Source organism: Perca flavescens, chromosome 13 (assembly GCF_004354835.1).
Source record: "Perca flavescens isolate YP-PL-M2 chromosome 13, PFLA_1.0, whole genome shotgun sequence".
NCBI lineage: Eukaryota > Metazoa > Chordata > Actinopteri > Perciformes > Percidae > Perca > Perca flavescens.
Genome location: NC_041343.1, coordinates 1,681,836 through 1,826,014, shown reverse-complemented (window position 1 = coordinate 1,826,014; position 144,179 = coordinate 1,681,836). Strand labels below are relative to the sequence as shown.

Below are 144,179 nucleotides of genomic sequence, written 5' to 3'. Positions count from 1 at the left end.
ATTGAGTTTTAGACATAATCTGATCCATTAGGTGTTTATTAATGCCTGTGTGGTTTTATTTTTGTAAAAAAATATTTTGTTAGTTATTAATAAAATAAAAAGGTTCTATCTCACAAAACATAAACCAAGTTGGGATTATAAGGTTCTATCTCCAGTAGATTCAATATCCAATCAAAACCCTGAATGAACACGGACGGACCAATCAAAACCCACCTCTTAGCTCTGTAGCCTGGACACAGAGCTAAGGGCAGGACATTAGCCTGGACATTTGAAACCGGCGATGGCGCCCAAAAGGCGTAAATGTGTAGACGCCACTGGAAGAGATCGGTAAGTTGAAGCACATATCATTAGCTAGCTAATGTAAACCAGCTTGTTTGCCAAGCTAGCTAGCTAGTTTAGCATTAGCAAACGTTAGCATTAGCTTGCTAGCGAATGTTAGCATTAGCTTGCTAACGAACGTTAGCATTAACTTACTAGCTCACCAACAGCTCGCTTACAGTTTTGCACCTGTAAATCTATGTATGTGACAAATAAACATCTTTGTAGATGTGCAACTGCAGCTAACATAACACCAATTTTTAACTTTACTCCCCTTCCATAAATGCAAGCTGCTAGCTTTTTAAGCTTGCTAGATTATTGGTGTCTTGATGACTGCAGCCTAATTTAGCGCCAATTTCTCACTTACTCCCCTTCCATAAATGCAAGCTAACTAGCTTTTTAAGCTTGCTAGATTATTGGTGTCTTGATAAAAGTTGCCCCATTTATATCAGGATAATAATTAAATTGTTTTTTGTTACAGAAATGATGATAATGGTGAAAGTCATCCAAAGGGAGTGAATTGTGGCAAAGAGGACAGCAGAATCTAGTGGTGGGTACTTCTATAGATGGGTGGACTTTCTGTTGTATTTACCGTGCCTTTCTTTGTACAATACCCAAACTATGTTCTCAGTGTCATAAAGCAAAATGATAAACTGACACATTATTATATTGGATCATGTAATAATAAAGAATCTTTAGCTTCTCTTGGCTACTGCTGGGGTTATGTTTTTGCAGGTTTGATGGGCAGTGAATGCTCAAGTTCCACAGATGTTTTCAGACACTACTATGTAGGCAAACATGCCACTGGCTGTGTGTACACTAAGAAGTACATTATTCACAAGGCCTATTTGACTGTTTATCCTGTTGAGTCTTTGTAAGGAAAATGATGGTAGTAGTTCGAAAAGTGCCTCAGTGGGTCCCATTGTCTAATCTTTATTCATGTTAAGCCGGTACCAGTTAAGCCATGCAGATTGTCCTGGTATAGATGATAGTATTCTACAAAATGTATGTCTCACCATTAGTTACTTTCCTGTAAATTATATTGTGATGCTCAGATGTATTACTTTTTGCAGCCATGCCAGGAGAGGCAGAGACCCCCAGAGCAGCAGCGATAGGGACAGTAGAAGAGACACCCAGGGCCAGGGCAGCAGAGACACCCAGGGCAGCAGAGACACCTAGGGCCTGGGCAGTAGAGACACCCAGGGCCAGGGCAGCAGAGACACATAGGCCGATAACAACAGAGACACCAGCAGTATGGATACAGCAGAGACCAGAGCAAGGGAAGAGTCGGAAAAGGGTCTGCACTCCATCATCATGGAAGTCAGTATGTAGAAAGAGGCTTTATCAAGAGGGTAAAGAACACATGAACACGTCTAAAGAGACAGTGCCAGCCAAACAGATTAAAACATTTAAAGACTGCACCGTGTCCTGTAAATTTAACTGTGCCAGGAAAGTCACTTATGGTGAAAGGCAGAGGTGTTTTGAAGAGTACTACAGGCTGAATCAGGACAGGAAATATGACTACATTATGATGACAACTGAGTGCCATGTCAAAGAGAGACAACGTGGTTGTGGCGGCAACTCACGTCGTACACACTCATTCAAATATTTTCATGATATAGGAGAGGGACAGAAAGTCAGAGTATGCAAGCCTTTTTTTCTAGGTACTCTTTCAATAAGTCAGAAAACAAAACAGAAGCCAGGCTGGCATGCCAAAGTCAGATGAAAAAAAACACATAGATGAGGACAAAAAAGAGAAGGTGATGGAGCACATTAGGTCTTTCCCTGTCGTCGATTCACACTACTGTCGTGCCCGCACCCAAAAGCAATATCTGGAGCCAACTCTAAATGTGGCCAAGATGTATGATCTCTATCAAATCAAATGTGCTGTACATGAAACACCAGTGAAAATGTCTTACTATAGATTTATATTTAACACAGAGTTTAATCTTGGTTTTCATGTCCCCAAATCAGACAGGTGTGATGAATGTGAGGCACATGAAGCAGCACAAAAACAGGGATTGTTAAACCAGCACCAAGAAGATGCACACAATAAACATGTATATGAAAAAAATGCCATGCGCCAAGAGCGCCAAAGAGATAGAGATGATAAACAGCACCTTACGGTCTGTTTTGATTTAGAAAATGTCATCTCGTGTCTAGAGGTGGGCGATATGTCATTTAGACGATAATATCCAAATTGTTGTCTGGACGATATGCAAAATTGGGATATCGAATATTTCATAATTTGTACAATCCGACCCCCCAAACATGAAAAGAGCTGAAGGAAGTTAAAGAGAAAACAAATAACGCACACTATAACCTTCTAAACAATTATATGTAGCGATTTTAGGGTTTGTTTGACTGTATTTTTTGTACAAAATCACGATCATCCCGCACGAGAGTAAGCTGCTACTAGTTCTTACCTGTGTGTTATGACGTTCACTCATGTCAACAAAGATGGCGGTGCGCGATTGTGCAGCGGCTCTCCTGTCGGTGTATATTTATACAAGTACGTACAGCCACACTGAACTAATCACTACAGGACCACGATACAACACACTGAACTAATCAATACAGGACCACGATACAACACACTGAACTAATCAATACAGGACCACGATACGACACACTGAACTAATCAATAAAGAACTAATCAATACAGGACCACGATACAACACACTGAACTAATCAATACAGGACCACGATACAACACACTGAACTAATCACTACAGGACCACGATACAACACACTGAACTAATCACTACAGGACCACGATACAACACACTGAACTAATCAATACAGGACCACGATACAACACACAATCAATACAGGACCACGATACAACACACTGAACTAATCACTACAGGACCACGATACAACACACTGAACTAATCACTACAGGACCACGATACAACACACTGAACTAATCAATACAGGACCACAATACTACACACTGAACTAATCAATACAGGACCACGATACAACACACTGAACTAATCAATACAGGACCACGATACAACACACTGAACTAATCCCTACAGGACCACGATACAACACACTGAACTAATCAATACAGGACCACGATACAACACACTGAACTAATCAATACAGGACCAGGATACAACACACTGAACTAATCAATACAGGACCACGATACAACACACTGAACTAATCAATACAGGACCACGATACAACACACTGAACTAATCACTACAGGACCACGATACAACACAGCCGTTACGAGAACCTTCCAGGCGGCTCATAACATCCCGGAGGATATAGCCTGACCGAGCCCTCCAGGTTGTTGTTGGCGCTAGCACGCCGAGCTAGCTAGCTACCGGCAGAATGAGAAAATAACTCCGGCACGACCAGAGGCAGAGGACTGCATTGTTGTGCACAATGAATGGAGTACTAACTGCAGGATCGTTGCCCAGTACGGCTCACCTGACCTGGAGCCCTGTCGGTAATATACTGACCATTTTATTTACTATGAAAACAGCACACTGCCGTCTACATAGCCCCCGATGCTAACGTTAGCACAAGTTTGGTTCACTGCTAACCATAGTGAACAAACTGCAGCACGATCACCTGGATACGGGATACAGGGGACTTTAACAAGGCATCTTTAAAGTCTGTTCCCCTCCAGCTTTCTCCCAGCATGTAGATTGTGTTACTAGAGGAAAGAACACACTAGACCATGTATACTCTAACATCAAAAAAGCACACAGAACTGCACCTCTCCCTCACCTGGGCCAGTCAGACCACATCCAACTCCTGATCCCAGCATACATCCCAGTCAGAAGGACTATACAGCCAAGTAGAAGGACTATCAGAACCTAGTCTGACCTGGCCCTGTCTCATCTCCAGGACTGCTTCCAATAAGGACATGGTTGTGTGCAATATGTTACAGAACAGAGCCCTTTGTTTATTGTTATGATTTCATCTTGCTTGTACATTTTCCCAAGAGAACCACCAAAATAGCCTCCGAGCAGGGCTTCTTTTAACTTCTAGAAGGATTTCAAAAATATCGTCTGAATATCGATATCAAGATATTAAAAAAAATATCGAGATATTCATTTTTGTCAATATCTCCCACCCATACTCGTGTCCACGAGCTGAGGTTAGTTCATTCTTTTATAAAAGGAAGATGAATCTATATAATATGACTGCCCACAGCTCACTTACTAAGAAAGGGTATTTGCTGTGTGGACGGAGACCATGTCAGGTAGAGGAGGGAATGACATGACAAGTGCCATAGTCAAAATCCTTGAAAGAGTTGTTCAAGACCATCCTGAGGTAACTGAGATAGTCACATGGAGTGACAGATGTGTGCCACAAAATAGAAATTCCATTATGTCTTTTGCAATCGTTGAGTTCTTGTCAAGAAATACCAAAATTAAAAAGATCACAATGAAATATTCTACGCCTGGCCACTCGGCTGTCCAAGAAGTAGACAACATGCATAGCAAAATTGAAAAGGCAATGGCAAGCTCAGAGTTTTATAGCCCACTGTCGTTCTTGCGTGTCCTTCTGAGAGCAAACAGAACTAATCCTTACACTGTCATCCAGATGAAAGATACAGATTTCAAAGACTTTCAGTCATGTTCAAAACATTTCCAGTACAAGCAGGTAATTAACATTTTCTCAAAATCTGTTCAGTGTGCAGTACAGTACCTCCCATGCTTAGCCTCTTATACAGGTGGATGTTAGGGGCTCAAGTGCCAAAACCAGGGCTAACATGCCAACGTCTCTCTTGCTGCCCAAGCCAAAGTTGCTCAACAACAAAAACACAATCGCAGAGGCAAAGAAGTCAGACCTTTTATCCATGTTCAAGTACATGCCTGCCGTTGACAAAGCATACTACAAGGCAGTATTTAGAAAGTGATATCTAAATAGATAGAAGGTTGGAGGGTTGGAAAGAGTCATGACAACATAACAAAACAAAACAGATCATTATGTCAAAACAGACATACAGAATAATAAATAATAAAAGTGTCTCACAGTTTGTTCTCAAAGTGTCTCATAGTTTAACACTAGCTTATAAAATAAATGAACAATGTGTTTTTAAAAAGTGTTTAATGATGTTTAGTAACAGTGTGTGTACGGGTGGAAAGGAGGGGATGTCAAGGGTGGAGGATTTAAAAAAGAATCTAATGAATTACAACAATACTTTATTGATTAGAAGTGTGTTTAGAATGTTTTTAATGAAATAAATGAACACTGTTTTTAAATGTTTCAGAGCACAGAGTGGTGGAAAGGGATGAAAACATAACTTTCATGATGTTACACAATATTTTGTATGTTTTAATCTACTAAATGAACCGTTTTTAATGTATGTAATATGCTTCCTAAATCTTTTACAGTACAGAGGAGTGAAGTGTTATATGTGAAGAAAACATTTTTCTTTAGCTGTAATTTTTCCATGTCCATGTTCTTTAAAAATAAAAATATTTTTTTTTCTTACAAACTTGCTTGGCTTTGATGTATACTATACTATTATATATTATATTATATACTACAAGCTGTGTGCTTGTATAATAAATATATAAATTGATTAAAATCAATGGTTATATACATTTATTCTTTGAAATGTGGGGTTTTATTTGTAAAAGTGGAGATAGAACCTTATAATTCCAAACAGAATCAGAGCTTTCAGAATTTTAAGGTTCTATCTCCATTTGGGCCATCTTAAAAAATCCCATTTCCAAATGTGCCAGGATTTTGATATTCTATCCTCAAAGTACCTGTAGGTTGATGGTCTTGTTGAGCTATAATAGTAGATTATACTACATAATAGTTTTGCCAGCTGGGATGTAAAAACTTTGATGCTCAATATCTCAGAACTACCCTAAACGGAGATAGAACCTTATAATTCTAAGCTCACGCAATGTCAACGGGTGGGACCACCCCTGAATGCAGTTCAAACTCTGGACTGCATCAAGGTTACCATCTTTTTTAATCGGCTAGATTTTAACAATGCTAAGCATTATTTTATTTAATCTATTATGCATTCAAATCACTAATAGGTATCTGCTGTTTGGGAGCTCATCAGAATTGATCTCACTGGCCCACTCCAAAAAACATCTACTGGGTATCAGTATATATTGACAGTCACTGACTATTTTTCCAAGTGGGTGGAGGCCTTTCCTCAAAAGACAAAGTCTGCATTGGAAGTAGCCAAAAACCTTTGTACAGTCATTTATAGACATGGCTGCCCTAAGGGCATACTGTCAGACCAAGGACGGTAGTTTGTCAATCAAGTAAGCACTTTATGCATTTTGTTCTGATGATGTCATTTGTGATTTGGTGCTCAACAAATAAAGATTTATTGATTGAAATATTTGACAGAAGTACTATAAACCAAATGAAAATAATGTTCTGATTTTTAATTTTTTTTATTTTAGATCAACAGCTTGTGAGCTGCTCTCTATTGAGAGGAGTGTTACGGCTGCTTACCATCCCCAAACAAATGGGCTTGATGAGAAAACCAATGATAACATCAAACGGTAAGCATTCATTATTCTTGCGTTTATTTTCAGGGTTTTGTTTATTTGGTAGGTCTTCTGATCATTATTACCAGAGTGTATTGAAAGTTGGTAGTTTCTGTCTTGAAATACCTTCTTTTAGAAATAATTCTAAAAATAATTTTTCTAAGGCACTTAAAAAGCTTGTTAATGATCAGCAGGGTGACTGGGACCAGTACCTAGATGCAAGTCTTTTTTTCACTGAGATCCAAGATAAAAACCACAACAAAATTCTCACCATTTCTTTTAATGTATGGGCGAGAAGCTAGATTTCCATTAGAAGTGCCTGTTGAACTGCCGGTAGGTTTCTTTTCTGTCTTTTTCTTGAAAATGGCTTTCTGTTAGGGCCAAACATCAAGTGACCAAACATTTTAACAGATAAGCTTAGATAATATAGGTTAAACCAGTAGGGCTGTCATTTTACGTTTGAAAATCGATTGCACAATCGATCGGACAAACCAACACAAGTTTTGAAAACAAAAATAGGGAATTGATTTTAACGGTCTTTTCTCGGAGCACGTCCAGCTCGTCACGATACGCCTTCAGCGAACACGTATCACACAGCAACTGCAGGCTCTGACAAACACAAATAACAGCAAATTATACTTCTGCATAATGTTTCTCTTTTTACTACAAAAGTGTGAATTCTGCCGGTATTCAGTCTCATGCATACAGATACAGATTCGGGCTACAATCGCCTACGTAGGCAAAATTTGTTTGACATTTCTAATTGTAAACACAGCCATGTTGACAGCAGTAATGTTTTTCATTGATGTTATGGTATTCCACTCTGCTTATTGTTTTTCTAGAATGTTGCACTCCTGTTTGTCATTGTGCACGAAACTTCACGGCAATAAATCATCATGAATATTGCTGACTTGTGCGCGTCACAAGCGCCGTCTTTAGGTTCGTCCTAATGCCTGTTAGTTGTCTGTAGATTTGCCCATATTTGGCGTTTAAAATGGAAACGTCTTTAGACATGGAAAATCGATTTTACAATCAATTCAATGAACACTTCTGTCTCAAAAATCAAACAGAATTTTTTCACAAAAGTGACAGCCCTATAAACCAGTATGATTTGAGGTTGCATAGCATATTACCCCAAAAGGTGCCATTGCTCCTCTTTCTTCTTGCTCAGGTTTTCTGAATACCCCAACCACAATATATTTTCCTGTAACTCACAGATCCCACATATATCCATTAGATGCAGTAGTAATATATAAATGCAGATATATTGCCCATGAAGCTATTTATTGGAAACATGTTTAATATTTTATTGTAGATGAATTTAGTGTAAAAGTCTATACTATGAAATGTACAAGTCATTATCTATTTTGTTGTAGCTTTCAACAATAATACTCCCTGAAGACTGTAGTGAATTTCTCAGGGACAGTCAGAGAATGCAAGAGAGCACAAGAGAAAAGGTTGAGGAGAATATTGCACGGTCACAAAAAAAATGACAGAGGCATTTGCAAAACGAGTTCAGAAAAAGTACAGAAATGTGGAGTTTCAAGAGGGAGATGAAGTATTCTTACTGAACATGAGAAAGAGAAGCAGGAAAGAAGGGAGAATGGAAGCAGACTACACTGGAACCTACACAATTAAGGAGATTTCCGGAAAGACAGCAACTTTAAAAACACCACAGGGTGTCTGTCTTAAAACAAAATATAACATCAATCACCTGAAACCTTATAAAAAAAGTAGTGCCAGCTCTCAGGTCCCAGCTCAAGCCAGCTCTCTGGTACCTGTTTGGAGTAGTGCTCAAGAACAAGGTGCAATAGAATCTCATAAGTTAGTTCCGACCTGTTGGTCGTTGGTCATCAAGTTGCATGTTTCTCCCATGACCCGTTCCTGGTCATGGTTGCATGTGTTCTTTGTTGAAAATGTTTATGTAACAGTTTTTCATCTAAATATTAACAACACTAATTTGAAATGTTCTGTGTTGCAGTCCAAAAACTTTGGTCTTCTAAAGATACAGGACAAGTGGAAGCGGTCGTGGAACCATACAAAATTTATGATGCTTCTTTAAGAACACTATCGGGACACGGTGGCTTTCAGATGAGGTGAAAGTACATCCATGTGATATACAAGTTTAATGTTTCAGTGCTGTATCAAATTAAATTACTAACAACTTTTTTTGTTTACACACATCATTGATGCATACCTGCACTGCATTATGAAATTAGCCAAGGTAATAAATGAAATTTCACTCCTTATCTGTGTTTTCATTCTGTTGTTAGAAATATTGGATTTTAACATACCAATACTGTTACAGATACCTGTGCATTGTTTGGGCGCTGTACTTGGGTCCTCTGTCTTTCATCATGGCCGTTTCAGAGTTGTTCAAAAGATAATATGGTTTTGCGTTGAAAGGCATTACATTGTATTGTACAATCTCAACCAACACAGGTTTAAAGAGCTTCCAACATCTTACTGGCACCTATATTTTAGAAAAACAAGATTTCTTTAGATGTTTACAGCTTAGGAACCATTATAATAAAAATATAAAAAATAACGATAACATCGAAATGAAGATGATCAATATTTTTATTGATGCGTATAAGAGTGGGACTCATAAGAAACTGGTATCAAGAATATATTCAAGTATACAATATCACTCCACACTATATGTTAAAGATAAATGGGAGAAGAAAGCGAACATAATTTTATCTGATGAAGAGTGGTTAAACATTTGTAAAACACAGTATACTACCACCTGTTCAGGTCAATGGAGAGAATTCTCATGGAAGAATATCATAAGATTTTTTATCACTCCCAAAAGAAAATATTTACAGAATGGTAAACAAGAATCTGCATTCTGTTAGAGACAATGTAATACTTCTATGGCAGATTACCTTCACATATTCTGGAAATGTTCAACGATTCAGCCTTTTTGGTTCGAGATATTCACTGAAATAAAATTGATATTGGGATTCAAGACGGAGTACAGTTTCAGTACTATATATTTAGGAAATACACCAACTGATCTCAATATTCAAGACAAATACCTACTTAATTTATTATTAGTTGCGAGTAAAAAAACAATAACTAAGAAATGATTGCAGGAGAGTCCACCAACAAAAGATGAGATGTGATCTGGAAAAGTTGACCTTCTCGTTACGATTAAACATGGATAAATTCTACAAGTACTGGTCAAAATGGCTAATGTATAGGAGTAGGGAATGAGCATAAGGAGATATTATGAGTGTGTTGCAAATTATTTTTATTTTATTGTACTTATTTTCTCATTTGCATTTTACTGGTAATGTTGTATTGAGAAGTTTTTTCTTTTCTGTCCCCTTTTTTTATTTTTTTTATTTTTTTTTATGTGGAGTATTTGTCCAGTGAAGACATTCTGGTTTTTTGTGTTGTGTGATGGGACCTTGAACCTTTTGTTGACCTGAGGGGACAATTACATTTGTTCTCATGATACTATTATAAAGGAAGGATAAAAAGGAAAAGGACAAGTCATTTCTCACTCCTCTCACTCCTCTGAGACAATTGGGAGAGTAACCCCTGATTTGACTAACAGTTTATGAACAGAATAATTGTATGTTATACCCCTAGTGACCTGTTTGTTCTGTTCTTTGGTGTTCCATTAAAAACTGTATAAAACAATAAAAAAAGTAATGTGAAAAAAAAAAAAAGAAAAAAAAGGTAATATGGTTTTATTACAGACTATGTAACCTTATACACATGCATGTTGGAACTTTGGATATTAAGTGCTCTCTTTTATTATCAGATGAAGTTACCCACAGCCTCAACTTCGATTTGTCCTGTAAACGTTGGAGGTCACTGGATTTTAGTGGTACTTTTCTTGATTCTATATTTACCACAAACTTTATTGGTAGTTTGGTGTGTCTATAAAATATTTATGGATTGTTTTAGGATTAACTAATACATTTTTTAAAATTTCAACAGATTGTCAAAATGGATGAAAAATCCGTCTTTGTGATGAAAATATGTACCAGAGAAAAATTCTTCGGAATTGGAGGTGATGTAAAACAAGCCTTTCTTACTGTTTTTTTAGACTTATGTACTTGAATATGTTTCTGAACTAATGACTTGTACAATAACAGAAATTTTTGGAAGACAAGAAATGTCAGTGAAGGCCCGTGGACTTCTCCGTGAACCATCACCTTATCGTGGTGGAGAGGTTTGTGTGTCTCTGTGAACCTGAGGGCTGTGTTGTCTGGAGCTTTGTGCTCCTGGTAGGGTCTCCCAAGGCAAAGTGGTCTCAGGTGAGGGGCCAGACAAAGAATGGTTCAAAAACCCCAATGAAGAAGCAAGGTAGAGATGGAGTGACCCTGCCCGGAGGAAGCCCGGGGCCCCCGTCTGGAGCCAGGCCCAGACGGCGAGCTCGTCGGCGAGCGCCTGGTGGCCGGGTTTGCCACGGAGCCCGGCTGGGCACAGCCCGAACAAGCTACGTGGCTCCCATCTCTCCAGCCCATGGGCCCACCACCTGTGGGAGGAACCGTTGGGGTCGGGTGCGATGCCACATGGGTGGCAGTGAAGGTCAGGGGCCTCGACGGACCAGACCCGGGCGGCAGACGCTGGCTCTGGGGACGTGGAACGTCACCTCTCTGTGGGGGAAGGAGCCGGAACTGGTGCGGGAGGTGGAGCGCTACCGGTTAGATCTGGTGGGGCTTACCTCTACGCACAGTCTCGGTTCTGGAACCATACTCCTGGATAGGGGTTGGACTCTTTTCTTCTCCGGAGTTGCCCAGGGTGTGAGGCCCGGGCGGGTGTGGGGATACTCACAAGCCCCGGCTGGCGCCGCTGTGTTGGAGTTTACCCGGTGGACGAGAGGGTCGCCTCCCTCGCCTGCGGGTTGTGGGGGAAAACTCTGACTGTTGTTTGTGCATATGCACCAAACAGGAGTTCGGAGTATTCGGCCTTCTTGGAGACCTTGACTGGAGTCCTGCATGGGGCTCCAGTGGGGGACTCCATTGTTCTGCTGGGGGACTTCAACGCACACGTGGGCAATGATGGAGACACCTGGAGAGGCGTGATTGGGAGGAACGGCCTCCCTGATCTAAACCAGAGTGGTTGTTTGTTGTTGGACTTCTGTGCTAGTCATGGATTGTCTATAACGAACACCATGTTCGAACATAGGGATGCTCATAAGTGTACCTGGTACCAGAGCACCCTAGGCCGAAGGTCAATGATCGATTTCATAATCGTTTCATCTGATCTGAGGCCGTATGTTTTGGACACTCGGGTGAAGAGAGGGGCAGAGCTGTCAACCGATCACCATCTGGTGGTGAGTTGGGTCAGGGGTGGGGAAGACTCTGGACAGACCTGGTAAGCCCAAACGTGTAGTGCGGGTAAATTGGGAACGTCTGGAGGAGGCCCTGTCCGACAGACTTTCAACTCACACCTCCGGGCGGAGCTTTTCGTGCATCCCTGTGGAGGCTGGGGGCATTGAACCCGAGTGGACAATGTTCAAAGTTTCCATTGCTGAAGCTGCGGCGAGGAGCTGTGGTCTTAGGATCTTAAGTGCCTCAAGGGGCGGTAACCCACGAACACCGTGGTGGACACCAGTGGTCAGGGAAGCCGTCCGACTGAAGAAGGAGTCCTTCCGGGATATGTTATCTCGGAGGACTCCGGAGGCAGTTGCAGGGTACCGAAGGGCCCGAAGGGCTGCAGCCTCTGCCGTGAAAGAGGCAAAGCAGCGGGTGTGGGAGAAGTTTGGAGAAGACATGGAGAAGGACTTTCGGTCGGCACCAAAGTGTTTCTGGAAAACTGTTCGCCACCTCAGGAGGGGGAAGGGGAACCATCCAAGCTGTGTACAGTAAGGATGGGACACTGTTGACCTCCACTGAGGAGGTAATAGGGCGGTGGAGGGAGCACTTTGAGGAACTCCTGAATCCGACTAATCGCCCTCTATGTTAGAGGCAGAGCTGGAGGATAACGGGGATTGTCGCCGATTTCCCAGGCGGAAGTCACTGATGTAGTCAAACAACTACACAGTGGCAAAGCCCCGGGATTGATGAGATCCGTCCAGAAATGCTCAAGGCTCTGGGTGTGGAGGGGTTGTCCTGGTTGACACGCCTCTTCAACATTGCGTGGAAGTCTGGGACGGTGCCAAAGGAGTGGCAGACTGGGGTGGTGGTTCCTCTTTTTAAAAGGGGGGACCAGAGGGTGTGTGCCAATTATAGGGGTATCACACTTCTCAGCCTCCCTGGTAAAGTCTACTCCAAGGTGCTGGAAAGGAGGGTTCGGCCGATAGTCGAACCTCGGGTTGAGGAGGAACAATGCGGATTCCGTCCTGGTCGTGGAACAACGGACCAGCTCTTCACTCTCGCAAGGATCCTGGAGGGAGCCTGGGAGTATGCCCAACCGGTCTACATGTGTTTTGTGGATTTGGAGAAGGCGTATGACCGGGTCCCCGGGAGATACTGTGGGAGGTGCTGCGGGAGTATGGGGTGAGGGGGTCTCTCCAGGGCCATCCAATCTCTGTATGACCAAAGTGAGAGCTGTGTCCGGGTTCTCGGTAGTAAGTCGGACTCGTTTCAGGTGAGGGTTGGCCTCCGCCAGGGCTGCGCTTTGTCACCAATCCTGTTTGTAATATTTATGGACAGGATATCGAGGCGTAGTCGGGGTGGGGAGGGTTGCAGTTTGGTGGGCTGGGGATCTCATCGCTGCTCTTTGCAGATGATGTGGTCCTGATGGCATCATCGGCCTGCGACCTTCAGCACTCACTGGATCGGTTCGCAACCGAGTGTGAAGCGGTTGGGATGAGGATCAGCACCTCTAAATCGGAGGCCATGGTTCTCAGCAGGAAACCGATGGAATGCCTTCTCCAGGTAGGGAATGAGTCCTTACCCCAAGTGAAGGAGTTCAAGTACCTTGGGGTTTTGTTCGCGAGTGAGGGGACAATGGAGCGGGAGATTGGTCGGAGAATCGGGCGCAGCGGGTGCGGTATTGCATTCAATCTATCGCACCGTTGTGAAAAAGAGAGCTGAGCCAGAAGGCAAAGCTCTCGATCTACCGGTCAGTTTTCGTTCCTACCCTCACCTATGGTCATGAAGGCTGGGTCATGACCGAAAGAACGAGATCCAGGGTACAAGCGGCGAAATGGGTTTCCTCAGGAGGGTGGCTGGCGTCTCCCTTAGAGATAGGGTGAGAAGCTCAGTCATCCGTGAGGAGCTCGGAGTAGAGCCGCTGCTCCTTTGCGTCGAAAGGAGCCAGTTGAGGTGGTTCGGGCATCTGGTAAGGATGCCCCCTGGGCGCCTCCCTAGGGAGGTGTTCCAGGCACGTCCAGCTGGGAGGAGGCCTCGGGGAAGACCCAGGACTAGGTGGAGGGATTATATCTCCAACCTGGCCTGGGAACGCCTCGATCCCCAGTCGGAGCTGGTTAATGTTGCTCGGGAAAGGGAAGTTTGGGGTCCCCTGCTGGAGCTGCTCCCCCCGCGACCCGACACCGGATAAGCGGACGAAGATGGATGGATGGATGGCCCGTGGACGATCCAAACTGCAAAACACAATCTGCAGCAGGACAGCTCTAGTTGTGGAGTCTTAATTTTGATGGTATGGATATTATTGATATATGTAATTGGGGTGAATGTGTGTTACTTTACACCTACACTGACTCGTTGTAGTTTGCAGAGCTCATTCTCCAAGGTAGAAGTATCTGCGTTGCTCAAACAGACACAGAGGAGGTCTCAGCCGCAAGAGTCAAAATTGCAGCCACTCTTCTGGAATGCAAAGGTATCCATTAATTATCCATGTCTGACTTGTCCTTTGACAAGAGACTATATTTAGGATAAATTGTGCTAAAGTCTTGCAGCAAATTTCTTTAAATTAACATTGCTTGTGTTGAAGTATTTTCGTTTTTCATTTAAGATGGTGTGGAAGATCTCTGTGTTTCCTGCAACATGTTGCAGTTTGATGCTGAGGAGGATTTCACAGAGATGGTAATAAGACAATAGGTTATATATTGACAAACTGGCAACTTTCACTATCCATCCACTCAGCTTTTTAAGGCTGAGCAATTTTATTGATTCTGCGATATAAATCGATATTTTTCCCCCCAAGAAAGTATAGATTTTTATGCCACGAGTATCGATACATAAGTTCCATTCAAATCCTCCGTGTTTACCCCCGTTCACGTTGCAGGAAGAGCGATTTGGTCAGCCAGCCGCTAGTATCGCTGTAGAGCAGCCAACGTCAACTGGCCCTCCGCCAAAGCTTTTAGTCTGGCCCCCAGAATAATCATGAATTCACAAAATGTAAAGAGGAAAAATGTTCTGTTATTTATCATTTCAAGCATTTAGAGCAAAAACCCAGCCCCCTGTATTTACATCTCTATTCACATGCCGGGATTCTGTAGCCTACAGCGATGCCCGAGCTGTTATGGTTTCAGTGTTTTGCTTTGCATTTTGTTCAGTTTCTGTTACCTGTTGGTTCATTTCTGTTGTCTGTATCCGGTTTTGTAGATTTCTGTTTAGTTTTCTCCCTGTTTATTGTGTTTATCCCCTCTTGACTGTGTCCTGTGTTGTGTCACGTTTCTGTGTTTAGTTGTCCTCATGTTTTCTGTCTGTGTTCCTGTTTCGTTTCCTGTTTTATTTTGATAGTCTGCTTTCTGTCTTGTCATGTCTAGCTTTACTTTTGGTGTTTTCCCGCCTTTGTTGATTGTCCTGCCCCGCCCTGATGTGTTTCACCTGTTGTATCACCTGTCCCTCATTTGTTAATTACCTCATGTATTTAGCCTCTGTGTTCCCTTTGTCTTGTGTCAGATCCTTTTGTGGCCATGCCCTTGTGTTTCCTCCCTGTGCTTTGTGTCCGTTCCTGCGTCTGTATTGCTCCTGCCTATGTTTTTCCTGTCAGTTTATTTTTGTGAGTTTCCAGTCTTGTACTACCGTTTTACATTTATTAAATCCCTGAGTTTCACCATCTCCTGCCTGCCTGCCTCTCTCTGCATTTGGGTCTTCACTCTCCCGCCACACACCACAACACGAGCTCCACACACACGGCTGAGCAGAGATGTGTGTGCGTTAAAACACACACACAGCTGAGCCGAGATGTGTGTGCGTTAAAGGTTAAAACACGCAGCACCTGACTGGGAACAATACAGAGTTACCAACGGCCGCTGGGGCAGATGAACTCACGCTGGTCTCTTTTCTGTAATTAGGCTCCAATTAAACCTTCGTGAGTAGAAAGTCAATACTTATCAATGCACTCACCTGTGTAGACCGGCATCAACATGTAGAAAGCGATATTTCAATCTGCTCAGTCCACTGCGTTTTTTTTACGCTAACACAGCTCTACTCTGCAAATAGCAAATTTTTACAAACAAGCTAAAACAAAAGCTGTCGGTTTGTAGTCTAACTGTTTATCTTAGGTTGCCGGGAATCTGGAAATTTTGGCAAATTCTTGTAAACCTGACTGAAACTCTTCACTAGAGCGGACAATCTGGAGCTACTTAATATGCACGTGAATGACGCGATCGCTATGTTCGAGTGATGATGATAATGATGATGGTTGTATTATTTTGCAACAACATCGTTTCATTGCAAATGAGTTATACATGACGAGTGCATAGCCTGCTTATCAGTCCATTCATCATTAAAGCTGGGTTTTGGCTTTTCCACGTCAACTTTTCCCTTCAGCCTCTTTGACAGTGACATGTTTACCTGACAACAGCCTTTCTTTCTGCAAGCATTTTCCACCAATCAGGACGCTGCATACTACAATAATGTTTCCATAATCACAGACTTTAACCATCACTCCTCAGTGAACTGCCTCCAGGTCTGAGATCTTTTTCTAGTTAAAGAGCCAGTTATCATTATGGAGTTTCCATGTTTTTTAGGAGTTTGCTCACACTAATACATGTTAAGTAAGAAAGTGAAAATTTCAAACAAGAATAGGCATATTAGGTATATTCTTCATTTTATTTTATTTATTTGAAAGTCCGGCCGCCAGAGTGCTTAGAAAAATTCTGAAAAAATTGTAGTTGATGATCCCTGCTTTAGACTCTCTGTCCAGTCAGACATATATTGTGTAATTGATGTTTTCAGTTCAATTAATTAAATCCAAGTAAATGGAACACTCACAAGATGTCACCAAAATCACTCGGTCCCCTTTAAATCTTTCAGAAAATGATGTAAGTGTATCAAAATATATCGAATCGTATTGAATCGTATCGTTGGCTGAATATCGTGATATATATCGTATCGTGAGCTGAATATCGTGTATCGTATCGTGAGATTAGTGTATCGCTACAGCCCTACAGCTTTTTGTCTTTATCTGATGTAAATCAATTCTGATACACCCGACAATTGCAGAGTCGTCTGAGTATTTCTGCAGATGACAGGTCTCTGACTTAAGCTGGAAGTCTGAGGTGTACAGAGTGAAAAGGAATGGTGAGAGTACAGTCCCCTGTGGTGCTCTTGTGCTGCTGACCACCTGGTTTGACACCCAATCCTTCAGTCTTACAAACTGTGGTGTGTTTGTCAGGTAGTCATTGATCCAGGCGATTGTTGAGGGCTTCACCTGTGTCTTCTGGAGTTTCTGACAAAGCAAATCAGGCTGAATTGTGTTAAATGCACTGGAGAAATCAAAGAACATGATCCTCACAGTGCTGCCTGCTTTGTCCAGATGACAGTGGGTTGGTTGAAGCAGGTGGATGATGGCATCTTCAACGCCAACTTCACTATGATAAGCAAACTGCAGGGGGTCCTGATATGTTATAGTTTGCTTAATCAGGTGGGGCAACCAGAGTCTCTCCAGGACCTTCATGATGAGGGATGTCGGCGCAACAGGTCTATAGTAGTTGATGACTGATGGGTGACTTTTCTTTTAACTGGAACAAGGCAGGATGTCTTCCACAACACTGGAACCTTCTGGGTTAGGCTACGTTTAAAGAGGTGCTGTAGCGATCCATCTGGACCTGCAGCCTTGTTCCGGTGTTGTGCCGAATGTCGACCCCCTGCCAAATTATTAACTCCCTCGTTGAAGTCAGTACCTGATTGCCTAATCCTAACCCCACCCCTAATCCTAACCCCTCCCCCACAACTAATGCTTAACCTACCAATACTAGGGGGGTAATAATTTGGCAGGGGTTGAAATTCGGCACAACACCGGTTCGGTCTCTCCAGCTGCCTCTTCACCTGACTTCTAGAGACAGACAAGTGGGAGGCGAAGGCAAATGGAGCAGCTGCATCTCCTGGTTTGGTTCAATGAGGCTGTGTCCTCTTTTTGCTTACCTGCAAGCATTTTAGTATAGTGTTGTGACATTTTCTTCATAAGGGATGGCAACAAAATCCTTTGGTCTTTTTATGAATTTATTGCAGCTTGTTAACAAGCAGAGCAAAACACAAAGCATTTTGTATGACTCTTCTCCCCCACTCATATCCGCCCCCCAATCCAGCCCACATGAACATTAAATAAAATGTTCTCAGGACTGGTATGGCCCTGTAAGATGTCATGGTGTATTCTGGGACAGTCCACTCTTCTTCATTCCTAACTGCTTTCACTAAAGCAGGCAATACAGGGATCCTTGAAAAAATGTACATTACAATAGTCTTAACCATGGCTATTTAAGGCTCTTGTAGCAGTAAGAAGAAATGTATTTCTTCTTACTGCTAGTACAGCTGAAAAAATTCGTAACAATTCTTAAATGCTTCATTGATTATATATTGCACTTCTAAAGTAAATTTTTAAAATTTTGTCTTTAAAGGTGCAGTGTGTCATATGCTTAAGATGGACGCACAAGGACCTCTGCAACCCTTGCCTCAGAGCATTTCAAGTGTGTTAAGTGTGTGTTAAATGCATAATGTTTGCTTCAAACTGTTAAAAATGTCCATGTTGTACATATTTGAAATTTGTACCTATTTGAAATTTATATAAAAATATTTTCAACCAGTCTATCAACAATGAATGTTATTATAATTTATTTTCTTTCAGTAAGATACACACAAATAGGTTATGAAGGGGTATGCTGGTAAGTGTGAAAACAAACAAAAAAGGATACCCCAACACTTCATTTTCTATGAAGCAAGACTTATCGAAACACTGGCTATCAAAACAGCATACCCCTTTTATAAACTGTATTTTTATTAAACAAGGGGCTATCAAAACAGCATACCCTTCACAAACACTGGTATGCTGTTTTGACAAAGTAGGCTAAATTGACAGACCCCGCTATAAAACTCAACTTCCGGTATGCTATTCTGACAAAGTATGCTACATCGACAGAACACCGGTCCTGTGTTCTCAAAGGCTCTGTGATTTCCATTTGTGCTGATAATTTATCAGCCCATTCCTTGGCCGGCTTCAGTACTTGCTGAAGCCGGAAAGTACTGAATCAAGGACGGATCTGTCGTTTCTGTCTGTGCCACCACCGTGACATTGGTAACAAAACTGAGGAAAGTGAATGTATTCTCCGGACTCCTGACACACACCGTAGACATTTACAAGTGTCAAATGGTAAATCCTTGTATGGTGTTACTGGACGCTGCCCTTTTGATAAACTGCCTCATTTTGAGGTTACTGAATCCTTTCCGCCTGACTTGATGCATGATATTCTTGAAGGAGTCATCTCACAGGTTCTGAAGTTAGTCTTGCTAAAGCTTAGCAGTGAAAGATTGGTAATGCTGCAACAGTTTAATGACCAGCTACAACAGTTCCCGTTTGGACAAAATGATGTCACTCACAAGCCTGTTTTGCTGAAGCCATCTGCTCTGCAGCATCTGCTCTGTCATCCCAGGAAAAGCAGTTGAAAAACTGACCCTTTTCCGACTCTTACCTTTTTTATCGGAAACTTCGTCCCTCAGGAAAACACTTACTGGGGTCTCTATTTGCTATTGAGATCCATATGTGACATAGTACTGGCACCTGTAATCAAAAAAAGTTGGCTGAGTCCACTGTCTGCTCTCATCACAGAATTTCTGAAGAGCTTTCAGAAGCTTTTCCCTGACGACTTCACTCCAAAGATTCACTTTCTGCTTCACTATCCTCGATTAATCCAACAGCACGGTCCGCTGAGAGCACATTGGTGTCTCAGGTATGAGTCCAAACACCTGTACTTTAAACGCCTTTCATCGATTGTAAACAATTACCAGAATATTGCAAAGACTCTGGCAAAGCGCTATCAAATGCACCAATGTTGGGAAACACAATCAACTAGAAACCATGGCTTAGAAGATGTCCTTTACTCTTTAATAGAGATACCTCTGCATGCACTACCCTCACAGCTTAGGGAGATTATTGCAAAGGACACATCTGAACTGAGACACTTTGGAAAACCAAACAATTGCTATACGACAGAGTCAAATACACCACTGGAGACTTCTTGATCCTTGATGAACTTGTGCATGCTGAGGAAATCCCAATTTTTTTTAAAGTTATACATATTGTTAAGTACCACAGTCAGTGGAAATTGTGCGGAAGACTCTACAAAACTTGGTGCTTCTCTGAGCATCTGCATGCCTACGGGGTCCAATCAACAACTCAGTGGGTGGCCATTACACCTGGGGAGGAAACGAACTTCCACGCACTCAACGCATATGCAGATCAAGAGGACAACCTGTACATCTCAGTGCTTCATAGGCCTGTGAGATATACAAAGTTATTTGCAACTTCAAATTGATTAAAATTTAATGATTTGTTTGATTGCAGTGGTGAACAATCAGATTGAACAAATGCTTCATTCACAAAGTATAACAATCCCACCAGGAATTTGCCTTAATGTCAATGGCATACAACATAGATTCAGTTACCTATTAGCGCATGGTTCAAGACCTCACTAGAGTCTATAACATACATGTAACAGCATGCTAACATAGATTTTATTCCTGGAATGTAGCTCAGCCAATCACAATGTAATGTATAATTGATAGATTCATAACAATGCTGGCCATTTGAGTCAATATCACTATGAAGTGCCTTTGGTGTCCTCATCAGACTCACTCAGTCATCATGAAAATGTAGCAGAATAATGAAAGTCTGAGGTCTTATCATAAGTGGCCAAACATTTGCACACATATCAGTACAATGATAAGTCTCTAAAAAAGTGTTTCCTTCATTTTATTCAATTTTTTTCATTGGATGTATGTGATTTTGGCATTTCCCACACACTGCTCTGCTAACTACAGTGTGTGTAATAAGTGGTTAAATGATACTAAATCCAAATTTTTTTTACATGGTTTTACTGTCCACAATAAGTTATTTGATAAAACAAGTAATTTTGATCATGTATATTGTATTTTCATAATCATATTGAACATTTTGCATGTGTCCCTGAAATTGCTGTCCACCCTGTCATTATGGGGTAACTGCCCCTTTAAGAAACCCACTGATGTATTTACACTTATGTTTCATAATTTTCATCATATTATGTGTGTAGTTGGATGTTGTCAGGCTTAACATGTCCACTCTGTCATAGTGAAATATCAATTGATAAAAAAACCTATCAGAACTTTGAAATATATTTGTAAAACAGTACACAGTCAGCTTGCTAACTGTAGTATGTTGCTAAGTGAAGGTCCACCATGTGCTCATTAAATGCTGTCAGCAAGCCTTCCATGACAGGGTGGACATGGTTCATGACAGGAAGGACATGTGCATAGTTTAGGCCACATACTGATAATGTTACACATATTACAACAGCTATTACACACATTTTATTATTTATTATTTTTAACAGTACATGCTATACATAGTAAGAATGGACAATATGGACAATTTTTTTGCCGATATCGGTATCAGCAAACCTAGTTTGATAATGCAAGCCTAGTTTATCGGGACTGCCAATTAAAGTGTGTAAGGGAACGTTTTGAATCGTCTTTTCAAGGAATGAGATCAAAAGGAGCTGAAATAGCAAGGAGATATCGGGAACGTCGTGATGCTGACCCAGACAGAAGAAGAAAGTACCTTGAGAAAGAAAGGGTCAAATGGAAAAAAGACAGAGAGACTGGAAAGAAGAAGGGTGTCAATGAGCTCAGTGAGAGAGAGAAGAGGGCAAAAAGAAAGAAATGGAGAGAGGCAAAAAGTCGAGCCAGAAACAGGGCCAGTGCTTTGCTACAGTCAGAGACACCACCCAACTCCCCTGCTGAAACTCCTGAAAATCAGCATGAGCCAGGGCCCTCCAGGTTAGATCATTGGAAGTTTAGCTGATGAGACTTATTAGAAAGTTTAGATTTATTTGAAGGACAATTATCAACTGTTTATGTCCCCATAAAATGACCTATTGATAACTAACTTGCTAAAAAAAATCCTTACAAATATTTTGTGTTTCAGGCAACGGCGTCAAGGGGAAAGCATTCGAAGGAGTTCGAAGAGAAAACTGAAAAAACAGATCGAAATATTAGAGGCACAGCTCACAAAAGAGAAAAGTAAAACTGAGAAATATAAGAAGAGGTACTATCGGGCCAAGAAAGAAAGTGCGTCCAAATCACCACGTACAAAAGTCAATGCTTTGTTGGCACATCAAAAAGTGAATTCACCCATCAAAAGAGCTCTTCTTTTCCATACATCCCTGATTGAAGATATTAGAAGAAAATATGAACATGCAAAAACAAACCGAGAGAAGCAGCTGATAGCAAAAGTGGTCAGTGGAAACATTCTGAAGAAGTATAAGCTCCAAAAACATGCCCAGACTGCTTTTGGCTACTCTAAGAAGAGAGCAAAGTATCCTGTGGATCTGACCTACCGTGGGAGGAGGTGCTTCAGTCAAAATGAGATTAGGAAGAACGTTACATCATTTTTTCTTCGAGATGATGTTAGTCGAATGACAACTGGCCGCAAGCAAATAGTCACACGGCTGAAGAAAAAAATGCAAAAGAGGTTGCTTACTGATACAATAAAGAACTTGCATAGGAGGTTTCTCTCTGAGCACATTGGCCAAATGTCATACACCTCCTTTTGCCGTCTCAGACCCTTTTGGGTGGTAACCCCTTCTTCCTCTGACCGTGACACATGTCTCTGCAAAAAACATGAGAACTTGCAATTCATTGCCAATGCCTTGCAGAGCCAAGGGTTACTGTCCTCAAGAAACATTGAGGAAATGTCTGAAGCAACCATGTGTGACCCAAAAGCCAAGGTCTGTGCTTATGGTGAGTGCAGTGAATGCCTCCTAACTTGTCACCCGATGCTGAAAACCCCTGGGGAAGAGAACATTCGTTTATCTCAGTGGATGACAGAGAAGATCAAGAAGGATGAGAAGGTGTCAACAATAACAGTGAAAAGGGAGATAACAACAACAACAGAGCATGAGCTTAACACAGATTTCCAGGAGAGGCTTCTCCATTTTAGGAGCAATGTCTTCAACATTAAATGGCAGTTTGATGCCTACAGGGAGCTCAGGAGGAGTCTTAAGCACAATGAGTCCCTCTTGCATATAGATTTTAGCGAAAATTACTCATGTAAGTACAGCGAAGAAATACAATCTGTGCATTTTGGAGGCTCACACAAGCAGGCCAGTCTGCACACTGGAGCCACACACCTTCTGCTCCATATCACCCTCCAGAAGACACGACCCTGTGGCCATCTGGGCCCACCTTGATCCAGTTCTGAAGGTAGTGAGAGAACGACACCCTCAAGTCAGCACACTTCATTTTTTCCGCGATGGGCCTGCAACGCAGTATCGACAAAAGGGAAATTTCTTCTACCTCTCAACGGAACCCTACAAGTATGGCTTCAAAGAAATAATGTGGAATTTCTTTGAGGCTAATCATGGGAAGGGGGCACCAGACGGTGTGGGTGGGGCCCTCAAGAGGTCAGCAGACCGGATTGTAGCCCATGGAGGAGACATTCCTGATGCCCAAAGCTTGTATAACAAGCTGAAAAGCCTGGACACATCTGTCGAGCTGTTCTTCATCCCAGAGAGGGATATTGAATCAAAGCCTGAGGTACCTGCAATAGCTGCCATAAAAGGCACTATGAGAATCCACCAAGTTATCAGTCTGACACCCGGCCAAATGAAATACAGAGACATTTCATGTCTGTGTAAAAGGGAGGAAGGTGTTTTGGACTGCCCCTGCTTTAACCTTCAAGAGGTCACTTGGGGGGAAATGGGGAAGTCTCAAAGGCACCTTATGGTGATATTGACCCATTTATGAGTTTCTGAACCTCTCGTTCTTTGTTAAATGCTTTCTCCTTCCCAAAACATGAAATAGATGGGGCCACTCTTGCTGTGATTTCAGAGAGGATGTCTGAGAGGCTCATTCCAGTCATTCGCAAGCAGAGTCTGTTTCTGGCCCAGTTGGAGAAACTTAAAACCACCCAAACGAGCAGGTAATCAAAACGGTATCCCATATGTCAAAATGCAGCACTGTGCCCACTCTGTTTCTACATTGTTGTTCACCAGTTATTTGCTAACTGTTAATTTGCTAATTTTATTTTTATTCCATTCTTTGATGGCCATCTTTCTATTCGGTGTCTCTTTTTTTTTCTCCTCCTATTTTTCATTTTTTTTGTAGAGAGCACCCTCCGAGAAGCAGTGATGACTCCAGCCAAGCACAGTCCAGTCCTAATACCTCTTTAGTATTTCCAACAGTGCAGAGGATGGCCATAGACGGAAGAGATTCTGATCTGAAGAGTGCAAGTAAAACAAAACTACGGAGTCTTTTGATCCAGACTCTTTTTGACCACCTGAGTAAGAAGTCAATGTAAGTTGCTACTACTTGTGCCTTTCTAGCTTGAAAAAATGAAAAGTATATGATCAAGAGGGTCATATGTAACAAATAGTGAGTGGAGAGATATTTTCTTCACTAAGAAAGCAATGATTACATCATACCTGAACAATTTTAATCCATTCATTTATTTCTCCTGCTTAAAGGGTTAGTTCACCCAAAAATGTCAGTAATTACTCACCCTCATGTTGTTCCAACCCCATAAGACTTCGGAACACAAATTAAAGGTCCTATGACACGGTGGTCTTTTGGTGCTTTTATATAGGCCTCAGTGGTCCCCTGATACAGTATCTGAAGTGTCTTCCCAAATTCAGCATTGATGCAGAATTACAGCCACTAGTTTCAGTCCCTCAATGAGCTTTCTTCAGGACGTGCCATTTCTGTGTCTGTAGCTTTAAATGCTAATGAGGAGGAGATTGACAGGGCAAGGTGGAGGGTGGGGGTGTGGCCTTGACCAACTTGCGGCCACGGCACTATGCGCTAATGTTTACAGTGGATGTATCGCAATGGCTTGTAGACTCGCAGTCGTTGAAGCTTTCGAGTTTGACCCAGAATCTGGTCCGGAGGGAGAAGCACCTGAAGAAGTTGCAACTCTGCGGCTACAACAGCAGGTCTCCGAATGGTTAGTTGAAAATATAGTGTCTGGATACAGTACTTTAGTTGGTTTGTTTATGTATGCTGTTACAGTTATTATCATGTAGCTAACGCTAGCCTACATTGTTGGCTTTTCATGTTGCTGTAATTTGCTAGCGTTCTAAAGCTGTATTAGCATCTATATCAGTCATATCAGTAATGTTTGTATTTTAGAGAAGACTGTACTTTGGCTTGTTTTTTAATTGTGTCTGCATATGGTACTTTAGTTGGTTTGTTTATGTATGCTGTTATGTATGGCTTTTCATGTTGCTAGAATTCTAAAGCTGTATTAGCATCTATATCAGTCATGTTTGTATTTTAGAGAATACTGCACGGTGGCTCATTTTGTAATTAGGCCACGTACTGTATAATGCAGTAATGTTACACATAACCCATGATTTACCCCAGAAATGTTTCCTATATATAATAAAATATCAGCTATAGACACTAACCAGCACCACTCTTAGTTAGTCATACCTCTGCCATTATTACATCTACCTTTTTATATAGGTGCCGTTGTGGAAAATGTGTTACCATGCCCACAGAAGCTGAGAATATTTGATGCTTGGAGACAGCTCAGGTAGCATTGTCACCACTAAATTGTACTAAAAAACTACTATTCACGTGATAACTAATCGTGCTTTAAAATGACACTTACCATTTTTAATTATAATTAGGTTACTAGAAGACTACGGGAGGTCGAAGAACAGCTCACATGTATGGTTGACCATCCTGGATTTGAGCCTGTCTGCTTGAATTTCTACTCTCTGCAGAATGCAGGCCAAATATACAGAGCTGACTATGGCCCTCTACAATTGAGAGGAATACACCAGTAAGTTGTGCTTTGTTACAGAAGTTAATATAAAAAATAAAGTCTTGTCTTGTCTCAACAAATTGTGTGCTTAATTTTCATCCAATAGTGTTGACAGTGTCCAGATTTATTTACATACGAAAAGAAATTATTTTTACAAAGCATGCATTGAAGATGATCCATAGGAACATAGGAATATTTAGATAACAATAATAACAACATAATAATAAAAAATCTATGGAAAACTAAATAACAATAAATTGTTCAGTCGCTACAGGTATCTCTCCTATCGTTCCTTTGTGAGCTGGTGCTGGGGCCTCCTGGGACGCAGAATCCGGGTCGTTATTCCAGCTTGTGTGGTTCTGCGCATCCGCTCAGAGTTTCCTGATGAGGAAGGCCATCTAAATATAGCTTGAAGCACAGAGACTAAAGAGACCATTTCTGTTTACATTTCTGTTTTTTCAACCATTTTAAGGTCTTACATCGCTTCAACCCCAGATTACCATTATTCTCGTTGATGCTGATGAAGCCTTGGTTGAACTGTTGAGCCCTAGCATCACTTCCCAGTCTTTTATACATTACATTTATTGCTAAATTAAAAAAATATATAGCACACCAATGTAAAGCTTCATTCATATTGTTGTCCTTCCTGTCTTTATTAACCTTATATTACCTCAGCCCATGAAAAACTCTTTGTTCCCTTTGACCTGTAGAAATTGGGGAGAGGCAAAATGATTTGAGGGAGCAGTAGACTGCACAATGACCTTGCATTTTGTTGAACACTGTGACTCACTTTGGGTCTTAATATTAAGAGAAAATTGTTTTAACAAATGTATCATGCACCTTCATAAGGAAAAGAACATGGATGCTACATATTCTATTTGAAGTACACCGTATACATAAAAAAGAGGTCTGTCCCGCATGCATTTATTAGTTTCTGACTGTGGGGAATTGGGAAAAACAGTAAAAACTTCCCCAAATTTCTGAATTGCTAATTTTCATAAAATCCACTGAGCCTCGCCTAAAACAGTTTGGAGCTTGTATTGGAAGACTCCAATGTTTTTAAAGTGGATTAACAACCTTTTACAAGTTAGGAACAAGTTAGGTTAGGTGGTGTGCAAGTTAGGCAAGCAAGTACGTATTTGAGGTACTGGTGTGTATGAATATTGATTTTCCACCCCTCATAAAAGTGTAGCATAGCTGTTGCACAGGCAATCCACTGATGGTGAGGCATTTAAGGTACCGGACATGCATGAATATTCGCTCTACCCCACATAAGAGGGAAGCTCATGCTCTGAGCTGTTTACATGACATAGACAGGAATAAACATCAGAAGCCAGATTGGATACAGTATAAGACATCACTGCCAGTGGAAAAAGATGTTGGGCCATGAATCTGAAATAGGCCCATGGCCTCCACGGAAGTGAAATGAGGCAAGAACATCAGATGCCCCCTAAAATATTAGGATGGTGAAGATGTAGGCTTACCCAGACTGCAGGCTGCCTGGCTGACAAAGTAAACCCTTATACATTTACGGGGAAAAGCCTGTAGACATATTGAAGAGTTGCTTGTAATTACTGATAAATAATGTTTATTTAAAGTAATGGCTATAAAATAATGTTTCTGCAAGTTATTATCACATATTATTTTTTGTACAGTAGAAAACCAGTATTAAAGAGGAATTTACTGTAAATAGATTGGATAATCATATAGATTATATCAGCTAAATTAATAATTAATTAATAATGACTGTTTTTGATAATTTTGTGTTGAAATTATGTAATAAAATATAATTATTTAGGCCCTACAGTTCTTGAAACATCACCTGTGCCAACTTTTTTTGCATGAGCAGTTTCAGGTAAAATGGGCCAGCTGTTTCAGTCAAACTGCAAAGGGAAATAGTAATGTATCATCACAAACAAACATTCATATGTGCCATTAAAAAAAAACATTTTGGGTGCAAACCCACATATTCAAATTAAAAAAGTCCATTTTGGAACAGCATAGATCAGTGAACTGATGTCGGTGGTGTGTGTTTGTGTGTGTGTGTGTGTGTGTGTGTGTGTGTGTGTGTGTGTGTGTGTGTGTGTGTGTGTGTGTGTGTGTGTGTGCGTGTGTGTGTGAACAACACATTTAGAACGAAATGTGCAAATTACAAAAATTGATAACTGATATGTTTGTGTGTGATGAAAACATTTTTCAAACACAGTCTCTGCAAATGAAACCATTGTCATCACAGATACCATTGTCTTCACCACAGCTCTCATGAAACCAGGCAGAACATGGATCACATTTTACCCATTCCTCAGTAGCCTTAGGGTCATTTGGGTCACCAAAGTGGGTGTTGCAGACTTTGCAAGGTGATTTGCTTTTCTTGCCACACTTTTTTTTCACTTTTGGTTGCTTGCTGCCCGGGTACCTGCTGGCTTGCTTGGCTGGTTGTTTGCTGGATGACTTTTTAGTTTTAATATATTCAATGTGTTGAGCACTTGTGAGGTTATATGATGGTGGCTTCACTCTCTTTCTGATGGCCCTCTCCCTTTGCGTCAATTAGATCAAGTCAGTGAATGTGACCGATCTCACAGACTGAACAGAAAAAACATAACAAAAAGAGCCTATTTTATTGCAAGAAATAGAATAATTATTTGGTGTACATTTTATATGATTAGGGACTAATTTGTCCCTAATCATATAAAATGTGTGGGTGTGTGTGTGTGTGTGTGAGTGTGTGCGTGTGCGTGCATGCATGAATGTACATGCGTATGTTTGCGTGGGCATGCATGTGTAACATGTCATGTAGCCTAAGTTTGAAAAGTAGTATAAAATATCACTTACTGTGGAGGTTGAAGGTCCCTCATCCTGGGAGTGGGTTTCTTCCTGTGGTGTGAACTGATTGAAGAGGTCATTATCTTCTTCCGGTACATCCTCCAACACAACACCTTCAAGCACCACCTTCTCATCTTCTGTGAAAAAGTACAATGGTTCCACATGTAGCAGGGGTGTCAGGGAAGCAGAGGACTGAGGTCTGGCTGGCGGATCGGCATGCGACTGAGGTCTGGCTGGCGGGTGGGAGGACTGATGTCCAGAGAGCAGGGCTGATGGCTGGCGGGCAAAGCGGGTCATGGTCAGCAGGGGAGACCATGGTCCAGTGGGCGGGGGTGGGAGAGACTGCGGCCTTGTGGGCGGGGTTGGGAGAGACTGCGGCCTTGTGGGCGGGGGATGGTAGAGTGGATGGTAGCACTCTTTCGGTGGTCTTGCTGGGGGCAAAAGCAGTCTCAGGGAGAATATCTTTATTGAGAGGGAACATCCCTGTCCCCTGGAAACCTGCCTTTTGCCCAAGCCCTGCTGAACACCGCAAAGAACTCCATCCTTGACAGCTTCTGCCCAGCCATCATCCTTGTCCACTTCCTCCCTTCCTGGTCCCAGTGGTGCTTTAGACACTTGAAGAGGGCCTTGTCCGCCGTTGAAAGCGCATGGGTTGTGTGGGCAGGGTAGCACATGATGTGCACATTCTTGCTCTTCAGTAGCTTAATAAACTCCAGGTTATAGACGTGGCTACTGTGGCCGTCAAGGAGGAGAAGGTGGGGCCTGGGGTCATCCCTGGGGAGGGACTGAATGAACATTTGACCCCACTCCAGAAAGAGGTCAGAGGTAATCCAGCCATTGTCTGAACACCTTACGCTGGTGTTCTCCGGGCATCCCTGTAGCCACTCAGAACGAACACGCTTCCCCTTAAAAATAATTATCATTCGACTGTATGTGCCTTCTGCATTGAACGCTGCCAGACAAGTTGTTGTCTCCCCCTTCTCTCCGGCACACACCTCCACACATAGCTGGCCAACCTGTCCAACGACCTTTGTCAAACTGAACTGGTCCTGAAGCCCAGACTTATGACAGTTCCACATATGTGACGGTGTGCCCTCAATACCCAGCTCGACCAAAAGGTTCTCATACTGGTTAAACCACTGGCTAACCACCTCTTTGTTGAGTTCAGCAGCCCGTGCTGCAGACAGCACCCTCTGGCTTGCGCATCCCAAGCTCTGGGTTGTGCTTTAGAAAGTGAAACCAGTAATATCCGGCCCTCCCTGCTGTCTTGGAGAAACCAGATGTGTTGTTCTTGGCTGCAAAATCAAAGGCCACTTGCTGGACATCACGTTTTGTGAAGGGAAACCCCCTTTGCGCCAATGTCTTGAGGTTGGCAGCAAGCTCCCTTTCCGCCTCCTCTGGAAGGTAGGGCTTCCGCCCTGACACGTTCACTGCCAGTCACCTTTCCACTGATGCGTCTTTGCAGTGTGGATCGCGGCACACCCCATGCTCATGATAAGAGGTGCACACTCACTGTAATTCCTTTCTTCACTCCTGCCCTATATTCATCTAAGGCCCCCCTTCATCCTCTCCTCTTTCCACAGATTGTAGTTGTTTGGCCTTCCTTTCCCTCCCTGTTTTATCTTTGTATCCATTCCTCTCTGGTCCTTGCTCCTCCTCTCTTTTCTCTCTTTCTGTCTCCTCTCATTTCCTCTGCATTCCTTTCTCCTCACCTGTTCTCTCACTTCCTGTCTCCTCTGCTTGTCTCCTCTCTCATCCTTCCTTCTCCTCTCACTTCCTCTCTTTCCTTCTCCCTCTCTCCTCTCCTCTCGCTTCCTTCTCGTTTGCCATACTCACTGTAAATAAAATACTACCATTATTACTGTTGAGGGGGTCATGGTGAGTGTGTGTGTGCGTGTGTATGCACATACATACACATACACACACACACACACACACACACACACACACACACCTTTACACACAAACTCACTCACACACACTCAAACGTGTGTATGTGTGTTTGTGAGTGACACAAATGATGGCCCATTTTAGCTGAAACCATGTGGCCCATTTTACCTCAGTGGGTTAAGGTAAATTGGGCCGCCAAGAAAAACTTTTTCAAAAGATATGTTCATATACCAAACTAACAACATTATTTCTGATTGATGCCATCAAGACGACAAGATATAATGCATAATTTTTTATGTGCATGTTTGTTTTTTTATAGATTTATCATCCCAATAGTTTAGTTAGATTTAGTATGCCAGGCTACTTACCATGCAGCTTTCTGGTGCAATCTTGATTTGAATTATTGCCCCGCCCACCATAGCAACCATAAACCAATCAAATCACCTGTTACTTGTCAATGACAGTTATGACAACAGTTTGAAATTGCAGTCATTGACTCTGAATTCCAGAGGGGCTGGGACCCCCAAACCTTAAATGGCCCATTTTACTTGATGGTCCATTTTACCTGATATCACTACAATAAATGCCTAAAGCTTTTAAGATACTATTAATAGAATGTCAAAGAGGGTAATTTTACGTTAATTTGACATGATTTTTGTGCGTTTTACATCCAGAAATCTGTACTTTAACCCTTAAAGAGTTTCTGTATCTTGGGGGATACAGTCATTTAACAGGCTGTAGGGGGAGGGGCTATGGGGGGAGGGGCATTATGTGGTTGCAGTTGATGAGAAACACTGATGGGGTGATGGGTCATGTAATCAGGTCATGTGACTTTATGCCAACATTCCAAACATTTGTATCAAAATCCAAAATGGCAGCATACGTGGACAAAGACACTAGCCATGAGGTAAGTGTTTTTATATTTTTCACAATTATGATATTTTAGAGTGATTTTGTTTTAGAAAATAGTTTTTTACGGATAGTTTTACATGTTCTTGTGGATATTTTTAAAATAATCTTCTCACAACTTTCATTATCAAGCATTGAATGCCTGTATCCTGGGGGATACATTGCCCATATAAGGGTATTTAACAGGGCTGATCACTCACAGATATATTTATGTTTTGAGGCCTGTTCTCTAGAGATATTGAATAGGATAAAGGTCTGCAATATTGATTCCTTTTTTATTTTACTCTCAAATGTGTATTATTGATGAATTCAACATGTACACATGTTTTCAGGGAATTTCTGTCAGCAGTTTCTACAGTACAAGAAAGAGAGAGGTGAAGTCTGTAGTTTTGCCACTTGATGGTTCATCAGATTCAGAGGAGGGATCCAGTGAGGAAGTCTAGGAAGATGAGCTGTATAGGCCTACAGAGGGACAGTGTGAGGATGACAGCAGCAGCAGTGACAATTTGAATGGCAGCTCTAGTGATGAGGCCGAGGAAGGAGCAAACCAGAATAAACGAGGGAAGATGTTTAGGTAATGATTGGAGGAGTATTTCAAATTGTTATGTGAAAGATCTAGTGGTTTTGCTGTACATATTCTATCTGTGTATGTCCACATGATGTGTGTTATGGTGATGTGTTAGTAAATGAGTGGAGGGAAGAGGGAAGGAACCCCCCTTCCCAATACTTTCTCTATTTTACACACACACAAACACACACACACACTCACTCACACACAAATACACACACTCTTAAACACACACATGTTGATTGTTGATTGATATAATTTTTCCTTTTCAATAGTTGGAGAAAAACTGAGTTTGAGCACCAGTCCACTGCTACACAAAGCTGCTTCACTGCACCAGACGAGCTCTCCACTCCACTAATGTACTTCTCCAAATTCTTCGACAATGACATCTTTGAAGTCATTGCTCAGCAGACAAACTTGTATTCCTGTCAGCTCATTGGATGCAGCATCAACACTAATGTGTCTGAAATCAAGGCTTTCATTGGAATGAAGCTGATCATGGGTATAGTGAAAATGCCTGCAATGGAAAACTACTGGGCAACAGATACAATATATGAGAAAGTAGCAGATGTCATGCCACTCAAGAGGTACAAATGTTTATCCAGGATGCTCCACTTTCAAGACAACATGAGCTCTGAGTCCAGTGAAGATCGCCTTGTGAAAATAAGGCCTGTACTGGACCACATGAGGAGCAAGTGCATGGAATTGGAGAGTGAGAACCAGTTCTCAATTGATGAAATGATCGTTCCTTACAAAGGAAAAAAAGCTGGAAGTCTGCGGCAGTATCTACCCAGTAAACCCAAAAAATGGGGTATCAAGATCTTTGTCCACGCTGGTGTGTCTGGATTTGTGTATGACTTCATGGTCTATACAGGGAAGTCTACATTTGATGGTTCTAATCAAACTCAAGGCAAAGAGTTTGGGTTAGGTGCAAATGTTGTCCTGCAGTTGTGCAAAACCATCAGAAACCCCTCCGACTGCGTTGTCTACTTTGACAATTTTTTCACATCGTTGAGATTGGTAACACATCTTAAAGATTCTATGGGCCTCAGAAGTTTGGGCACTATTCGAAAGAACCGCTTGATGGGTTGCAGCGTAGAAGAAGATTGAGACCTCCTACGAAGAGGAAGAGGCAGCTTCGACTTTCGTGTTGACAACGATGCAAAGCTGGCTGTGGTCAAATGGGCCGACAACAAAACAGTCACTTTGGTGAGCTCCTGTGTGTCTGTCAACCCTGTTGGCCAAGTGAGACGCTACTCTAAAGAGGAGAAGAGAAAGATAAGTGTGCCATGCCCCAAGATTGTGTCTGAATACAATACTCATATGGGAGGAGTGGATTTGGCAGATATGATGATTGCCCTGTATCGCACTCCAGCAAAGTCCCATCGGTGGTACATGGGCATATATTGGCAGATAGTTGACATTGCTATCAATAACGCATGGCTCCTCCACCGGCGTGATGCAGCAGCCCTTGGTCAGAAACACCAGTGTCTGAAGGACTTTAGGCTGGATGCTGCCAGGGGACTCATCTACCTTGAAAAGCAGAAAAGGGAACGGCCATCCAAAGGAAATGAAGACAATACGCCAGAAAAAGTGATCAAACAGCCAAAGGTTCCCAGGCCAGTGGATGATATGAGGTATGACAGGATTGACCACTTCCCTATCCTGTCAGTGAAAGGCCGATGCAGGATGTGCCAGGATGGGCAGACATCCATCATGTGTCAGAAGTGCAAAGTGAGGCTTTGCCTGGTCACTGGACAAAATGCTCGCAACTGTTTTCTCAGCTTCCATTGCCCATAGAATATATCTGGCTACAGGGAAGATGGTAGAATTAAAAAAAGAAAACAGGAAAAAGGTGTTTTAAAAATCGGCACATGAACTGTTTAAAAAGTTATGAAATGTTAAATGTATATCCTACATAGGCAATGCACCTTGGGAGAAAAAGTTCATTTTTTTCCAATTTTTCTAATGTTGTATGGATAACATGAAAAAATGTAGCTAATTAATTGTTCATGAAATGTTTTAAAAGTTGTCATATGAACTATAATAAAAAAGAATACATTGCAAAATGTTACCCTAAATGGGAAATGTATCTCGGGAGATACAGAGTGTAACTTAGAAAATAAAGGTCATATTTTGGAAAAAATGCATGAACTGTGTCATTTTACTCATATATACATATATACAAAAATAGCAATGAATAATTTTTCCATCAAATTTATTTATGCTTGCCCCTTTAAGGGTTAACAGGGAGTTCTTGTGGATGGATTAGATAATCTTGTGAATTTAAAACAATCTTGTGAATTTAAAATGAAAACCATATAAAAACAGTAGTTTTCATTTAAATTATGTAATTAAAATGTAAATGATTAAGGTGTTTTGCAATATTTTTCAGTGTTTTTTTTATTTTTACAGATTTACACATTTGTTTAACATTCTAAATATGTTTTATGATTAGAATTATTTTTGATTCTACAGTAGTTGGACTGAAAATACAGAAAATGTACAGAAGATATCTGTATTTTAAAAATAAATTCTTTGTAGAATAACGTAAGGTTTTTGACTGTCATTTCACAGTAAGTGTTTGGCAACTTTTGCTGCCAGACTTTTTACCGTTTTTTCACGATTGTTTTTTAACGTTTCTTTACATAAAATTTAAGGTTTAACTGTAAAAAAAAAACAGAACGATGCCTCAATTTTACTCACAGTAAAATTATGGTTATTGTTTTTCTTTTTAAATAAAATTCAATGTAATTTAACTTTCAAAACCATTAAGCAATGGAATTATCCTGTTAAACAACTATATTATCTCATATCAATTTACAGACTACAACCTTTATTTTATGTTTTTTTTTAAATAAAAATGTTTTTCTGTATTTTTATGGAATCAACACTTAATGCAGAAAAAATCCGTAAAATTATACAGTGAATTCCAGTGAAATAACTTTTTTACAGTGTAGGACAGAGTTAGCTGTCAGTGTATAGAGCAATACTGAAGACAGCACAATATATATATTATATATTTTATATATGTGTCAATGTTATGAATTTAAGTTTTGTTAACCATGTTAAGAATTTGTTAAGAATTAAGAATTTGTTGTAGGCCTTTGTTATACTTGTCTTGTCATTCTTGTAGATCCAATTGTTACTGCTTGTTTGTAAATGTTTGTTTGTGTTTGTTATTTACCTGAAGCTGTTCCTTGTTATCTAATGAAATTGTTTCAAAATTTATAAATAAAAATTAAATTAAAAAAATCCTTTTGTAAACCAAGCACATGTGTCAGTGTCTTTTATTATTGTTTTCATAGTAGATTGAAGCACACAGAGAAGCAGTCACCATCAGCTAGTCTGTATTACAGCACACAATTGACTTTGCTTAAAGACATCCCATATTTAGCTATGCATCATGCTTAGATGGTTAAAAAATCTTATTTTTGTTACATGAGCATTACATCTATGTATTTTTGGGTCAGATATCGAATCAAGGAGTGAAAACATTATACTCTTTAAAGATTATACTTGTTACTTCGATTTGCAGTCAGAAAAGTGTTAAGGGAACATTTGCTAAAGGTTAGTTGAAGGTAAAAAAATGCAACCTTAAGAGAACTTTTAGGGAACCTTCCCTGGAGGTTATTTCACAGTTCTACAAAACCAACCTTTACAAAACCTTTAGGGAACGTTCAGAGAAGGTTAGCTGAAGGTAAAAAAATGTAACCTTAAGAGAACCTTTATGTTCCCTAAAGGTATTACCTTCAGAGAACCTTTAGGGTGTTTGCTGGGCTGTCTGTGGGCAGTAGGGGTGAGCAATACTGGGAATTTTGGTATCGATCCAATACCAAGTAAATACAGGGCTAGTATCACCGATACCGATACCAATACTTTTTACTTGTAACGTCACGATCATTGAATCATTTTGTGATTTTGCCTTTAGTTAGTTGATTATGATTATGATAAAACACAGGACAAAGATTTTAGTCAAATCTAACTGTTTTTATTTACTAACTAGAACAATATAACAAGGGTGTAAAAATAATAAAATAATAACAAAATATAAATAAAGTCAACAACACAACAAAAAATACACTGCACACAGATAGTTGTAAAAAAATAAAGTCAGTAGTAAAGTAACAAAGTCAGTTGTACAAAATAAGTAAACAAAAGCCAAAATGTATAAATATGAATATAACTGTTCTGACTCTCTGCCTCCGGCAGAGCAGGGAGGGGGAGGGGGCAGAGAGAGAGAGAGAGAGAGAGAGAGAGGTGCGCTGTTTGCACACTGCGCACAGACTTGGAGAGACGCTGTGTTCGCATGAACTCGGAGAGAAACTGCAACAAAAGTATCAATCTCATCACTACAGTCAATACCAATACTCATCTTGGTATCGATAGAGAGATAGAGATCTTGATAGAGAATTGGTGTGGGAGAAAATTGCTGCTCGAGTCAATGCGTACGCATTAACAGTGTATTAATTTCATATTTAATCACAATTAACTTATAATATTACTGGTGAAAACTGGAATTGTATTACACCTATAATTTTAGGTGCAATCCTGCGGGCGAAAAAGTAAACTATAGGCTACTAATCCCATTCTGAAGCTGCAGCACCATATCATTAACAGAACTATAATGTATAATCATTTATTTCTTTTTAATGGCTCTCACTGGTTTGTGTCCAGGGAACACTACAAAAACGTTTCAGAGCGAGTCACACTTTTCTGACGGCTCTGCATACAGTGGCTTTACTATTAAAGTGAGATCCGCTACACTGTTATAAAGATAACTGCTGTTTGCAATAAACGTAATGTGACACAAAGAATCTGCTTGGATGTTAAAGCCTGTCCACGATGGTTGATGTTAGTGATATGAGGACGGATAAGGCATTTACATATCTAATGGACTGTGATAAAAAATACCTCTCAAATTGGTTATGTGGAAATGAAAATACATCTATAGTCGGGACTCAATACCGACGTAAACTCTCTGTGAATTAATACAGCTTTTTAATCAACAGGATCGTCGACAAAAGGACATGACATGTTTGAGAAAAAAACGTTTTGTAGTCTGCCTAACATAAACCAATAAGTTTTTTTTTTATTCATGCAGATAACAAAGTGCATTAAAATGCGCCTGATACAGACTGAATTAATGAATGAATGAGGAAATGAGTTTCTGAGAGAAACTCAAGGTTTTTTTCTCAGTTTCTTTCAGTCTCCTCCCTCTCAGAGGGAGAAACTCAAGGTTTCTTGAAGAAAACCTGCTCCCGACCAGGTTAGGTTCACAGGCTCAGTTACCATAGTAACTGACTCTGAGGTTAAGTTACCTCTCTTTACGAAACGGAAAACCCAGAGTTTCCCTGTTCTCAGGGTTAACCAACTCAGAGTTTTCACTAAACCTGCTTTCTGGAATGGGCCTCTGTTGCATAGCTCCCATCACTGTTCAAGAAAACAGGCAACTAGTTGTGTGAGCGCGAAGCTATCTGTCACACTGCTTATATTCAAGCTATGAGTGACCGGTAACAACAACAAAAATTGGATGACCAGTGTCATGACCTGATTTGACCGGGACAGTCCCGATTTTGAGTTGCGTGTCCCAAGTCCCAACAAAAGCCTGTCAGGACACTAAAATTTCCCGGTTTACACCAACCACTATGAAATTGTCCCAGTTGTCAGCGATTACATGCCGACGTGGTCTTATTATAGGCCGTTCATTAACTAAACCCATGTAGAAAGACTAAAGGACCTGACGCACCAACCCGACGGCCGACCGTTGGCAGAAAAGGCCAAGAGGTCCAAAACGTGCCTCGGAACACACTGAAGCGACTTGAGCATACGTTCTGAGCGAGATGTAATACCTCTCCATAACAGCAGGCGGCACTAATCTGTATTGTCGCCCAAAAAATGAAAACCGGAAATGATGAACGCGTCACATGGGTCTGGCTTCTCCAGCTGAACATAATGGCGGCTTGTTCGAAATACAGTACAGGCCAAAAGTTTGGACACACCTTCTCATTCAATGCGTTTTCTTTATTTTCATGACTATTTACATTGTAGATTCTCACTGAAGGCATCAAAACTATGAATGAACACATATGGAATTATGTACTTAACAAAAAAGTGTGAAATAACTGAAAACATGTCTTATATTTTAGATTCTAAATTATATTTTGATTTGTTTGGGCCAAGAAACACAAGGAATGGACATTAGACCAGTGGAAATCTGTGCTTTGGTCTGATGAGTCCAAATTTGAGATCTTTGGTTCCAACCGCCGTGTCTTTGTGCGACGCAGAAAAGGTGAACAGGTGGATTCTACATGCCTGGTTCCCACCGTGAAGCATGGAGGAGGAGGTGTGATTGTGTGGGGTATCTTTGCTGGTGACACTGTTGGGGATTTATTCCAAATTGAAGGCATACTGAACCAGCATGGCTACCACAGCATCCTGCAGCGACATGCCATCCCATCCGGTTTGTGTTTAGTTGGACCATCATTTATTTTTCAACAGGACAATGACCCCAAACACACCTCCAGGCTGTGTAAGGGCTTTTTGACCAAGAAGGAGAGTGATGGAGTGCTGCGCCAGATGACCTGGCCTCCACAGTCACCGGACCTGAACCCAATCGAGATGGTTTGGGGTGAGCTGGACCGCAGAGTGAAGGCAAAAGGGCCGACAAGTGCTAAGCATCTCTGGGAACTCCTTCAAGACTGTTGGAAAACCATTTCAGGTGACTACCTCTTGAAGCTCATCAAGAGAATGCCAAGAGTGTGCAAAGCAGTAATCAGAGCAAAGGGTGGCTACTTTGAAGAATCTAATATATAAGACATGTTTTCAGTTATTTCACACTTTTTTGTTAAGTACATAATTCCATATGTGTTCATTCATAGTTATGATGCCTTCAGTGAGAATCTACAATGTAAATAGTCATGAAAATAAAGGAAACACATTGAATGAGAAGGTGTGTCCAAACTTTTGGCCTGTACTGTACAATCTCATATTTAAAAAAATAGCTCACTGAAACGTGTTTCTGAAAACATTTTAAGCGAGAAATAGGCCATACAGTTGCTGAATCTGTCTTCATTTCAGTTTAAAAGATTTTCGTCAGATTTTGAGAGGCGTCCGTCACTCATCCCGCTCGTCATTTCCGGGTTAACACTCCACCAATCAGATTGGTCCTTTAGTCCGACTGCCCGCCCTCCGACCCAGCAAGTCAGGTCGGCCAAAATGAAGACTGACGGCCCCTCCGACGGACTCGAGTCACTGACCTCTCCAGACAGATTATCGGGTTGATCTGTCAGGGCCTTAATAAAGCGGTCTGTGTCTGCATAATCTGTGCAGCCAGCGTTACATGTATATTTGTAAACATTGTTGCAATGCCTTTTCTTATCGGTCTCATTTTAAAGGAACACGCCGACTTATTGGGAATTTAGCTTATTCACTGTAACCCCCAGAGTTAGACAAGTCGATACATACCCTTCTCATCTCCGTGTGTGCTGTAATGCTGTCTGACGGCTCCAGCGGCATCAGGCCAGCACAGAACATGCAGCTGAATGGTTCCAGTAATCCTACTGCTCCCAATAAGTGACAAAATAACACCAACATGTTCCTATTTACATGTTGTGATTTATAGAGTCACAGCGTGTATAAAAAACAACGTAACATGAGACACAGCCATCTTTTAACTATAAACAAACCGGGAACTATATTCTCAGGCGGAAGAATATAGTACTTGGGCGGAGTGATATGCTCGCAGCAAGCCTGTCTGAGAATATAGTTCCCGGTTTGTTTACTGTTAGAAGATGGCTGTGTCTCATGTTACGTGGTTTTTTGTACACGCTGTGACTCTATAAATCACAACATGTAAATAATCATGTTGGAGTTATTTTGTCATTTTGTCAATTTGGAACAGTAGGCTGGGAACCAGTTACCTCAGGATCTTGCTGGTTACAATTTGGAACAGACAGGCTTACAGCACACACGGAGATGAGAAGGGTAGTTAACCTGGGGGTTAGGATCTGTGCTAATAAGAGATGAGAAGGGTATGTATGGACTGGTCTAACTCTGGGGTTTACAGTGAATAAGATAAAGTCCCAATAAGATGAGAAGGGTATGTATGGACTAGTCTAACTCTGGGGGTTACAGTGAATAAGATAAAGTCCCAATAAGAGATGAGAAGGGTATGTATGGACTAGTCTAACTCTGGGGGTTACAGTGAATAAGATAAAGTCCCAATAAGAGATGAGAAGGGTATGTATTGACTTGTCTAACTCTGGGGGTTACAGTGAATAAGATAAATTCCCAATAAGTCGGCGTGTTCCTTTAAGCGCGATGAAGTTGGCTGGACATTTGATATTCAGTTGATATTCGATTTTAACTTCCCCTTCGTTCAAGATCGACAACAAATTCAGGTCAATGACGTGATCAGGGTCAAAGAAAGTTTACATTATTACAGAGTATCAAGAGAAAACAACTACAATTATTATTGCTACAGATTTGTATCCGACATAAAGCTTCATAGCACTTCATCATCTGTTCTGTCGCTAGGTTCTGTGAAAGGGACCGTCGACAAATTACCGTTTTGGTAGATCGGCAATGACAGTAGGGATGCAAAACATTGGCTTTTTCTTGAAAACAATTTCACTAATAATTCATTTTCGTGATGATTCCATTACTTCGCAATACGTACAGTTCAGTTATTATTATTTCTGGAAAATATGAAATAAAAATCTCATTCTCTAATTCTGATTGCTGTAGTAGGCTACTTCCCAATCACTGACTGCTAATTACTACAGGTCACGGTTTCCTGAAAAGACAATTTATATGGAAACAGGACTCAATTTTCTCTGATAAATATGACCTGGGCTGGTACAAAGTGTGTTGGGTTAGTTGGTTGATGGTGTACAGTGTTTTCCTCTTCCATTAAGAGCTTTGGGGAGAATTACATTGACAGAAAGGCTGTTAGTTAGTTAGTACATTTACTGTGGCTGTGGTATTCTCTGCCTTTAGAAGTTGGGCATGTATTGTGTTTGGGGAAAAGATTTAACACTCAAAATTGCCCAGGGAAAACCTTCATACGTGTATATTAAAATATAATTTCAAGATGGCACGTACTAAAGAGGGCTGATGCTGTTTCTTTGAAAGGGAGTCAACAGATCCTTCTCTTTCTGAGGGGCCCCTGTCGAAAAGGTTATGTGATGTGTGCCATCATAACTTCTCATATTTACAGTAAATTAAGTTTTGGGTTGTTGCAATCTACTTGATACAAGTAATGGGCTGCTGTGTGGATAAAGGCCCCTGACACACTACAGAGATTGTCGGCGACGGTGAGCATCCGTCACCCCAGTTTTTGCAGTGTCATACACCGTTGCCAATAAGGTCCTAGTCTGCCTTTTTTCGATCTGCGTCGCAGTGAGGAATCCATCTGATTGCCTATTCAGCTTAAGCAAATTAGGCCACAAGAACAAAAATGATAGTGAGGAAAGCAAAGAAACAACTGTGAGAGCACACACAGAAGGCTCTTCTCATTTTTCATCTTCATCTCATCTGATCAATCCAACACACATAGAGCTGTCAACACTGAACAAAAATGATGTTTCAATGTTCCTCCTAAAAAAACTATTGTAATATCTATTTTTGCACATCATGTCCATAAGATGGCAAATATACAATGAGTATAAATATAACTACTTGCGTAGGTATATTTATTTTAACATAAACATGTATTTTGAAAGCGTTGCATATCTACACATTACAAAATAAAGTCCTATACCTTAAAACTATAATATAAAGACCGTAGACCCCTCTCTCTGGTGGTTGGCGCTAGACTGAGAACTGAGCCCCCTAGCAAGCAAAGCTAGCTAACTAACCAGTCGAACGGCCTCTTAATTAGGAAAATGTAAAAACTATGAATTCATGTTTTATTCACACACTCTTGTCACATCGTAAGAAAGCATATTGCAAATGCCAGATGAGTAACAACTTTGTTCATCTCGTTTTCTGTAACCAGTGTTGCATGAAGGGTGGATTTAGCAAGCTAATATTAGCTAACTAGCTCGGTCCCTCCGCTACCCATCGCAGGGAAACTTAGAGAACGGATGATAGCCCGGTAGATGGATAGTCTGGTTAGCCATCTCCCGGTGTCCACTGTCTAAGGTGGGGAGTGAAGCAGAGGGACCGTAGGCTCGATACTGCCGCTGCTGATACGGGCAAACGCTGTTTAGTTTTAGGTATCATAGCAAGTTTTGGGTCCAGTTTCAATGTCTGAGTTACAGAAAGTACAAACATTCAAATCCAAGTTAAACCTTTGACGCAATAAGTCATTACACAGGTAAATCTCCAACATTTTAAAGTAAACTTCTTTAGCCTTAGGTGGAACTGGAAAAGAGAGGTTACTTGTTCTTATCTTAACTACAGAGGTATTAGTAAAGTCTTGGAACATGCGTTTTCTCTTCAAGGTTGATGGGAAACAAATTGAGGTAAGATTAGTCCTTAAAAAATGTTTTTTGTCTAAAAAACTACATCCAGCTATGACTAATGAAGCATTTGTGGAATAACCACAGAATAAGTCATCATTAAAAGAATCATTGCTTGCGGGATTGCCTTTATTACTGTGTTAAATTGCCGAATAGTACAAACATGATTGTATTTTTCAGTGAAAGCATTATATGTTAAAACAGCAGAATTGTCTAATAAATGTATGATGGACCAGATAGCTCTCTCCATCCATTCTTTGTCAAAGAAGGATTTTCTCTTCATTAATATTATTCCAAATTGAGACTGTGTGTGGGGTGAAATTATGCTTGTATATCAGTTTCCATTAATGGAGGACTTGTTGATGACTAGCAGATAACTTGACAGGTAATCTAGAAATACCATAGTCACATCTTAATAAAAAATCTATACAACCAAAATTCCTGAAGATCTTGGAGGGAAAATCAAACCAAAAGCTTTCACCTTTAAGGAAACATTGTAAACATTTTAATTTGATGGTACCATTCACTGGATCAAAGTCAATTGCATTCAGACTCCTTTTCTCAACATATTTAAACATACCATTACTTAATTGATCAGAAATATCCAATGATTAAGATGGATATATAAGTCTAGATAAACTCTCAATCTTCATAAGTAAAATGCGTCCAAAGTTAGATAAATCCCTCTGAAGCTAACTGTTTAGGATAGTTTTCCTATTCTGTATATTATTTTTAACATTAGATGTTTCCCTGATATTCTTATCCTTTGTCTCTAAATATTTAACTTCATTCTTTACTGGGTTATTATATACATTAATCAGAGGGTCATCATGAATAGCCAATATCTCACATTTTTCTGAATCTCACATCAAACAGTTTATAGTCAGTATTCAGTAGGGCATAGATTGTCAATATTATCTTTACCATGTTTAGGTATAAGAGTTATTAATCCCTGTTTTATTATAGGTGTTTGTGTCCTTTTCCTTATGTCATTTATAGCATAAAATAAAAATCCTTTTTTATCCTCCCAAAAAAAATTGTAGAAATTTGAAGTCAGTCCATCTTGTCCTGGAGCCTTTCCCACATCTATTCTCTTAACCGCATTCTTTAATTCTGCTATTTGAATCTCAGACTCACAATAATCTTTAAATGCCAAATCTATCTTGGAGATATCTGATTTTACACTTTCTACAAAGGTGTTTGAATAATTAACAGAATATTCTGATGAATAAAGTTTAGATTAGAATCTATATATCTCTTCTGATAGTACTCTATGATCTGTAAATTCAACATCATTGATCAGTAATGAGTTAATTGCCTTTAATTGTCGTGTTTTTTCTAATCCACTGAAATAAGATGTATTTTTTCCCCTTCCTCAATCCATTTAGCTCGAGACCTAATGTAAGCACCTTGTGCTTTCTTGCGATATATATTATCTAGCCTGTAGACTAATAAAGTTGCTTTTATCAAGAGCAGATATTAACGTCTTACTACAGTAATCATTTATATACTGTTCCAATCTGACTTCATACTCTCTCTGTTGTCTACATTTCGATTTACTAAAATTTATTGAAAACTCCCTCACCTTAAATTTAAAATATGCCCATCTACTACTACTGATATTCTTATCATTACTAATTTCCTGTATTAAATCTTTCATAGCTTTAATCTCTTAGAGATCTGCATTCAACTTCCAGTAATCTGTTCATATTTAGTCCTATTTCCTGGGTCCATTACAAGATAAATTAAACAATGATTTGTTAAAGGAGTACTATAAATTGGCACATCAGATACATGCTTTACAATTTCAGGTGTTCCCAGCCATAAATCTATTCTAGATTTACAACTGCCATTCAGTTTAATCCATGAAAACTGACTAACATCTGGATTTCTGTCTCTCCAGATATCTATTAAAGTATTGAAGTTAATAAAGTCAAATAAAATGCTATTATAGCTACTGATATACTGATATAAGTATATCTAGAAGGGCATACAGGCTATACTGCCATTCATCAGTTGTCAAATTTAGGTCCCCACCAATCAGATTTTGTGAAATAAATCTACATCGGGAGCGCCTGTCAGACCTGCACTGAGAATGTTGGGAAGCTGAGTTTTTCAGTGCAAGGTGTGGCTTTGTGGAGTTGTATCTATCTCTGTATGGTACACTACACACATGCCACGCAGGACACAGTTTGTCTAGAGAGCAACAAATCTGGGACACATTTCCATTTAGATTTTACTCTGTCGCCCGCTGGCGAATCAAAACCCCGATCTAGAAAACCCCAGCGCCCGTGCAACCAACCTACACCTCCAATCCACACTCTCTTTCTTTTCAGAAGATTTCCCCGCCCCTTCCCCCTTGTCAGTCGATGCTCATGAGAGCTGTTATTGGCCAGTCGCAGGGATTCCTCTTCTTCTATTAGCTCGCATATACGTCAATCACGGTCACTTTCGTGACTCGTGTGGGAGTTCCCTGGAGTTGGAGATGGGGGGGGGAAAGGCGTTTATCAAGCGGAATGAAGGTAAGAACGATTTTCTATGTCTCTCCTTTAGAGTAGAGACGGTATTAAACCGCTATGTGCCCGAATTAATGAATTATTCTCAAACTTTGGGTGGTTTATACGATAGAGACATAATGTTTCGACATGTCGTAGGAGGGAAAAAAAGACAAAAAACATAGCCTAAGACTTGATGATTATTATTTTTTATACAGTTAACGTTACAGACAAACGAGAAGGCGCTGAGACGTTAACGACTGTTTCTATCCTTCTATTAAAAACACCTGTTTGTGTATTGGGTCATTTAGCCTAACTATATCTATCTATCTATCTATCTATCTATCTATCTATCTATCTATCTATCTATCTATCTATCTATCTATGTTGGCTTGCTGATGTAAAAACAGGATGATTATTGCCTATATCCTATAAGCCTATATCATCTTCTCTGTAAGTGCGCGTCTGTGTGTGTGCGTGTGTGTGTTTGCCTTACCTGTGTGCTTGTGTTTGTCAAATGTCCCTATTATTCCAGGACAGAGCCAACGTTTCTTTAATATTTTAGATATCTCGTTAAAAACAGGGGTCTCCCTGTATCCTTATTACTCAATAAGTTGGTCTGGATTCAGAGCCTCCCCCATCTTGGTTACTATGGAAACCCCCCACCCCATCCCTCTCCATATATATTTATAGAGTCTATACTTGCCAGAGGTAGGGTGAAATGAAAAAAGTGAGAGAAGTGTGACATGCATTAGCCTAACTAAAACTCGGGCTGTTTCCCAGGTGATACATGTCAGACAGACCACATTTGGGGTCAGTCAGTTACCCCAAATAATAGCCTAAACTGAAATGATGATAATAAACAAGAAAAAAATGATGTAGATGCAAAAATGTGAGAAAAGAAAATATGACACAAGCATGTCTTATCTGAAAAAAGAATACAATGGAACCTTACAACTGCATTACAGGAAGATTTGTAAGCCATCTGTCTAGTCAGTCTGAAGTGGATTTGTAAAAGACACAACTCAATTCAATTTTATTTATAGTATCAAATCATAACAAGAGTTATCTCAAGACACTTTATAGACAGAGTAGGTCTAGACTAGGGCTGCACGATATCGGGAAAAATTACATTGCGATATTTTTTTACAACGGTATATATTGTGATATTGCGAGCCATCAATCCAGGCTAAAGTCAATAATTACCATTTCATTATATTAATAATTTCACTAATAAACAGGCTTCCTTACAAGTGACAATAAAGCACTGCAGTCTGGTCGACTTGTTCAGAGTAGAGGTCGACCGATATGGGTTTTCTCAGGCCAATGCCGATGCCGATCTTTTGAAATCAGGGTCGGCCGATGGCCGATATATGCTGCCGATTATTTTTGGCCGATATTTGCTTGTTTTTAACCTCTATTTGAAAGATAAAATGTAACACTAATAAGTACTTAAATACACAAAATTTCTCAACAAAAACATTTATTGAACACTTGAACACCAGTCTGCACTTGTATACTTACATTAAACATGTATAATGTAAAAACATATATTGTATAAATAAACAAAACTGGTAAGAAGAAAGAAAGAAAATAAACTTAACTTTGTCAAATAAACTTTTCAATGAAAAGATAAAGTTTAGTGCACTTAGCAGCATTTATCAAACATCTGAGAACAATAAAATAAATTAACCATTTTAACAATAGTAGTGCTGACACACAGTAGCAACCAGCAGCATTTCTTTGTTTTGGTGTTGGCTGGGTGAAGCGCTGCCATAAGGGGCTGGTTTTCTTTTCAGCCATCAGACTTAATGACTAAAAAAGGGGGAAAATACAAGGTTAAGTTAGTATTTTTGTATAGTATCTTCTTCAAGTCATTTTATAGATAGGTATAGATATAAAATCTAACATTTGTTTTATAAATCAGCTAATAATTCAGTGCATTGTAAGTGATACAAGGCTAAAAACGTTTCTATCATCTTCCCAAAAACTGTCCTGAAACATGTATTTTTGTTTTGTTTTGTTTGTTGACAGACAAAGCCAAATGGACAAAACCTAATTATCGCAAAAGGGGGGAAACAACTTTAGGCCATATGGTCAAAATGAAATGATTTATTAATAATGTAATAACTATAACTTATAACAATAATGTATTTCACTAGTAAATTGCTGTTGAACGACAAAAACAACCACCATGGCAAAAAGGTATTTTACAACTTTGAATGCACCGCGACGCACCGTCTGTGTTGTTCTTCAGACAAGTAGACAACGGCAGCTGCACACTGCTTAACATGCTGCTGTTGGATCATATACAGTGAAATAAATCACACTTTACACCGTTTAGCTGTCAGCATTTTAATTGTGTTTAATCTGTGTTTAATTCTGCTAGCTAACGGTAGGCTAACATTAGCTGCTGACGAGTGTAATGTTAACTAGCGTCACATGCTGCGATGTTTCTGTTATTCTAACATTCGTTTTCGAGCATCAGAGAGCAACGCAGGCATATCAGTGGCGCCGAAATGACTCACAGAAATCCGCGCTGCTATTCGGTCCGGTAGATACGGGTCGTTAAGGCACAGGGGCCGTATTAGCAGCGGGTCTACTCTGTACCAACCATAGCAACGACGCTAGCAAAGCAAAGCCAGTCCTTCACTAGTCTATGGTGCGGTGGTCTCTTTTAACTACAACTTCTTTCTCTGCATTGAGTTGACAACCCTCTCAAATATAGACACACAAACAGAACAAATAATAAAACTCTCAGATCCACTGTCTGTGATTGCAAAATTCTAGCTTAATTATTGTGACATGACAGCATGACATGACAGCTATTAATATCCAAAGTAGCCGAACGTCATGTCGCCTATTCATGTTTTTTTCTCGAAGTTGGCAGTAACATGTCATACGTTTTTCATTAAATATATAGGACTTTAAGAATTTAATCCTTACCGTTTTCTCTGAGGAACAGCTCCTTCCTTAGGCACTGGGTGAGGTCTGCTCACTCTGCTGGTAATAAAATGAAGGGTTTTGTTCGGGCTCGGCACACAAGGGGGAGGGGCTTGTAGATTCTCACTGAAGGCATCAAAACTATGAATGAACACATGTGGAATTATGTAGGCCTACTTAACAAAAAAGTGTGAAATAACTGAAAACTTGTCTTATATTCTAGTTTCTTCAAAGTAGCCACCCTTTGCTCTGCTTTGCACACTCTTGGCATTCTCTTGATGAGCTTCAAGAGGTAGTCACCTGAAATGGTTTTCCAACAGTCTTGAAGGAGTTCCCAGAAATGCTTAGCACTTGTCGGCCCTTTTGCCTTCACTCTGCGGTCCAGCTCACCCCAAACCATCTAGATTGGGTTCAGGTCCGGTGACTGTGGAGGCCAGGTCATCTGGCGCATCACTCCATCACTCTCCTTCTTTGTCAAATAGCCCTTACACAGCCTGGAGGTGTGTTTGGGGTCATTGTCCTGTTGAAAAATAAATGATGGTCCAACTAAACGCAAACTGGATGGGATAGCATGTCGCTGCAGGATGCTGTGGTAGCCATGCTGGTTCAGTATGCCTTCAATTTTGAATAAATCCCCAACAGTGTCACCAGCAAAGCACCCCCATCACACCTCCTCCTCCATGCTTCACGGTGGGAACCAGGCATGTAGAATCAATCCGTTCACCTTTTCTGCGTCGCACAAAGACACGGCGGTTGGAACCAAAGATCTCAAATTTGGACTCATCAGACCAAAGCACAGATTTCCACTGGTCTAATGTCCATTCCTTGTGTTTCTTGCCCAAACAAACAGACATGAAAATCACTCACCTTTCGGCGAAAGTGTAGATTTGATGAGAAAATGTTTAAATGGCGCTGTGCATGAATAGAGGACAAGAGGAAAAGGGTGGAGACAGGAAGCCATTTAGCACTTGGTGTCTCAAATTGAGGGAGCCGGGTGCTTGCTTCTGCAGTGCATGTTTTGGACGGCAGCAGCGGTAAGACAGTGCTTGCTAGTCATTAGATGCTAGGCACAAAGCTTCGGTCCGTGCACTCTGTCATAGGAGTATGTTACCGGTAACGACCGCAACCGTGATACAAACAATACGTGTGTGCACATTCATAGCGGAACATGATTTGTAAAAGCTTTCTGAAGCCCAAACTGCCTTGACTAAGCTGTCTGTTTGGAATCAGCATTGCAGGTATTTAAACATAACGGCCTTGTCCCAGAGTTTAGACGTTTAGCTATATGAAAAGATAAACAATGCGACGTTTTTAATAAATGTAAATAAAGCAGCTAATATCAACATGGGCAAAATCTTGAATGTACTAATTTGCTTTTTTGATGATGACCTGGCCAAAGTAGTACATTTTAGTTTTCACAATGATTCATTGTAGCATTATGATATTAGTGCTATATGTAAATCCACATTGACTCTTTATTTAACATATGGTTGGAAGAAGTAAAAATTTATCCAAAACTTTTTTGTCTTTAAAAATTGTGACTTTTATTATTGTGTAATGTCAGAAATACTTTAACTGTTTTGCCAGTCAAATTAACTTTAATGAGTGCATATTGAAATATTACACTGTTGGTTGGAAAAAAATGCATCTCAAAATGTATCAGATTGATGCTTTAAAATATGGAATATTTAAAATTTTCTTCCGGGGGAGCATGCCCCTGGACCCCCCTAGAGGGGTAATATCCTTCTCACCTTTTTCACCCCTGACCTGTTTTCATGCCTGAACAAATCTCTTCTGCTCGTTGCCTCTCCTTAGCAGTGGTTTCCTAGCAGCTATTGACCATGAAGGCCTGATTCACGCAGTCTCTTAACAGTTGTTCTAGAGATGTGTCTGCTGCTAGAACTCTGTGTGGCATTCATCTGGTCTCTAATCTGAGCTGCTGTTAACTTGTGATTTCTGAGGCTGGTTATTCGGATGAACTTATCCTCAGCAGCAGAGGTGACTCTTGGTCTTCCTTTCCGGGGGCGGTCCTCATGTGAGCCAGTTTCGTTGTCGCGCTTGATGGTTTTTGCGACTGCACTTGGGGACACATTAAAAGTTTTCACAATTTTTCGGACTGACTGACCTTTATTTGTTAAAGTAATGATGGCCACTGGTTTCTCTTTACTTGGCTGATTGGTTCTTGCCATAATATGAATTGTAACAGTTGTCCAATAGGCCTGTCGGCTGTGTATCAACCTGACTTCTGCACAACACAACTGATGGTCCCAACCCCATTAATAAGGGAAACAAATCCACTAATTAACCCTGACAAGGCACACCTGTGAAGTGAAAACCATTTCAGGTGACTACCTCATGAAGCTCATTGAGAGAACACCAAGGGTTTGCAGAGTTATCAAAAAAAGCAAAGGGTGGCTACTTTTACATGTTTTCAGTTATTTCACACTTTTTTAAGTACATAATTCCACAATGGAATACATTATTACAGTATTACAATGTAAATAGTCATGAAAATAAAGGAAACGCATTGAATGAGAAGGTGTGTCCAAACTTTTGGCCTGTACTGTATATATACTATATTTTTACTTATTTACTTGTCTAGTGTGTAATCGTGTGTTGTTCATACTATACAATGATTTATTGTTTGTCTTTGTTGAATAATACAGAAGACAAAGAGCTTAAAAAAATAATCGAATATTGAATCGCAATTGCAATATTTGGGGGGAAAAATCGCAATTAGATTATTTTCAAAAATCCTTCAGCCCTAGTACAAAGCAATTTTTTTTTGGCTCATTCAGCATCATTACCGTACAGCAAAAAATATATAATAATAATATATACACACACACACACACACACACACACACACACACACACACACACACACACACACACACACAGTGGTTCTCAGTGTAGGGACCAGGGTCCCAAAGTTAAATTAACATTGGTCTACAAAAGGGATCTACTACGACCACTGAAATTTTAAAGAATGAGAACCACTGATTTACATTTCTAATCCTTCAAAACTAAATAAATAGAAATAACCATTTTTGGGCACCAGGGGGACTGGTGGCCAAAGACCAAACCTCATTAGATTAGGCAGTAAGGGAAATTCATTCTTCAATCAAGGCCTTTCCCCACCACAAGGTCCAGAAAATAGACTGAAAAATACCAACAGCAAGACAAAAGACACAGCATGGCTCATTTTGTGCATGTGTTATATCACAGCCTTTTTTCAAATTTTTTTTGTGCCAAGGCCCAGTAATGTAAGTGTTTGGCCCAAACACTTACTGTATGTAATTTTTGAGGAAAAGAAAGACTATTACATTTAGGTGCTAAATAACATCTGCAAGCATTTAGAGATGCACAGAGGTTAGAGAAGCACAATAGTGGCCCAAAGTTTCCCAGTATCTGCCCCCATGGTGAGCTGGCACAAACATCTGGACCAGTAGACCATTACCAATAGCATACGTTTTGTTTCCAGATTTTGTGAGGAGACTTATCATTTTGAGCATTAAACACTGAATTTTTATGCACCTATTTCGACCCTTTTCTACATCAATTTATGCTGGAATCAATTGAAAATTTAGAAAAATAAGGCCCTCAGGCATTCAATTCAATTCAATTAAATTTTATTTATAGTATCAAATCATAACACGGGTTATCTCGAGACACTTTACAGATAGAGCAGGTCTAGACCACACTCTATAATTTACAAAGCCCCAACAATTACAGTAATTCCCTCAAAAGCAAGCAGGGCGACAGTGGCGATGAAAAACTCCCTCTTGGGAAGAAACCTCGGCAGCCAGGTCTCACGGCAGGTCGTTATATAGTTACGTTATTGTAATCTATTAAGTCGTGGACAGGTTACGTAAAAGCCTTTTTTTTCGTGTGACGATTACGAAATAGAAAGCAATGCATTTTAATGGGAAGCATATTTCGTGATACCAGAACGCTGACGGTAGCGAGTAATATTGATAATGCAAAAGTCCGCGTAGGGAGGCTGGTCGGGGTGGTGGATGGGTCAGTACACAAATTTAAGAATCAAAATAACGTGACTATTACACGACCTGGCGTGAGACCGGGTTGACCTCGGACAGACCCAAGCTCTTGGTAGGCGGTGTCTAACGGTGCCGGTTGGGGATGTGATGAACAGTGGCAGTAATAGTCACATTAATAATGGAACAGTGACTTCAAATGGTAGTTGTAGTAGTTCATGTCATATCAGGGCGCTGCAGGGCTTTACAGGATGTAGCGTGGCCCAGCAGAGCATGGATGGACGTAGCAGGAAGCAGCAGGGTTCAGCAGGACGCAGCATGACATTGCAGGGCACCGCTGAGCTCAGCAGGGAGTGCAGCAAGACCACGGCGACAACTGCAACCAAGATCTTGGTGCCAACATTCTCCAAGGAAATATGCTGGGTGAAAAAACATAAGGACTCCGGGGAGTAAACTCCCCAGAAGCTAGGATTTTTTTGGGACGGGATGCACACAAATAGTAATAGAAAGGGAGAGGAGAAAGCAGCTCAGTGTGTCAAAGGAAGGAAGTCCCCCGGCAATCTAGAACTATAACAGCGTAACTAAGAGAGACAGGTCATAAGGAGAGGTAGCCTGTTCGGGCTTGAAACTCTCCCCTGCCGGATCGGGCTGTGCTGGCCGGCCTCCCTCTACTTTTGTTATATTATTAATCTAACGACTATGAAGAGAAGCATGTGGGCCTGGTTAGGCGGACGCTGCAACTCTTCACTCCCTAACTATAAGCTTTATCAAATAGGAGAGTTTTAAGTTCATTCTTAAATGCGGTGACAGTTTTTGCCCCCCGAACCCAGATCGGGAGCTGGTTCCATAGGAGAGGAGCCTGATAACTGAAGGCTCTGGCTCCCATTCTACTTTTAGAGACTCTAGGTACCACAAGTAACTCTGCATTCTGGGAGCGCAGTGCTTTAGTGGGACAATAAGGTATTAGGAGCTCTTCTAGATATGATGGTGCTTGACCATTTAGAGCTTTGTAGGTCAGGAGAAGGATTTTTTATTCAATCCTGGATTTTACAGGAAGCCAATGCAGAGAAGCTAATACAGGAGAAATATGATCTCTTTTCTTATTTCTTGTGAGAACACGCGCTGCAGCATTCTGGATCAGCTGGAGAGTCTTAAGGGACTTATTTGAGCAACCTGACAGTAGGGAGTTACAATAGTCCAGCCTGGAAGTAACGAATGCATGGACTAGTTTTTCAGCATCGTTTTGAGACAGGATATTCCTAATTTTGGCAATGTTACGAAGATGAAAAAAAGGCTGTTCTTGAGGTTTGTTTTAGATGGGCGTTAAAGGATATATCCTGATCAAAAATAACCCCTAGATTTCTGACAGTAGTGCTGGAGGCCAGGGCAATACCATCCAGAGTAGCTATGTCTTTAAATAATGAGGTTCGGAGGTGTTTAGGGCCCAGCACAATAACTTCAGTTTTGTTAGAGTTTAACATCAGAAAATTGTAGGTCATCCAGGATTTTATATCTTTAATGCACGCTTGAAGTTTAGCTAGCTGACTGGTTTCGTCTGGTTTGATTGACAAATATAATTGGGTGTCATCCGCATAACAGTGAAAGTTAATTGAGTGTTTCCTAATAATATTACCAAGAGGAAGGAGAATAGAATTGGTCCAAGCACTGAGCCTTGTGGAACGCCATGGCTAAATTTAGCGTACTTGGAGGATTTATCATGAACATTAACAAATTGAGATCGATCAGAGAAATAAGGCTTAAACCAGCTTAGAGCGATTCCTTTAATGCCAACTAAATGTTCCAATCTCTGTAACAGGATTGTATGGTCAATAGTGTCAAATGCAGCACTAAGATCTAGTAAAACAAGAATGGAGACAAGTCCTTTGTCAGCAGCAGTTAGAAGGTCGTTAGTAATTTTCACCAGTGCCGTCTCTGTGCTATGATGCATTCTAAATCCTGATTGAAAGTCATCAAATAAACTATTGCTATGTAGAAAATCACATAACTGATTAGCAACTACCTTCTCAAGGATCTTGGATAGAAAGGGAAGGTTAGATATAGGTCTATAGTTTGCTAAGACCTCAGGATCGAGGGTGGTTTTTTTCAGAAGAGGTTTTATCACAGCTATTTTAAATGACTGCGGTACATAACCTGTTAATAAGGACATATTGATCATATCTAGTAATGAAGTAACCACGGGTAACGCTTCTTTGAGTAGTCTTGTTGGGATGGGGTCTAAGAGACAGGTAGATGGCTTAGCTGAGGATATCTTTAACATTAATTGTTGAAGGTCTATAGGATAAAAGCAGTCTAAGTATATGTCGGGAATAGTCGTTCTTTCTAGCGTTCCTGCGTTTAAAGGTGAGCCGTTACAAGTTGAGGGCAAATGGTGATAGATTTTATCTCTAATTGTTATAATTTTATCATTAAAGAAGCTCATGAAGTCATCACTACTCAGAGCTAGAGGAATAGATGGCTAAGTAGAGCTGTGACTATCTGTCAGCCTGGCTACAGTGCTGAAAAGAAACCTTGGGTTGTTCTTATTTTTTTCTATTAGTGATCTGGCCTTTCTTAGGGCCTTCCTATAGGTTTTGAGACTTTCTTGCCAATCCAAACGAGATTCTTCTACTTTGGTGGAACGCCATTTACTTTTGAGGTTTCGCGAGATTTTTTTTAATTTGCTAGTTTGGGAGTTATACCAGTTTCCTTTGCTTCATCATCTTCTTTTTCAGGGGAGCAACGGAGTCTAAAGTCGTCCTTAGGCAGGTCATAGCACCGTCTACAAATGTATCAATTTGAGAGGGACTGAGGTTAACATAAAGGTCCTCTGTTATATTAAGGCATGACATAGAGTCAAATGCTGTTGGAATATCTTTCTTAAATTTAGCTATAGCACTGTCAGATAGGCATCTGGTGTAGAAGCTTTTATCTAATTTAGTATAGTCAGGTAGTAAGAATTCGAAAGTAATTAAAGAATGATCTGATAATACCGAATTCTGCGGAAATATTATTAAATCCTCAATTTCAATACCATATGCCAGCACAAGGTCGAGGGTGTGGTTAAAACAGTGCGTCGCCTTGTGCACACTCTGACTGAAACCGATTTAATCCAGTAATGAGTTGAAAGCAGTACTAAGGCTATCATTGTCAACGTCCACATGGATATTAAAATCACCTACAATAAGTACTTTGTCTGATTTAAGGACTAAACATGATAAAAACTCTGAGAATTCAGATAAAAATTCAGAATACGGACCTGGAGCCCTGTAAATAACAACGAATATAATTGGCTGTAATGTTTTCCATTTTGGATGTTGAAGATTAAGAACAAGACTCTCAAATGAGTTATAATTTAGTTTAGGTTTAGGATTAATTAACAGCAGTATCAAAGATGGCTGCAACTCCCCCTCCTCAGCCATAGCCTCTAGGAATTTGAGTATTGATATGACTGGGAGGAGTGGCTTCATTTATTCTTCATGGCCCAGCCAGGTTTCAGTAAGACAAAATAGATCAATTTTATTATCTGATATCAAATCGTTTACCAATACTGCTTTAGAAGACAGAGATCAAATATTTAATAGTCCACATCTAATTTTCCTATTTTGTTCTATCGTTGCGGTAGTTTTAATTCCAATTAGGTTGTTAAGTATAGCGCATCTTTTGTTTACCTTTGATTTAACCGATCTGAGCCGGGGGACAGACACCGTGCTTATTAGACTATGAGTGGGCGACTGTTCCAACGGAAGCACAGAGGGGCGCATTGCACTGCACCTCTGATTACTCAAACTTGGGTTGTCATGGTTTATGACCGATAATAGACTCGGTCAGATTTTTTGATATGAGAGCGGCTCCGTCCCAGGTGGGATGAATGCCGTCTCTCTCCATCAGACCAGGCTTTCCCCAGAACGCCCTCCAGTTATTCACATAGCCCACATCGTTAGCTGGGCACCACCCCGACAACCAGCGGTGGAAGGATGACGTACGGCTGTACATTTCATCATTGGTCAGGTTTGGGAGGGGTCCAGAGAACACTACTGAGTCTGACATTGTCTTTGAGTATGCACAAAGTGACTCAAAATTAATTTTAGTGATCTCCAATTTATGAATATTACCACCTACGTGAAGTATGATCTTATATTTACGTTTCTTTTTAGCCAGCAGCTTTAGATGGGATTCTATATCGCCCGCTCTAGCCCCGGGGACACATATGACCGCAACCGCTGGGGCCGCCGGCTTCACATGTCGCAATATAGAGCTCCCAATAACCAGAATTGGCTTTTCGGCGGGTGTATCACTGAGTAGGGAGAAACTGTTAGAGAGGCGAAGATGCTCCCGTTTAGAGCGACCGTCATCATGTGCACTCCCTGGTTTAGATCTAACGCTACGCTTCCCTCGGACAGTCACCCACTCGCCCAGCTGCTCGGGGTCTGCCGGGGGACAGCTAGCAGACGCTACAGTATGTTGGCCCGCATCAACTACATGGTGCTGCCTAGCTACGGAAGCATATGATTCTGATTCCATGATGCGGAGCCGTGCCTCAAACTCACTAAGCCTTGCCTCCAGAGCAGCGAATATATTACATTTATTACATGTATCGTTATCACTAAAGGAGGCAGAGGAATAGCTAAACATTTGACAAACAGAGCAAGAAAGAGCAGGAGAGGGAGAGGAATTAGCCATTGCTAAGGGCTAAGCTAAAGTAGCTAACAGCGTTTTAACAACTGTAAGATCAGCGAGGCAGTCGCAGTAAGGGAAGCGAAGTATAAGTGCTTGAGTAGAACAATTGTAATTCAAATGCAATCCAGGCAGATAGACGCTAATTTAAACAATAAAGCAGAGTTGAGTAAGTTTTTGCTGGAGCAGCAAACTAGCGTTTGGAACAAGGGAACACCGGAAGTGACAATACGCTTACCGTACACGTCAGCACGTCAGAAATGCTGTGTTGCCAGTAGTCCAGTCAGCACACAAAGGAAACAGACGATCTCTCCCCCGCATTCTGTATTACTTTGAACTATTCTCTAGTAGATCATCTTTTTCTAATTTAATGTTATCTCTGCTGAGTCAACACACATAATAGTAATTTACTCTTACCTCCTCTTTTGTGTCTTTTGTTGGGGAAGTAACCTCTTTAAATGTTCATGTGGCATTTATTCATGTGAATCATACATCATTTTAATTCATTTATAAACACCTGGACTTCAATAGCTCAGATGTGTTTCAGCAAGATTTACAACTTTGTGCTCATTCAAAATATAACTCCTCCCATCTGTCTTCTCCTTGATTTGGAGAGTTGTAATATAGTCTGCTGTGCATGTTATTGCTCTGCTGATATGGTAGTATCTCATTCAGACCGTCTGACAGACACACAGGCCCATTTGGGTCTCTGGTCTCTGACAAAGTTTAGAGGTGGCTGTACACTGCTCTTCATCGGAGGTAGAGCATGGATGCAACACGTCACTGCCCACATCAGAGCGAGTCCACAACAATTAACCCAGGGCTCCCTTGTAAAAGAGATTTGACTATCTCAATGGGACATCACCTGGTAAAATAAAGGATAAATAAAAAAATAAATAAAAAATAAATTAACTGAAGTTGCTACACTTACCAGCCGCGCTGCTCACCTCTTTTTTTACAGAGTGAGTGGACACAAAGCGACAGACGGGTCTGTATTTAATGTTGAATGAACATTTTGAAAATTCCACAGACAGGGAGTGCTCTTGAACCCCCCACCGTCTCTGAAAGCATAACTAGTCGATCACGAGTGGCTCAACAGGTAAATCTATAGATAAACTAATCTTTCATGTATTTGACAGACCGGGTTGACACTTCAGCATGAGAAATCAGGGGTGTGGCGTGTGAGTGTGTGAAACGAATCAAATACGTGTGTCTCACGGCCAATTAGGGCTGGGCGATGGCCTAAATCTCCGATTTTATTTTTTTTAATTTGATTTCCGATTTTTTTCCCCCCTACTTATTAAGGTAGGGGGGAAAATCGGTCACATATATATATTTATATATATACACTCTTAGCTGTCTATCGTGTTCGATGATGACACTTGCTCCAGGGGTGGGGGTAGGGGGGTGTGTTCAGCGACATTGTGTTCGCTGGTGCCACTTCTCGTGGGCGTAGAGTCCGATCCTTGAGCTGCATACTCGTCCGCAGATGGAGCAGGGGAAACCAGATGCCAGGGGGGCACCAGCCGCCCGCTGGTGTCTCTGGATGCGCCTCTCGGTTCGGCGGTCTTGGCTGATTTGGTGTATCTGAGAGACTACTTTAGCACAGGTAACCTGCCAGGCTGATCTATCAAGTGCCAGAGATTCAAGCTGCGTGAGAGGGATGTTCGCTCGCTTTAGGAGGTCCCTGATGTAGTCCGTAAAACGCCGCTTTTGCCCTCCGGCGGAGCGTTTAGCGCCCATTAGTTGACTGTAGAGGACTTGACGGGGCAGGCGGTGTTCGGGCATGCGTATGGTGTGCCCTATCCAGCGCAGATGTTTTTTGGCCACCGCTGCTTCCATACAAATTGAGTCAGTGTTGCTGAGAATGTCTGTATGGGGGATTCGATCTTCCCAGGACAAGCTGAGGATCTTCTGTAGGCAGCGGATATGGAAGGCTTATAGGTTGATGATGTGCTGGCGGTATGGGGTCCAAGACTCTGCCCCATAAAGCAGAGTGGAGAGACATACCACGTTGTAAACAGCCACCTTGGTGCTGATCTTCAGGTTAAGGTTTTCAAAAACCCTGCTGCGTAGGCGACCGAAAGATGATGAGGCTTTATTTATCCGGGTGTGTACTTCTGTGTCAAGGGAGCAACATAAGGACAAAGTGGAGCCGAGGTAAGTAAAGTGGTCCACTGTTTTAAGTGGAACACCATTTATGTGAAAACTGGGGAGTGTGGGGGCGGGGGTAGTGAGATGGGACATGACCTCGGTTTTTTGAGTGTTTACCTGTAGGCCAAAGGATTGGTACAGACTGGATATTGTGTTAAGAGCGTGCTGCATAGAGTCCGGGCTGTGAGCTAAGACGGCACAGTCATCAGCATACTGAAGCTCACAGATTTGGCGGGTCTTTGTCTTTGTGTGGGCCTGGAGCCGACGGATGTTGAAAAGACTTCCGTCAAGTCGGTATTCCACGTGGACGCCGTCGTCATGTCCCATGACACAGTGGAAGAGGCAGGTGATGGCAGAGAGGAGGATGTTAAAGAGTACCGGAGCCAAGACACAGCCTTGCTTCACCCCAACGTTTACTTTGAAAAACTCTGACTGGAGTTCTCCCGTGAGCACTCTGGCTTGCATCCCGTCATGGAACTGCTGTAGGATGTGGAGAAACTTAGGTGGTACCCCAAGTTTGGAGAGGAGTTTCCAGAGCAGTTCACGGTTGATGGAGTCGAAAGCTTTGCTGAGGTCGATGAAGGCTACGTAGAGGTCTTTGTGATGTTCTCGGCTCTTCTCCTGCAACTGCCTCAAGACAAAAACCATGTCTGTCGTGGATTTGGTCTTCCGGAAGCCACACTGTGTTTCCGGAAGCACAGCTTCCGAAATGTGCTCAACCAGTCTGCTAAGCATGATCTTGGCCAGGACTTTCCCTGCGACGGAGGGGAGAGATATCCCACGGCTGTTGCCGCAGACTGCTCTGTCCCCTTTCTGTTTGTAAATGACCACGATGTTTGCGTCCTTCCAGTCCTGTGGGAGGGTCCCATGTTCCCAGAAGTTTTGGTGCAGGCGACGCGTGAGGGTGTATCCTCCATGTTTGAAAACCTCTGCAGGGATTCCATCGGGTCCAGCGCTTTTGTTGTTCTTCATCCCGGCAATAGCTTGCCGGAGGTCTGAGTAAAGTGGAGGAGCGTCCAAGCATGTGATTGGTGGCAGGTCTGGGAGATAATCCAGAATATGTGGGTCGACAGGGTTGGTGTGGTTGAAGAGACTCAAAATGATTGGCCCAACGGGCAAGAATCTCGTGGCGGGCCTTAAAGAGCATGGACCCGTCAGCTGATCGGACTGGGGCGATGGCCCGCTTCCTGGGGCCATACAGTGCTTTTATGGCATCGTAAAAGCCTTGAGTGTTATTGTAGTCTGCCAAGTTCTGGATTTCTTGCGCCTTTTGCACCCACCAGGTGTCCTCCGTAGTCCGGAGGGCTTGCTGGGTTTCAGTTCTTGCAGCAGTAAAGGTGGTTTTAAGGGTGGGAGATCCAGGGCAGGACAGGAGAACTTTGTGGGCCTCATGCTTGGCTTTTAGTACTGTATCTCAGCTGAGTTGCCATCAAACCAGTCCTGGTGACGTTTCTTTGATAGGCCAAGCGCCTCTGAGGCTGCAGTGTAAATAGCCAGGTGCAAAGCTGGCCAGTCAGTTGTTTCCTCTGGGAGCTTTTTGAGGTTTTCAGCAAGGAGCCGTCGCTGGTTGTCTTTGGTGGTGAGGCTATTCAGCGCTATACAGTTGAGTTTTTTGTTCGGAGCGGTCCTCGGGCCACGGGGTTGAATACTCATGAGTAGTTTGGATCTGACCATAAGGTGGTCAGTCCAGCACTCAGCTCCACGCATAACACGGGTGGTGAGGACATCTTGTCTGTCCTTTTGACGGACAATCACACACACACACACACACACACACAACGTTGTATTTTTTTTTACAGCGCACAGAGAGGAGCTGCCTCCAGCCCCTCCCCCTCGTGAAGTTGCGTGCCGTGTGCATAACGGTACTAATAAAACTGCTGTGAAAGCTCCCTGAACGTCATATATCAGAGTCTGGTTGTTACCCCTCTCAGTGGCAGCTCCTTCACTCCAAATCTTTATAACGGAGCTAACCGGAGCTAACCGCTAATCAGAGCTAATCGTTGCCAACCGAGCCTTCAGTTCTGCGTGCCTGTATCCATTAATTGCATTTATGGTAATAGTTTTAAACTACAACTCAGAGTTGTTAGAATGACAGAAATCAGCTCAAGGTACGGCGTAGCGTTAGCGTGCCAAGTTGATGCTCTGCGGAGTGCAGACTGATTTCCTCTTGCGAGTCATGTGACCAAATCGCAGCCTTTGCGATTAGGAAGTCACGTTTTAACATATCGTGATATTATTGCAAATGCAATTAATCATTCAGCCCTAATCCACATTGTGGAAATCATTTAAATATTGAGCCATGGCACTGACAGTCTTTTAGTCTTTTACTCCGAAACAACAGACTCCTACTTTTAGTGGACAAAAAGCCACTTTTAGTGGCTGCACAATTGCCCCATTAGGTTACATTGCAGCTCTGTTTGCGCTGCCTCGTCACTGCGATCTCGCTCAATACTGCTTAAACTGCCGATTGCCAGTCTGACAGGCTACAGCACGTAATTGGACATAACATATAATGGATATGCGGAGCGGCTTTCACTTTCATCAATGAAACTGGCTACACCAGCTCAATGTGATAAAATGAATATGTATTAGCTGAAGTTTATTTGTCGTGTTGGAGGCGAAGCGCCGCAACAGGGAAACTCGACTGTTAACGTTAGCTGCAAGTAAAGTTAATGGGTGCTGACCTAATGTAGCGCCTGTCCCCTGGCAGCAGCCGGGAAGCCAGCAAGGTTGGCTGACTGCCCGAAAGAAGTACAGCCCATCAGGTGACAGATCATGGAAAAAAGACGCTTTGTAATTAGGGCCCGAGCGCCGACAGCGACAGCGGCGAAGGCCCTATTGAAACTAAAGGAATTATTATTATTTTCCCGTCAAATGAATTGGCTTTTTGAGGGGCTTAATATATTCAAAAACTCACCAAATTTGGCGGTCGCATCAAGTCTGGTGAAAATGTACGTATTTTAAGGGTTTCAGGAATAGGCGCACAAAAATGGCTCGCTAGCGTGTGTATCTATGTATCTAAACATCTAATTATTGATACTGTGGTACTTGCACCATTTTTTAAAACTGATGTTACTATGATTGATCTTCTAGAAAGTTAAGAAAATTGAGCCCCTGCAGTGCGTTTAACGTAGACTCACGAAACTTGGTACACATATGTAACATGTCAAGATGTACAAACAACTTCATTAGAGCCATACCCTAAACCCAACAGGAAGTCCGCCATTTTGAATTAAATGTTCGAAATTAGTGCGATTTTGGCCATTTCCACATGTCGTACTTTAACAAACTCCTCCTAGAGATTTTATCCGATCAACTTCAAACTCGGTCTGTGCCATCTTAAGACGTTAAAGATGAAAAGTTGTTAAAAGATTTTTTAAGTTCAAGTCTTTACTCATGGCCAGAGCTGTATAGTGACGAAGTAGAACTACTTTACTACTGTACTTAAGTACTAAAAGGCTGTATCTGTACTCTACTGGAGTATTATTTGTTTCTCCTACTTCCACTTTTACTTGAGTACATATTTTCGATGAGTTTAATACTTTTACTCCGATAAATTTTTTATGTGATGCATCGTTACTCGTTACTGTTGTGAATGCCTCACGCTACAGAGACCGTGTAGGTTACAGTGTGTGTAGGCCTAGTTACAGCTACGTTAGTTACGTAAGAAATCCCAGAGATCGCGTCGTGTTTCTTTTCATTACGGTTGCCCGTTCAGAAGTCAGAGACGATGTAAGTTTGTACTCTTTCTATTTAGCTATTGTTGCAGCAGATGAAGCTAGTCCTAGTCCTAGTTATTTCAGTCTGCAGTGAGTACTGAATGATAAACGTTTGACCCTGTGATAACAGCTGTGACATTAGTGTAACTTTTGGGGTTTATTTCAGAAACGTCCTTCATATCCAGCAATGTACAACTTGTGACCGCCTTAATACCAAGTAAAAAGTTGAACTCCAACAATATGATATTCAAAATTTGACTGCTTTCTTTAAAGGTCCCATGACATGGTGCTCTTTGGATGCTTTTATATAGACCTTAGTGGTCCCCTAATACTGTATCTGAAGTCTCTTTTATATAGACCTTAGTGGTCCCCTAATACTGTATCTGAAGTCTCTTTTATATAGACCTTAGTGGTCCCCTAATACTGTATCTGAAGTCTCTTTTATATAGACCTTAGTGGTCCCTAATACTGTATCTGAAGTCTCTTTTATATAGACCTTAGTGGTCCCCTAATACTGTATCTGAAGTCTCTTTTATATAGACCTTAGTGGTCTGCTAATACTGTATCTGAAGTCTCTTTTATATAGACCTTAGTGGTCCCTAATACTGTATCTAAAGTCTCTTTTATATAGACCTTAGTGGTCCCCTAATACTGTATCTGAAGTCTCTTTTATATAGACCTTAGTGGTCCCCTAATACTGTATCTGAAGTCTCTTTTATATAGACCTTAGTGGTCCGCTAATACTGTATCTAAAGTCTCTTTTATATAGACCTTAGTGGTCCCCTAATACTGTATCTGAAGTCTCTTTTATATAGACCTTAGTGGTCCCCTAATACTGTATCTGAAGTCTCTTTCCCAAAATTCAGCCTTGGTGCAGAATTACAGCCACTAGAGCCAGTCCCACAATGAGCTTTCCTTAGTATGTGCCATTTCTGTGTCTGTAGCTATTGAGAAGGGGGGGGCAAAAGGTGGAGGGTGGGGGTGTGGCCTTGATCAGCTGCCACTTTGCTCGTTTGAAAGCCATGATGTCTCTCTCTCATGGGTGGGCAAAGCAGAGAAAGGGGAGGTAACCTTGCCCCTTATGACCTCATAAGGAAAAAATTCCAGATCGGACCATCCGAGCTTTCATTTTCTCAAAGGCAGAGCAGGATACCCAGGGCTCGGTTTACACCTATCACCATTTCTAGCCACTAAGGGACCATAGGCAGGCTGGGGGAACTCATATTAATGTTAAAAAACCTCATGCCATGGGACCTACATAACACAATACTTGTACTTTTACTTTTAGTACTTGAGTAGTACATTTTAAAATAAACTACTTGCAATACTTAAGTACAAAAAATGTTGAATACTTTAGTACTTAAATAATAACTAAATAATTATTAACTATAATTAAAGAGCACTTCTACTTCTACTCAAGTCACTTTTTTGATAGAGCACTTGTACTTTTACTCAAGTATGGGTCTCTAGTACTTTATACACCTCTGCTCGTGGCACACATCTTTGAAAAGCTACAACTCTTGTGATTCAACTGATGAAAACCATTTCATGATACAACCACAACAGCAGGTACAATCACCGCATTTGCAGAGTACCAAACAAAAACAAATCAAGGCAACTCACCTCTGAAGCCTCATTTTAATCCACCAATCGACAAAATTCTGACAAAAACAGTCTTGTTACATTGATAAAGATCCAGACGATCAAATCCACTAAACTATTTAGTCCAAACTAGTGCTGTCAGTTAAACGCGTTAACGGCGTTAACGCAAACCCATTTTAACGCTGTCAATTTTTTTATTGCGCGATTAACGCTCTTTTTGGCCTCACAAACTTTGTAGTTTTTTTCACATGCTGTTGCAACAACTAGTAACGTTAGAAAAACTACAACACCACACACCAGATCTAGCTAGACCGGAAACGAAACAACTGTCACGTGGGCCACACTTGTTTTTGTTTGGGCATGCAAGCCAGCCAAAGAGTAGTAGGCTAACGTTACGTTTTGAGTGGATGGCGAGCGTGAGATGCCGAAATGGATCCCAATAAGATTCTGAATGGAAAGTTTACTTTTAAAAAGTTGCCAAATGGTTCCATTGACAAGACCAAAGTGGTCTGTGGGTTTTGTGGTTGTGAACTGAGCTATCATCGCAGCACGTACAGTCTGAAATACCACTTGATGGCCAAGCACACAGCTGATGTGAATTCTCCGCTCCCTCGTCAAAGCCAGGCGACAATTCAATTCAATTTTATTTATAGTATCAAATCATAACATAGGTTATCTCGAGATACTTTACAGATAGAGTAGGTCTAGACCACACTCTATAATTTACAAAGCTCCAACAATTACAGTAATTCCCTTAAGAGCAAGCAGTGCGACAGTGGCGAGGAAAAACTCCCTCTTGGGAAGAAACCTCGGACAGACCCAGGCTCTTTCTCGGTAGGCGGTGTCTGACGGGCCGGTTGGGGATATGATGAACAGTGGCAATAGTAGTCACATTAATAATGGAACAGTGACTGGATGTAGCGGGAAGCTGCAGGGTTCAGCAGGAAGCAGCATGACATTGCAGGGCACCGCTGAGCTCAGCAGGGAGTGCAGCAGGACCACGGCGACAGCTGGAACCAGGATCTTGGTGCCAACGTTCTCCAAGGAAATTCGCTGGGGGAAAAAACATAAGGACTCCGGGGAGTAAACTCTCCAGAAGCTAGGATTAGTAACAAGCATTTCTGGGATGGGATACACACAAATAGTAATAGTAATAGTAATAGAAAGGGAGAGGAGAGAGCAGCTCAGTGTGTCAAAGGAAGGAAGTCCCCCGGCAGTCTAGAACTATAACAGCGTAACTATAACAGCGTAACTAAGAGAGACAGGTCATAAGGAGACAATGGATAATTTCAGACAGAAGCACATGGATACCACAACTAAGAACAAACTTACTGCAGCCATAGCTAAATGGGTGGCTACTGCCTGTTAATGTTGTGGAGGACGAGGGTCTAGCTGATATCATTCGCATCGCATCCAACGACTGGACCTACAAATTGCCTTCGAGAGCCACCATTACAAGCCACGTACAGAAATTGTACGAAACGGAGAAAGCTAAGGTACAGCAGGCGTTGGAGAATACAAAAGCAGTCGCGCTCACTGGTGATTACTGGACGTCCGTCGGTAATCACAACTACCTCGGGGTCACAGCGCATTACTTTGATCCACAGTGGAAACTTCAATCTCATGCTTTGACTGTTCTAAAGACAGAAGAGAGGCACTTCGCTGACGCTGTTGCAGAGCACTTTATGCAAGTAGCTAGAGAGTGGGACATTGAACAAAAAATGTTCTCACTGACCACGGATAGTGCATGCAACATGATTGCAGCGGCCAGGCAGCTCCCCTTTGAGCACATGCCGTGCATCGCACACAGTGTGGACCGAGCCGTCACGGTTTCTCTAACCAACAGCCCATTTGACAGCGCATTGGCAAAATGCAGAAAGGTTGTGGGACATTTTAAGCACAGCCCAGCAAACCAAGCGGAGCTCGAGCAACAACAAGTCACACATAATCAGAAGAAAGAGTCACTCGCACAGGAAGTGTCAACCAGATGGAATAGTACCCTGGAAATGATCAAACGTGTTCAGCGGAATGCTGAACCACTGAAAGATGCACTGGCCCTGCACACAACCAACATCGCCCTGCCAACAGTTATTGAGCTGGAGAAACTGAAGAAGCTCGAGGCTGTGCTGGAGCACTGAAGGTAATTTATTGTGTATCCGTGTCGTTTGTATATCTGTTTGTTTAATAATCAAAGTAGGTCTGTGTCAGAACAGTAATGTTAATGATTGGGTGTGTGTTTATGTGCGTGCAGGTAGGCTATGCATGTGTGAAAGATTAGAGAGTGTGTGAGTGTGGTGAGTGAGTGAGTGAGAGAACTGTGTGAATTACAGTAGGCCTAACTAGTTCCCCACAAAAGTGATTCTCTATATTATTGCAGGTATGTGTGTGAACTTCTGGGAGGAGAGAAGTTTGTGTCTTGCTCAGTGGTGCTGCCAGTGTTGTGTCATCTGTCACGAGTGATGGAGGTCACTGAGGACGACCCAGCTTACATTATCAAGTTCAAGGGAACCTTCGCAGCAGACATGGAGGGTCGCAAGGAGAAGACCAACATCACATGGCTGAGAGTTGCAACAGCACTTGACCCAAGGTCAGATTGCCATGTTTCATTCTTACACTCATCCTCATTCTCAGCATTGTGTTTCTCTCAGTGTGTTTGTTTTGTTAGGTTGTTTGTTTCTTTACTTTGTATTTTTAGAGATAGGGGTATTGTCGCAATTTTGTCATACCTGCACCTGTACTTGTATTAAAGTTGCATTTCATTTCATTTCAAGGTTTAAGGACCTCAAGTGTCTGAGCAAACCTGACAGGGCTGAGGTGTGGGGTACGATCCGCGCCTTGCACCAGGAGATGGTAAGGGAGAGGTCTGCACAGCCGGATAACCAAGTCACGCCTGAGCCTCCTACGAAGAAACCAACACTTATGCTTGCAAACGAGTCTTTGTCTGATGAAGAGGAGGACAGTATTGACCAATGTCTGGAGCGCTACAAGTTAGAGCCTCTTACTGGCATGGATGACAGTCCCCAGGAATGGTGGTCCACACATGAAGGGGCACACGGGGAAATGGCCCACCTTGCACGCAAGTACTTAGCAATACCAGCCACATCAGTACCTTCTGAAAGGTTGTTTTCACTGTCTGGGCATGTTGTACAAAAGAAGCGAGCTTCCCTTTTGTCTGGAAATGTCAACATGCTTGTCTGATTGAGTAACTGGGTCAAAGCAAAGAAGTAGTATGCTTATATTTTATTGGTTACCGTTACTGTTCATACTTTCTGAAATAAGAGGCTGAGTTGATGAGCCTCTGGTGAATAAAGAGCAGTAGCCTGACTGCTATGTTCAAAGCAAACTTGAGAAAAAGAAAGTATTAAGCCATGGTTTAACTGCACTATAGGCTGAGTCCTAGTTTACCTTACATGTGCACTTTGTAATTTGATTTTGTATCGCCCTGTTTTGATCCCTTAGAAAGGGCTGTTTAAGGGGCTGTTTGTGTGACAAAGTATTTTTTTCACCCTTTTATTGATGGACAGTGTTACATTGTGTGAGAGATTATTTGCTCCAAGTGTGAATGTTAGTTTTGAACACTACATTATATGCCAATTTTGTTTTCAATAAAAAAAAACATTTGCAAAAAGCAAGCCAATCCACTTTTCCAGCATTAAAATGAGAAAAAAATAATGGGACAAAAAGAAATCAAGGGACATTTAGAATAGATAAAAATGTGCGATTAATTGCAATTAATCGCGAGTTAACTATGACATTAATGTGATTAATCGCGCTTAAATAGTTTAATCGCTTGACAGCACTAGTCCAAACACATTATGACGTTAAAATATATCTACGGACCCCTGTTTTTTAAATTTCAAATACTGCAGCAGATATTCAATATTGCCCTGTATTCCCTGGAGTAAATTCTGTTCACATGTAATCATCTATTGTTTTCCGGTATCAAATCTGTGTTGTTTTGCTTTAACTGATAATAAGCAGCTGTTAGCTGAGTTTTCATATTTACTCGACAACTTGCACATAACAACAGTTCAGTGCTACCCACATGGTTACATACAACAACTGCCGCACGGGGCTTCTGCGCATGCTCCTAACTACTGTGGCATGCTGGGTAATGAAGTTCTTCACCTAATGTACTCATAACATCACATCTTTCCCCCTATAAAGAAGTAATATTTACCCCTGTATAACATAGCCATCTTAAAGTGCTCTTATATATACTTTTTTAGCATATTAACTTTACTTGTAAACAACTTTTCAATTTAGACACTTTTTTTTTAAATAGACAACAATAAAGTACAACCTGTCTAAGCATCAAAACATTTTTTTTTTTTTTTTTTTTTTTAAAGACAGATGACTTCAAGGTCCATGTTGCTCCTTTGTTCAGCAAAACAAACTAAAGAGACTTTAGCAACTCTGAATCAACCTCTGAGGTGGCTGAACATGTCTCTTAGGTCTAGCCTGTCTTTCCGCAGCTGGCGATTTCGACACTTTGGAAGGTGTCACAGCAGCTGGTGTCAGACCACTGTCAGTTAGCTCCGTAGATTCAGCCGTGTCCTGCTGAACCGTCTCTTGAGCTGTAGTGTCCTTTTCAGTCGGCTGTAGTTGAAGATCTGCGCGGTTCCTCCTCAGAGACAATCCATTCTCCGTCTGGATCCTGTAAGAGCGTGGAGCAACTTCCTCCTCCACCAGTCCCTTCTGTCTCCATGCGCCTGTAGAGATGTCCCTGAGACGCACCATGTCTCCCGGCTTCAGCATTGGCAGGTGTTTTGCCGTTCGATCATACAGCTGTTTTTGTTTAGCTTTTTTTTCCGGACTTTGTGTGCGCTTTTGGGGGTAAGCAAGTCCTCATTTACTGATAGGTTAGAGCGAATGCATCTACCCATCATCTGTAGAGGTGCACTCTAGGGTGCATCAAATTTTAATGGGAAATTTTAATTTCAAAATATCAATTTGGCTGGCATTGCATTTTGTTCCAATTAACATAAAAATTACTTTTGCAAAGTTTTGAGGAATTCCATTGAGATTTAGGGGTGCCACCTAACACATGAACTTTGGCGAAATTTTGAAAAATGTGCAATTTTTAGTCTAATTGCCAAAAGGTTGACCTGGAAATGTTGAGTACAGTGAACTTTTATATAGTAACATGTTCTATAGGGTTATCAAAGTAAAAGTTTTTTGTTTGCCCTTTGGGCAACTTGGGCATTTCTCAGAATTCAACTTTCAAGATTCTCCATTCATTTGTCCTATAGACAAAATGAATGGAGGTCAATGGGACATGTTCACGTGGCCTTACCCTGAATTTTGTGCAGCAGTGATGGATGTCGAACACACATATAAAGTTTAATTGACTATTGTTAAACACAAGGGGCGATACTGACACAAAAAACAAAACCCTCTCTAGTGGCTAACTCACTGGCAACTAACAGGGCCTAATGGTAAGAGCTGACACTAACTAAACTTCAAACTTAATTGCTCAGGTACCCAGGTTAGGTCAGGATCAGGTCCGCTGGGCAGCTTGGGCTCAGGTCCAATGTGAGGCTGATTAGGGAAATGGCACTGATAGCCACGACGTCCCTTCCTCCATCCACGGCCTCCACGGGTCCCTGTGAAGACGGCCAGGCGGGTTCCTTCATAGGACTGCTGGTGGTTGGGGGCGCACGCTGACCAGGTTGTGTCGGAGGGGCTGCTAGCAGCTTGCCCGCTGGCTCTTTCAGCTTCTTCAGTCCGTTTAAGCCACATGGAAAACTGTCCAAACAAAGACGTGCAGGGCCTTGGTTCCTCTCCGGGTGGAGTGGTGGCTTGACTCAGAGGAGCAGGCGAGGAGATAGGCGGAGCTACAAACAATGCCCCAATAGCCACGGTGTTAGTTGGCTGGTGAGCAGGCGGGCTGGTGGGTGAGTCGTTGAGATGAGCTTGACAAAAACACTCTAGCTTCTCCTTAACGTCATCCAGGTGGGGAACAAAGTGACTCACCCATGGTCTTTCCTCGAACCAGAAGTGAAACACTAGGCAACACAAGGGATAACAGAGAACACAGGAACAAACCAAAACACACAAGACACAGAACAGAGTACATCAACACAACAGGGAACAGAAAGTGCAGACACAAAACACTGAAACCATAACAGTATGTGACCATAGTTACAGTGTTAGGGTGCCTAAACATGACAGGTATTAAAACAGGTGTAAAATTGCTTCTGTACTTCTCTTATTATACATCCATGTGCTTACTGAGCGATGGGTTTGCAGGTCTGAAATAAGAGTAATAAAATGTTTTGCTTTATTGTCCGTCCTGAGAAATGGAATTTGTTTTTCTCTGAGTGTTTTGTAAAGTGTGACCACTGTCCAGACAGAACATTTTGAAGGCTGGTTGATGAGGGCTCTGGAGCACGGTGACGCTACAACCGGCTGCATGTAGTAAAGCCAGAGTGGGGATTTGGAGTTTTCCTTGGCGGCGATGTAGTCGAGGAACTGGGGCAGCGGCAAAGAACTTTTCTTGAATGGTCTCAACCTCTCATGACTGATGTGGAAGTTGATGAGATCTCAGGCAGGCTTTGAGCCTATTGGCTGTTGTTGTAGGCCAAATTTAAAATGACAGATATTAGACTTGAGCCTGCATATGAGCTAATATGTAGACAACCAGGCTGATTAGATGCTAGGAAATGTATCATTATTGTATCAGGGCTCCAAAAAATGTTATACTATGAGTAGTGTAGCCCCTGACTAAAACATTTTAGGGGCACAGGCAGAACATTTTAATTGATCTGCGATGCAATTTTTTACATTTTCCCCATTTTAACTGTATTACTGATAAATGCTTTGGTAAATACAGAAACTACAATCTTCTGTCTTATTTTAGTTCACAGTCACACTTAAATTGAATGGTGCTTAAGACACGCACATTCAAAAATGTAAACAAAGTATTATTATTACTTTATCAATGTACTGTATTATTGCCTTTGTTAACACTGAAATAGCGATAAGGTGATTAAACTTCCATGGAAAGGGGAGTACTGTGTTCCCGACCACACTTGAATACAGCTTCAGCGTTTTTCCTGCATAGAGAATGTTTTGGCGCCCCCCAAAGAGGTTTTAGCCAGCGCCAAAGGCAGGGGCGTAGCACAAGACCCTGCGCCCTATGCATAGGCAGTCCTGATGGGCCCCCATGTTCCTCAACTCCCCCCCCCCCTCCCCCCCCTGCCAAAAAAAAAAAAAAATAATAATCGGGCCTCTGTACACATGAATCTGTAGGCCTAGATGTTTATAGGGTAATAACTATGAACTGTAATGCTTAGAGTAGCCTGATGACACACATTTCAAACCTCCTTTCTCAACATTCTCTAGCCTACTTTACTGTGGTTACTACTACATTTTGTTTGTTTTCTCTGTACCTTTACTTGCCAGCCTGTGTACTATGGTGTCTCTCTGATTATCTGTTAATTTATCTGGCCATAGTCCTGGATCCTCTGGTAAAAAACTGGTCTGCACTGCTCTGCCTACTTTCCAGTTCCTCATCTCTCATTTCCACACTGTGCTCAGAGCAACACTCACGCTCCCTGCTGTCTTCACTCCCATCATCCTCAATCACATCTTCTCTTATCTTCTTTCTCTATGAAGGATACATTTGATATTAACCTCTTATCCTAATTGGAACCTAATATAATAAAACACACTAAGATGTTAGTGTTACTTAACACCTTTCAGTCAAAATGGCTAAAGATGGTTTGCTTTAATTTTGATATAAGCTCACCTTGTCTCAAATCCAAAGAGGAGGATGAGGGGTCTGTTGCTCCCTGGTGGGACAGTTTCTGAAACTGAGGGCCATGTGTGTCACAATGTTAACATCTACTGAATCTGACATAACTATAATGTTGACATGATATGTATCTACCAATGAGCTACCAAGCTACCTATGACACTGATTAGCCTATTATTGCTAATTATAGACATTATAGCCTATTCATTTAAAATTAAACATGTTTTAAATTAGGCTATTACAATGGTGTGCTGTATACAAACAGCATTGTTAGTGTAGTTTATCTATTTAGCCTTTACCTCAGATTACATGTACTGTATAACCAAATTATCATTTTAAAGTGTATGTTCTGCTCTTTATATGGGTTGTCTCAGTCTGTTTTTAGCGGTCGCGGAGATATTCAAGCAGTTTAGCACCATGGATTTCGTTTTCTAGTTTGTGCTCACCTTTCTTTGAAAAGAAGTCAGTTACCAATTGTTTCCCCTCCTTTCGTTTTCTCTCCTGTCTTTCCTTTCTTTTTGGTAGCCTGATTTGGCTTTCTTTGAGAAAGACATTTCTACAGCAGAAGTTTGCGGTCCACCAGACGCTCAACTGAACTAACGTAAACAAAATGCGTGCAGATGGACTAAACCATTTGGAGCTTTAGCAAGGGGTGGGTGAGACCTTAGATAGTCTTTTTTGTGTACAAAATGTAGTCAGTCAATCAACCAAGTTATTCAGCCAATACACTAACTTTACATTTCATCTGACATGCATTATGAAATTTAATTAGGAAATGAAAATATCCAGGTGAAATAAAATATATTCCAGACTTTTCAAGGGCCCTCTCTCCCCTTGGGCCCTGGTAATCAGTATCGGTTTTACCCCCAGTCCGACACCCCTGGCCAACGGAATATCACGAGCCCCAAAACGTCTGATTTTCAGCAGCCAGCCTCCCTCCCATCCACAGTCACTACTGTATAGACACATGCAGCTGACGCTGATTTGATCTGAACGCTCCACTACATAGCGCTGACGGTATCTCCATTTTCAGAGTCCGACTGTACCGGACTCTCCCAGTGACCATGCTGCTTTGGGGACCGGTGGCGCAGCGAGAAACCGCTGCTGACGGACGCCGAGCTCTTCATCCGCTCTGTCTCTCTGCTGAGCCCCGTCCACGTAACAGCAGCAGTTAAACTGTATTTCACACATTTGCGATTAATCCGTGTTTCACATGCCTGCTGAACTGTAGGGCCGGTCCATTACACTATTGTAGGCCGTCAGGCTATTCAACATCACTGACAATAATAGCATTTACTTTATGTAAGTCACTCCTACATTTTTCAACCAAGAAGCAGAATATGCTCCTTGGGAAAAAATATACGGTTATGCCCTGTTCACTAATCAAATGAACTGGACTTAGTGGTTACTTGTAGTCGGATGCGAAAGCCCCCTTACCTACTATATAATACTTAATATATTCCATTATATTTAAAATTTTGAATTGTTACCTGCCACCAGAATTTTGAATTTTCCTTGTGTCGACCGGTGTGGCAGTTCGCGGCGTCGCGTCGCTCGCTGTAGCCGAGCCAACCCCTTTTTATTGCCTTCCCCTCAGCAAACCCCCGGCCCTACTAGTGCCCCCTTCTGCCGTACGGACGAACGCCAGTTGCCCGTCAGCGGGGCGGATGTTTTAAACTATACTAAAAAGGAGTTGCTTTTGACGCTTCCCTGATTAATTTAGTTTATAGAGACACACACGCTCTCCGTCTAAGGAGAAGCCCTCGCCCGGATCAGGGAACCCGAAGGCGAGACAAGAGGTTAGATACACACTACACCAGATGTCCCCAGAAACACAGGCTCTTATCCCCCTGTATATGACAAGCACTGCCCGAGGGGATCTTTAAAACCAATGATTTTTCTTTAGTACTCACGGTCTCAGCTGTCCTCCCAGGGTCACCGGAGGTCCCTTCCTTCTCAAGGACGCCCGCCTTGCCCTTCTTCGTCGCCAGACTGAGAGAGGGGGGATGCTCAGAGGCTCTGACCAGGCCGCACGGATAGGGAAATGCACTCCCACTAGGAGATAACAGGAGGTCTGCATGTCCAAGTCAATCCCCACCGGGCCGCAACTGGCCACGGGCTGTTAAAGAGGAGTCACTAACTCCCGTAAGGGGGGAAACCCTCCCCACTTGACAGCGGGCAAGACGATCCCAGAGAAAAATAAGGAACTGGCAAGAGTTGGGTCTCCTAGTCCAAAGTTTTATTATTTTGTGACAAAAGCAGAAATTAAAAGCAAGTGGTCCTCCGCTCTAACAGAGGTATTTAAACTTCTCTTTTCCTCCTGGCTCTGTGTCTCCCACACTCATAAGAATGCAGGTAATCTCCTCTCTGGTGTCAAAGAGGGCAAATAAATCTTCCCCAAAACGCAGCGAAAAGAGCGTCTGGGCAAACTAAGAGAGAAGAAGCACTTTTTGGCCTCTGTTTAACAGAGGTATTCAAAGCCGCTTCTCAGAGATAGTCTTTTTTCTTTTTCTTTTCCTCCCTTACACTCAGCGAGCGCAAGGGAACCCCTCTACAGCTGAGAGGGGCATAACGAATCTTTCCCAATGCAACAGAAAGTGCGAGGGTAGATGGAGAAGGCTTCATAGCATCCCAATGCCACGTAAAGCGTTCGGGTAAAAGAGCCCAAAAGGGACCCAAAAGAAGGGCTGCTACTCGCCAAAAACACTCATATTTATACACGAAAAACATTTTACTCCTCCCAAAATTATCAAAAGGGACGTACTATATGTACTTCCCTATCCTTGTAAGGTAATGTAGGAAACACTTCACAAATAACGTTAGAGTAATGAACCTCATGAACTCTACAGCTCGTGTGCTGTGAATGGCCACACATGTGCCTTCAGGACGCACACACACAGCTGCATGCACCCGTCAAGGCCGCAGCTCCTGCCTGTGCTCTTCTTATCTGTCTAGGTGCTTTCCTACACTCTTCACATTTTCTCAATGAGAGCTCCTTCTGTCATAAAATGCAAAAACAGATCAATATGTAAGCAAAAGACAGATTAATATATAAGCAAGATATATGTTATTTTTTTGGGGGGTTTCAACACACACACTCTAAGCAGTGATACAGTTTGCTTTTCAAAACACATCTATCTAAGTGATTATATAGTTATCCTGGTAATACTGATAATATTATATATGTTGTAAAGCAAGGAATGACATAGATTCTGCCATTTCTTTGTTTTTGGGTTTTCCTCGCGGACACACCTGAAAATTTGTGTGAAAATCCGCCATTTGTGCCTGAAAATGTATTAGAATGCAGAAAATTAAGTCAGACGGTCAAAATTTCATGGGGGAGGACACCCAGACCCCCCACTTAATATGTCTCCCTCCCAAAGGCCAGGAAAAACCCTGAGCTTTATTTCCCAGAGAAAGAGAGAAAGAAACGAGACAGAGGGACAGAGGAAACAGTCAACTGTTCCAAAAAATCCTGACCGTTCAGTGCTTGTGTTTGGTGTTTTAAAACTTTCTTGTGGCGGCGATAGAGGTAGGGATGTTTCCTGTACGGGACACTCCCTCAAAGAACACACCGACTAGTCTAATCCCGCGCTTACATGTTTGGCCACCATAGCGTGACACAGGGTTGTGTTTCTCAAAAAGTTGACTCGGTCTAGACTTTTTGCCTTTTTTATTTGGTCCCCCCCTGCGGCAGTCTGGAGCCATGTGGATAGTGTATTGTTGTAAGTAGAGATGGTGAAAATGTCACTTGAAGCTAATCACCCTGCTGGACATTGTTCCAGTTTCTGTGTTAAATGATTCTGTCACAGTGTCTAATGTTGTACTGTGTTCTCCCTGCAGGTCTGCAGTCTGTCTCAGTGTGAGTAACAGGGCAGAAGCATGGCTGCTGGTGAGAACAAAACAAACGCACACATCCATCAGCTCAGATCAATTACATTTGTATATTTGATTTGTTACTTGGCTTGCTATTTCAAACAGGAGACACCATAATAAAGAAAAATAGTCCATCCTTTTGGTTAAAAGGAGCCCAGTTAACCCACCAACACACTAAATTCTGTTGTCAATTTAACACTTTTAAATTTCTTTTCATATTTATCTGTTACTTTTCGAAATCCTTGTGAACTACTCTTCACATGGGCATGAAATGGAATCACTGCACAGCAATGTTTTAAAAAAGAAAGTCTCTTTTAAAGCTGGTTCATCTGCTTTTATTTCCTCACAAGCAATGTAGCATTTAAAAGGCTATTTTTGTAAACGGAGTACAGCGCAGTGCTCACATAAAACTACAGCTGAGGGCATGTGTATGTTGGAGGTGATTTTGCAGTTTTTTATTTCTGTTGAATCAATTTTATTTATTTAGCTTAATATCAGAAATCACAAATTTGTTTTTACAATCTGTACAGTGTAGGGGGAGGTATCTAGCCAAAGAGAAGCTACTGGCCTTGTTATTCCAGCAATTCCTACAACAGCATACAACCTCCTCTATCCTTCAACCCTGGATTCAGTTAGTGGTATGAGCTGAGCACAAATATTGATTAAAAAACAGTTTTATTGATTTAAAAATGTTCCATGAGAGTCTGTGATCAAAACTTCACACATAGCAATGGTCTGTTATACCTAGCAACTTTTTGTTTGTTATACAGGCTAAACTAGTTTTATATTTTGGTAACTGGTTGAACTTTCTGGCAAATTAAAAAGTAGCCTACGTTAGCAACCTGTGCCGATGCCGTCACGGCACTAAATCCAACTAGTATTGCTAGCAGCGTTGGGCTACTACTACTACGTTTTAATAGTAATGCTGTTTTCTGATTAAAATAACTTTTCAGTAGCTTAGCTCTTTTATTGATCAAGTAGTGTGGTAGCGTCCACACAAGTATATAGCTTATTGATGCTCAAGCTTCTGCTGCGGTCCAAAATAGAACTGGTAAGGTTTAGGGCTGCACGATTAATCTGATCGCAATTGTGTTGTTACTCTGTGCGATTAAATAACCACAAAAAATGTGCAATTTAATCAAACAAAAAGGTGTGCTGTGTATGTGACACTCTAGTCTGTGTGCACTGCAGTCTTCACGTTGTAACACTTTTCCTGTTGCGGGCTCCCAGACCGTGGTCTGGAGGACAGGGGAGACGTTCCCTCCTAGTACACTGTAGTACAGCATTTTGTGAGAAAAAAGGGGTAAATCTCCCACAAATTGCAACAGAAAATCTGGCATATGTTTATTACTCATAAAAGTCTCCTCTATAACATCAAAAGTCCTCTCAGAGGAGCAAAGCTCAATATTTCATTCAATAAAATGATGGTACAAAAGGAGCACTAACTCCACAGGTCTTATGCAGAGGTGGGTAGAGTAGCCAAAAATTGTACTCAAGTTAAAGTACTGTTACTTCAGAATAATATGACTCAAGTAAAAGTATAAAATAGTCATCCAAATAATTACTTGAGTAAGAGTAAAAAAGTGCTTGGTGAAAAAACTACTCAAGTACTGAATAACTGTTGAGTAACGTCTGATTTATTTTTAACAAAAGCATTCAATCAGACAGACAAAAATACAAAATAATCATCTTTAGGCAAATTATAGTTCATCCAATCAATAAAATAAATTATAATTAATTAATTACAAAATAACTTAAATTAAAATAATCCTGGTAAATTCAAGTACTTTAAAAAATAAAATCAATAAAATAATAATAAATAAAAAATAAATAAGCACAAGTAACACAAATTTCCAAACCGTTATACTTTTTTACCAGGCTCTGCAGGCAGAACTAGAACACTGTAATGAAGCTGCTGTTTCACACTTTTACTAAGGTAAACATGCTTTCAATATGATGCCAGGGCTGTTCCTCCTCATCTGTGTCTGCCGACGGTTGATTCTGACATTTTTGTTTTGCTACGACTGTAAAGCTAACCCTTTCCGCCGCTGAGATTGAGTATGGTCACGAGACGAGACTGCACAACTACGTTTGATTGGTGAAACACAGTCACGTGGTAGAGCCTTTAGCGGAAGTCTCTCTCTCTCTGTCAAAGTAAAACATTAAAATGAGGCGGACGCGGGGGGGATAAAAACAATGACGCGTAGAGAGGTAAAAAGAAAAGTAACGAGCTCATTGTAGCCTAATGTAGCGCAGAATACAGTTTCTTCTTCACAAATCTACTCAAGTAAAAGTAAAAAGTATAGTGATTTAAAAGTATAATTTTTTTTTAAACTTACTCAAGTAAATGTAACGGAGTAAATGTAACGGAGTAAATGTAACTCGTTACTACCCACCTTTGGTCTTATGTTAACAACGTGGACGCAGATATAGGAAACTCCGAAGGCAGTGGTAATATTTACCTAGCAGGCTAGGCTAACGCTGTTGCGCTAACGTTAGCAAACGTCAGCGTAGCATTAGCTAGCTGTCTAAACTTGTGAAAAGCCGAACAACATCCCACTGTGTTTCACTTTCCCTCCAATATTATTATGAACATAATAAAGACACCTGGACTCAGTCGAGACCAAAAGCCTTATGACTATGGCAAGATCACAAGCATTTAGGTACATGGAGTGCTAGCGAAAAAGCTAACACTAGCATAAGGCTAACTTCAAACTTCATTTATTTCTAAAGCAGTGTTAGAACTTTTTTGACAGCATGGTACACATTAACGATGGTATTACTATATTTGTCCTATGTAATTTGTTATCATATCGAAGGGAGAAATTGACATTTACCTCACACAATAATGAGTAGTCACTTAGCTAGCCTCCAGTTGCTCTTTTCTAGTTGGCAAAAACTCTCTCTAATATACAGCGCTGGAGCGGCTGAAACAAGTGCGACACCTAGTGGTAAACTCGCTATACCGGTCTGGTGTTTGGCTTGTTATCAAACTGGTTTGAAAATGTTAACACAGGCCCAAGCCTACGTAGAATGCCGTGGTTGACCAATCCTAATCAAGTATTTAACAAGGCTGTGTAATAAACATATCTATTGACTGAAAAAAGGGGTGTCAACAAATATTATAAGTTCAAATATATATTCTAATTGTAAAAAAACAGACAATAGAATATAAAAATGTACAGTGTATTTGAATATTGTGAAGACTAAAACAAAAAGCAGCACTATCGCCGCTGTGTGCCTCGGGCCTTCTCTCCCTAAATGTTCAGCTTCCTTTCTGATTGAGCCGGGAAGAGAGTTCACAGCGAGTGAGTGGGCGTGCTGATGACAGTACAAAGACCCCAACGAAAATGTAACTGGAAAGACAAGGAGATTCAGGAACTTCTGTTGGTAAGAGCTAGGGCTGTCCTTGACTAAAGAAATTCTTAGTCGACTAACACTTATAGGATTTTGTCAACTAATCGATTAGTTGATTTAATTGACAGAGCTGTGCGCTTTGAGAGGTGGTTAAGACTAGAAAAGCACAATATAAATGCAATTAATTAACCATCTGTAAAACTGAGTTTCTCCACAATTAATCCTGCTAAAGCACCACTCTAAATCTTGTGTTTACCATAAATGTGCTCAGAAGTTTCTTGGAAATAAGTAATTAAGCATGAATAAGCATAAAAAATGACTAATGGACTAAAGAAATCTTAGTCGACTAATCGACTAAGAGGTGGCAGCCCTAGTAAGAGCCGACGCCAATATGGTTGAACAAATTCAGAGAACGGCCAGAGACTCAGGTGTTTATCACCAAATTATGAACGGCTCCACGACATGTCCTGCCTCCTGCACGTTTCAGAGAGAGGGAGAGAGGTCTAAGGTGTTTGAATTACGTTTTACGTTATAGGACATTATTTCATTAATTTATGTATAAGTATGTATATCTTCATAAATAGATGTTTATGTTGAAATAAATATACTTATGTTAGTTTCTTCTTGTAGATAGTCAGCGTCTGTAAGCATGTCGTCGTTCTTCTCCCTGTGAAAATGTTTTATTTGTTGTTTTTTTTCAAGCTTTCATAACAAAACAATGTCAATGCTTCCACTTGGCACTTGCCAGAAGTGTATATTTGTGTGCTTTGTTTTAGTGTTGTGCCCCTTTTAAAACATGTGTGCGGTTGTTTTAACGTTACGTTCTTCCTAGTTTGAAGTTTTTTCCAAGTCATGTTTATAACACTGTGCAGATTATTTTAAAATATTATTCATTTTTGTTCATTATATTGATGTATATTGTATGCACCTAGAGGAGGTTAACTATGGAGAAAGATCAAGTGCAATTGTCGATTAATATAGTAATTTTTGTTCTAACAATGGCATGTAGGCTATGTTGCTAGCTAAATTAGCCATCTACTAAGCTTTGTGTGTGTCATATATATAGTATCATCACTTCCATTGATGTATGTTCAAGAACCTGTTGAATGATTTTAAAAAAAAGTTCTATTCTTTTTCTCTGATTACCGCACTCATAGTTTGATTTGACATACGCATGTACCCTATATTCAGTTCAGGAGAAGAGTGAACCCATCCCTGCCTTGCTCAGTGTGTGGTGATGCCACAGTACAGTAGACCAGTTCCCCTATAAGGCAATGAGGATGTGAAATCTGTGTATTCAAGTGTGTGTGATTTTGCATGGCTGGATGTGAAAGTCATCTACAAGAATGGCTTTAAACGATAATCTGTTATATACATTAGAGTCCGGATCGGGCCGAATTTTTCTGTCCGAGGCCGGCCCGCGTCCGACAGAGCCGTGACCGAATCCGGCCCGAGCCCAACAGATATTAAGAAATTTTATTCGGAAATGTCAACAGATGAGCGCATCAGCGCACACGGGGCAACAAGCGCACGTTAATAAGCTGTTGCCTTATCGCGCTGATGAGACCGAGCCCGACCCGACCCCGACCATAATTTCTAAATATCTGTCCGAACCCGGCCCGGCCCGTCGGGTACCGTCGGGACCTGTCGGCCTCGGGTCGGGTATCCATGCCTTAATATACATGTGTTTCTATAAATGACGTGAAAACAATGGTTGATAGCAGATCTATGGCCTGCACACTGAGCTCAGCGGTGGTGCCACGCCTGCAAGAAGCTGGAGCGTTATCGCACGGCTCCCTCAACCTGGTTGATGTGGTGCTAGTTAGATGTGGGAGTTTGAAGACCAAGCCCGAGGGAGTTTGTGAGTTGGTGCTTACGATTTGCCATAAAGCCTCTGTCCCCGTCTTGGTTGTGGATGGCCAAACTAATGAACTGGCAGCAACCTTATTAAACACCTACGTGTAATGAAGTCAAGTGACTTCCTGAAGACACAGTTGACTTTTCTCTCTTCTGGCCAATGTAGAGAGGTGGCAGGGAAGTGATGTGCCGGACCGAGTGGGTACGCTGAGGCTGAAGCAGGCTGTTACTTCGGAGTTGATGCAGGAGCACTTGGTCTGAGCACGGCTGAAGAACACTCAGCATTTCAGCTGATGGTGCTGTTGACATTGAAATCACAAGTGCTTGCTCAAGAGCTAGGAACACACACACATATATATATATATATATATATATATTAGTGCTGTCAATCGATTAAAATATTTAATCACGATTAATCGCATTAATGTCATAGTTAACTCGCAATTAATCACAATTAATCACACATTTTTATCTATTCTAAATGTCCCTTGATTTCTTTTTGTCCCATTATTTTTTCTCATTTTAATGCTCTTATCAACATGGAAAAGTGGATCGGCTTGCTTTGTGCTTTTGTCGCCTGGCTTTGACGAGGGGGCTGTGTGCTTGGCCATCAAGTGGTATTTCAGACTGGATATGCTGCGATGATAGCTCAATTCACAACGACAAAACCCACAGATCACTTTGGTCTTGTCAATGGAACCATTTGGCAACTTTTTAAAAGTAAACTTTCCATTCAGAATCTTATTGGCATCCATTTCAGCGTCTCGCACTTGCCATCCACTCAAAATGTAATGTTAGCCTACTACTCTTTGGCCGGCTCGCAAGCCCAAACAAGTGTGTGCGGTGTGCCTGTTGTTTTATTTCCGGTCTACCTAGATCCGGTGTGGTGTTGTAGTTTTTCTAACGTTACAAGCGTTACACCTAAATTGACGCCGTTAAAATAGGTTTGCGTTAATGCTGTTAATAACGCGTGTACTGTAGCAAAGAAGGGACTGATGGCTCTCAGTAAAGATCGTCAATCTGCTGCCCCGACTGGTGACATTAAGAAGAAATACCAAAGTGGCTGATGCATTCCCATGTATGGCATTGGAAGATTTTGACAGGGATGAACTGGGGGTATTGATGTCCCCTCCCTCCACTTTACAGCAGCAGGTGCCGGAGATGGATGGTAACTCAGAGGGCGACAACACCAGTGCAGACAGCTTGACCATCAACAGTGGGCCAGAGCGCAATGGACAAAGTGGGGAAGGTAGCGAAGTGCTGCGATGGGGATTGAGGACATTGATGTTGACTCCCCCCAATTGTCACCTGAGGGTAGAGCCAAGTTGGTGCAACTGAACACAACTCAAGATCACACCTGTTACGTATACAAGTAGTTATGTATCCCGTTGTATTGGGTGCCCTCTCATGGACATAATGCGCAAATTCGAAAGTTATTAAAGAATGGCCTGATAATAAGGATTCTATGGTAATAATAGTAAGTCTTACATTTTGATGCCATATGCCAGAACAAGGTCAACGGTGTGGTTAAAACAGTGAGTGGGTTTATGTACACTTTGACTGAAACTAATTGAATCTAGTAGTGAGATGAACGCAATGCTGAGGCGTTATTAATGTCCACAAGAATATTAAAATCACCTACAAGAATTACTAGATTTAGGGATTGAACTTGATAAAAACTCAGAGAATTGAGATATAATATTCAGATTACAAACCCGGAGAGTGGTATACAACAACAAATTGGCTTTAATGTTTTCCAGGTTGGGTGTGAAAGACTAAGAACAAGGCATCTAAACGAGTTATAATTTAGTTTAGTATTGGAATTAATAATAGGCTTGAGTCAAAGATGGCTGCAACATTTCTGATATTTAAAAGTCCCTATTTAATTCTCCTATTTTTGTTCTGCAGCATTCCTGGATGGTAAGGATGCTCACTCCGTCCTCAAGCGTTTCCCGCGAGCCAATGGCTTCCTGGAGGAGTTGAGACAGGGGAACATTGAGAGGGAATGTGGTGAGGAGAGCTGCAGCTTCGAAGAGGCAAATGAAGTGTTTGAGAACAAAGAGAGAACGGTGAGCCAGTGCAACTTCTTCAAATATATTATATTTAGCGGGATGTGGAACCCTATTGCTTTCCTAAGGATTATTATTTTTCCGTTGATAAAAAGAAAGACAAAAGAATTCAGCCACTTCCACCACTAGGTGGCACTATAGCAGTTTTTTTTTTTTTTTTTTCATTTTATTGTTTATTTTTACAGGGACAATGCACAATTAAAAGTAATTGCACCAGAATTAGCTAATAGCTAGTTTACATCTGCTGTCCCTGGGCAGGTAAACAAATAAAATAACATACATTAAATACACCACATAAAACATCACAATACATACATATCCAGAAATTAAAACCAAAATATAGAACAGATAATTTGCAACACAGTCGTTAGTGGTTGCAGATCTGTTCTGATAGTAGCCAGTACTTAAGTTTTATTTTAAAATTTGAGAACCTATCAAGGTTTCAAATGTCTGTAGGTAGGGAATTCCACAACCCCACTACTCTGCGGTACCAAATCTCCCCTGGCAGATGCTCTAGTCCTACCGGCACTTCCGTTGTAGGTCACGCATCCCCGAAGAGGAGGGGGAGCAAGATTATGAATAATTTTGTACATCAGGCATACATCGGTATAAAATACAAAATCGTTAAAACTTAAAAAATGTAACCCTTTCAAAATAGTACAATAATGGTAATCCCTTGGTTTTTTATCTAACACTTTCATAATTTGTTTATGAAGAGAGTACACAGGCTTAAGTGTAGTTACATCTGCTTGTGACCAAGTTGTTATACAATACAACAAGTGAGGGAGAATCAGAGTATGTACTAAGAGAAGTGCAACTGATTGAGAGAGCTGGTGCCTGATGTTTTTAAAATTATTCAAATTGAATTTAACATTATTTATAACTCTCTTTACTTGCTTTTTAAAAGACAGGTGTTGGTCTATTATTATTCCTAAATATTTAACATGTGTCACAAATTTAATTGCTTCACCATTAAATATGATATCTGGATTCACAGAGTTTTGTTTTCGTACAGTAAAATACGTGCATACGGTTTTACTCACATTAAGAGACAAACAAGACTCATTCAACCAATCTGAGACTTTCACCATTGCAGATGATAGTTTGCTTGCAGCTAGTTCTTTAGTTCTTGCATGAGTAAAAAGCACAGTATCATCTGCATACATTATAACATTAACACCTGGACATGCTTGAGGCAGATCATTAATATAAATACTAAATAAAATCGGTCCTAAAATTGACCCTTGAGGAACCCCCGTAGGACAGCCAGCAAATGAAGAGCATTTATCAACCACTCTTGTGCATTGACTTCTATTACTGAGGTATGATATTATATAACTCCCAAACCATATGTAGCACATTAAAAATACACATATCCTTGCGTTCCCTGAATTCAGCTGAATCTCTTGATATAGGCCACGCCCATTTCAGCTGGCGGTTTTCAATAGGTGGCCTCCGCTGGGGGGTGCCAAAGAGCCACAGGGGAGGTTCGACACGCAAAGAAAAAAATAACTGTATTGTATGTACTCTATTGATATCGGTAATTGTGCATGCGTGTATTAGCTTTAAAATGCATTGTTGTCCCAAGTCAACAGAAGTAAGCATTAAGGGAGGAGACAGGACCCAGCAAAAAACTTAGGAAATATGATCCTGAGTTAAAGTTAGGTTTCACCTGGTTGGGGTCCTAGGCTGCACCTGTCTATGGAGAGCGAGTTCCCCCAGATCTCCACTAAGGCTATGAAAGTCCTAATCCCCTTCACCTCCACCTGCTTGTGTGAGTGTGGGTTTTCCACACTGACACTGATTAAAAACAAATACAGATCAAGGCTGCAGGTGGAGGACGACTTGCGTTTATTTCTCTCTGCAGTACAGCACTGCATTGAACACCTCTGCGCATCAAAAGCGCAGCCTCATTGTTCCCATTGACAGACGCGGCGTCAGCTGATTTCCCGAATGTTTTGAGTGTAGCCCCGAATGTATTTAAAAAAGTTGACGGACAAATATGAAACTGGACATCGCTTAGTGTCTTGCTGTAAAAAGCTGTGCAGCTTCAGGTTTATGGATGTGCTCTGCTGTTGACATGCTGAAGCATATGTGACATGTTTGTGCTCTGTGTATTTCTGCAGTACCTTATGTTTTCCACTAGCGTACAGCCACTTCCCTAAACTTTGTCTCATTCAGAGACAATGTCTATGTCTGTCAGAAGGTCTGAGATCTACCGTATCAGCAGAGCAATCACGTAATGCAAAGCAGACTATGGTGCAGGTAGATTATTTTCTGAAATACAGTGACTTTATTCTTGTAATAGGCTATTATAACTTTATTTTTCACAAAAAATCAGGACTCCTCCAAACCACAGAGAACACAGATGCAGGGCTCCTCACTAACTTTTTGCCTTGGTTGCACTGGTGTGCCTAACTTTTTTTATTTAGGTGCACCAACACAAAATTTAGGTGCACCCAAATTTTTCCTTGCATCGCCGTAACGCTGAATGGCGATACACGATATATAGCTCTGTATTTTTTTACAAAGTGGGCTAAATGTTCAGTTTTAAGTCAAAGCCACTTTTCACAAGCTCTTTTATTAAAACAGATTGTGATTAAAATAAAAATCAAAGACAGGGTTTCCTTTACCAGTTTGAAAATATACAGTGCAACACATGTAAATGAAAGTTATCTAAAATAAATAGCCTAGGATATATATAAAAAAATATATATCTGAGAAAGCTCCTTCATAAGCTTTCAACAACAATAACAGACTGATTAAAAGAGAAAGAGGACGCCCGGATAGCTCAGTTGGTAAATATAGAGGTTTGAATCCGACCTTTCCAGCCCTTTCCTACATGTCATCCCCCCCTCCCCTTTCATGTCTTCAGCTTTCCTATCAAAATAAAGGCCGAAATCTTTAGAAAAAAAAAAAAAAAACGACCGAAAGACCAAGGGAGTGCGATGGACTGCTAGGCCACTCAGAGAGTGATGGGTGACTCATTAGCGGCGTTACACCCATCTTGTGTAGGCTATGAAATGTCTGTATCGTCACTGCGCTGCATTTTTATGAACTATGATCAATCAGGCTCCGTCTTACACACTATTACTCAACGAACTGAAGTTAGTTGCATTTAATAACTTCTAATGTGTGTTTCGCCGTGGCGGCCGCAATAACAGAGAGTTACCAGCGGAAACACTGGTACCAATACAGGTTTCCCTCTCATACTTAACAATATAAAGCTGTGTTAATAACAATTAAAACTGGAGACAAATGTTGGGAGTTGAATGTGAGTGAATGAGGGCGGGGCTGCGCGGAGGAGAGATCCAAACACAGGCACGGCTTTCCAGAAGGAATGGGTCATGTAACGCAACATTAAACCATATCGATATAAACGACATTGCTTCGTTAGTGGAGAGGCAGCGGATGCGAGGATATTAGGTGCACCGGTGCGACCTAGGACCAAATTGGTCGCACTCTCGAGCCCTGAGATGGGATGAGTTATATTTTGAATGTGCACAAAGTTTTGGACATGAGCAGAAATCTTGCTCAAACATCTGAAATATAACAGTCCAGGGATGCATAATGTATAATTGAGGTGAATCATTGTCATATGCACATTTACAGAGGTTACTTCCCCAATAAAATATGCAAAAGAGGAGGGAAGTAAGCTACATGTGTGCTGACTCAGATATAATTAGAAAAGTCAATCCAGAGGAGAATAAATAGTTGAAAGCAATACAGAATGCCTAGGAGCCTTAATGCAATATAGTCCATTATGTTTTTATATTTGGATTGTAGACTGTAAGGTAGAAATAAGAGCATAAGTTTAGTTTAGTTTAATGCTCACATTTCTCACTTGCCAGGCCAGTTATGATTAGGGATGCACCAATCCGACTTTTTTAGTCCTTATAGCGATACCGATGCCAGGGCTATGTGTATCTGTCGATACCCGATACCGATCCGATACCATTGCTTAATTAATAATAAACTGTATACCTTCCACCTCACACCTTCTTCATACCTTAAATCGAATGAATAGCCTACACATACAAACAACTTTAACATTGTTTCCCTTTCAAAACAAAATAGTTGTAAGCTAATTGTATAAACACTACCTTGGCCACAGGTAAGTTAGGTTGTAGTGTGGTTGTAGTGGGTGGCTGAACATAGCTCCGCTGTCAGCCTCCTTTGCTGTTTGAATAATGTTAGTAGGTTGGCGGATGTATTTCAGCGAGGCGAGACATCTTAAATCCAGTGTTTTAATCATTGCTCTGAATCCGTCTTTCTCAACGGTCTGTAGTGGGACCGTAGGTGGATTGCGTTCATAATGTTAATCCGCTGCATGCTTGAAGTGACATGTCTTTAACGTTAGCACGGTAATGTTAGCACGGCCGAGTAACGTTAAAGCAATGGGCAACAACAGTGGCTAAATTATGTCAGATTTTTTAGAAACACTCTCTTGAGCACACGTTGTTCTGGTGTATCTCTGTTTTTTCTTTATCCTCTAGCTAACTTTCTTCTCGGTTCTTGAATGTGCAGTAGCGACCGGAGCCTCTCCCAGCTTAACAGACTGTTATGCTACCTGGCTAGCTAGGCTAGCAGCTGCCATTCGGCAGTGTAGCTACATTTGTAGCTATAAATTTGTAAATTTGTAGCAAAATTATTAGTGTTAGAAACTGTTTAAGTCACAAATTGTTATATGCTATGGTGTTTTATCCTTTTAAAGAGAGTTAGTTCTGGGTTATTAATTGTTGTTTTATAAAGTTACTGCCATGAGTGAGAAGGGTACGCAGTCAACAAGGGTCCCGGTGCTGTGACGGAGGGAACAGAATAAATAAAACTGGATTGGCCCGTGGATATGTTAATTTTTCCGATCCCCAATCCAGCTATTTTTTCAATATCGGGGCCGATATACGATCCTAATATCGGAACGGTGCACTCCTAGTTATGATTAGGCCAAATGTTGGTGCCATCTAACTTGCCGATTCCACATGTTAAGCATGTTTTGTTGACTTTTGGATAGGCCCACTGATGTTCAGTGATTTTAAAAGTAGCCTCAATTAGGCCTGCATGAAGTTGGAAATTATTTGCTGTTGCGAATCGTTTATGAATGCACTTTTAAAAAAGTTGTGGAAATAAAATGTCTTCAAATACAATATTAAAAAATATTTACATTTTATCAGTTGTTATGGAAATTCATCAAACACACAAAAGATAGCATTTACTGCAGAGGCGTGTGTGGGTTAGGGCAGGCGGACTGGATTTTGGGGAAGCGGGGGCTCGGCTGTCTTTACCTACTCTACTCTCATTCACCCAATTTGAAAACCCCTGATCTAGGGCTACTCCTAAGGCCATGTCTACAGTGGGGTACTGATTCGTCAAAGTGGGCGTGGCCTATGCGACCCAGGTTTGGATTCACCACTTACACTAATGTGAGCAACTTCAAATTTAAAGTGTAGATGTACAATGGTTCACAGACCTCACATACCAAAAATTACACACCACTAGGTGGCGCTATAATGACGTAAACCGTGTTTTTGCCTATAACTCCCACATTCCACATCGAAGATTAGAAAACCTTACATCCACGTGTTCCTTGAATCGAGCTGAATCTGACGATATAGGCCCATTTCCTGTGTTTTCGCAATATTGCACAATGCGCAAAACCAAAAGTTATCAAAAGAATTTTGCTATGTTAAACTTTGCACATTTTATGACCAAACTAATTTTCCTAGCTAGCCCAAAAAACACGAACTTTAGCATATCTCGGCAAAATGAATAAGTATCAGAGCAAAACTTGGTAATATTGTTCGACATCCCACTCCGAGGCACTGTACCAAATTTCGTGAGGATCGGCCATTTGAAAGGGAACTAAGCAGACGATATAATGAAGTAGATACGTTTTGGCAAATAACTCATGCTTAATGCATTTAAATGGGACATTTGAGACTGATTCTCAAATGTCCATAGTGCCATAGTAATTGCTATCGACACAAAATTCGTGATGCTCGTTCGGCATGCCACTCTGAGACTCTGTACCAAATTTGGCAAATATCGGCCATTAGGGGGCACTATAATCAACGTAGACAAGTTTGACCCTTTTACTCAGTCAATGTTAATGGGATATTTACAACTGCAACGTACCACAGACCTTGCGGCTCACACCTCTTGACATTTCCCAATGTTTGCCTCCCCACGTTACGCTTTGGGTCCCGCTTTCGCGCACTCCGCGGGGCGTTGGGGGTGACTCGCTCCAGGAGGCTTGGACCACTTCATAACTGCTTGCAGTTCTAGTTATCAATTATAATAGCATGATATTAGTATAGTGATTGTGGAGTAGGGAATAACTGTGGTAATAAAGGCCCTACCACCACCACAGCCAGTACCTTTACGTGTACACTAGGGCTGCAGGATTTAATACAATCATAATCTAGATTCATCTCATTTTTGTGTGACAATGATTTTGCTATGTTTGTATCTGCAGTAAAAAATAACAAGTGCGTTACTCCACATGACAAACACAGGAAAGAGAGCAACTAAACCGACTCAGTGGTTGTGCCTACCCAGTATGGCTTGTGGGAAGACATAACCCTACTCTGCCTCTGATACTTTACTCTGATATCTCCATGCTGTAAAGAAACAAGGCTTTTGTACTAAACTTTAAAAAAAGTAAGGAAATTTGTGTTTGGTGGATTATTTTTCTGTGGTAACAATGCTTTTTGGCAATACATGTTATACCGTTGGAAAGCCTGCTTAGTTCCCTTTCAAATTGTGCCCCATTTGTAAGGAAAATGCATTTGTGCAATGAGCAGCAGTGCTGAGTATGTGGGTTGCGCTTATGAAAAATTTGGCCTTTGATTCTGTCGACCATAGGATACTTTTACATAGACTTTCCAGTATTGGTCTGTCCACCTCTGCCTGTGATTGGTTTGCAAGTTATGTCACCAACCGTGTTCAGCAATTGAAGGCTGAAACCATCATGTCAGATTCACTTACCATCTTTAAAGGGGTGCCTCAAGGTTCCATCTTGGGTCCAATCCTTTTTTCTATTTACATTAATGACATAGCCAGAGCTGCTGACACCTCACGAATTCATCTTTATGCAGATGACACCATTTTGTACTCAGTTTCCAATCTTAAATTAAGCTTCACCTCGATAGAACAGTTCTTTGATAATCTTCATCTCTGTATTAATAATAGTAAGACAAAATGTATAATTTTTAGCCGAAAACCTGTTACTGAGACTCCACCTACAATCACCTGCATGAACGGTATGGCTAAATAAATAATAAATATCTAGGTATCTGGTTGGATTCATCTTTGTCATTTATTACACACATCAAGAACCTTCAAACTAAAGTTAAAGCTAGACTAGCTTTTCTTTTCCGCAATAAAGCTTCCTTTACTCATGCTACCAAATGCATCCTTGTTAAGATGACAGTATTGCCAATTTTGGACTATGGCGATACTATTTACAGAATAGCACCAAATACAGTCCTAAAAAAACTTGATACACTCTATCATTCAGCCATCCGTTTCGCCACTAATGCACCTTTTCATACTCATCACTGTGATTTGTATAAACTGGTGGGCTGGCCCTCCCTTCATACACGGTGGCTCCATCATTGGTTTTGCTTCATATACAAGACAATCCTGGGCAAGACACCTCTCTATCTGTCATCTTTTTTTCATGTTGCTCATAACACCCATTATACAAGATCAAGTAATTTTATTAAGTTTAGTACCCCCCCTACTTCTACTACCTTTGGACGCAATGTTTTCCGTTTTGCAGCAACACATGATTGGAACACACTACAAAATACTCTGAAATTTACGTCTCTAATCCCAATTTCCACCTTTAAGCTTAACCTACAAAACAATATAGTCGATTCCTGTTCCTGTTGATAAACATGAATCATATTTATACACATATACTTAAGCATTTTATTTTTCTTTTTTTTCTTTGCTGTCTATTTTTTATTTTTTAATTGCTTGTTCTGTGTGTTATGTGTATGACATGTATATGTATAGTTATGGAGTATGTTAACATTTATTTCTGTAGCCTCTTGGCCAGGTCATGTTTGTAAATGAGAAGTTGTTCTCAAACAGTTTACCTGGATAAATAAAGTTTAAAAAAAAAAAAAATTTGCCAAATCTTCTCTGCCAATGCCAAACAGCTTTTTCTGCAATTGACTCGTTTGGTGTTTGGTGGATTGGATGATTGAAGTTTGAAGAAACAAGACATATTGGCAATTCAATAATTAATTCATTTCACAAACAGGAGTGTCAGTAGAACCATATACAGCCACAACAGGCTGGCACCTCCTCCTCATGCTGGTCACCAGCCTGGTCACACACTGCTGTGGGATGGCATCTAATTCTTCAACCACACTCAAAAAATTTGTTGTGCACTTTAAATAGTTGTTTAATGTTCGGTTTACTTAAAATACATGTCTTTGTTAGGATAAAATGTTATTTTCAAGTTAAATCCATGTAATTGTGTCTATTGTTACCTGTAAGAAATATGAATGTGTTGATAAATCCCAAAACATTTAATTTAAGTGAATTAGCATTGCAATACTTGTTACATCCTGAAGACGGCAGTATAAAACACCAGCTGCCATTTAAACCAAAAAAGGAGAAGAAGACTGAGATGCGTCAGACTCATAGACAGTATATAATGGACCAACAGCCCCTGTTGCTCTGGACGGAGACAAGTGAAGGATATTTGAAGCATTTTTCCGGTGAGTGCTGAGCGTTACTGCGCAACTCCAACTGAGAGAGACGAAGTAAATGTGACGTGAGCAACCTGTCTGAAAGTTGTAAGTCTTCTGGTAGCTGTGCCATGAGAAATCTCAATCATTCCGAATCTTGCAGAGACGGAGAGCGTAGGTATATGTAAGGAGATAACATGGGCACAGGCTAATTATTGCTAACTAAAATGCTAGTTAACATTAGTAATTAAACTTAAACAGCTAACGTAAGTCGAAACTGCCTGTGAGCTTCTCCTGTACTATACGGTAATTCCTCTCCTATGCGACAGTAAGTCGCATGGTTATGACACAATTGTTAGCCTATTTTTACAAAAACGTCTGCTATGGAGCCATAACGTGAGATACAAGGTAATGGAGCCTTTTATATATTGTCGTGTTTCTTTAGAAATAAACAATGGACAAATTGAGTCTTTAAACGCTTCAGATGTAAAGTTATTCGCTGTCAAAATGACGTCAAAATAAATGGCAGTCAATGGAATGCTAACGGGAGGTGATCGCTTTGTAGCATCAAAATGGCACCATAGGAGGTTCGAGTTCTGAAGCAAAGCTTACCCCCTTGGTCAGATTGCGCATGCGTAGAGCCAAAGCCGGTCTACGGAAAGCCTTTCCACTCACTATTCAGCCCCATTGTACCAAATTTGTTTGCAGTTCCACCAGAGTTCCACTAGGGGTGATCGCGGTCCAGTGCAAAATGAATGGGACTCTATGGAGCTAGACGGCTAAATGTGTCTCTTTCGCCTGATTGTTGTTGAGAAACCTCAGATTTGATTATAGTTTTTGCAAGTTCAACATGGATTATAGGTCGAAAGTCGTAGAGTCTTTTTGATTTCTTACAGGGTGAGTCGTTGTTGCCCATAACACGCTAGCATTCTGCTAATGAATGCTGATTGGTCAGTGAAGGACTGATTACAATCGGAGATCCCGCTTGACGGCATCCGAAGCAGAGCTAGAATGTCAGAGTGAATATTTCGGCGTGGTCTTTAAAACATTAGCAAACCTCTTTCAAGCATGTGTGTTGACAGAGCGAGCCTTACCTGTTAGCTGTGTTGTCAATGCCTCGAGAGAACAAAGGAAGCGACTCAGAGCAGTATCTCTGGCCGTATATGTGTATGACGTCATTGACATTTTAAAAGGCTTTTTAGAACAAAAAAGCCACTTTAAAAAAATCTAACACCCAGCAGTGTGTATTTCTTAGCCTCCCCTTTCGAATGCAACATTCAAATTACTAGAAAAAAAATTATATCCTGAGAAAAGTGGATTTTGAGGGCTATAGCTCCATAGAGTCCCATTCATTCTGCACTGGCATGTGAGCGCCCCTTATATGGAACTGCAACCAGTTCAGAAGCCGTAAGTAACGAGAGAGTGAAACTTCTTCCCTTATTAGAAATTCTTTGGTATAGCTTTGAACTCCTGACCTGACCCTCCTTCGGTTAATTTCAGTAATTCTGTCGGAAAAGTTGCAGTTGGTGTTTGGTGTTTGATTTGGCAAAGGTAGGACGACATTTTCTTTCACTTGAACCTGTTTTGTAATATTTTCATGTTGAGCATGATTGTACTTTGTGTTTGTGATGCAAACTGCTGTAAAAGCAGGTGGGTCTTCGACATGTTTGCTAGCAAACTTAGCTAGCTAGCTAACGTTACCCATGTCGGTTTGCTGTTTATCCAGCAGGGCGCCGCTTAGCTATAGCTAACGTGTGTAGTGTTTCTAAACTTGAATTTAGTGCTGGTGGCCCAATGGAATTAGCTCAGGTTAGCGGTTAGCTCCGGTCAGCTCGAGTGAAGCAGAGGGAGAGGGTGAACAACTATGGAGTTATATTAGTATCTTTATTCAAGAGCGCATTCTTTCAATTTGAGAGCATTTTTCACTGATATTACGTTCAGATTTTGTAATAATTTCCCTCAAAACCTTGCTCTCACACTCAAATGGTCATGCTCGCGCTTGGATTTGCTCTGCTTGTGCTCAAACTTTGTGCTCGGACTCAGATATGTTGTTCTGTGGACAGATTTCCTGCTCTCAGCTTTGAACCTTCTCCTCGCACTCAGCCTGATTCTGCGCGCTTGCAAATCTGCTGCTCTCGGATCTCTCCTGCGCGCTTGGATTTTTCTGTGTTACAACACTATCAAAATTCCACAACCAATAGAATGCCAGGTGTAGTGTTGACCAATGAAATGATCCCTGCCCCGTTGAGGGTGCGTTCGCTTTTATGTGAGAACATCCGTTCGTGCCCGGCTCCCATGTAACCATGGGTCTGTAACCCAAGTTTATTTAACAACGCCGTCCATCGCTTTATTATTAGTATATGTCAATAATGTGCACAGAATGGTTGACGGTCTTTCACCTGCACCCATCAGGAAACGGGAGAAAGCTTTGAAGTGGGACATATCAAGTTACGTAGCTACACAACTATGAGGGTGAGTAACATAAATTAAGCACATAGCATATGGCGCTAGCCTAGCTTGATGTCTGTAAACAAATAGCTTTTCTTTAAATCAGTAGTTTAGCTAGCTAGATTGAATGACATATGACGGACAGTATGTGTGTATTTACAACTGGTATTTAATGACACCACTTTGTAATTTGTCCTCGTTTGGTTAACCATGTTCCTGGGGATTTGGCTAATTTCAGACATGTTAGAGGCAATTGTAAAACCTAAACTGTAATATAACTGAAAAACAAAAGAAACTGGATTGTTTGTATCAGTTTTTACATCACTGTTGCATGTTTTTCAGATGTTCTAAATTCTTATAACATTATATATATATCTGTATAGAAAGTTGTAAGTACAATTCCACTCCTATAATAAAACAGTATTTAAAATAGCAGTTATTTATTTTTACCCTTATGAAATCAATACAAAGCAAATTGAACAGAAAAAAAACAAGTATTTTGTTTCAGTTTCCTTTCTTCCAGGTGGGGCTGAAGTACCCCTGTTGAGCTGCACCGTGTGCATGGACCAGTGTTGTACAACCACACTACTGTGTTGTTCCAGTCAGTACATTACCAAAACGCAAAAATCCCATTGGTTCCCCCTGTACTCACCTGTGTGCAGAGGGCAGGCATTAGTGGCACAAACCAGGTACGTTGGCAAGTCTGATAATAATTTAATTGTAAAATCTGTTACATACACTTATCATTTCTTTCTTGCTTAAATTCCCAGGGTGCAGAACAAGGCCCAGGAGAGACAATTACTGTGATGTCCACAAATCCAAAGCAGAGAAGAGAAGGTAAGGTAAGATAGTAATGATGTTAAAGAAAGCTATGTACACCTAATACCTTATGTGTTGATGTCTATGAATTTGTTTTAAATAGGAGCACACTATACAAAGACAACAGTGGAGAGTTAATGGATCGGTCTGTCCTCAAAGTGCCAGAGATCTACAAGGACTTCACCCGTTTCTGCACCATCACCTGCATAATCCAAGTGATAAAAGAGAGAACAAACTATTTTGTTCTCGGCTTACATGAATAGGTGCCTGTATTGTCTGCACACATAAACAATCAATTAATACATGTTAAGTATCACTGATATTTCTTAAATCATTGTGGTTTTTCAGAGCAATAAGATTATTAAAGCCATGTTCATACTTGCAACAAATTAAAACCCTTATTAAGGCAAATAGGTTTTTCATTTTCTGTAATCTAAATCTAAAAACAGTATAATTAAATTTACCAGAGTGGACACTTGCAGGTTGTTAAACAGCTTTAATTTACCTTGTCAAAACAATAAGTAATTCATAACCAACTGCACAATATTTGACACAAAACCTAAAAAGCGTATGGTTCATACTCCTGTGAAGCAGTACACTTTGCCTGTAGGATTTACTGTAGCAGGAACATTGATATTGGCAAACTGATGACCCAGGTACAGGTGAGTTTGTGAGCAGGGTTATGATATGAACTAAAATAAAGATAAGATAAGTCTAGTGTTCACAAGAGGGATAATTCAGGTATTGCAACACAAGTTATAGAATAAATGAATTAAATAGGAGGTATATATAACTAGTAGAAAATAAATTAACTAAACAAGAGCAATTAAGGCAAAGTTATGAGGTAGTAGCAAGCTAAAGTCCCTCTCAAATTGATACATTTGTTGACGGTGCTACGACTTGCCTACGGACGACCTTAGACTCTGTTGCTCCCCTGAAAAAGAAGATGATGAAGCAAAGGAAATTAGCACCTTGGTATAACTCCCAAACTCGCAAATTAAAACAAATCTCGCGAAACTTCGAATGTAAGTGGCGTTCCACCAAAGTGGAGGAATCCCGTTTGGATTGGCAAGAAAGTCTGAAAACCTATAGGAAGGCCCTAAGAAAGGCCAGATCAGACTATTACTCATCACTAATAGAAGAAAACAAGAACAACCCAAGGTTTCTTTTCAGCACTGTAGCCAGGCTGACAGATAGCCACAGCTCTACTGAGCCATCTATTCCTCTAGCTCTGAGTAGTGATGACTTCATGAGCTTCTTTAATGATAAAATTACAACAATTAGAGATAAAATTCATCACCTTTTGCCCTCAACTTGATGGTTCACCTTTCAACGCAGGGACCGCTAGAAAGAACAACTAGTCCCGACATATACTTAGACTGCTTTTATCCTATAGACCTTCAACAATTAATGTTAAAGATATCCTCAGCTAAGCCATCTACCTGTCTCTTAGACCCCATCCCAACGAGATTACTCAAAGAAGCGTTACCCGTGGTAAACACTTCATTACTGGATATGATCAATATGTCTTTATTAACAGGTTATGTACCGCAGTCATTTAAAGTAGGTGTGATAAAACCTCTTCTGAAAAAAAACCCACCCTCGATCCTGATGTCTTAGCAAACTATAGACCTATATCTAACCTTCCCTTTCTCTCAAGATCCTTGAGAAGGTGGTTGCTAATCAGTTATGTGATTTTCTACATAGCAATAGTTTATTTGATGACTTTCAATCAGGATTTAGAAAGCATCATAGCACAGAGACGGCACTGGTGAAAATTACTAACGACCTTTTAACTGCTGCAGACAAAGGACTTGTCTCCATACTTGTTTTACTAGATCTTAGTGCTGCATTTGACACTATTGACCATTCAATCCTGTTACAGAGATTGGAACACTTGGTTGGCATTAAAGGAGTTGCTCTGGGCTGGTTTAAGTCCTATTTCTCTGATCGATCTCAATTTGTAAATGTTAATAATAAATCCTCCAAGTACGCTAAAGTTAGCCATGGGGTTCCTCAAGGCTCAGTGCTTGGACCAATTCTATTCTCCTTATATATGCTTCCTCTAGGCAATATTATTAGGAAACACTCAATTAACTTTCACTGTTATGCGGATGACACCCAATTATACTTGTCAATCAAACCAGACGAAACCAGTCAGCTAGCTAAATTTCAAGCGTGCATTAAAGATATAAAATCCTGGATGATCTATAATTTTCTGATGTTAAACCCTAACAAAACTGAAGTTATTGTGCTGGGACCTAAACACCTCAGAACTTCATTATCTAAAGATATAGCTACTCTGGATGGTGTTGTCCTGGCCTCCAGCACTACTGTCAGAAATTTAGGAGTTATTTTTGATCAGGATATACTGTATCCTTTAATGCCAATCTAAAACAAACCTCAAGAACAGCCTTTTTTCATCTTCGTAACATTGCTAAAATTAGGAATATCCTGTCTCAAAACGACGCTGAAAAACTAGTCCATGCATTTGTTACTTCTAGGCTGGACTATTGTAATTCCCTACTGTCAGGTTGCTCAGGTTGCTCAAATAAGTCCCTTAAGACTCTCCCGCTGATCCAGAATGCTGCAGCGCGTGTTCTCACAAGAACTAAGAAAAGAGATAATATTTCTCCTGTATTAGCTTCTCTGCACTGGCTTCCTGTTGAATCCAGGATTGAGTTTAAACTACAAAGCTCTAAATGGTCTAGCACCATCATATCTAGAAGAGCTCCTAATACCCTATTGTCCCACTAGAGCACTGCGCTCCCAGAATGCAGAGTTACTGGTGGTACCTAGAGTCTCTAAAAGTAGAATGGGAGCAAGAGCCTTCAGCTACCAGGCTCCTCTCCTATGGAACCAGCTCCCGATCTGGGTTCGGGGGGCAGAAACTGTAATCGCTTTCAAGAATGAACTTAAAACTCTTCTATTTGATAAAGCTTATAGTTAGGGAGAGAGGAGTTGCAGTGTTCACCTAACTGGCCCACCTGCTTCTCTTCATAATTGTTAGATTAATAATACATAACAAAGTAGAGGGAGACAGGCCAGCCAAGCCCGATCCGGCAGGGGGACAGTTCTAAGCCCGAAAAGCTACCTCTCCTTATGACCTGTCTCTTTAGTTACGCTGTTATAGTTACGCTGTTATAGTTCTAGACTGCCGGGGGACTTCCTTCCTCTGACACACTGAGCTGCTCTCTCCTCTCCCTTTCTATTTTCTATTTACTATTTACTTTTACTATTACTATTTGTGTGTATCCAGTCCCAGAAATGCTTGTTACTAATCCTATCTTCTGGGGAGTTTACTCCCCGGAGTCCTTATGTTTTTTCCCCCAGCGTATTTCCTTGGAGAACGTTGGCACCAAGATCCTGGTTCCAGCTGTCGCCGTGGTCCTGCTGCACTCCCTGCCGAGCTCAGCGGTGCCCTGCAATGTCATGCTGCTTCCTGCTGAACCCTGCTGCTTCCTGCTGAACCCTGCAGCTCCCCGCTACATCCAGTCACTGTTCCACTATTAATGTGACTATTATCGCCACTGTTCATCCCACCCCCAACCGGCCCGTCAGACACCGCCTACCAAGAGCCTGGGTCTGTCCGAGGTTTCTTCCCAAGAGGGAGTTTTTCCTCGCCACTGTCGCATTGCTTGCTCTTGAGGGAATTACTGTAATTGTTGGAATTGTTGGGGCTTTGTAAATTATAGAGTGTGGTCTAGACCTACTCTATCTGTAAAGTGTCTCGAGATAACTCTTGTTATGATTTGATACTATAAATAAAATTGAATTGAATTAAATTAAAGTGATGTATAATCAATAGCAGTGAGTCACATCAACAGTGTACACCAGAATAATATATACTGTGATTAAGTAATGATACTTAGTGTCGTCTGTAGACTACTAATATAACAAAACCGAAAAATAATATAGTGTACGATGCAGTATGGAGAACAACCGAGTCCCACATGACCCCAAGAGACTTTAATTGCAGCTGTTGATGATGTTGCAGATGGTTGTAGTCTGTAGCCAGTCATACAGTAGGTAGATCTGGAGCAGCAGGGTGACTTCTAGCTTTCATGGGCTGGTGATAAGACTCTGCTGCTATGATGCAGCATTGGTTGAGCCCTTCATTCTCAACTGGAAGAAAAGAAAAGAAAATGCTTGTTTTTTCTGTTCAGTTTGCTTTGTATTCATTAAAAAAAACTGCTATTTAAGGAGCAAATTATTCTAGATCTGTTTTTATTATAGTGATAACATTGTACTTAACATTACAACGTTTTATACAGACTGATATGAATCCATCATTTTCAAACTAATGTTATATGAAGAAATGAAGACTAAATTCTGATGAACAACACACAACAGTGATGCAAAAACGAACACAAACAATCCAGTTTCTGGTGTTCTTTCAATTATATTACAGTTTAGGTTTTACTATTGGCTCTAACATTAAATTAGCAAAATCTCCAGGAAGGAGAGGTTAACCAAACGAGGAAAAATACACATACTGTCGGTCATATGTTGTTCAATCTAGCTAAACTATGAAGAAAATCTATTTGTTTACGGACATCAAGCTAGGCTGTATGTTAGCATGTCTGAAATTAGCCAAATCCCCAGGAACATGGTTAACCAAACAAGGACAAATTACAAAGTGGGGTCATTAAATACCAGTTGTAAATACACACATACTGTCCGTCATATGTCGTTCAATCTAGCTAGCTAAACTACTGATTTAAAGAAAAGCTATTTGTTTACAGACATCAAGCTAGGCTAGCGCCATATGCTATGTGCTTAATTTATGTTACTCACCCTCATAGTTGTGTAGCTACGTAACTTGATATGTCCCACTTCAAAGCTTTCTCCCGTTTCCTGATGGGTGCAGGTGAAAGGCCGTCGACCATTCTGTGCACATTATTGACATATACTAATAATAAAGCGATGGACGGCGTTGTTAAATAAACTTGGGTTACAGACCCATGGTTACATGGGAGCCGGGCCGCAACGGATGTTCTCACATAAAACGAACGCACCCTCAACGGGGCAGGGATCATTTCATTGGTCAACACTACACCTGGCATTCTATTGGTTGTGGAATTTTGATAGTGTTGTAACACAGAAAAATCCAAGCGCGCAGGAGAGATCCGAGAGCAGCAGATTTGCAAGCGCGCAGAATCAGGCTGAGTGCGAGGAGAAGGTTCAAAGCTGAGAGCAGGAAATCTGTCCACAGAACAACATATCTGAGTCCGAGCACAAAGTTTGAGCACAAGCAGAGCAAATCCAAGCGCGAGCATGACCATTTGAGTGTGAGAGCAAGGTTTTGAGGGAAATTATTACAAAATCTGAACGTAATATCAGTGAAAAATGCTCTCAAATTGAAAGAATGCGCTCTTGAATAAAGATACTAATATAACTCCATAAACAACCAGACAAATGACGTTAGGGGTCGCTTCCACAGTGGTGTGGCCACGGCGCTTTCGCGGTTTATTAGAACAGATATTCCGGCAGGCCACAACACCACAAGCAGCATGCTGCTACTAACGTTAGCCTCTGAGCCTGAAGTGAATGTTGTGGCTGTGTCATGCTCGCTGCGCGCTAAACTTTCTGCATTTAGCTAATACAGATAAACAATAGAAAAGGTGCCCATTTGTGGACCTGACCCATCCACTTATTTGTGGTGAATTTGAAAGTTTACTTTACACATTTATTTAGAGTATAAAATATGTAGCCCCCCCAGCCAAATCATTAGTTATTTTTTCATTATTTTTTAATCGGGTTGAGTGTGTGAAAGTCATGCTAAGGAATGATGTAAAAGCAGGCTTTACGGACATTTTTGTCATATTGTAGCTCAGCAACACTATGTAACTACAGCTCGCGCTACCTGTCGCTTCGGTCTCCCTACAGGTTGTCTCATTGGAACTACAGCTGCAGCTAACAGCAGCTTTGGTCCCCCTACAGGTTGTCTCATTGGAACTACAGCTGCAGCTAAAAGTTGCATAGAGTTGCTTTAAGAACCATGTAAAATGTGCCCCAATAATTGATCTGTTAACATCTTTATACATTTATTTGTCTCTTTTAGTAATCATTATGTTGCAAAATTTCAGATCCTGAACAATTGCTTCGTTGATGAGTTGTGCTCCTGTCTGGATAAGACCTACTCATAAAAGGTAAGATCATAACTAGATACCTAATTACTGCAAAATCGGGTTTTGCATATTTTTAGGAACATTTATTAGATGACAGCTTTATTATCTTGTTCTGAATAGATTTGTTTTTTATTTTAAGGTATAGAGCTCTCTTAAATGCAAGTAATGCATTTCAGTAGATGAGGGCTTCTGATAATCTGTTGAATTTCAGATCCTGGCTAGGATAGCCTTTGTCAGCTCCCTCCTTATTGATGTGTTATAGCTGGACTGCGGAGCTTGCATGTGGTACGTTATGGCAGAACATAGAAAAACCTTTTCATGAAGTATTACTAAAATAATGAATGTTGACTGTTTTAGTAGGTACCATTAATATCATTTGTGTTCGTGGACATGTTTTCAGATGGAGGCAGAATTTGTCTTACTACTATTACATCCCTTCTCTCAAATTTCCTTACACAACTTGACCAACGTACTGAGCAGCTCATGAAAGTGTTCTGCACGACTTGGGAGACTTTGCCTCTGCATGTGCCCTCAGTTATCCTAACAGACTGAAAGCCTTCTTTGAAGTACTTCAAAAGCTCTTCCTTCAAATGGATTCTTGCAGACTCTCAACCAAGGTACAGCTGCTCAAGAACTAACTGTACGAATGAGACACTGATTTGGATGCTGAATGTTCCATAGAACAGGAGAAATATTTTGGGCCGAAACTGAATAAAATTATTACCTGTTTGAAAATAGAGCAGAGAAACTACACTTGAAGAAAACAACCAATTTTTTTGCAAACTTTTGAAAAACTTTTACCATACATGAAAAGTGGTAGTTGAGTGGCACTACTAGAGAAGTGATGTAGAATTGAGAGACTATGCTGCGCAAAAACGGTTGATATATAACTATGGATATTTTGTGGATGTTTTAACACTAAGCTGCATCAAAAACAACTGCAAGGAAGTTCAATCATCAGACCATCTTTCATATATCTGTTAAAGAAATACTACTTTAACAGAGTATATGTTTGTTAAAGTGTTAACATCTAAAATAAGTTTCCAGTGGCAAGGCTGTTAGATGGAGAGACTATTATTTTGTTGTAAACAAATATGAAAACTGTAAAAAGTATTATTTATTAAACTGTAAAAAGTATAGAAAGTAGAGTTATTTATTAAAAAGTGTGAATTATTAATTTGCTATCAATCAATCGATTAATATTTGCAGCTGTTATTCCATGTGTTACAAATGTGTACATGCATTTAAATGTTACTTCATTGTATACAATGTTACTGTAGTGTATAGAATTGCACCAAAATGTTGCTGAATCACTGCTGTTTTGGTGAATAAAGGAAATAAGAATACTATGTTGGGTGTACCAAATTCATTTGTGTGGAAACGGTTGACATGAATATTGTAAAAGTAAAACTTATAGTAGATGAAAACCTAATGTTTTCATTAACTGAACTTAAATGTATTATTTAATGACTACAAATAAGATATATGCTGAATTGACAAATGTAAAATATGTAGCCTGTACATATATTATTTAGCTTAAATATCTCTTGTTGATCAGAAGTAAAAGATTTTAATTAGCTGAATTTACAATCATTGTGTTACTGTAACATAAGTTAGTTAAATTAAATGACCTTAATATTTTTGCTTTTAACTAACTGAATAAAAATACGTGGAACCATTTGTTGCAAGTCAGCCAACGTGGTTGTGTTGGTCGCTCTGGCACGAAAAGCACGCATATCTCCACAGTCTGGGTCGGAACTCTATCCTCCAAGATGACAACGCTCGCCCCCACAGGGCGGGGTTTATCAGAGACTACCTCCAAAATGTGGGAGTGGAGAGGATGGATGGCCTGCCAGCAGTCCTGACCTCAACCCCATTTAACACTTGTGGGATTAGCTTGGGCGTGCTGTTCGCGCCAGAGTGACCAACACAACCACGTTGGCTGACTTGCGACAAATGCTGGTTGAAGAATGGGATGCCATCCCACAGCAGTGTGTGACCAGGCTGGTGACCAGCATGAGGATGAGGTGCCAGGCTGTTGTGGCTGTGTATGGTTCTTCCGCATGCTACTGAGGCTCCTGTTTGTGAAATTAATAAATTGTTAAATTGCCAATATGTCTTGTTTCTTCAAACTTCAATCATCCAATCCACCAAACACCAAACGAGTCAATGGCAGAATAAGCTGTTTGGCATTGGCAGAGAAGATTTAGCAAATTTTTCATGAGCGCAACCCACATACACTCATCACAAACACTACGTTTGACTTTGACCTTTGCTCCTTGGACAGAAGCACGGTCAGAAAACTGCAGAGTTACCTGGAAACCTCCGGATTGTCCTGAGCCTCTGAGCAGCTGGCTGCTGGATCTCTGTCTCCATGTAGACTTTTGTTTTTTTGCTCATCCCACAAATGCATGTTCCTTACAAATGGGGCACCATTTGAAAGGGAACTAAACAGGCTTTCCAACGGTTTAACATGTTCTCTGTGGGTTACCACAGAGAAATAATCTACCAAACACAAATTTTCTTACTTTTTGTTTTAAGTTTTACATAATTATTCACTGATTCATCAATAAAAACGTTAGCTGCTGCGTTGAGTCGCTCTCGGTTAGCTTTATAGCTAGGCTAACATTAGCAGCGTAGCAGCCAATCAGAGGGAGAGTGGGGGTGGGTCTTCCACAAGGCATAAGTAGGTGCGTAGTTTTGTCTCTTCACAGAAAGATTGATGTCTCAGAAGGACATTGATGTTAAGGCCCAAATGCATTGAAAACAATAACACACGCCTCATTTGAAGTGCCTCACAGGGCTCAATCCTAACTTGTTTCCCAAAGAGCACATGTGCTAGGGGCACATGAACATGTATCAAATAATGTGTTTTTCTTTCACAAAAGAAATACGAGGAGACATTTACAAGTAAAGGGATTTCATTTATTTGAATAGAACTAGTAGCCTAAACTAGGTTTTTGATTATTTCTGCTTCAAACTGTATTTATTTAATATTTATGTAATAATTAATTATTTAAACTGTACATGTTTTCAAGGTTCATTTAAACGGCTCATCTGAGCTTTCCTTTTCTCAAAGGCAGAGCAGGATACCCAGGGCTCGGTTTACACCCATCGCCATTTCTAGCCACTGGGGGACCATAGACAGGCTGGGGGAACTCATATTAATGTTAAAGAACCTCATAAAGTGAAATTTTCATGCCATGGGACCTTTAACCACTCAAGGTGAAATGACTTACCCCAACCAGTTGAGCTGCTTCGTAGGGCGGGTCTTCAGTTTTTGTCACAACAGCTTCAGTGACAGCGTACATTGATGACCCCAACCAGGTAACAACAGACTGGTTACATTTCAAAAAGTGTGACAGTGTCTTTGCCGAAAGCCTGGCACGGTGAGGACGCATGATAAGCCCTCCGTGACTGAACATCCTCTCCACTGGTGCACTGGTAGCCGGGACAGCAAGCACTCTCATAGCCACAAGATAGAGTCGCGGGAATGCCTTGGACTGTCTTTTCCAGAACTCAAGACAGTCCACTTCCTCTTCATCAGATGCTACCTGGATATAGCGGATCAGCCTGGACAGATGAGCCATGATCCACACTTTTCTTGGTGCTTTTCTTCCGGTAGCCAGAGAAAAGACGTGGAGTTTTAGCAGGTGGTGGTAACTCCTCCTGATCATCGTCTCCGCTGCTGCTTTCAGGTACAGTCAGTTTCCGAGCCTCAGCCAAGACCAGGTCTGTAAGTTTATCAAAAACCATGTTTAGTTATACAGCATCATGGGACTGACATACACAGTGTCAATGTTGTGAATCAATCTAGGAAGACAATATACAAAATAATTGGCATTTTTAATATGCATAATATGATGTACGTGATAGTTTGTGTTTGGAAATGGTGGGTACACCTACCTATTATCATCTCCTTGACTTCACTCTTCACTTCATCTGGTGCTTGGACATCTTGCTCTAGCCAAAAGAGGCAGAATGATGGATCTAGTAATGCTGACATCATGTAGACAATGTCCCCAAATGGAAGATCTACTGCCACGTCACTGGAGTCATCCATTTTCACACTCACAAATATACCCTTAAAGCGGTGTTGAAGGGACTTCTGCAGGGCTTTCACTAAACCAACCAGGTGGCGAGTAGCATTCAACATTCTGATGAGATGGCTGTTAAGTGACAGTACACAAGGGAGGGCTGCACTATGGGTAACAACTTTCTCCCCTTGAGTGAGGTCCGTTGCTTGAAGAAATGGGGCCAAAATTTCCACAAATTCTTTCAGCTGACCCCATTCTCTGGCTGATAAACACAGGTCTTTATGACCAGGAGTGTATTCAGGCTTTGAAGATCCAAGACAGTGACTGCTTCAACAAGGCGCAGAGTGCTGTTCCATCTTGTCACTACAGCAGAGGGGATGCTACGGTTGGCTCCATACTCTGCTTCAAATGCCTCTTTTAGGCCACAAGTAGAATGCAGTAAAGTGCAAACTTTTGTCACCTTTGCCATTGCGCTGTTCAGAACTTTTACATCTTCAAGTCCATCGCACAACAAGCTGCAGCGAATGTGCAAAGCACTGAAGTCGTTTTTGCCGGCAGCTGCTCTGGATGGATTCCACATCATCCTGGTTATCCTCATTTACGTCCTCCCACAGGTCGCCATTTTCCAGGTCATTGTCTTCGCTACTTGTAGCAGAGGGAAAACAAACCGTAAAGGCTTTCTTCATGTTCGAAGCGATAATGTAATCTAATTTGTGCTTTATGTTGAAGTTATCACATACTTCCTCAAATGTTTCACTAATCCTCTCACCAGTGTGAGACCCTGTGAATCTTTCACAGCTTAATAGAACTAACTGACTGGAGTCTTGGGTTGCTTCTGTCTAGCTCCATGAAGTGGGCAGTAACTCCTAAAAAGCCACGCATGGTCCTGTCAGTCCAGATGTCCACAGTAACAGACACAGTGTCTGTTTTCTCTAATTTTGATTTGATCTAGGCCTCTTTGTCTGTTGCAAGCTTATTCAGTCTTCTTGTTACGGCGCTCCGACTTACTGGACAATATCTTTCATCTACCACTGACAAAAAATTCTGAAGCTGGGCTTGTCAATCAAAGACAGTGGCAGGTTGCATGAAATGATGAGTTCATTAATGATTGATTAAGTGATGGCCTTCTGCCTAGGATGTCCCTGATGGTACAGTTGCACACCTCTTGGCTGAATAATGAATGACTCAATACTGCTCTGACCCTCTCCAATTGTAATTTTTTTAGCATTGGTGAATTCTGTAAACCTGTAGATGGACATTGGAAATTATGGGAAGTCTTTTGGGTCAAGTCGCAAGTCAAGTCTGAAGTCTTTTGGGTCGAGTTAGGTCGAGTCCAAGTCAAGTCTGAAGTCAGCTGTTTGTGCGACTTAAGTGCGACTCGAGTCCGAGTCTCAGACTCGAGTCCCCATCTCTGCTCGGTACACATATGTTATTAACTCCTAAATTCATTTTGCGCCGGAATTGTCCTTTAAGACAATATGGATTGCAATAAATAACTTCAAATAAAAAAAAATTGTGTCCCCAAGAATTGTGGGAGAATCATGAATCTCATTTTGACCAGAATTGCGCAGCCCTAATGTACACAAGAAAATAAAACCACATTACCAGTTATACAGGCTTATTTCAGTAAATCAGGCTTACATTCAGTAAATTCTGTTGTATAAAGGAGGTTTAAATAAGTCTGACCTAGGTTACCATGGAAACTTTTCCCTCCAGACTTGCCTGGTTTCAGTCAGGTTAGTTTTCAGGCTAACAGCGAAAACACACCGGGCACGTAAGCGTATAGCCGCGTAGCGCAGCTGTTTTTATTTTGGCTCCCATGTTATGGTACATGTCCATATACATGTTGTTTTCACGGATGGGATCGCCTCGCTTCCCAGCATTGCACGCTAGTGAGCTTGCCACCAGTTACTCTTCACTGACCACTGACAAGCAAAGAAAACAGCCGAGCCGGCTGCTCCTCGTTTGCATTAAGTTGCCTGGATTCAACTATTTCTTGCGTGAGACGCGAGTGAATGTGTCAGGCCAGGTAGGTAATCACATACAGGAAGACCACAGTGCTGCCAGATACTTAACAAAATTAAAACACATTTCAAAATAAAACACCTAGGTTCATGGTGATTTTGACTCTCTTGACTTCTCACAGCGAGACGCGCGATCAGGCACACGGAGAGAGAGACCGACGGACGGACAGAGAGAGACACACACATACAGTATAGACTACAATTACCACGTTCTCCTACTCATCCTGTCTATTTCTATCAGCAAGAGAGAGAGAGAGCTGAGAGGAGAAGGATCGCTTTGTGGAACCGGGCAGAACTATTCAGGGGACGGGATTTACACAAACCAGGTAGCCAGATGCTGGCATGTTATATTCAGCATTTGGTCCAGTCCTTTACCCATGTATGACTGTTTACTCTGCACACGCCCACTTACCAATAATTTACAGATCCCTAAAACCAAATAATTTTTTTTATCCTACTTCATGTCTAAATATGACAATTATCCCACTCAGAGTTTTATCCTTTACTCTAAAGGTCATACTCTAGATTTGGTTTTATATAGTGGTCTCAGCCCCAAGAACTTCAAATCTAAGAATATGTGTGTCAGATCACAAAGCAATTTTATTTAATGTGGTTTTATCTGTTTTACACACAGATTAGGAAACACCTGTCCATCGCCAAGTTTGTAACTCTTTGTCTGCTATTAAGCTTTCTAAATTCTGCTTCTTTTACTGCCCTTAACTAAACTTTTAACACAGAGGAGCTGGTCTCCAATTTTAACAAACATGTCAATCTGTTCTGGATTTAGTTGCCCCTTTTAAATAAAAATAAAACAAATATAAATCCCCAGCCCTGGCGCAATGATTTCACCCACAAACTTAAAAGAGACTGTAGAAGATCAATTTTATAAGGCAACAGATCACCCCCCCACCCCCAGATAGCATCTTATCCACCAGTAGAAACATGTTTTCAACCTGTTTCACTGTCCTTTATATCTGAAATTTGATCAGACATAAACCAAACATGTGCAGCCTTGATTTTATTCCTGCCAAGTTACTTACAAAGGTTTTTAACACAGTCAGACCCAGTGTTTTAGCAGTTGTTAATAGCTCTTTAATCCATGGTGTTTTTCCTTCTGCTAAAAAGCATGCTGTGGTGCAACCTCCAAACCCAACCTTCACACCTCTGACTTTAATAATTTTAGAGTAATTTCTAAACTTCCATGAGGCAAGTTACTGTAATTCCTCCACATTTTAATAATAATATAATCTAAATCTGCACCGTAAACATTAACATTTCTCTGTCAGGTAAATGTAGTAATACAATGTTATCCTCTGAAGTAGAAGTACACAGTAAGTCAAGTAATCAGGACGAGAACTTTTTATCACACATTGTCATTTGATACATTATTAGTGTAAAATATTAGTTATAGCCAAGTTATTATACTTGTACTAGTAATACTTTAATTACATTTTTTTGATGATACTTACATACTTTTACTTAAGTAACATTTTCAATGCAGGTCATTTACTTGTAACAGAGTATTTTTACAGTGTGGTATTAGCACTTTTACTAAAGTAAAGGATCTGAATAGTTCTTCCACCAATGCTGGCTTGAGTGATGCTCCTTTACGCTCCATGTTCAGTTATTGTGCACTTTTCCTCCAGTTAATGTTAAGAGTCTTTTATTTGTTGCCCAGGATGTTTAAATGACAAAAGGAGACGCTGAAAGGGACAAAGTAAACGCATGTTCTTGTAGCCACTGAAGCCTGTAACTGTTTTTCACAGAGAATAATTGGCTGGGGTCCTAACTGATACATCAAAGTCATTTGTGTGCTGGATCAAAAGCTCCTTTCAGACATGTACTCCTTTATGTTAATCTGATTAGTAATATAGCATGTTGATCTCTGGTCTGAATTAACGCGAGTCATCTTCAAGTAACTGAGTATCAATCTTACAGGTTGGACCTAAACATTTCTATATCACAATCAAAACAACACAAGTCTGAACTGAATGCTGTATGATTAACATAAGGGATGCAGCAGCACAAGATTAAGCATGCAGAGAGAGAGAGAGAGAGATTTGCATCTTGAAGTGCGTCTTTTAAAATCACTGTAATAAATCTATTATCTGTTATTCAATTCAATTCAATTTTATTTATAGTATCAAATTATAAAAAGAGTTATCTCGAGAGACTTTACAGATAGAGTAGGTCTGGACCACACTCACAAAGCCCCAACAATTCTTAATAAGCAGTGCAGAGGAAAAACTCCCTATTAGGAAGAAACCTCGGACAGACCCAGGCTCTTGGTAGGCGGTGTCTGACCATGCCGGTTGGGGATGTGATGAACAATGGCAATAATAGTCACATTAACGATAATGGAACAGTGGCTTCAAATGGTAGTCATAGTAGTTCATGTCATATCAGGACGCTGTAGGGCATTACAGGATGTAGCATGGCACAATAGAGCATGGATGGACGTAGCAGGAAGCAGCAGGGTTCAGCAGGACGCAGCATGACTTTGCAGGGCACCACAGAGCTTAGCAGGGAGTGCAGCAGGACCATGGCGACAGCTGCAACCAAGATCTTGGTGCCAACGTACTCCAAGGAAATATGCTTGGTGGAAAAAAACATAAGGACTCCGGGGAGAAAACTACAAGCATTTCTGGGACGAGATGCACACAAATGGAAAGGGAGAGGAGAGAGCAGCTCAGTGTGTCAAAGGAAGGAAGTCCCCCAGCAGTCTAGAACTATAAAAGCGTAACTAAGAGAGACAGGTTAAGGAGAGGAGCCTGGTCGGGCTAGAACTCTCCCCTGCCAGATTGGGCTGTACTGGCCTGCCTCCCTCTACTTTTGTTATATTATTAATCTGACGGCTATGAAGAGAAGCAGGTGGATGGGCTAGGCAGACGCTGCAACTCCTCACTCCCTAACTATAAGCTTTATCAAAGAGGAGAGATTTAAGTTAATTCTTAAATGTGGTGACAATTTCTGCCCCCCGAACCCAGACTGGGAGCTGGTTACACAGAAGAGGAGCCTGGTAGCTGAAGGTTCTGGCTCCCATTCTACTTTTAGAGACTCTAGGTACCACAAGTAACTCTGCATTCTGGGAGCGCAGTGCTCTAGTGGGACAATAAGGTACTAGGAGCCCTTCTAGATATGATGGTGCTTGACCATTTAGAGCTTTGTAGGTCAGGAGAAGGATTTTAAATTCAATCCTGAATTGTACAGGAAGCCAGTGCAGAGAAGCTAATACAGGAGAAATATGATCTCTTTTCTTAGTTCTTGTCAGAACAAGTGCTGCAGCATTCTGGATCAGCTGGAGAGTCTTAAGGGACTTATTTGAGCAACCTGACAGTAGGGAATTACAATAGTCCAGCCTGGAAGTAACAAATGCATGGACTAGTTTTTCAGCATCGTTTTGAGACAGGATATTCCTAATTTGGGAATGTTACGAAGATGAAAAACAGCTGTTCTTGAGGTTTGTTTTAGATGGGCGTTAAAGGATTATATCCTGATCAAAAATAATTCCTAGATTTCTGACAGTAGTGCTGGAGGCCAGGGCAATACCATCCAGAGTAGCTATATCTTTAGATAATGACGTTCGGAGGTGTTTAGGGCCCAGCACAATAACTTCAGTTTTGTTAGAGTTTGACATCAGATGGTCATCCAGGATTTTATATCTTTAATGCATGCTTGAAGTTTAGCTAACTGACTGGTTTTGTCTGGTTTGATTGACAAGTACAGTACAGGCCAAAAGTTTGGACACACCTTCTCATTCAATGCGTTTCCTTTATTTTCATGACTATTTACATTGTAGATTCTCACTGAAGGCATCAAAACTATGAATGAACACATATGGAATTATGTACTTAACAAAAAAGTGTGAAATAACTGAAAACATGTCTTATATTTTAGATTCCTCAAAGTAGCCATCCTTTGTTTTTTTGATAGTGCTGCAAACCCTTGGTGTTCTCTCAATGAGCTTCATGAGGTAGTCACCTGAAATGATTTTCACTTCACAGGTGTGCCTTGTCAGGGATAATTAGTGGAATTTGTTCCCTTATTAATGGGGTTGGGACCATCAGTTGTGTTGTGCAGAAGTCAGGTTGATACACAGCCGACAGCCCTATTGGACAACTGTTTATAACATATTATGGCAAGAACCAATCAGTTAAGTTAAGAGAAATGAGTGGCCATCGTTACTTTAACAAATGAAGGTCAGTCAGTCCGGAAAATTGCGAAAACTTTGAAGGTGTCCCCAAGTGCAGTCGCAAAAACCATCAAGCGCTACAACGAAACTGGCTCACATGAGGACCGCCCCAGGAAATGAAGACCAAGAGTCACCTCTGCTGCTGAGGATAAGTTCATCCGAGTCACCAGCCTCAGAAATCGCAAGTTAACAGCAGCTCAGATTAGAGACCAGATGAATGCCACACAGAGTTCTAGCAGCAGACACATCTCTAGAACAACTGTTAAGAGGAGACTGCGCAAATCAGGCCTTTATGGTCAAGTAGCTGCTAGGAAACCCGTGCTAAGGAGAGGCAACAAGCAGAAGAGATTTGTTTGGGCCAAGAAACACAAGGAATGGACATTAGACCAGTGGGAATCTGTGCTTTAGTCTGATGAGTCCAAATTTGAGATCTTTGGTTCCAACCGCTGTGTCTTTGTGCGATGCAGAAAAGGTGAACGGATTGATTCTACATGCCTGGTTCCCACCGTGAAGCATGGAGGAGGAGGTGTGATGATGTGGGGGTGCTTTGCTGGTGACACTGTTGGGGATTTATTCAAAATTGAAGGCATACTGTAACCAGCATGGCTACCACAGCATCCTGCAGCGACATGCCATCCCATCCGGTTTACGTTTAGTTGAACCATCATTTATTTTTCAACAGGACAATGACCCCAAACACACCTCCAGGCTGTGTAAGGGCTATTTCACCAAGAAGGAGAGTGATGGAGTGCTGCACCAGATGACCTGGCCTCCACAGTCACCGGACCTGAAACCAATTGAGATGGTTTGGGGTGAGCTGGACCGCAGAGTGAAGGCAAAAGGGCCAACAAGTGCTAAGCATCTCTGGGAACTCCTTCAAGACTGTTGGAAAACCATTTCAGGTGACTACCTCTTGAAGCTCATCAAGAGAATGCCAAGAGTGTGCAAAGCAGTAATCAGAGCAAAGGGTGGCTACTTTGAGGAAACTAGAATATTAGACATGTTTTCAGTTATTTCACACTTTTTTGTTAAGTACATAATTCCGTATGTGTTCATTCATAGTTTTGATGCCTTCAGTGAGAATCTACAATGTAAATAGTCATGAAAATAAAGGAAACGCATTGAATGAGGAGGTGTGTCCAAACTTTTGGCCTGTACTGTATAATTGGGTGTCATCCGCATAACAGTGAAAGTTAATTAAATGTTTCCTAATAATATTACCAAGAGGAAGCATATATAAGGAGAATAGAATTAGTCCAAGCACTGAGCCTTGTGGAACACCATGGCTAACTTTAGCGTACTTGGAGGATTTATCATTAACATTAACAAATTTAGATCGATCAGAGAAATAGGACTTAAACTTAAATCAGCTTAGTGCGATTCCTTTAATGCCAACTAAGTATTCCAATCTCTGTACCAGGATTGTATGGTCAGTAGTGTCAAATGCAGCACTGTGATCTAGTGAAACAAGTATGGAGACCTTTGTCTGCAGCAATTAGAAGGTCGTTAGTAATTTTCACCAGTGCCGTCTCTGTGCTATGATGCTTTCTAAATCCTGATTGAAAGTCCTCAAATAAGCTATTGCTATGTTGAAAATCACATAACTGATTAGCAACTACATTCTCAAGGATCTTGGAGAGAAAGGGAAGGTTAGATATAAGTCTATAGTTTGCTAAGACCTCAGGATCGAGGGTGGGTTTTTTCAGAAGAGGTTTTATCACAGCTACTTTAAATGACTGCTGTACATAACCTGTTAATAAAGACATATTGATCATATCTAGTAATGAAGTGTTAACCACAGGTAACGCTTCTTTGAGTAGCCTCGTTGGGATGGGGTCTAAGAGACAGGTAGATGGCTTAGCTGAAGATACCTTTAACATTAATTGCTGAAGGTCTGTAGGATAAAAGCAGTCTAAGTATATGTCAGGTCTAGTTGTTCTTTCTAGCAGTCCTGCGTTTAAAGGTGAACCGTTAGAAGTTGAGGGCAAAAGGTGATGGATTTTATCTCTAATTGTTATAATTTTATCATTAAAGAAGCTCATGAAGTCGTCACTACTCAGAGCTTTAGGAATAGATGGCTCACTAGAGCTGTGACTCTCTGTCAGCCTGGCTACAGTGCTGAAAAGAAACCTTGGGTTGTTCTTATTTTCTCCTATAAATAATGAGTAATAATCTGATCTGGCATTTCTGAGGGCATTCCTATAGGTTTTGAGTCTTGCCAATCCAAACGAGATTCTTCCAGTTTGGTGGAACGCCATTTACTTTCAAGGTTTCACGAGATTTGTTTTAATTTGCGAGTTTGGGAGATATACCAAGGTGCTAGTTTCCTTTTCTTCAGCATCTTCTTTTTGAGGGGAGGTCGTAGTACCGTCTACAAATGTATCAATTTGGGAGGGACTAAAGTTAACATAAAGGTCTTCTGTTATATTAAAGCATGACATTGAGTTAAATGCTGTTGGAATATCTTCCTTAAATTTAGCTATAGCACTGTCAGATAGGCATCTAGTGTAGAAGCTTTTATCTAATTTGGTATAGTCAGGTAGTAAGAATTCGAAAGTAATTAAAGAATGGTCTGATAATACCGGATTCTGCGGAAATATTATTAAATCCTCAATTTCAATTCCATATGCCAGCACAAGGTCAAGGGTGTGGTTAAAACTGACTGAAACCAATTGAATCTAATAATGAGTTGAAAGCAGAACTAAGGCTATCATTGTCAACGTCCACATGGATAGATATTAAAATCTCCTACGATAAGTACTTTGTCTGATTTTAGGACTACACATGATAAAAGCTCTGAGAATTAAGATAAAAATTCAGAATACGGACCTGGAGCTCAGTAAATAACAATGAATATAATTGGCTGTAATGTTTTCCATGTTGGATGTTGAAGATTAAGAACAAGACTTTCAAACGAGTTATAATTTAGTTTAGGTTTAGGATTAATTAACAGGCTTGAATCAAAAATGGCTGCAACTCCCCCTCCTCAGCCTGAGCCTCTAGGAATTTGAGTATTAATATGACTGGGAGGAGTGGCTTCATTTAGACTGACATATTCTTCATGGCCCAGCCAGGTTTCAGTAAGACAGAATAAATCAATTTGATTATCTGATATCAAATTGTTTACCAATACTGCTTTTTTTGGACTTGAAGAACGTTTGAAAGGATATTGAAGATAGAATGCTAGAAGTTTGGGACAAAGGGCAAACATATGGCTAAGATGGCAGGGAGCTGCTCCACACTTGTCACAGGTATCTTCCACCTCCGGGTACATTTCTGAGAGCATTGATTGCGAAAATTGCAATCTCTGTACCACTTTAAACTGGATAAGACCTAGGCGAGCACATGACGAAGAGGAACGTATTCTCTGGATGGCTCTCTCCCAAAAATCGTCTCCAAATTCTACTCCTAGTTCCGTCTCCCATGCAAAAGAGGCCTTAGAGCTAGTCTGCTTATCAAATGACAAAATACTTTGATATTTGAAATGAGAGCTTTTTGATGGGGCTTATGTCTAAATAACTCTTCCCATGGTTGCCTTGGGGGTGGGGAGGGAAAGTCGGGAAAGGTGGTGGAGACACAGTGCCTAGCCTGGAAATACCTGAATAAGTGAGCGGGGGGGTAAGTTGTGAGAGGTGGATAAGTCAGAGAAGTTGGCAAAAACATTGCCTCTGAATAGATCACTGAATCTCACTATGCCATTTCTCTCCCAGAGACGAAACACGGGATCTAACTGAGAGGGTGAAAAAAGATGATTGACACAGATGGGCATTAGAGTAGAGGCAGAACATGACTGAAAGTGACGCCTGAATTGATACCATATTTTAAGAGAAGTACAGACAACTGGGTTGTCTGTGTAGCGAGAAGGAGATAAGGGGATGGAGGAAAACAAGAGAGCGGGGTTAGAGGACGACACACATGACCCAGCCTCAAGTTGGCACCAAAGTGCCTGTGGAGCATCCAACTAAAACAAAAACTTCTGGATGTTGGCAGCCCAGTTACATAAAAAGTGCCAGACTGTTGAAGTTGAAGCGCCGTTGCATTTAAAGGCATACATACACTTTTTTGCAGGTTGAGCTTGTACCCAGAAAAAGAACCAAACGTTTCCAATCGAGACAATATCTAGGGTATGTGGGAGACAGGGTCAGTTACATACAAAGGTATGTCATACAAGGCAAGTCTGTGTTCACATCCCCTTTGGGATAACCCTACAAATGAGGGTGAGGTTCTGAGTGCAATTGAGAGAAGCTCAGTAGCTATGGCAAAAAGCAAAGGGGAAAGTGGACAACCCTGATGGGTACCACAGGACAGGGTGATATAATCAGATTTTGAGTTAGTAGTGTTGATAGAGGCTAGAGGCGATGTATACAAGAGGCATATCAAAGATATGAATGCATCTCATAAGCCAAACTTACTCAATGTGGCAAAAAGATACTCCCATTCAACTCTATCAAAAGCCTTCTCGGCATCCAATGAAATTACTACTTCAGGTTGTCTATTTATATCTTCAGTGTATATTATATTAAACAGGGTTCGAATGTTGAAAAATTAATGACGACCTTTAATGAAGCCAGTCTGTTCCTTCGATATTATGCTGGGGAGAACACCCTCTATGCGAGATGACAGTAACTTTGCCAAAACCTTAACATCAGCATTGAGAAGGCTAAGGGGCCTGTATGAACCACAAGCAGTGGGATCCTTCCCCTCTTTTAGGAGAAGGGATATTGAGGCTTGTCTCAGTGTGGGGGGAAGAGAGCCCAGCTTCAGTGACACCTCAAACACAGACAATAGTAGTGGGGCCAGTTTATCACGAAACTTTTTGTAAAATTTAGGGGGAAATCCATCAGGGCCAGGGGCCTTCCCTGACTTTAAAGACTTAATAGAGCATATGATCTCATCTAATGTTACCTGGGGAATCAATTTGCTCATCCATTGTGGATTTGATTGTGGGTATCTCCAATTTATCCAGAAATTCTACCATCACATCAGAATTATCTGGGGACTCTGATGTGTAAAGTGAGGAGTAATAAGTTTTAAAAACAGAGTTAATCTCCATAGGGTCAATTGTAAGAGTTCCAGATGGGCAACTCAATTTGAGATATAAATCGGCCAGCTGCCTGACGTTTTAGCTGATGGGCCAAAAGGCGACTGGCTTTGTCACCATACTCATAATACGTGCCCCGAGAACGTAGAGAAAGAGCCAATTTTAAGTGGTTTAGGATATACTTACATCACATTAGATGATACTTTTGTATTTGTGTAAATAACGTCAGATTGACTGTGCCACTTTCTGCATTTTTAATAAATATTTTTTTTAACATTTAAAGAGAGACGGAATGGTGAAATGTTTCTTACTATGAAGCTACAGCCATGGCTCAGGGTTGTTTATTAGATTTATTCTACTTGCAGTGTATTTAAACGCACATGCTAACTGTAATACTGTGCAAATATATAAGTTCAGATTTTAATTATGTAATTAATGTAAGTGCATCCCAATGTCAATGTGTAATGTAGATTTGACATGTACTGCTTTATTAAACACCCCTCTGGTTAGGGTTGGGTATCGAGAACCATTTGTTGCAATCGTTTGGAATCGATGGAGGATTTGGTTTCAAATCTGATCATGGGTTCCAAATTTAACATGCGCAAGTTTCGATAAGAACCGGAATCGAAAGGAAGAATCGGAATTGAAATCAGAATCGTTAAAATCTAAACGATGCCCAACCCTACCTCTGGTTATTGTAAAGTCGGTGTATACATGCATACATCAGCAATCACATTTCTCTACTACCCTGACTTTATTGTCACTTTCAATTTTAGTATGACTTTGATTCAAACAAATAGCTTGAAATTAAACCTACGCGTTAAAATGTATAATATCTCCTTTGTGCTTTCCAGATGGAGTTTTGGAAAACTCGTAGCATTTACACAGTGAGCAGCAACAGCGAGGGGCGCTCTGAGCGTGCCGACACTGTCTACATGGTGGTTCCTCTGCTGGGCGTTGCCCTGTTAATAATCATCGGCCTCTTCCTCCTTTGGAGGTGCCAGCTTCAGAAGGCTACTCGTCGTCGCCCTGCCTACACCCAGAACCGCTACCTGGCCAACAACCGCATGCCACGCATTCTGGTTCACCGGGAAGTGCACACTGAAAGCTTGCAGCAGGACTCCAGCTCACGGCCCACTGTGGTAGTGAGTGGTGCTGAGAGAAGAGGAGTTTCCCAGTCGGACTCCCATGGCCTCAACCAGCAGAACACTTGTGCCCTCTATGTCCAGGACTCGTCCCAGTCTGTGGCCTCACGGCTCTCCGGTGCTACACCGCCTCCATCTTATGAAGAGGTGACAGGACACCTGGAAAGCAGTGGTGATGAGACTTCAGCACCTTCATACAGCGACCCTCCACCCAAATATGAGGAGATCATAAAGAAGATATAAGACAAAGGAAAAAATAATTCTGCCATGGTTGCTGCTTCTGTGTCTGAAGGAGGTCAAAGCTGGCATAAGAGCAGTTACTGCCTCAGTTGGTGCTGCTGGTTACTGAAACTCATGTTGTATTTACCATATTTCTGCACTGAGCAATACCTTTGATTCACCCATGGGTACAACCTAAAGCCAGTCCCCCCATGATTATATGTGCTACCCAGGATTATAGATGCAGTTTAGCTTAACGCATTATGTAATAACACAGCATTCTGTAATAAATAGAAATAAATGTAAAACATTTTCACTTCACTATGTAATAACAACCCCATTTTGTAACAATCGCTGCACTTTGCCTAAACTCAACGTAGTAAATGTCCCCGTATTTTGTTATAAATTATTACTTATTGCAGTGTTTATTACAAAAATGTGGGAGATGACGTCTTGAAGTAGCGTGGGATCATGAGAGTTGTTGTCTTAACTGTTAAACAACCACCTATGAAAACCTATTTGACATGACTCGAGCAGAAATAACGTTCCCAGACAAGTTCATTTATTAGTCATGTTTAGTCACGCTTATTCACGATGTCATTTCATTCAAACAAAATAGCCGAAAAGTAATGTTCTGTAACGTAGCATTAACTTGATAACTTGCCATTATATGAGTCGACTAACGTTAAAAGCATTTTTAAGTCGTGATTCAAAGTTTCGAGTGTTAAACTACTTTTAGGATGGACAGTGAGTCTGTTCCAGAGATGCGCAACATAGTGACTAAAGGTTGCTTCACTAAGTTTAGCTCTGTCACTGGGCTCCACTAGCAGCCCACTCCCACTTGACCTGAGAGGCCTGGCATCAGTACTCCTTGTTTTTTGGTCCCACTCCATTCATTGATTTATAAGCGTTGCCTCATATTCTATATATATAACAGGAAGCCAGTAGTGGCTTAAGAATCGAGCTGCAGCTATCTATTATTTTAGAAGTCAAGTTTTTTTTTCAATTATTCCATCGATAAATAGAGTAATTGCATAACCCTTCATGCGATTACTTCAGGTAGATAGATTTGGTCTTATTTTGCTTTGGCAAACTGAACGGCAGAGGTGCAATGAGGTACATGGAGAGGATTTGGCTAGCAGGACGCTCACCAATCCTTCTGTGGTCCTTGTAGCAGGTTTCTGTACACAACATGGGGCAGGCAGCACTGTGGGGAAAAGAGCTGGGCTCTACACTTGCTCAACAGTCACTGTGACTGTAAGGTTTTCTTGCCAACGGACTGCCGCTGTTTCTTATCTGTCATTGTGCATATAATATGACTCTCTGTAAACTGTACATACTAGTCAATAGTGGAAGTATTGGGACTCCAAGCCAATATTGTTTAGTTGTTCCAGTCTCTCCATTGTTAGGATTTGCAGCTTTACGCTGTTTTATATCTTTGTAAATTGAATACCTTTGGGTTTTGAACGGTTGGCGTCATAGAATAATTCATAATGAAAATAACCAATGGTTGCAAGGCAAACATAAATAAATCATTCTGCCCTCCAAAGCTATATTAACCTGACGCACAAGATGGTTTGTTACCCAAAATCATCTGAGAAGCCGTCATTGGAAACTTTTTAGAAAAGGGCAGGCACTTTAAAAACTAAAATGCCTGGCAGATGATTGGATAAACCATCTGTCTATCAAACACTTGCAGAAGCCAGTCGAGAGAAAAGCGTAAACATCTTTTCCATCAAGAAAAGCCTTCAGTGCCGTTCTTTACTCTTCTTTCTATAAATAAATACTCTCCCGTTCTGATATAACTGATGCAATTGCAGCATGTACACTAACCTTTTTAGCCACTATTGTTATTTTGAACGAACACTCGTGCAGATGCACTCATACACAATCATGAGCACATTCAGCTCTCAATGAGTCAGTATGCACCTAAGTGCTAGAACTGTGCTTGCCTCAGTCCTACTATTATACACCAACTTTGTTTGTAGTTGTTATATTTTACACAGTGCGGTGGGTGTAACAGTATAGTTTTGTGGACACTATACAATCAAAGTAAATAGTAATTCTTACAAAGTTTGGAGACATGGATTCACCATCACTGGAAAAGCTGACAGATGTTTAGAGCTGCATGGGGTAAACTTCACAATTTGTCGGCTCTGTCTATTTCAAGCTTTAAATGTTTGAAGGACTCATTTATATGATAAATCTTATAACATGATGAATGAACTGATGAAAAGGTTCAGCCAATGTCAGTCATGTTTCCATCTCAAGCAAATTTTGAGCAAACTTTTAAAATGTCGCAATAAAGAAGAAAAATGCGACAAAGAAGCATTTCCATCAACTGGTTTAGAGTGACTAAACTAGACTACGCAAAGCGTAATTTCGTGACAAGTTGACAATACGCATGGTTGTAGATTGCAAACCGGCTTGCTAAATCAAAGGGTTTAGAAGCTAAGTTCTTTGTGTAAATGGAGGTAGCATTGTACAAGTTGGCCAGCTGTGCAGAATACAGGGTTGTGGCAGAGACATTTGGTGTCAGCAAGACAATCGTTCACCGCTGTGTATACGCACACAGAGCCATACGATTCAAGCTGTTGAACCAATTTGTCAATTTAGCAACTCCACTACTTATCTTGTGCCCAGTGGCGTAACAAGCCAACACCGGGCCCCTATGCAGGATTATCAAGGCGGGCCCCCCTACTATAGCTCTTGATGACGGCGCAATGTCCACGAGTAGGCTACCATGAATAGGATAGGACAGGATCATAGAGACACAGCATATAAGAGATGAGATGACAAAATCAGGATTATTACTATTAATTAATTACTCTGGGCTGAGATTTCCTATGGAACCTTACCAAAATTCTCAGGATGCTGCAAATGTTGGTATAATATGAAAATGGCTGGTGGATTTAAGACAAAAAATTATATATTGAATTAAACAAATATGAACATATATGTCACGGTCAGTGATCTTGACATTGTTAGTTAATTTCCTATCCTGGCCACACACACACACATTCATACGGTTTGATAAAGTACTTATTGGACTTTAACTTATCATTGCACTTACAATATCGAGTGTAGCTGTCCTCAATTTAGGTCATTGTGTCGTCTCATGTGCGTTTTTTCCTGCATCCACTGTGTGTGATTGTGTGTGTGCGCGTGTCAGTCGCGGGGGAAATGGAGCAGCAGCCCCGCCCGCTGATTAGAGCAGACAGTATTGAAACAGCAACAGCTTCAGTGACAGCGTACATTGATTTTAAAATGTATACAGATTGGCACGAAGGTCTGAAATGTTTTGCACGGTCTTTCGCTGTACAAAATGTTGGTCAATGTGAGATGTTCGAGTCACACACATCTTGTCGTCATAACTGAAACAAGGAAATGAATTTGACCCGTTCTCACTCCTGCTTGGTGAGTGGCTGCACGTGGGATTGCTGGGATTGTCCTGAGTAATGCAAATGCGATAGGGGGCCCGGCTGTCAATCAATATCTTCCAGCGTTGCGGGCCCCTGATTGGTCCGGGCCCGTAAGCACCGCTTACCCTGCTTACCGATAGTTACGCGTCTGCTTGTGCCACAAGTATACAGCGAACTGGATGGAACCCATATCCTGATCCTTCCCCCATCCGATGGATACCGGATCTATAGTAATATGAGTTAGAGTCCGGATCGGACCGAATTTTTCTGTCCGAGTCTGGCCCGCATCCGACAGAGCCATGTCCGAACCTGAGTTGGGTATCCATGCTTTAATATGAGTTACATGTTTGCTACGTCACAACTTATTTGGCAAAGCGGTTTCCATCTCCCATTTTGCGCGTTAACTCTTTTCGAAAAAGGCAAATTCTACCTCAAGCGATCATAAAAACCTTTTTGCAAATTTGAGGTCGTTTTTTTCCCATTTTGCCATTTCTATCAACATTTTCTAATGAGATACTTCAAAATGCGCTGATGGAAACATGACTAATGAGTCCAAGTTTCTCTGGCTTATGTTTGTGCATTATACCAAAAATTTGATTGGATAAATACTAACGACGTTTCAGATATTGTTGACGTATTTTCTCACGCTGTACACACTGTTTGTTTTTTGATGCTAAAACTTTTTCAAATCTTCATATCGTTTGTAATTTTGTCTTTTTGTTAACTTTAACGTTATGAATATGTAATTGACAAAAACTTTATGCAGACTTGATGTTTACTGTAATGGACAACACAACTTGAGCAAGTTCCAAGAGTCTGCTAATAGATTTTCTTATTGTACAGAAATGGATGGAAACATTGGCAATATTCTCTTTGACAATCTGGGTTCCCATGCAAATTAGCCTGACAAGCCAGACCCACATCAAGATGTTGGGTCTGGGAACTCAAAGGTTGTCTTTCAAATTCCCTCTGCACGTAATAGGATAGCGCTACAACCAGGCAGAGCAACGAAGAAGGTAGCGAAGCTAGTTGATAGATTAAACTTTTGCCGTATCTGGTCGGCAAAACTCGGAACACATCTTCCTTTTTTAAGAATGACTTCAGCGCCGTTCTTTGTTCTTTTCTCAAAGAAAAGCTTAACTCCAAGTCTTCCAGAAGACCGCTGTTCCCAGCAGCAACAGCCATAAGCCCGCCCACCGACTCTATACACGATGTGATTGGCCTGACCAGAGTTTGGTTTTTCCAGCTCGCAAGCCAACGGAGAGTGCCTAGACCCCCGGCTGCAAAATAAATTTGCTGCCACTAGGGTGCGTCTAGATTTCTAGGCTAGGTAAAAATATATATCAGTCACATCATCACATCATCTTCTGCCCAGAGTTCTGCAACATTATTTCTCCGACCCCTTATCTGCAATCATTCTAAAATCGATTCCAGACCTGACCCAATCTGACACGTTAATATATACCAGTAGGCTAATCAAATGCTCCGGGCTGGCTGTACAGGCAAAACCTGTAAGGGCGCACATAAACTAATTAAATATTTAAAAGTTAACAATGAAAACTTAGTGACACATGCAGATTGCGCAGGCAGAAGCACCTCCACATTTTCAATAAATGATGTACACTTTTTCTTCTGCTCAGACAATACATTTACTCAAGTACATTTACTCAAGTATTGTACTTAAGTACAAATGTTGAGGTACTTTGCTTTTCTTTCATGCCACTTTCTACTTCTACTCCACCCGTTTCTAAAATGTGAAAAAAATTATTTACTTTTAATACATTAAGTACATTTTCCTGATGATACATACTTTTACTTAAGTAACATTTTCAATGCAGGACTTTAACTGTAACGGAGTATTTTTACAGTGTGGTATTAGTACTTTTACTTAAAGGGTAACTAACGTTTTTTTCAACCTAGACCCTATTTTCCTATGTTTTTGTGTCTAAGTGACAGATGGAACAACAATCTTTGACATTGGTACAGTGTTAAAGTGATGGTTTGGAGTAATTTCACCCTAGAGTCCTTTGCACCATGACCTCGAGCCACACAACCCCCCAGAAGCTTTTTTCAACTGCGTCTAACTTTGGGAGAGTTAGCGTAGAGTAGTGTTATCAGCTGAATAGCTTAGCGCAAGGGCTAATGGATCCAGGTTTGTATCTCGTAAGTTACCCCACTAATAATGCCCAAAATGATACCAAACTTCTACACTAGTACAAATAGGTTATGTACTCATAAAACTATGGATTGTAAAGTTTGTAAGTACACCAGAAGTGTATGTAAATTACACTTGCCTGTTGGCTTCTCGTCTCTGCTGCTGCTGCTGCTGCTGCTGCTGCTGATACTACCTGGCAGTAAGAGTGCTTAGTGCCGTCTACAAATTACAACACCGAAAAGAGATACAACAAAAATATTTATTAATTTAACTTTTTATTTAAGTCTACTGGTGCTGTAGTATAACTAGCAGGAGACAAGTTATAATTGAGGTAAGTTTGGAGACATTACCTTATTTAATCATTAAATTAATAAATATTTTTGTTGTATCTCTTTTCGGTGTTGTAATTTGTAGACGGCCCTAAGCGGTAGCAGCAGCACCAGAGACGAGAAGCCAACAGGCAAATTTTATTTACATACACTTCTGATGTACTTACAAACTTTCCAATCCATCGTTTTATGAGTGCATAACCTATTTGTACTAGTGTAGACGTTTGGTATCATTTTGGGCATTATTAGTGTGGTAACTTACGAGATACAAACGTGCATCCATTAGCCCCTGCGATAAGCTATTCAGCTGATAACGCTACTCTACGCTAACTCTCCCAATGTTTGACCTAGGTGAAAAAAGCTTCTGGGGGGGTGTTTGGCTCGAGGGTGAAATTACTCCGAACCATCACTTTAAGCGAGATCGCTGCGGTCAACAATGGCGAATCAAGCTACAATGTAAGTTAATAGGGCAATTGTCCAGCTTGTATTTACCTCCACAAAAGTGCTTGTTTTACCGCTGACAGGCTCAGATTAATATTCTAAGTGTCTGACAACATTGTGGAGAGGATCCCTACAGAGATAGACCTTTAAAACCTCTTTGAGACCTGTTTAACCAGAAACAGCTCTGAAGTCGCTAGCCCACCAGACTCCATTTAAAAAAGCAATACTTTTAGCATGTATAGAGCCAACATATTTTCACATGTAAATCTGTAAACTATGTGTTTATTTCCACCAAAACTAGAGTTGTGATGGTTGTAAAAGTGGAAAGACGACCCAAAAAGGCTTTTCATAGTTTTATTTTTTTATTTTGTTTCTGTCGACTTTGAATGAAGTGTGTTTTACGATGCTAAAATTGTTGTTTATTTACATGTAGTCTGTAAAAATGCAATTTCATGATGTTTTTATGTTTAAAAAAAGGATCTTACTCTTTAACAGAATTCCTTTCCATCCTTTCAGAAACCCATGTTTACTATTTTGTTTCCAGATTTAAGGATTGTTTAAGAACTTTTTATCCATTGTACAAATAAGGACATAAGGCATCAATAAGGCTTTTCAAATATAGAGAGGAGGATCAGAATTGCAGAATATTATTTTCCAGTATAATAACTGTACAGTTTACAGAATAACAACCATTTGTGGCATCCATGCAGCCGCTACAGCATCACAGTACACGTAGGCTACTTCTGTTTGTTCTCAATCAACAGAAAATACTTCAACATATCTAAAACAGCAACATGGTTTGCAAAGTTGTTACATATGATGAAAAGTATGCATGATTCATTCCTAAAACATTAAAAGGAGTATGGTTTGGTAATTATTTTTACACGTAAAATGTAATATGCTTTTGGTGTAGCTTTACAATAGGATTTATGTAAAATGTAAAGTGTGTGACTGAAAAACAAATATTATTTAGCAAGATTAGTTGTGTTTGTGCTGTATGTAGTCCGCGATGAGGAGTGTCTCCTCTTTTTATATATATTTTTTGAGTGATGTTTATATTTTAGTTGCATATTAGTGGAGTTTTACCTCACCACTTCCAATAAGGTGCACTTACAGCTTTGTGACAGTGGCTTATTTTTGTATTCTATTGTACGCTAAGTTATTCACTGCCTTTCCTACAGCCTGAAACTCTTTCACATGGGCCTTTGTTTCACCACATTCCAAAAAAAAATCCACCGTTTGAAAAATAATGATGGATTTAATTCTGTATGTGTCACGTAAAAAAAAATTTTTTTCCACCGAAATGGATGTATTCTATATTTAAATACAATTGTATCACTCTGCTGTACAACTTTCAACTCTGCCTTTTTAAAACTTAAATTAATATCAAACTTGCATGTTTATAGATATTTTTATCAGCCAAAGCTGTGTGGAAGAAATGTTGTACTTCATCCACCTTTACAAACTGCAGACTTTGTGCTCTCTGTGGCCACTGCTTCACCTCATCTAGTACAGATTCCAGTACGAGCAGCAAAGTCCAACTGTTTATATCCTCCATAAGCTTAAGAGTAACTTAATTGGAAATCTACAAGTGCTATGCAACATATTTGCAGTATGATGCTTCTGGAGAGTCTACCACTGTTTACTACACAATATTAGATGCAGCAAATAATCAACATGTGCGATAATGTCATGACTCTGAGAGCACAACGTGTGCAAACTAGTTAGGTGAAGGACGAGCTCCACAAAGGGCACTGCTGTATTTATCCTTTTGATGATACTGACCAGAGATATTTGTGCTCAGCCGGGACGAGAAACATCCTGGAGGCAGAACATTTCGAAATCTAAAAAGTTATTGGCCGGTGGAGATATTACCACAAATAGCACAATTCATTAATAAAAATAACCAAACACTCACACATTGGCGCCCCTTTCCACACTGAACACCCAACATTAGTCAGGAAGACAAACACATCATGAAATTATTAGGTAATAACAAACACATAGTCATAAAACCTGCAGACAAAGGGGGCCAAATATAGCCTGGTTGACACCAGACCCTTCTCAGCTGTAACTGAGAGTGGGTCTGGGAAAGGTTCATTGACAATTCATTTCCAGAGGGGCGTCACCAACGGACGCCACTCAAATGCCTCTGGGTGCATTGGATAGTCCTTCAACCAATCAGAGCAACGATCCGGGTGACGCTTTTCACATCCACTAAAAAAAATTTGATTTTGGTTTTTGGTGTTGTCCCTCCAAACCCTACTTTCTACTTGCAGGTGTTGCATATTGCAAACTTGTTATCTTCTGCACACGCGGTGAAGAATTCCCAAACAGCTGACATGTTGCAGGTTAATTCACGACGTTCCCGACATGTGGGAGAATAGCGCAGAGACGCGCTTCACACCGCGAGCGTGTACGCACCACACACAGCGGAAAAGTTTAAAGAAAGGAAAAAGAGACTGTGCTGTGTGCGTTGATTTTTGAGAATTGTAACTCGTATAACTTATGGTGTCAGTTAATTGTAGAGTTGACCGGCATGAAATCGGCATATGTCACACTGACCTGCAGTTTGCTGAGCAAGTGAAGCACGGCTTCGGTAGCCGTCATGTTGAATGTAAACAAAAAGCTGCTCGCCGTCGCTGCGCTATCGTCGTCACGTAAAGCCCGCCTCAGCGGTTGTGATTGGTGTAAAGCCCGCCTCAGCAGTTGTGACTGGTGCCTCAATTTTGTGAACATTGGAAATGGGTTTGAATGGGCTCTTCGCCAGACTGACTTGCAGAGCAAATCTCAAATTTCCCGGAAGTTCGTCAGGGTTTACCCAGGCTAGGCCAAATAGTCATCCAAGATAGAAACAATTACATTTTAGAAGCTAACAGACAGTTAAATGACCACACATATTATAGACAACTCACACACTCATAATTAGAAACACAAACAATCATTAGGGACATTACAGATAACCTTTACCAAAATAAATACATTAATGCTAAACAGAAAAAATACCTGGATGGTCTGGATGAGCCCAGGTCTCGCCTCTTCTTCTTCCTCCCGAAGATCCACAAGCCTCCTGTGACATGGACGGCCCCTTTTGTTGTTCCAGTCAGCCACCCAATAGTAAGTGACTGTGGCTCAGAATCCTATCAAATTACAGAATACATAGACCATTTCATTAATCCATTTCCTAAACTCCACTCCAGTTACATCGAAGACACTTATGAATTTGTTAATAAAATAAAAAAACCTCCAGGTCCCGGTCACGCGCTCCTTTTTTCAATATACTCACATCACCCTAAACTTAAACTCAAACATAACCTACAACCCCGGTACAGTCGAGTTCCTCGATAAACGGGCAATTCAGGACGGGCTGTTTGTAGTTGCTCCAGGTGGACATGACTCGCTACTAGATGAGGATGCATGTAAAAAACTGGGCTTGGTCAAGACGATCTACTGCATCAACACAGATCCACATATCCACATATATTCGAGGGGTTTGGTGTTACCTTTCATCTACATGATACAGCTAAATGATAATGCACAGCCAGTTGTCAATGCTCCCAGGCGGGTTCCAGGTGGGTTCCAGCACCGCTACATGACTAACTGAAGCAAGAACTCGACCGAATGGAGTCACTGGTAGTCACAAAAAAGGTGGAGGAGCCCACAGAATTGGTGAATTCGATGGTGTGTGTCACAAAGCAGTCTGGAGACATACATGTGTGCATGGATCCTAAAGACTTCAATGCCAACATGAAGAGAGAACATTACCAGATTCCTACCAGAGATGAAATAACACATGACATGGCAGGTGCAAAGTTCTTCAGTAAGGGACCGTTCGGTATTTATGGAATGGACCACCGGAGGAAAATAGGGGAAGGTCATGTCTTTTTATTCTTTGTTGAGGGGAGGGTCATCCAACATTTTTTAGTCCAGAGGGTGGTGGGGGTCCCCCAACTTTTGTATTCATAGAAACAGCAACATCTCAAAGTAGCTTGTTCGGTGCATATTTTTCCATGTAGCCCTCAGTCTCGGCCCTCCTTCGCTGGGTCTGACCCATGAGTTGGCTGTGGGGCAGGGGGAGCACTGTCCCCCTGGTGGCTGAAACGGGTAATTGCATTGTTTAAAAAAATGGTTTGCCTACGTCACTCCCCATATGCTCGAACGGACCAAGACGGTAGCTAGCCTCTTGTTTCACATTAGTTGACAGAAACTGATGTAGGCTTAACACAAACGACATTTCGTGCAACAGTGAACTGTAATTGGGCCCGTGTACTTTTTCGTTCATTTGATTTCCGATTTTGAAACGAAAAGAGTGGTTCAGAAATAACATAAGACTGTTCCGGTGAAAGCCTTGTTTTCATGAGCTTCTGGGGCTAGCTGCTAACTAGCTAGGAAGCTAACATCTAATGGCAGGCAGGTTGCTAATTAGCCAATGCTAAAAAGTGTGGAAGTACTATTCCCCTGCTTTCTATCAATATTCCTCGGTATTTGTTTCTTGGTGTAGTTTGCTAACATGCTCGTAGACATGTAAATTAACTGTTTACGTGCTAGCTAAGTCAACACCTTTTATGCAGCAACTTGCACTGCCCCGTTAAAATGCAACTTCAACCCTCAGATATAATCACGTAGCGGTTTTTACTGTATAGACATCTGTATGTGTGTTTGACCTTTTGAAATACTTAGATTAGGTGTGTTACTGTGCAGGTAATATTCGAGGAGCATCTGGCATGATTGTCAATTCTACTGAACCAGACTGAGAGAACAGTTAAAGGCTCAGGAACCCTTTGCAGGTGTTTTGGATTAATTAGCTGATTAGAGTGTGACACTTTGAACCTACAATATTGAACCTTTTCACAATATTTTAATTTTCTGAGGGTTTTCATAAACTGTAAGCCATAATCATCACAATTATAACAAATACAAGCTTGAAATATCTCACTTTGCATGTAATATGTCTATATAATATATTATTTTTACCTTTTTAAGTTGAATTACTGAAGTAAATGAACTTTTGCACAATATTCAAATATTCAATATTCAACATTTGGTTGTAATGGAGACTGAATTCTTGCTGTTAATATGAAAGTCCATAACGAAATAACACACCATTCTACTTTTAAGGGCTAAATGAAATGAAATATGGCTTGTTTTCTGTTTGAACACATTGTCATCAATATTAACAATGTTACAACAAATTTAAAATGACCCATTTTTCAAATTTGGATGTCATTTCAAAAATCTGAAATCAAATGAATGAAAAAGTACACGGGACCAAATACAGTAAACCCTTGAAAACTTCACTATCTGTTTTTTTTTGTCTTCAAAAAACTTTATTATTCAAGTACAGATACATAAACACATTGAATCACGTATGTCATTGCTGTAAAAAAACAATGGGAGTCTGTATATCTTTGCCAAGCGCAAACCAGTACAGAAGGCATCGATACATTTTTGGGGGAGGATCATGCCTTTTTTCCAAATCGCTTTGGAGGGTCATACAAAAATTATTACTGGCGAGGGGAGGGTTATGTATATTTTGACTAAAGGTCCCAAAACTCCTCCGGTGGGCCCTGAAATAAATAACGAACAGTCCCTAAGTTGGATGCATCTCAGGGTTTTGGGCAGATGAATCTGCATGAAGACAGCACAAAGTATTGTACATTCAATACACCTTTTGGCCGTTACTCTTTCCAAAGAATGCCTTTTGGAATCTCTTCCGCTCCTGATGTATTCCAGAGGACAATGGAGCACATCATATAAGGGCTTATTATAAGGGGTACGTGGATGACATCGTGTTATGGGGCTCCACACTTAAGTAGCATAATGAGAGGCTCATCAAAGTGCTTCAGAGAATCCAGAAGCATGGACTAAAGTTAAACAGAGCAGTTTGGTGTAAAATAAATCACCTTTCTGGGAGACAAGTTGTCAGAGGCAGGTGTCGAGCCAGACGAAAGCAAAGTGCAGGCAATACTTGAGATGCCCAGCCCTGAGGACAAAAAGGGTGTGTTCAGAGTGCTGGGAATGATTAATTTCATTGGAAAATTCATACCAAACCTGTCCCCAAAAACAGTTCACAATAACTGTGAGTTCAAGTGGACTTGTGACCATGAAAAGGAATGGGCGCGACTGAAAACCACTCTCAAGACAGAACCAGTGCTGACATTCTTCGACCCATCCATGGGATCGGAGCAGTGTTACTACAGTCTGATGGGGCGGATTGGAGGCCAGTTGCCTATGCGTCAGGGGAGTTGAGAAGGAGTGCTTGGGACTGGTATATGGATTTGAGAAATTCCACAGCTATGTGTACAGTCTTCCAACATTTGTGGCAGAGACAGACCACAAGCCGTTAATAGCTATCATTAAGACAAATCTCAGCAAGATGTCACCGCAAATCCAGAGACTGATGATGAAGCTACAGCACTATGATTTAAACTTGATCTACATGCCTGGCAAACATATTGTACTCGCTGATGCTCTGTCCAGGGCAACAACACTGAGAGAAGCACACAGAGAATCATGTGAAGCTTCTTGTGAGCCAGATAACTGAGTCACTCCCTGTAAGGTTGTGTCTTTCTCTGAGCCATCAAGAATCTGAATGAGGATGAGGTGACTGTCAACAGTATTATAAAATCAGAGCAGAATTGAGTGTCGTGAACGGACTTCCCTCAGTCACTGAGACCAGGGATGCATGCAGTCCCGAATCTTTCTGAAAGACACTAACTGACCCTTGTATGTCGGCATTGAGTAAGGGACTGAGTTTTGCACCTACTGCCTAGACTAATAACTTTGACACTATTATTGACATCCAGATGTTCTTCCGCAATTTAAGATTAAGGGACTTTTTCCAGAGTAATAGAGACTGTGCATCTACACCTAGTGATGAACGCCCCTTGTATCCCGCCAGGTCACTGCCTGCCCGGAACCAGTTCAGAAAAAGATCTACTTTCATTCCGCTAAATATCGTAATGCCTCCCTTGATACATACTGTCGTTTGGTGGAAAATGATGTGAATCACTTATTAAAAAATAAATAAAAAGAGTACAAAGTGTATAATAACTTATCAAAAGAAGAAAGAGAAGCGATGGGTTGATGGGGCTGTCCTTTGACAGTCTGGAGTAGTGGTGACCTACATGGCCTTCAGCTAGTACTTTACAACTTAACAGGCCTCATAGGTCTCCACATTCAGGCTTGTCGTTTTAGCCTGCATGATGTTGGTCATCATACTAAACGAAAACTCTACTTGAGGGCCATGAAATGAGCATGAAGCAAAGAGTGCTATCTTGACAAGTGTTGGGTACCTCAATGTTTGTCTTACTGCATTCCACCACAGGTCAACTCTTGTGTCATCCGTCATTGGTGGCAACATCATGTCACTTGCATATCTAAGATGAGAAACAACATGGTACATTTTCATTTTGCACACAGAAAGTAAACATTTTATAGTTCAGTAAAATATCTTTTCACCTTAGTCTTACTGTGATATCCTATGCATTAATAATGAGTTAATTTTAAGCTGATAATTACACAATGACTTAATATGTTGTCCAGTAGATGGTGTTCCTACACTTTGGATAGTGTAGTGTGAGCACGGTGGCTCAGTGGTTAGCACTTCTGCCTCACAGCAAGAAGGTTCTGGGTTTGAACCCAGGTCATCCCGGGCCTTTCTGTGTGGAGTTTGCATGTTCTCCCCGTGCTTGCGTGGGTTTCCTCCGTGTGCTCAGGTTTCTTCCCACCATAAAGACACGCATGCAAATGAAAATTTGCATGCGTGTGAAAATTAGCCGACTGGCTAACACTGGAGCATTTTCAGAAATGTTCATTAATGTGCATTGTCCTAATATAAATAAATAAAAATGCTAATGCAGAAGTGTGATCCAGCCAGGTATGCAAGGTAGGAAGTACCAAGGTGCGTGTGTGTGTCAGTGTGCAATGAATATGCTGACCATCTGTTAAGTAAAGTTCATATTCAAACTGAGTGGACAACACTTACAACAAAAACTAATAAAGCAATGTGCATTTTGACAAAATCTCTTTTAGTTTTTCACTATTGCCTTAATTATCTTCGTTATCACTTCTATAGGCTATATGAATTTTAGCTTTTAATGACAATGTAATGTTCACTGTTATTATTAAGAGTATCTTTAAACAAAAGCACTAGCATTGGCACACCAAGAAAATCATTAAATAAAAATGAAGCTCAGCAAGAACTGGAAAAACCACATAGGGAAGAAACAGTCATCTGGTATGGGTTCTATGATTGGGTGGACTGAATATAACGTGTTGTGTGTGTGTGTGTGTCCATACTATTGTATGGTAGAGCACATCTCAAATGGAAATTCTTCTCTCATGTCATAAAATAGCATGATATGCATGAATGGCATCTTCTGACAATTACACACACTTGTATATTTCATGCTGAAAACCAGCTTTCTCCTCTTCCGTAAGCTTCACAACTGGAAACATGTCCAGCAAGTTCTTCAGGTGAGGAATGATGTGTTGGCTTCCCTGGGCATTCACAGGGTCCTCAGAACTGGATTGTCCAGAGGCAGTTTTGCTTGCAGATCAATGGCACATCTGGTGTAAGCTTGGATAACCTGTTATAAAGAAGACAAATGCTTGAGTAACACAGAGAGACATACAGTAAATGGAGGTTAGTTCAAGAACATAGTTTATTTTTTCTGTATTTCTTTTGATATTAAAAAAGAAAAAAAGTTTTTTGAAATGTGTAGTTATTTCAAACAAAATCTGTGTAAACAAGCTACATTGTATACCACACCTTCATTCATTCTTCACCTTCACCTATTGAAATTTTCCAAGTTTTTTTAGAATGGATGTAGCCTCATATCCAATTAAAGGTTCTGGCAGATGGGTCTCAGTTGACCTTAAATTAAGAAGCTTCATGTTTGGTCCCGACAAGTTCTTCCCCTTTCTTATGAGTTTCTGTTTTGATGAAACAGGACAAGAATTCTTTATGGAGTATTTCTTGCTCATTGTGCAGTCTGTGGATCTTCGGCTCCTTGCATTGAAAGAGGAGCGTGTATTGTTTTAGCATTGGAAGGAGAGACGCATAAAAGTGTAGCTCAAGCAGTGTTCTCTTCTCCTCGAAAAACACCTGCCAAAGCATAGAAAAGCATTATAAGTTTAAAGCAACACTAGAGAACTTTTTGTAACTTAAAATAATGTTTCCAAAATCGTTTCAGTGGTTCATCAACTCTTAACATGTTTTCGCTTTGCGGCTCTCTACCGGCTATAACCGCACTATGCAAGTTTGCCAGATCGGGTAGTGTATCTGTAGTTCGAATGAGACATAATGGGACAATTCCGCTACCAACCTGTAGGGGGACTGAAGCGGGAAAGGTTCTCTAGTGTTGCTTTAAAACAATCACTATAATGGTTACAATTAATGTAATTCTTGACAAAACAACTAACAAAAATACTGACAATAAGTATATTTATCATATTTATTAACAATATCTACTTTTTGAGCTTCTTCTTCTTCTTCTTCTTCTTCTTCTTCTTCTTCTTCTGCATAATTTAAGAGTTGAGGATTGTGTGCTGTTTCTCACCTTTTTGTAATTTCTAGCTTTTCCCTTCATTTGTGAAGTTTTTGGACCTGATTCGCAACTCCTTCCACAACTCCTTTATGTCCAGCACTGACAGCCACCGGTGTGGGATGTATCGCTCAGGCCGTGAGGCATGGATTCCTGTGGTCTATTTGAAGATCTGAGTGCAAACATTCGACCCAATGCTCAAATGGAGTGCAGAATTTCTTGTATAAGGCAGAGGTCCTGTCCATAGATAGTTCTGCAAGAGCTTTTGGGTCTTTTTGCAGCACTTTTGCTAAATCAGTAAGCCCTGGTGTGATTGATAGAGGAAGTGAATTCTCAGCAACAAATCCAAGAACGAGAGCCTGTAAGGTAATGAAAAAAAAAAAGAGTGGTTCATACATTTACATTTACTAATTATACAGTACATACACACAAACAAAACCAAACAATACCCTGTCTATTCCTGCCTTATGGCACCTAAAATCACAATACATGTAATTCTCTACACTCTTCTGCAATTACAAGCAAGTTGTTCACTGCTATTTCTACTTATGCCACATAAAACCAAAACCACAAAATTAGTCAGCACTTACTTGATCCTGTGCAACTCAGTTGCATAAAGGAGGAATTCTGGGTTGCACTGGGTTGTTGGGTGAAGCTGCAACAATTATATTATCCGATGGTGTTATAACGCGCATGTTCTGCTGTTGCATCTTCCAAGCCTTTCTATGCTTTGGATGCTACACATGCTTCTTTAGGACATTCTTCCTACTTGTTCCGTAATTTATATGTTGATTGCAAGTGTTGCAAATTGCTTCCCTAATTTTGCTGAAACAATTCATTGGCATGGTCTCTCCTTGGACTTGGACAGTCTCCTGCAACCAGCTCCATTTAAAGTGATTCTTCACTCCCTCATTGATGTATTTTACATCTGGGCTGTTCAGAGCAAGTTTGGCCATGACTCAAAGAATGCTGGGAATGTAAGAATAACATAAATTATACTTAGGCAAGTATTTGTATTTGTTGCATAGTTATAGATTCTAGAATCTTTGGTAAGAACCCATTAGCTAAAGATGGGTGGGAAACTGGAGAGTTCAGAGGTGTTTAGGCGGCTAGGTAATGGCTTAAAAAACATAATTTCAAATGGCTCAACATAATTTACTTTCTATGAAGTTTACAGTAAATTAATCTAAAAATTGAATTTATTACGCCCCAGGACTTGTATTGAGACTCCAGCAGTTTGTTGGCTTCAGAAAATGTTTATAACCCAGCTAGCCACTGCCACTGTATGTTGTGCCATTAGCAGTAAAGCTAGACTTAACAAACAATATACTACTTCTCCAGTTCTACCTATACATACATGATATATGTAAAACCATTTCACAGTAATAGAGACCATCCATAAAGCAAATGTTTGTTTGCGTCCTTGAACTTCAACGTAGTGCTGGTTACCATTTAGCATAGCTAGCTTCTAGCTAAGCAATAACCACTTGGGTTGCAGGGTTTAACGTTATTTTGCTAGCCCAGAATCGCTTTACATTAATGTTATAGGTGCCATGACAAAAATTATCAATTGATCACTTGATTAAGTTTAAGTAGACCTGCATATAAAAAGGAAAGACAATATTGGCTTTACCTACCTGAATCATCCGTGTTCACCGTCTTGTCAACTGAAGCTGTTCATGTCAGTAGATTGTTGCTTATGTACATCACATTACTGAAAATATCTAGCCAACCCCACATTTTCAGAGTGAGAGAAAAGGTTTAATGTCGTGATCTTCGCAATAAAATATCTTTGATATGACGTCTTGAGTATTGGCCAACCAGCTTCAGGATGTCTACGCTACCCTCCAAATTTTCAACCTTTCACTCCAAGTTGAACTTTGAACCAATTTTCTACTATTGCAATGAACACTACTTTTGAGGTCAGTCTTGTTTGCTGGCATTACAATGTAATATGCTGTTTAACTAACGTAACGTTAGGTAACTAGTCGGTAAAGTAACAATAACCTTCCAAATAAAGTTGTCTCATAATATATATATATATATATTAGGGCTGGGCAAGTTAATGCTTTATTATCGCCTTAACTCATTAATTAATTAACGCCGACAATTATTTTATTGCGCATTAACGCATTTTTTATTATTAGGGGTCCAAGCCCGAGGGGGCATGGGAACCGCGTAATGCAAGGCATCGCGGTTCACATCTCCAATGGAGCGTGGAACCCTATTGTTTTTCTAAGGATTATACTTTTCGGCCTAAAACTCCAACTACAGCCTAAACCGTACATGGTGGGGGGTTACCATTTCAGGACTGGTCCAAAACTCTGCAAGGACCTCAGGCGCAAAAGTTGACCTACTTCCACCACTAGGTGGCGCTATAGCAGAAAAAACGCGGTTGGCCCGATAACTCCCACACTGTACACCCGACATTCAAAAACCATATATCTACGTGTTCCCTGGATCCAACTGAATCACATGGTATAGGCCACGCCCATTTCCGCATAGACTTTTATGCGTGAAAAATCGCGATTTATCAAAAACCTACTTTTTCGAACTCCTCCTAGACCGTGCGACCGATCTGCACGAAACGTGGACCGTTGCATCTCCAGATTGACCTGACAAAAAGTTGTAAAAAGAATTTTTATACGATAAAAATTGCGCATATAACGCAAAAACTAATTTGTGAAGCTAACTTTGAAAACACCAACTTTGCCATATCTCAGACAAAATAAATGCTATCAACGCAAAACTTTAGATTCTTCTTTGCTTTTTTTTTAAAGAGCTTTATTAAATTTTTTCAAAATTACATGTTATACACCAAACAACATCACAATATACAACGTTTTTACAAAATTACAAGTTATACATTAAATATCCCAATATACCAAAGAAAAAAAAAAAAAAAAAAAAAAAAAAAACGATACCAGAGACAAATGTGCAAATTGGGCTATTAAAAGTGCGTACAGTGCAAATAGTCTTTCATAAAGTGCATTCAAAGTCTTCATAAAGTGCTGTAGTTCAGAGTCAGAGAGCTCCAAGGAAGGAGCTGTTTTCTGTCCATGGATTTTCTTCTCTTGAGCTCAGTGAGCACTTGTTTGCACACTTCATCGCTACTTATGTTGTATAGTCATACAACATCTAGTTTTCCACAGCTTAAAACAGACAATACATAGGATTATTTTTAACAGTTCCTTTTGTTTCTTTGGTAGAGGTTTGTCAATAATACAGTACACCACAGATTTATATGAAAGTTCAATATTTACACCATACATTCCTAATTTGTCCCAGACCTCTTTAGCCCTATAACAATCCATCAATAGATGCTGCTGTGTCTCATCCTCATTGCAATTAAGCATGGGACATTTTTTTTGTTTTTACATAACTCCAAGAAACGACAGCTCTAACAGCTAGTCTATTTACAGACATCAGCCATCATATTCTTTACTTTTATACATGAGTTCTCTTTTTGTTACTTCCCTGGTTGTACCCCAAACCAAGTTTACACACTGTTTATTTAATTTCATTATTATTTTGTGAGATGGAGGAAAGATATTGGCTAAAATCAGGAGTTTGGATAAGATGAAAGTTTTAACAATATTGACTCTTGATTTATAATTGGTGTTTTTATTTTCCCATATTTCAACTTCTTCTTTAACTTCACATAGTTTTATTTTCCCAGTTTTTTTCACTACAGTCTTGGTTATCAAATGGTCAAACCCAAGATTTTAATTTCATCCTTTACTTTAATATTAAGGTCACGTTTGTTACTTTCCACTCCGATCCAAACTCCCTCTGTCTTATCATGATTTAATTTAGCCCCTGAAGCCAGTTCATATAGGTTCAGGTGATTAGTTAACACATCCATCTCCATCTGATTCTTAATAATAACAGTGACATCATCTGCGTAGGCCATGGCAGTGATTTTGGGCGCGAGCCCAACACGTGTACCAGATATGAGCCTCTCAGAGTTTATGATTTTAATAAGTGGGCTGATGGCCAGGACGTATAGAGCGGCACTAAGAGGGCGGCCCTGTTTCACCCCTCTCTCTACATTAAAAGGTTTCTTTTTTTATTTTACCTTTATTTAACCAGGAAAGTCCCATTGAGATTAAAAACCTCTTTTTCAAGGGAGTCCTGTCCAAGAAGCAGCAAAAGAGTTACAAACATACAATACAATTACATACACATTATGAAAAACAGTTACAAAGGATCGACTCAAGTGTTCTGGACTTAAAAGCGTTCAATGAAAGTAATTCAGTCAATTTCCAGTCTTTTTGCAACATGTTCCATGTATGAAGGGCTGAGTAAACAAAAGCCCTTTTTCCCAGTTCTGCACGGGCAAGTGGAACAGCGAGCAACAAAAGATCATTCGAACGCAAACAATGAGAGCCAACACTCCTCCGTGAGATTAAGTTACAGATGTAGGATGGCAATAGGCCAAGCATGGCCTTATAAATGAAAGTATACCAGTGACCCAGCCTCCTGGAGGACAAAGAAGGCCATCCCACTCGAGAATACAGTTCACAGTGATGGGTCCAGACCCTACAATTATTAATGAACCGCAGAGAAGCATGATATGCAATGTCAGTCTTATGGAGACATTTAGCAGAGGCACTCATGTACAACAGGTCTCCTAGTCTAAAATAGATAAAAATGTTGCATTAACAAGGTGCTTTTTTGCCTCAAAAGAAAAACAGAAAAACAGCTTTGGCCATGTTCAATCCAAAACAGTAAATTATTGTGTCATCAGCGTAAAAGTGGATATTAGTGTCAGACACATCTTGTCCTAAATCATTAATATACATGATGAACAGGAGGGGTCCTAATATAGAACCCCCTTGTGGACATTCAAAAATTCAGAACACAGACCATCACATTTAATACACTGGGTCCTGTCACTCAAATAATTTGTGAACCAGGAAACAACATGATTAGACAGTCCCAGACTTAAAAGCCGATGCTTTAAAATAACATGATCCACAGTGTCAAAAGCTTTTGACAGATCAATAAAAAGGGAAGCACGATATTGTTTTTTATCAAGAGCAACAAGTATATCATTTATCACTTTTGTAGCAGCCGTGATGGTGCTGTGTTTTTTCCTAAAGCCGGATTGCAGTTTAGAGAGTAGGTCACTAGAGTACAAGAACTCTTTAATTTGATCACAAACAAGAGATTCAAGAAGTTTTGACAAAACACACAAATTTGATATTGGCCTGTAATTAGTTAAAACAGCTGGATCACCTCCTTTTAATAAAGGGGTAACAAAAGCAGACTTCCAAACAAGTGGAATTTCTTTGTTTTGGATTGAAAGATTAAAAAGGACCGTAAGAAGTTGTGCTACATAATCAGCTGCTATTTTCAAGAAGTAGGGCTCTATCATGTCCGGTCCGTTTGGTTTCCTATGATCTAATGTTTTAAGAGTTTTATGCACTTCCTGCACAGTAAAAAGAACAAAATTAAAATACTCTCCAGAAGACATTTGAGGCTCTCTACAGGAAGTCACAGGGGCCACTCCTGTGGAGTCAAACAAAGAACCAGAAGCTACGAAATGGTTGTTAAAGCTATTTAAGACCTCGGTCCTATTGTAGACAGGGACAGAGTCTTTTAAGACATATTTTGGAAGAGCCTGAGGTCTTCTATTTACAGATAGAGACTTTATCACTTTCCAAAATTTCTGTGGATTGTTAAGGTTTTCTGTTGTGACGGATAAGTAATATTCTGATTTAGCCTTCTTGATATGAGAAGTAGATTTATTTCTTAAATGCCTAAAATTAGACCTGTCAGAGGGAGAATCGCCTTTTCTGGCTTTGGCCCATACCACATTGCGCTGATGCATGGACTCTGACAATTCTGGAGAAAACCAAGGGTTCTCTCGTCCCTTGACTCTGAATTTTCTAATGAGAGCATGTTTATTTACAATCTTCATAAAACTGTCCTTGAAATATGCCCAAGCCAGCTCAACATCTGGCAACAAATTCAATTGCCCCCAACTAACCAAAGCTAGATCATGATGAAAGGCTTGCTCATTAAATATTTTTAAATTTCTCTTACAAATAATACGCGGATTGCATTTGGGGATTTTAGTGTTCCTGCAAGTAGCAACAACGCAATGATCACTCAAATCATTGCAGAACACACCCACTGATGAGAACTTATGAGGAATATTTGTTAGGATTAAGTCAATCATGTAGACTTATTAGGACTCTTTACGTTTGGCCTTGTAGGTAGGTTGACCAACTGGCTAAGGTTAATAGAGTCACAGAAGGATTTGAATTCACCAGAAACTGCATTTAGCCAATCCCAATTCAAATCTCCGGCCAATAAGAGTTCATTGAAATTAAATTTTGACAAAAGATACTGTAAGGATGATAATGCTTCCTTGATGACAGATGAAGGCCTATAGCACCCTGCGACAGTTATAGACAGGGACTTAACTATTTCTACATTCAAAGCCAAAAACTCCATTTGCTTAGAAATAGATTCAGATAGAACAATTGATACATCAAATCTTGATTTTACATAAATGGCTACGCGACCACCTTTTTTAGGCCTATCTGTACGATAAACATTGTATCCAAATACGGCAATGTCATCATTAGAAATAGTAGGGGTGTGCATTGGCACTGCCCTCACAATTCGATTCGATTACGATTCACCAGGTAACAATTCAATTCAATTCTACGATGCATCGCGATGCATCAAAATTCTACTGCACACAACATTCTACATTCATGAGCAGGTCTCAACATAAAAAAAAAATCCCCACTGGCCCCCGGGGCCAGTAGATCAGAGTTTTGCTGGCCCCTTCTACATTTTTACTGGCCCTGAAAGAAATATCATAGGTGTGATTGGCAAAAGAAAAAAAAGCAGGAAAATATACGCTGCAACTAGCATGAAGCTTCAGAAAATGGTTATAACCCACCCAGCTAGCCACTGCCACTGGATGTTGTGCCATAAGCAGTAAAGCTAGACCAGGGGTCATCATCTACATTTATCCAAGGGCCAGAATTATTTTAAGCAAACACTCCAGGGGCCGGACTTTCAAATAAAGAAAATAAAATTATATCTAATAGGCATCTTCTTGTTTGATATTTTCACTTTCTTACTAAATTAATGCTATATTTTTTACATGTATTAGTGTAAGCAAACCCCTAAAAACATGGAAAATCCATAATGGTAACTAGATAGGCTACTTAACTAGAGAATATCTCAGATTAGAGGGCAGTTCACTGAGGAGTGATGGTGAAAGTCTTGATTACTGAAATGTAATCAGCATCCTGATTGGTGGAAAATGCTTACAGAAAGAAAGGCCTGTTGTCAGGTAAACATGTCACTGTCAAAGAGCCTGAGGACTCATAAGCAGGCTTGCATTCCTCCTGTATGCCTCATTTGAAATAAGACAATGTTGTTGCTAAATAATACAACTGGCAACATCATCAAGAATGAAGAACGCCGTCATTCACGTGCATATTAAGTAGCCACATGTATTTGTTTTGGTCTTAAAATACCTCTGTAGGTTTACCGCTCCAGCGGAGAGGATGGTTCGTTTAGACAGCAGCTACGTTCACAAGAGTTTGTCCAAAGTTCAAGATTGGTTGCAAATTAAGATAAACAGTTAGACTACAAACTGACATCTTTCATTTTAGCTCGTTTGTAAAGTCGCTATTTGTAGAGTAGAGCTGTGTTTGCACAGCGCGGTGGACAGCCAGACAGAGCAGACTGAAATATCGCTTTCTGCCTGTAGAACAGGTAGGTGAGTAGTGTGTAGTAAGTGTCAAGTATTGACTCTGTAATCATTGAGGGTTTATTGTAGGCTACTTACAGTAGGCTAATGAGTGTAGCGTTAGTTCATCTGCGCCATCGGCGGTAAATAATCCCTGGTAACGTTTCCAGTCAGTTAGCTACATGTGCTGCGTGAAATAACGCACACACCTCGGCCCTGCTGTGTGTGTGTGCGCGGCGCGAGCATCGCTGTTCAGAATCCAGAATGCAACGCTTGTATCCAAATTAATTGGTTATAAATTACCTGAGGTGAAAATGTGAAATGTTAACATTCACATGCTTCGTGCTGCTCTGTATGACGTTTGCTGATGCAGCAGACAGAGCCACAGTGACTGGCCCGTGTGGGCCAGAAACTTCACAACTTTATTGTCCACTCAAGGCCATAAAATAAACAGTGACATAATCGATTATGGCACTTTGCCGCATCGATGCTGAATCGTGTATGCCCCGCATTGCAATGCATTGCAATGCATTGCCGAATCGATTATTGTTGACACCACTAAGAAATAGATTTGGATAACCATGTTTCAGAAATGATCACAATATCTGCATCTGTCGATTTCACCCAAATTTTGACCATGTCCATCTTTAATAAGCTGTGTACATTAAGATGAACACATTTTAATCCAGGCATTGATTTGAAATCAGCAGGGGTCTGGATGCATTTCAGCTCAGGTCCAGGGTTTGGTTGCACATTTCATCAATCAATCATCAATCTTTGTTTCACGCTACATTTTGAAACAGTCTTCTGCGTTAAAAATGTTGAAGCCAAGCATTGCTTTTCATTAAGTGAAAGTGAAAGATTGTAAAAAAGCAAGAAAACCCTGAAGTTTAGGTACAACCCCAGGCAGATTGAAGTTGAAGACCAAAACCAAATGAGATAGTGGTGGCTCAAGGTGCCCTGCTGCACTAAATTTAGTGCCACTATAGGAAGTATCACACATACTCAGCTTATTATTAGCAGAATTTACCCAAGGAGCACTGCTTAGTTAACCTGACTCCGCCAGATGGATTGCTTCACATTTGCTCGGCATATCCATCTGGGAACTTTCCGTTGGAGAACTTTTGGGAAGGGGCGGAAATACTGGTTAGCTGATTGGATGAACCATCTGTCTATCACCTATGTTGGTGATAGACGGGCCAAATCAACCAATCAGATCCACGAAGCGTATGAAAATACAGCCACAAGCCCGCCCCTGCTGCTGCAGGCAAAGCATAGCTCGTTAGCTCAGCATGCAAGCAACATGTCGGTAAAGGAGATTTGCCGTTTGTGTAACGAGAATTTAGGAATAAAAGGCACCATTTCAGGTTCCTGGACCATATTCCAAAAGAAGGATTCAAGAGAAAAAAAGCATTAGCGAGCGGCTAACAGAATTAGGGCTACCGCTGTCTGAAAATACTGGTTAGCTGATTGGATAAACCATCTGTCTATCACCACCTAACCCACCTCAAAACCAACGCTGATTGGCCCGGTTGTTTGGCTAACGGCTCCAAATTTTCTCTGCCTCAAGATGCCAGACTGATCTGCGAGTGGAAAACTGGAGCTCGCGAGATCAGGACGGTCTCACGAGGTTACTGCTTAGTCCCAAGTCCCAAACGGTCAACACACATAATAAAACTATTAAGAGTGCCATAATCTTCATTTTGAAAAATATCAGCAGAAACAGTTGAGTGGCACAACCGTAGCTATTTCCCAGAAGGTGGATGTGGTCCAGGCTCCAGATGGGGATGGATGTAGCAGACTCAGACCTGTTAGCTCAGGCTCTATGAAGGTGAATGAGGCAGGCTCAGGCCTATTTGCCCAGGCTCCAGATGGAAGTGGATGAGGCAGGCTCAGGCCTGTTAGCCCAGGCTCCAGATGGAAGTGGATGAGGCAGGCTCAGGCCTATTAGCCCAGGCTCCAGATGGAAGTGGATGAGGCAGGCTTGTTAGCCCAGGCTCCAGATGGCTCAGGCCCGTTAGCCCAGGCTCCACATGGAAGTGGATGAGGCAGGCTTAGACTTGTTAGCCCAGGCTCCAGGCGGAGGTAGATGTGGCTCAGGCCTGTTAGCCCAGGCTCCAGGCGGAGGTAGATGTTGCCCAGGCTCCAGGCGGAGGTAGCTCAGGCTTATTAGCCCAGACTCAGATATAGCAGAGGCTAAATTAAACTCATTTAAAGTCCGCCAAAAAAGAAAACAAACACTAAAACTAAACTGCAACTTTTAAAACAATAAAAAGCAGTAAAAGCCATTAAAGCAAATTAGTCCAGAGAGAGACACTGAGCAGACAATGAGCTTGCTGCCATCTTGGATTCTGCCTGTACAATTCATACTTTGCACGTGACGTCACAACTACTGGCTGGCGGGCAAGAACATCATTCTATAACGTATATTTGTTGTGTGAATTGAGTGAATTTGCTCAAGAATCAATTTGTTGGCTGAAAGCCTACTGTGAAATTTAACACCGGTGTCAGCAAAAGACTGGTTAAAATGAGACAGAGAAGAAGCGGCGTTGCAACAATGTTTACAAATATACATCGTAACGCTGGCGGCACAGATTATGCAGACCACTACCATTTACTCACACACACACACACACACACACACACACACACACACACACACACACACACATTGTTAAAATCATACGCTGGACACTTTATTAGTCTTTCTACATGG

The 144,179-nt window shown here is 40.8% G+C and overlaps 1 protein-coding gene and 4 long non-coding RNA genes across 9 annotated transcripts; all 5 read left to right on the top strand.

Moving 5' to 3' along the window:
- Positions 1 to 165: 165 nt before the first annotated feature.
- LOC114566720 (uncharacterized) lies at positions 166 to 1,465 on the top strand. Its single transcript, XR_003694091.1, has 3 exons — positions 166 to 327; positions 800 to 868; positions 1,392 to 1,465. It is a non-coding gene; the product is annotated as an uncharacterized LOC114566720 (long non-coding RNA).
- Positions 1,466 to 14,344: 12,879 nt separating this feature from the next.
- Positions 14,345 to 14,937, top strand: LOC114566721 (uncharacterized). The gene is made up of 3 exons (XR_003694092.1): positions 14,345 to 14,378; positions 14,450 to 14,558; positions 14,694 to 14,937. It is a non-coding gene; the product is annotated as an uncharacterized LOC114566721 (long non-coding RNA).
- A 30,127-nt stretch (positions 14,938 to 45,064) lies between these two features.
- prrg3 (proline rich and Gla domain 3) lies at positions 45,065 to 120,568 on the top strand. Of its 5 annotated transcripts, XM_028595392.1 has the most exons (5): positions 45,065 to 45,106; positions 75,772 to 75,820; positions 82,165 to 82,267; positions 82,927 to 83,087; positions 117,336 to 120,568. In XM_028595392.1, the coding sequence occupies exons 3-5, from the start codon at positions 82,180 to 82,182 to the stop codon at positions 117,867 to 117,869; spliced, it is 783 nt and encodes a 260-aa protein (XP_028451193.1). In that variant the 5' UTR covers positions 45,065 to 45,106; positions 75,772 to 75,820; positions 82,165 to 82,179; the 3' UTR covers positions 117,870 to 120,568. The 5 variants fall into 5 exon arrangements, with proteins under 5 accessions (XP_028451193.1, XP_028451194.1, XP_028451191.1 ...); XM_028595393.1 differs by lacking the exon at positions 82,165 to 82,267 and having other exon boundaries at positions 45,074 to 45,106; XM_028595390.1 differs by lacking the exon at positions 75,772 to 75,820 and having other exon boundaries at positions 45,084 to 45,106.
- On the top strand, positions 94,842 to 95,199 carry LOC114566710 (uncharacterized). Its single transcript, XR_003694082.1, has 3 exons — positions 94,842 to 94,926; positions 95,008 to 95,074; positions 95,160 to 95,199. It is a non-coding gene; the product is annotated as an uncharacterized LOC114566710 (long non-coding RNA).
- On the top strand, positions 100,436 to 102,527 carry LOC114566712 (uncharacterized). The gene is made up of 3 exons (XR_003694084.1): positions 100,436 to 101,208; positions 101,399 to 101,472; positions 101,588 to 102,527. It is a non-coding gene; the product is annotated as an uncharacterized LOC114566712 (long non-coding RNA).
- Positions 120,569 to 144,179: the final 23,611 nt, after the last annotated feature.

Coding starts and splice junctions, on each gene's coding strand:
- prrg3 (XM_028595389.1), top strand. CDS start 82,099: ATGGCATTGGAAGATTTTGACAGGGATGAACTGGGGGTATTGATGTCC. Junction 82,268..82,926: donor CAATGGACAAAGTGGGGAAG/GTAGCGAAGTGC, acceptor TTTGTTCTGCAG/CATTCCTGGATGGTAAGGAT. Junction 83,088..117,335: donor TTGAGAACAAAGAGAGAACG/GTGAGCCAGTGC, acceptor TGTGCTTTCCAG/ATGGAGTTTTGGAAAACTCG.